This window comes from Camelus dromedarius, chromosome 10 (genome assembly GCF_036321535.1).
Source record: "Camelus dromedarius isolate mCamDro1 chromosome 10, mCamDro1.pat, whole genome shotgun sequence".
NCBI classification, from domain to species: domain Eukaryota; kingdom Metazoa; phylum Chordata; class Mammalia; order Artiodactyla; family Camelidae; genus Camelus; species Camelus dromedarius.
This window is the reverse complement of record NC_087445.1, coordinates 67453983-67596812: the sequence shown is the minus strand read 5'-3', so window position 1 is coordinate 67596812 and position 142830 is coordinate 67453983. Positions and strand designations below refer to the sequence as shown.

The 142830-nt window shown below is 46.5% G+C and overlaps 4 protein-coding genes across 11 annotated transcripts in view; 2 read left to right on the top strand and 2 right to left on the bottom strand.

The window, feature by feature from the left end:
• Positions 1-433, bottom strand: part of PTGS1 (prostaglandin-endoperoxide synthase 1) — a 20541-nt gene extending 20108 nt beyond the window's left edge. Inside the window, exons 1-2 of the mRNA XM_031450393.2 lie at positions 348-433; positions 161-253 (exon numbers count right to left, since the gene is read on the bottom strand). Of these exons, the coding sequence (XP_031306253.2) occupies positions 161-253; positions 348-354 (100 nt within the window). The 5' untranslated portion in view covers positions 355-433. The remainder of the gene's footprint in view (positions 1-160; positions 254-347) is intronic.
• Positions 434-32036: 31603 nt separating this feature from the next.
• On the bottom strand, positions 32037-88491 carry MRRF (mitochondrial ribosome recycling factor). 2 transcript variants are annotated; one of them, XM_064490497.1, is made up of 8 exons: positions 88434-88451; positions 87843-87984; positions 83574-83785; positions 75773-75928; positions 71698-71816; positions 65958-66049; positions 44905-45064; positions 32037-37611 (listed from the first exon to the last, which is right to left on the bottom strand). In XM_064490497.1, exons 3-8 carry the CDS (start codon positions 83755-83757, stop codon positions 37534-37536), a joined length of 789 nt encoding a protein of 262 aa, XP_064346567.1. In that variant the 5' UTR covers positions 83758-83785; positions 87843-87984; positions 88434-88451; the 3' UTR covers positions 32037-37533. The 2 variants fall into 2 exon arrangements, with proteins under 2 accessions (XP_064346567.1, XP_010996306.1); XM_010998004.3 differs by lacking the exon at positions 87843-87984 and having other exon boundaries at positions 88434-88491.
• A 34-nt stretch (positions 88492-88525) lies between these two features.
• RBM18 (RNA binding motif protein 18) lies at positions 88526-107987 on the top strand. 2 transcript variants are annotated; one of them, XM_064490496.1, is made up of 6 exons: positions 88526-88648; positions 91319-91437; positions 97610-97736; positions 100732-100818; positions 102485-102570; positions 105963-107987. In XM_064490496.1, the coding sequence occupies exons 2-6, from the start codon at positions 91325-91327 to the stop codon at positions 106120-106122; spliced, it is 573 nt and encodes a 190-aa protein (XP_064346566.1). In that variant the 5' UTR covers positions 88526-88648; positions 91319-91324; the 3' UTR covers positions 106123-107987. The 2 variants fall into 2 exon arrangements, with proteins under 2 accessions (XP_064346566.1, XP_010996325.1); XM_010998023.3 differs by having other exon boundaries at positions 91309-91437.
• A 9563-nt stretch (positions 107988-117550) lies between these two features.
• LHX6 (LIM homeobox 6) lies at positions 117551-141678 on the top strand. 6 transcript variants are annotated; one of them, XM_031450382.2, is made up of 10 exons: positions 117551-117765; positions 118939-119010; positions 119403-119585; positions 119927-120048; positions 128760-128980; positions 131202-131302; positions 131520-131615; positions 131832-132006; positions 135214-135317; positions 139447-141678. In XM_031450382.2, the coding sequence occupies exons 1-10, from the start codon at positions 117682-117684 to the stop codon at positions 139465-139467; spliced, it is 1179 nt and encodes a 392-aa protein (XP_031306242.1). In that variant the 5' UTR covers positions 117551-117681; the 3' UTR covers positions 139468-141678. The 6 variants fall into 6 exon arrangements, with proteins under 6 accessions (XP_031306242.1, XP_031306245.1, XP_031306246.1 ...); XM_064490495.1 differs by lacking the exon at positions 117551-117765 and adding an exon at positions 118533-118621 and having other exon boundaries at positions 139447-139621; XM_031450385.2 differs by lacking the exon at positions 118939-119010 and having other exon boundaries at positions 139447-139621.
• The last annotated feature ends 1152 nt before the right edge of the window (positions 141679-142830 follow it).

Here is a 142830-nt window from a genome sequence, read left to right as displayed (position 1 = left end):
TCAGAGAGGCCCCATCCGACAGACAGACTCAGCCGCCTCCCCCTCTCAGGCACCGCGGGCAGAAAGGGGAAGCTGGGCCGGCCGGAGGGGAGACGGGGTGAGGGGCCCGGCCAGGGGCGCAACAGGGGGTCTCCTCGGGAGCCGGAAAGGGGCCGCCTACCCGGCGCGGGCGCCCAGGGGTCCGCGGGCAGGACCGGGGGCGGCAGCAGCAGCAGCAGGAGCAGCGGGAACCAGAGCGAGAGACTCCGCCGCCCTGCAAAGAGAGAGAGAGATGACGGGCTGAGCCTGGCGTTCAGGGCTCCACTGGGAGGCAAAGGGGATTCCCGGGGCACCGGGGCTGAACTTACGGCTCATGGTGCAGGACGGCGGATGGGTGCAGGATACCGTCAGCCGGCTCCTCGGGTGCGTCTCCAGCTCTGCCCCAGAGCGCTGGCCCGCCTGGCCCGCCCCTTCCCTACCCGTTCCCTGGCTCCACCTCTCCAGCCAGCAGTCACCTCGGCTGCCGCCCACTTTACTTCCTCTGCTCCGCTCCAGCCAAGACATTTTATTAATTATTCTGTGATTGCCACTAAGGTGGTTTTTCACCCGAGAGCCTTCAGACACTTGAGCTTTTAAAATCTAGCAGCACTAGAATTGTGTCCGTTTGGTAGGTAGGAAACTGAGGCCCAGATACGATGCGCAGTGCTGAGGTCATCCAGGGTTTCGGGGCAGAGCGAGGGCTATCTCAGGCCAGAAGCACACACCCTGCCCCCTTGGAAGGGAAGGAGACAAAAAGGAGCCATCCATGCACATATTTTCCCAGAAGGGAAACCCGCCACCCTCAGACAGACCCAACAGGGAGGCCTGGCTTCCCCCAGGGACTGTGCTCTGCCGTCTACGGCCACGTGCGTCTGCCTGAGTCTCTACTGCCAGAAATGAAGACGACCAGGAGACCTGATTCAAATCCAGACTCTAAAGCGTACTAGCTGTGTCACCTTGCATCTGGTACTCACCCTCTCTGGTCCTCAGGATTCTTGCCTATAAAATGGGGATGCCAATAAGACGCATCCCAGAGAACTGCTGTCAGATCCTACGAGATACTGCACACAAACCTCCCGATGCAGTCAGTGTCTAGCACAGAGCTGATCTGCTATCCGGAGGCATCCTTTTCAAAGGTCTCCTAACTCAGATTCCAGGATAGCCAGGATCGACTCTGCAGCTGGGCTCACACCTATCTGCCTACTTTACAGACTCCCAGCGTCCAGTTCCTCTATGTTGTACCTGGGGAAACGGATCTTAGAAGGGGGATGAGCCCTAGGTCACGCAGAGTCCCCTGATCCCCATGCCCACAGATTTGCTCCCTCAGTTTCCCCAGCACACCCAGCCATCTTGTGGGCCTCAGAGCTGGGAAGGCCTGGCGGGAGAGCTCAGAGGGGCTTATGCTGGTTCCCAGGCATCCTTGGGTGCAGGGTGGGAACCATGTGAGGTGGGGGAGGTGAAGCCTGCTGGGGAGACCCTCTGACATCTCCACCTGAGCTGTTCCCATGTTCCACGGGGACAGAAGCCAGCTGCCCAGGGAGACAGAGCAAGCCAGGGCAGACACAGGGTGGGAGTGGAGGAGGTGGAGGGCCTCAGACCCTGGGGTGCTGGGACAGCCTGACCCAGATCCAGAGCCCCCTGGTGACTACCCAGACAGGGGGAGGAGACTCAAGGCATAGGTTATCGGCCAAAGTGATGGAGTTGGGGTAGATTCAGGAGCCCAGTTCCCCAGAGAAAAGGAGAATTTCTGATGATGAATAAAAGCGAGAAGGGCTTGGATGAGGCCCCATCTTCACTCCCAGATCCTCCCTCCCCTCGGGCCCCAGGCCCAGACAGTTACCACGCCTGTACCTCCTGCTGACTCTTTACTGCCAAGCCACCCGCCTGAAAAGGAACAGCACTCTTGTGGCTCTGACATTGGGAGAAAAAGCCTTAGGCTGAGAGTCAGGAGAACCAAGTTCAAGTCTCAGCTCTTCCACAGTTTGACCTCAGACAAGCACCTGCACCTCCAGGTCTCTGGTTCCCCATCTGAACAATATAAAATTCAAATCAGATAGTTTCTGAGAACAGCTTCAGCGTGAAGGAGTTAAGCGCTCACTGTAGCCCCGCTATGTGACTGGTGCTCGAGATCTTGGGAAGATGCAGTGAAGGAGAGGCCAGAGGCAAGATGGCAGAAAAGGTGCCTGGGCAGTCCCCAGGGATGGGACCGCACAGAGAGGGTGGAGTGGGCGAGAGGGAGACAAGAGGAATGGAGGCAAGAACTTGGTGACTGATTGGCACTGAAACTTCAGGGAAAGAGGGGTGTTGAGAAGGACATCTGGGTTCCTGGCTTGATGCTGGTGGTGACACCCAGGGAAGCAGGGACGGGGAGCAGGCTGGGGTAGGAGGCATTCAAATTTGGACTTATTGTATTTGGTCTCCATGAGGTTGATACACAGAGGAGAGTTCTGGGCTAGCTCTCGCCCCAGTGCTGGGAAAGGCCAAAGCACAGAGTCGCCCTTAACTGTCCCTGTACCTCAAAGCCTATAGCCTCCACACCTAGGGAGTTTTCCTGACCCTCGGGATGGTGAACTTCCATTCACTGGACACATCCCAGCTCTGCGTCCGTTGGGAAGCCCCCTCTGACGCTCCTCCTCTTTCTGTCCACACGGAGACTCCTGGGCCATCCTTGGTCACAGTAGGCAGCAGGCTGGATTGTGTGGTCCCTCTCTCTCCCTAATTAGGCTGTGAGCATCTTGGTCATTCTCGAACCCCCAAAGCCAAGTATAAGATCTGGCCTAGAGAAGGCATCCAACAAATGTGGGTTCATTGAATAAAATAATGTCTGTATGAGCAATTAAATTCGTCAAAATATATAAACCCTCTATGAGTGAGTGATGGTCCAGGACCAGCCTCATCAAGGTGACTGTCACCCCATCCATCTGCTGGGACAATTATCGGAAGTGTCAGGATTCTGCCTCAGTTTCCCTGACTTTCCCAGCTGGGCACATGGCCAGTTCCTGCAACACTGTCTCAGGTCCAGCTCCACCCCAAGCCCTGAGCCCCTCCCAGTGACTTGGGGTGGGGTTTCCCTCTGCACACCCCCTCCCCAGGCTCCACCCCTATCACATACTGCCCCGGCAACCCTACTGGAAGCCCTAGCTAGGACCTGGCTTATAAAGCCCCTGGAGAGGTCTCACCCCAGCTGGGTTCCACCCACTGTTTGGAAATCCAGAGCTGACTCTTACCTGAATCACTCAGGGACCTGGCCTCACCCAACCCCACCTCTAAAGGCAGCTTCACAGGCAAGCAGGAAAGCTCTGGAATCAATCCAACATCTCTTCAAATACCACCCCACCCCCACCCCCACCCCAACCCCTGACCAGCTCCTACTGTGACCTTCAGCAGCCAACTGCCCTTCCTGGGCCTCAGTTTCCCCACCTGTAAAACAGAGTTAATAGTTCCATTCTGGTAAGAGTTACTGTGAGGACGAAATAAGATGATGTGGGTGATTCTGAGCGAGACTGTAGGCAGGACCAGCCTCCAGTAGGAACTTGTTAATTCTTTACCCGCTTTCCTTTCCTTTCTGTTCCCTACTTGAGCTGGGGGATTTCTTGCCAAGTTCTCTTCCTCCTCCCCTTTACCTCCTCAGTGCAAGGCTAAGGTTGGGCATTGGCGGTAATAATAATTGCTACTGTTTCAAGTATCTACTATGTAGCTGGCATTTCATGTGCGCTATCACGTGTAATTTTCTCAACAGCCCTGCAAACTATTATCCCTTCCCCATTTTACAGAGGAAGAAACTGAGGCCCAGAGAGCTGACATGGCTTAACCTAAGGCGGCGCAGCTGGTAATGGTTAGCTTTCAAGGCTCACTCCCTTTGTTCTGACAAGTTTCTACTGTATAGCACAGGGAACTAATTTCAATATCTGGTAGTAATCTGTAATGAAAAAGAATACAAGAAGGAATATATGTATGTACACGTATGACTGAAACACTATGCTGTACACCAGAAATTGACACAACACTGTAAACTGACTATACTTCAATTTTAAAAAAAACAAAACCCTTTGTTCTGGAATACCAGGTACTAGATACCTAAGCCCCAGCCTAGCTAGCCAGTGTTTGGAGTTAGTTAAGAAGAAGCGGAAATGCACTATTAGGGGAGATGGTTGGATGGGGCAGGGTGAAGGAGGTTAGGGAGTGCAATGTAAGCAGCACAGTTCAGCTGAGAAGCTAAGAACCGAGAATCACAAAATGTTTTTACAGGCCTCTCTTGCTGAAACCCTCCTGACAGCTCCAAGAGGCAAGTGGCATTATCTCCATCATGCAAAAGAGGAAACTGAGGCTCAAAGGTTTCCCTGGACCATGTGGTGAGGAGCATATGCTAAGGGATTTTTGGTGCATCATCTCCTTTATAGCTTATAACAGCTCTCTGAGGTAGATTCTCTTCTTGCCCCCATTTTTGTAAACAGGAAAACTGACCACTAAATGCCACAGGCGAGTAAGTGGCAGAGCTAGAATCTGAGCCCTGGTCTGTTTGATGTCAAGTCTAGAAGCTTCATTCCCTGCTGTGCTCCATCCCTGGCTCTCTCCGATCCCAAGCCCTGAATCTTGAAAACAAACACCCAGATCCAGGCAGAGGCAGGCCAAGAAGGCAGATAAACAAGCAGGAGGTTGGCGAGTGGAGAGTCCCCAGGCTCATCCGGGGAGTTTCCACTGCGGCGTCCCCTGTACCAGAGACGTCACCATTAGGCAGCCGGCACCAACTGATCAGTGCAGGATGGCTGAGTGGTCACGCCACTGGCTCCCTCCCAGGCTGCCCCCACCATCTGAGTAATCTTCAAGGATCAGACATCAGGTCCTGAGATCTGGGGGCCCAGCCACCTGTGACAGAAGAGCTCAGCCCAGAGGAGCTAGGAAAGAGCCATTGTCTCCTTAAGGGGCAGTAAATGCTCTGGAGGTTGCTGGGGCTGTAAAAAGTCTGTCCCTGTATCCCCCTCCTCCTCCATCACAGGTGAAGGAAGAGGAGCTGCTTCCATGGTCCTCCTTTGATAGTAAAATACTCTCCTAACTCTGCTAAGAACCTTCAGTAGCTCCCACTGCCCCCAGACCTTAGACTGGCTTTCACATCTCATCTTTTGCTGAGTAGCAGGACTTCATAGAAAGAGCCCTGGAATGGAGATGCAGAAGATCTGGTCTCTAATGTGACCCCCCCTGAACTCACTGTGAGCCCTTGGACAAGTCACTCTCCCTCTTGGGTCTCAGTTTTCCTACTTATTAAATAAACCTGTTGAATGAGATGTGCTGAAGGTGGGGAGCAGGGGGGTCTCAGAGTCAGGCAGCTGAATCTGGAGCCTGGCTTCTTTATTCAACACTACAGCCTGTCACAGGTCATCTCTGAGCCTCAGTTTCCTCATCTGGCAATAAGGACCATAATAATATCTATTTCCTGGGACCGTTATGATGATAAGACCACTTAGCTATGTTACTGGGGAATAGGTTCTTATCTGCGAGGGCAAGTTTATTTAGAGAGATAACACACCCCACAGAGTGTGATTCATTGCACTCAGAAGGAAGAGCGGCCATGAGGTGTTGGGGGGTGGTCAGTTTTCCTGAGCTGGGTAATTTCATATGATAACAAATGGGAGGATTATTCCAACTGTGTTGGGGAAGGGGCGGGGATTTCCAGGAACTGAGCCCCACCCACTTTTTGGCTTTTTCAAGTCAGCCTGGGAACTGTCATGGCGCCTGTGGGTGTGCCATGAGGCTCAAGGCCCACTGGAGCACGTCTTCCACCATCTTGGTATGGTACTAGTGTATGTCCTGTCCTCAATTGCTGTGTCCTCTTTCAGTGGTTGTGCCCTGCCCCCTTTCCTTCTGTTTTGATTTTCCCCGCAGAGATTTTACTCCCATAATCTTATGGGGAGCAGAGGGGTGACTGTCTTCTGTGGCTGCTTCAGGGCTGAGTAGGGGCGTAGACCCTGCTTGTCAGGGAGTGAAGATCTCTGGGTGCCTGATCTAGGGGTTCTTAAGGGCAGGACAGCTTCTTGTTTCAAGTCAGATCGTGGTATGGGCTGGAATCCTTGCATAGCCATCATCTTGACATAGAACTGTTGTAATCACTTCCATAGCCTTCCTGTGAAATCTTCTTGAAGATGGAGTACTTTTGCAACAGCACCGAAGTACAACAATAACTGTCTATAAATGACAAAAGACTTAAAAGTCATGGTTAAACACTGGATTACAATGTAACCGATAAAGAAACTTGGTTACAATCACCAGAATTATGACTGATCACATTTAATTTAACACACCAACCAAGCCTAGTTAATTGACTACTTCTCTGAGATACCTCAGGTTTCCTGTTCCAAGAACCTCTTACTACTTTCTGCATCTATATTATTTTGTCCTTTATTTTCTTTTCCATTTAGAAACAACCAGCTTTAGGACAGAATTTACTCTCTTTTCCCTCAACAAAATGCAGGTCCATTATTCCTCATACGTTCTTTTACTGAAAACACACATCTAACTTTCTGGCATCCTGAAATGTTTCCCTTATTAATTTAGTAGCTTTAATTGCATATATTATAATTTTAAGCCTTAAAACGTCTAGCAAAAACCAAGGAGCAAATAGTTGTGCCAAATTGCTTATCCCCTTTCTTGAAATTTGCATTTTTAAAAGATGGTGAGATAAGGGTTCCTGGAGAAGACCCGGCAGAACATTTGCATATCCCCTGGCACTCAGGAGACACTTGGTAAATGACTGTTTCTGATGAAATTATTATAATTAATGATAGAACTAATCCAATTCTGTCAGGGTAGTCCTAGATGTGAAAAAACAAAAAACAAAAAAACAACTTGTTCTAGACTCCAAAAAGAATTTAAGAGAGAATGGTTGCAGGTAAGTGCGAGCAATACATTTGGTGACATATAGCAAAGTCCCAAACATGGAAAGTTAAATAAAAAAAAAAGGAGGGGTAAGCCGCCCAGTCTCTTGGCTGTTCAGTAACGCCATGAGGAGTCCAGGCTCTTTCCATCTTTCTGCTCCGTCACTCTCAGAATGTGCTGTGGCCTCCAGTCTGCGTTCCAGGCAGGGAGGGATGGAAAAGGAAGAGGCGGCCCCAGCTAAGTTCCACGACATCTCTTTCCCCAGGATTGTATCACATGACCTGGGAAATTGCGTTTGCGGGATTAGGCAGGAAGGGACAGGGAGCTGGAAAGGGAGATGGGGCCAGCCGTGTCTGCCAGGCTGAGAAGCGTCTCCTTCTGGCCTGAGCTGTGGTTTCTGATGTGTGGCTTCTCCAGAGGGTCCAGGAACAAGTATATGCTGCTGACACCAGAGGTGACCGGACCTTCCTTGTCCCAGGTTAGGGTCTGAGAATTGCCGAATCATAGCAGGTCGGAGCCAGGAGCTCCCTGAGAGAAGGTCCAATCCAGCCCCTCTCAGTGTCAGACTCAGAGACTCAGAGCAAGGCAGGGGTTTGCCCAAACAGGCCAGGTCGCTTCATCTGTGTCCTATGGCCTCTCATAAAATGACCGACCTTGGCACAAATCACATATGAAACAGTGGTGCCCCAATGCAAGGATGTCTCAACCTTTGTAGGTCTGCACTCGATGAGCTGAAAATTTAGGGGGCAAGAATTCACACTTCCAAACAGCTCCTCAGTTCCCAGTCAAGAGCCTTAAAGGTACGTTTTCTTGAGCCTTTCAGATAGAATGGCACTGACTCATCACTCCCCTGGAATGCATGTTCCTGCTTTAGCGCCTTATTAATTAACTTGCCGTCATTCAGCCATATGCAGTTTAGAAAAACATTTTCACTTACATCACTTCTCTTTTGATCCGCACAGAAATCTTCTGACGTAGGTGTTTTAGCCCCTGACTAAGCCAGGATTATTGCCAAGTGACAGACACTCAATTCCAACTGATTTTGGCAAAAGAAGGGGATGTATTGGCTCCCAAGCTGAAAATCTGGAAACAGGTATGGCTGCATCCAGGTGTCAGGTCCTCCTTCCGTCTGTTTCTCTCTCTTTCTCTGTCTGTCTCTGTCTCTATCTCTGTCTCTCTTTCTCTGTCTCTGTCTGTCTCTTTCCCTAATCTTTTTTCCCTCTTGTTGGCTTTACTCTCAGGCAAGGGCTCCCCAAGCCCTCTGGCAGCTCCGGGCTAACACAATCCTAGTGCCCCAATCCCTTATGAAAAGAAAATGCCTTTCCTGGAACTTCTGATTGCTCTGGCTAAACTCATGTATCTATCCCTGAACCAAATGCTGTGCCCAGGAGACTGGCATGTCCTGATTCTAAATGGCCAGCCCTAGACTGTTTGCCCACATGAACTGAGAGTAAGAAACGGATATTTCCCCAAAAGAAAGCTGGGGGCAAAAGAAGACGGAAGGGACGCAGTGCAGGTGGAGACAGCTGACGTTCACCAGCATTCTGCTTCTCTGTCTGATGAACAGGAAGCCAAGGCTCAGAGAGGTGAGTGGCTTCTGCCTAAAGCCTTAGGGCTGGTAGGAAGGGAGGCTCTCTTGCCTTTGGTCGTGAGCCTGGACGGAGAGAAGAGGGAAGAACTCTGAGAGGTCCCCTGCCTGTCCAGACCCTAGCAGGCTTCAGAGCCTTCCCAAGAGGGAGGGAGAAGGGTTTGTTAGGATGCTGGAACCCAAAGCTGCTTCTCCTCTGTACTTCCCAGTGTTTACTTACACAGGAGAGGATGTTCATGTTTGTTGAACAACCAAAACACGCCAGATGCTTCTGGGCACGTCGCAGACCTTGTTTTTCGGAGGTGGAAGTTGAGGCTCACAGAGGAAGGGACTTGGCCAAGTGGCAGTCTTGGAGTGGCAGGGCTGGGACTCCATCCAGGTCTGGAAGGACTTCAGAGCCTGGGCTGTTTTCTTGAGTGGTTTCTCAACGGGGCACTATTGACACTCTGCGGAGGATTTCTCCACCCGGGGCAGGAAGTTTAGCCGGGTAATGTTAAGCCCAGTCACGGCAACCATCAAAAATTGCTCCAAGCTTCTCCAAACCCCTCCCTGCCCTCCAGGAGGCTACATCTGCCTCTGGATGAGAACCATAACCCCGCGCTCATCAAGCCTGCTTCCCTTCTGTGGACTCAGGGCCTGACACAGAGAAAGCACTTCATAAATGCTTGATGAATGAAGGAATGAAGGCATGAATGAAGTATTCTGGAGTCAAACAGGACCAGGTGTGAATCCCAGCTCTACCACTTCCTAGTGCTATGGTGTTGAGCAAGTTACTTAACCCTTCTGTGCCTCAGTTTCCTCATCTGTAACATGGGGAGAATACAAGTACCAGCTTAATAGGGTTGCTATGAGGATTCAATGAGTTAATTCTCATAAAATGCTTAGGACATTGCCTGATGTTTAATAAGCTCTGTATCAGTGTTTCTTAAATAAATGAGCAAATAAACAAATGAATAAATGACTCTCACACACATATACATAATAAGGAATATATGGTTTAAAAATATTTTCATATTTATCTCACTTGAGTTTTCCCATTTCCCTATCAGGGAACATTACACATTTTTTTTTACAGAGGAGGAAACTCATTCACAGAGGTGAGGCGACCTGGCTAGGGTCTTCTTGTTTTTCAACTGCAGCTCCAGAACTTCAAACCCTGGATTCTCTGCATTCTCCATCCCCCTGAAAATACACATTTTTAAGGCACAGATGAACAAGTGAGGGCCATCAGGGGGCCTGGACAAGGTGGGGCCATCCTGACTCTGCAGCTGTGAAGAACCAATCTCTCCTCTATTCAACACAGGGCTCTCTCATGGGGCTGCCCAGTGCCATGTAGGGTGTGTGTGTGTGTGTGTGTGTGTGTGTGTGTGTGTGTGTGTGAGTGAGTCACCAAGAGGTTGGAGAGGGAGGAGGCCCAGCCAGGCAGCCAGGACCATAGGACCACAAGAAAGAACTGGGTGGTGAGTGAGGACCAGTCAGCTACTTGCCCACAGCCTCCCACTCTGGGAAGAGGAACTCGGTGTCTCCTTGAGGCACCTCGCATGCAGCGCACAGGAGTGACCTCATTGTTCTGTGATTCTTTTCCATTCCACGCCACCCATCTTACAAAGACTTATGACACGGCATCTTAGCCAAACCCCAGATGGGCTGCCAGAGACTTCTGCTCCCAAGGAGCTCTCAGATAATGCAGTGAGCCTCAGAGGAACAGAAGTCGGAAGATGGGGCAGCAGTGCTGGAAGCACATACACTTGGGCACGTTCATACATGCAGTGAGATTCCAGTATTCCTTTCTTCCCATGCCCAGATTCGATCACAATTGCAGTGAGCCTGTGTACCGATGGAAGTGGAGAGCAGCAGGGAGATGGAGAAATGCTAAGACAGACCACACACCAAACCATCTCAGACTCGCAGGTACCCTTAGGTCTCCACCTCGGACAGCTCCCCTTACCAGGTCGCTCCTTGTTGGTATCTCCCTCCACCATCCACTCCTGGCAGCGCGATGGGGATGATGCCGGATCTGGGCTCCTCCCTACTCCTGTCGGCTTGAACTCTTTCAGCGTTCCTATCCAGGCCGACCCACCCAAATCCAGCCCGACCCAATTCAATCAAACTCCACTCCACTCAGCCCAAACCAACCCAGCCCATCTCAACACAACCCAACTTGGCTTAATTCTATTCAATTTAATTCAAAGAAAATCAGCTCAGCTCAGCTCCACTCAACCAAACCCAAATCCTACTCCATTCAATCCAACCAAACTAAACTTTATTCAACCCACCCCACCCCAACATGACATAACACAACTTTACTCCACCCAAACCAAACGGACTACACTCAACCCAACTCAGTTAAACCCATCCCTACTCAGCTCAGTTCTTCTCCTTTTGTATCTCCTCCTTTTGTCCAACACTAAATACTTACTTCCCAACCCTCCCCCCATTAGCAGATTCCCTATCCATTCCTAAATAGTGAGACACAGAGTTAACACTTGATCTATAAGAAGATGGGAAAAGTTTCTTTTGGACTTTCCCACCTCCTTGCTTTTTCTCCCAACTCTAACCACACATCCCCTATAGGTAATAAACTTCATGCATCTCTGACTCCCCATCATTACCCCTACCCTTTGATGAAACCCTGAGGCCACGAAGCCTCAGAGACCTCAAGCCAGGGTAAGTGCTCATCTCTGCACACACTATCCCCTGGGAGGTGAGGTCCGGAGGACATTTAGATTGGGAGGCTGGGAGGGTCCCAGCCCCAGAGGAAATTTGATGGGCAGAAGAAAGATCACCAGACCCGGGCACCTTGCAGGCAAAAATAGGATCTGGCTGGACCCCCAGGGAGCAGAAGGCTCTGTCCCAGCCTTGTCTCCGAATCTGTCTCTCTCTGTCATTCTGTCTATGGGTGGCCCTGTCTCCTTCTCTCTGCCTTGGACGCCCTCTTCCTCTTTCATTATCTCTGTGTTGCCATCTCCCTCTCGCTGACTCCCCTTTCTATCTCTGTCTCGATTTCTGGCACAATCTGCCTCATGTTCCAAGCTCTGGTTGGGGAGTTATTTCTCCTGTACAGAGAAGCCTCCATCCCTCCGTCCCCTCCACCTCTTCCCAGCCGAGGAAACGGTCACCCTGGGCTGCCTGGGAACCACTCAGAGGCTGCTTAGCATGAGCTGAAACCGCTTCCCTCACTGGGAAATCAGAACTGTACACCCTAGAGCTGGAAGGGAATGTAGGCCAATCTTCCCATTTTATGAATGGGGAAATAGAGCCATGGAGGCTGCAGGGGGCTTGCCCGAGGTCATTCAGAGTGAGGGGAGTGAGACTGAAGCCCTCCTGAGCTGGACACCCCGGAGGAGGAAGCGTGGGGACCAGGCTTGGGGGGGTGGGCCGAAGAACAGTAGCGCCCGCCCCAGAAGCCATCTCCACGGCCCAGAGGATTATGTGCCTTCCCACGGCTTCTCAGAGCCGTGTCTACCTGTCTGTCTGTCTCTTTCTTAGCAAAGTGTTTTCCCCAGGAGGAAGGATGCGGTAGAGAAGGAAGGAGACAAGAAGCAATCTGGGTGACCCTCCGGTGAGGGTCATTGACCGCTGACCCTGACCTTTCCCATCTCTTGAGGTCAGGACCCAATGGGGCGGGAAAGCAAATTCTGAGAGTACAAGCAGGAAGCCTTCACAGGCCCAGGGGAGGGAAAGGAGACGAGGTTTGGCCTCCTGGAACAGAGCCACGGCCTGTGAGGGTCAGGGCTGGGGTTCTAGCCAGACTGAATCCAGAATCCAGTGAGCCACTGGCCGCAGGCTCCCGCCCGGCCAGGCACAGCCCCCTCAAGCCCGTCCTGGTCTGCATCAGGGTAAGCCTGCAGGCCAAAGGCCAGGACTGCATTCCTCCCTGGCCCCGCCCACCGCCAGCCTCCCAGTCAGTCCGGGCTCCAGCAAGAACCAGGCCAGGCCAGGCCAGGGAAAGGGCCCTGCTCCAGCCCAGAAGTGAAGCCCCAGCTCTCTCCTTCTAAGCCCTGAGTCACTGTACCACTGACTGCTCCGAGATGCTCCCTCAGCATCTCAGAGTTCCTAGGCTGGCGCCAGCAGGGGTCTTCGTCAGAATTCTAGGATGTCTGAAAATAGAAAGAAGAAGAGCAGGCTGTGGTCTGTGTGGTGGGCAGAGAGAAGCTGGGGCAGGGCGGGTGGGGGAGAAATGGGTTTCTAGGCGCAAGGACACCTGCCAGGACTGTCTCTGACCTGACCTCCAGTACCCTCCGCCCCCTCCTCGGAGCCCCCACTTCCTGCCTCTCTGTAGAAAGGGCCCCTGGTCACTAGGCCCAACCCTCCACCGAACAGATCAGGAGACTGCGGCCCAAAGGGGAAGCAGTTTGCCCCACGTCACATAGCAGAGAGGCAGCCGGCATCTGGGGCTGCTGGCCCGAGACCAGAGTCGTTCCCCAGCAGGCTTTTGGGATGAAGTCGGTTTGGGGGTGCAAGCTCACCCCATCTGCACAAGAGGCCAATTTCAGGCAGTTCACTCCCCACATGAGTTGTCCCAACCCCAGAAGTGCCCTGATCCTCAGAACCCACAGCTCAGCCTGGACGCCAGCTCCCTCCTAGAGGCCTCCGGAAAGCCGGACCCTCCTGCTGCTCATCCTCTCCTCCTCCCTGGGCTGGCTCTTCCTTCCCCTTTCCCCACCACCCCTCTCCCCACCCCCACCCAGGGCCCAGCAGAGCTGGGAGAAGACAGAGGAGGGAATCTGAACCCTTGCTTGCAATCCGTCTCAGCCCCTGCTGGATCTCCAGACAGGCCAGGTCCCCGGCCCCAGAGGCAGAGCTTGCAGGACTGAAACTCACACACTCCCACCCACCAGGCAGTCTTCATCTTGGAAGGTCCTTGGACTTGTGAAACTGAAACCTACTTCTTTGGCTTCCCCACTGGCCCTGCTGCTGCCTCTGGGTCTCACGGCACTCTGCCCTATGGCCAGGTGCCATCAGCATCCCTGGCAGCAAGACTGTTTCAAGAGGCTACTACGCCAGTTCCTCCAAAAGAAGGGGTCCTGCCTCAGCCCTTCCTGGCCGTGGGACCCGTGTGGCTGCCCCGTGTTTTGTCTCTTCCTTTAGCTGACCTTCATCTGCATCCTTTCCCTGTAATAAACCATAACCGGGAGGTTAAGGGCTTTCAGTGAGTGGTGTGAGTCTTTTGAGTGAATTATCAAATTATCAAACCTGAGGGCACCTCCTGAACTTGCCGCTGGGGTCAGAAGTGAGGGCAGGTTCATGCACAGCTCCATTCACCGAATCCTTACGATAACCCTCTGAAGTAGGTCCTGTCACCATCAATGCTGTTTTACAGGTTGCGAGACTGAGTTAAATCACCAGACCGAGGTGGCACAGTTGGCTAATGAGAGGCAGGTGAGATTTGAGAGCAAGCAGACAGGCACTAGATTCTATGTCTGTGACTGCCGTGGTCTATGCCCAGTTAGGGGAGCCACAGGGGTCCTGACGGGGCTTACAGGGGACAGTTCCCTGAGGAGTTCCCCAGTAAAGAGGATGAACTTTGTCCTGGGGTCAATGGTGAGCTATTGATGGTTTTAGGCTGCGAGTGGTTGTGTGTAGCTGTGGGTTTTAGCAGGCTCCCTCTGGATGCAGCAAGGGGAGTGGATTGCAGATGAGGCTGAGTTGGGAAAAGACCAAGTGTGAGGCTGCTGTGGTGGACCAGGTGAAGGTGATGGTGACTGGACCTGAGCCATGGTCCTGGGGATGGAGAGCAATGGGCACGTTCCAGGTCTACCTAAAAGGTAGACATAACAGGACTTGGGGACAGACTGAATTTAGGGCATAAGAGAGCAGGAGGAGCCAAGGGTAACTCCCAGCCTTCTGGATTAGACAAGTAAGCCTCTGAGACATAGGAAGATAGAGGAAGAAGATATTCTGGGTGCACTCTACCGCCAATAATGGTCCCAGAGTCCCGAAGGAGTCCATGCCCCAGAACAGAGCAACCCCTGCCCCACGACACAGGGTCCCTTGTCTGGACCAGGACTGCTGCTAGCTCCAGAGCCAACGTGGCATCCTCCCCTACCTCCGAGTTGCCACCAGGTGGCAGCAGAGGCCGCCTTTTTCCAGGAAGGCTGTCTTGCAGAGGGGCCTTCTCCAGGGGCCTGCGAAGGCATGCTCCTGCAGGTACAGTGTCAGGAGGCTAGATGCTGCCTGTGACCCTTTCTGAGGCTCAAGTTTCTCCCCTTTAAAGAGTGTAAGCCCTTCAAGGAAGCCAGAAGTTGGCAGAGGGATTTTTAATCCCTTCTCTGGCTTTCTACCCTCCATTGCTGGCTTTCAAACATATTTGCAGAGGCAACATCTTTTTTTCTTTTTTTAATAAAAATCCTAAGTACTCCTCACCCCACCCCACGTATAAAACAACAAATTGATGCTGATCTGCTCTAGTCCTGGCCCCTCACCCTGGCATTGGCAGCCCTTCCCCCACTTCCTCTCCTGTGCCTTCTCCCACTACTCGCCCCACCCCCACTCTGTGTGATCCTACTGTGTGTAAGATCAGGACCGGCTACAAAATTTGTGGGATTCAGTGCAAAATGAAAATGTGCAGCCCCTCATTCAAAAACTTATTTTTAAATTTCAAAACAGCGATAGAGCATTAAACCAAACACAGGTCACCCATCCATGGAGCCAGTGTGAAAGCTCTGCACTACATCAGGCATCTGAAATCCAGCCAGCCCCAAATGTGGGGCTTTATCCGCCCAGAAGACAGTCACCTTTTTCTTCACTCAAGAGCACTTTCTGCTGTCGAGCTGGGGTCCAGCAAGTCTGTATCTGCCCAGAAGGGAGCGCCTTTTCCTAAGTCACACAAAGGTGACACACAAAGGTGACAACAGCCACCCTGTCCAAATGCTCCAAGATTTCATGGCCCTGGCACATTTCATGTGCTCCTGGACATTGTTGAATGAAGGAAGGGGACCAGAAGTTGGACACAAGAAATTGGAGAGCAGGGGGATGAGCGCACAGCCTGGCACACAACTGTGGCCCATTAATGTTTGATGAATGAATAAATGAATGACAAAGTGAATGCTGAAGATCAGAGAGACACCTAAGTAAAGACATTGTGGAATTATGGAGCTGAAAGAGACTGAGAAATCATCGAATCTGGAGTTTTCAGACCACAGGGTTCTTCAGAGCTGTAGGGAACCGCAAAGCTGTGATGAGGACAAACAACAAAAGCCAGGCACTCAGGGACCAGACCCCCTTCCTGCCTTTCACTCTTTTATGCCTCACACTCTGGGCTCCTACGTAAGCTTGTGTTTGAAGAATTCTGCTGGCTCAAGAAGGGCAAGAGACTTGTCCAAAGTCACACAGCAGAGGCTGGGGAGAGGAGGGCAAAGAAAAGGGATCAGACATATGAGGTCAGAGGTCAGCCGGGAGCTCCCTGATGAGAGGCTGAAGCGATAAGAGCAAGCAGGAGAGTGAGCATCAGAAGCTGAAGTTTTTTACCAGAGATGTGGGATCAGGGCCAAGGATCCCAGGTAAACCTGCTCAGAGCAGAGATTCAAGGTCAGGTTTCATCAGAGGCCAAAGGCAGGGGTTCAAGTCATTGCTCTTATTTACTGAGCACCTACTATGTCCCAGGCAGAGTCCCAGGCCCCAGGACACAGCAGTGAACACAACAAAGTCCCTGCCCTCACAAGGCTCCCATTTTGGAGAGGGATGGGGAGGGCAGGAAATAAACATTATAAGAAAAGATATGAACCAACCAACTAGAGCTAAGTGATATGAATAAAATTTAAGAGTGAGAGGAAGGGACTTCTGGTAGGTGGGCTAGTTCATATAGGGTGGTCAGGGAGGGCCTCCCTGAGGAGGTGACATTTGAGCTGAGCTCTGAATAAGATGGGGCCTGCCGGTGCCCCTGTTAAGGAGTGAGGGGGCGGAGTTGCAGAGTTGCTGGCCTGGAAAGCCTGCAGATCCACGCTCCAAAGCTGGGCCGGCTGGGCCGGAAGTCTGGCCCCCTGTAACCGTATCCCCAGGAAGGCGCTTTCAGCAGCAGTATCCATCAAGGCCGGTTGCACTAACCCCCAGGCAGCACCAGAGGCTCCTCAGGGCCCCTATCCACCTTCAGCCGCCTGGGGAGGAGACAGGGAGGGAGGGAGGGCAGCCTAGAGTGGGCCCTGGATTCTCTTCCAGACAATAAATGCTTCCAGGTTCCCGGGGAGCATTCCGTGGGTCACAGCAGCATCTGATCTCAATTACCCCCGGTGTAGGGTTCCCGGGCTGGGCGGGGGCAGGGATGGAGGGGAAAGCTTTTTCTCCATAATCAGAATCTCCTGGCCCAGAGGATGAAGGCACCCCAGGACAGGGTCTCAAAATTTCAGGACTCAGGAAGAAGGTTCTCCCCAGAAGGAGAGGTCTGGTCGTGGGCGAAAGTCCTCTGCAGCATAGCCATTTTGCTATGTGACTTGGTGCAAGTAACTTAACCTCTCCGAGCCTCTGTTGAAATGATGAGGATTCTTCCTTTTCCTTCTAAGAGGCAAGAGAAGGGTACAGGCCTGGAGAACAAAACTCAGTGCTGTGGGTTGGGGTGGGCTGGGCTGGAATGGGGGCTGGACTGGGTAATCCCTTACCTTTTCCTGCCTTAATTAGATCTTAACCCTCCAGCAAAGACATCCTCACCCAGGATGATGGTGCTGGAGTTGTAGGGATTAACATCTCCTAAAACAGGCCAGGGACAAGAACCTGCTTGGGCAAGACACTTCACCTCTCTGTGCTTCAGTTTACTGCCGCCTGGGATCAAATAAGGAACAAGTGTGAAGCCGCGTTGAAACGATACACACCACTAACTGTGTTCATGTGATCAATTTTTACAATTTTACAATCAACGGACAACCACAAAAGTGGCCGTAGTTCTAAGCACTGGGAGAAAGACCCTTTACTTGTAAAAAGAAAAGAAAAGAAAAGAAAAAAAAGCCTTCTGGATGCTGTGTCTGTGATTGATGACCCTGAGCAAGTCAGTCCCCTCCGGGCCTCAGTTTCCGCATCCGTCACAGAGCCTGCAGCCCAAGTTCCACCCTGAAGAGGGTCTTTTCGAGCCCCTGTCATGCGCTCAAGCTACGCTGGTGCGTGCTCTTTAGGAGGTAAAACAACTCCCCGCAGCCTGGATTTCACTGCTTGCCTTTTCTCCTCGAGGGCCTGAGGCACAAGTGTTTAGCGGGACAAGCACACTGGAGTGGGGAGGGGGCGGGAGGGAGGCAGGGGCGCCCCGGGTGTTCACCGAGGTGGGCTTCTGGAGGCTTGTTTTAATTTACTCGGGAGGAAACGCAGGCTCGGGAGGCGGCGAGCCGGGATTCGAACCCGGGGCTGGCGGGCCGCAGGGGCGGGGCGCGTTCCGCCTTCCCCGGCCACCGGCCCGCGGCGGATGCCGGGGTCACCGGAGCGCCGGGCCGCGCTTCCTCCGGGCCGCCCGGACCGCTGGCCGGCCGGCCGCTCCGCGGGCGCTGCTTTCTCCTTTTATGTCCGCGCGGGGCCGGGAACTCCCTGCCCGGGCCGCGGCCCGCGAACAATGCGCCGCTTCCTGCCGCCCGGCCCGCCGCGGCCCCGCGCCCGCTCCCCGCCCTGCAGCCGCCGGGAAATGGGCCGGAGCCCCGCCGGTACAGCGGGTCGCGCCCCCGGGAGACGGCGGGGGCCGGGGCGGGGCCTCGGGGCCGACGCAGGACCCCGGGCGGGGGTTGCGGAGGTGGCCCAGCCCTGGCCCCGCGGCAGCCGGTGCGCGTCCGTCACTTACACGTGCGCCGAGCACGCGTCGCGGGCGGGTCGCGCTTCCCTCGCGCCCGGTGGCCCGGCCGTGCTGTCTCCTCTGCCTCCTGCACCGGCCCGCACGGAGCCGCGCTGCGCGTCTGCAACTGGCCGGGCCCTGTGCTGAGCACTGGGGACTCAGCCGTGGGCAAGACCGAGAGCAGCCCTCGGCCTCCTGCAGCTTACGGTGCAGCGAGGGAGAATGCAGTGAACATCACAAATTTCTAAATGATACTGTGTATTTAAAAGTGAAGCTTTTTGGAGAAAATAAAGAAGGGACTGGCATGGGAAATTGGATCTCTTTTAAATAGGGTGGTTATAGTTTCTGTTGTTTTTACTGAGAAGGTCACATTTGAGCAAAGCTGCCCAGAACATAAATCACAATTAAATATATACATCTCAGAAGGATGTGCGGCATACCCCCAAGTCTGTGCACTACACCCACGCATACACTGCTTACATGGATGCGCCCGTAGGTACCCCATGCATAAGCACTTCACATCCACGTGCACGTACAAGATCACCTACAAAGCACTGTATCCATACAGTATGTGTATCCACCACATGCATTTCTGTATCTATTTGTATCCCCTCTGCACACACAAATGTGCCGTACTGTGTGCGCATGTGCAGGTTTACCACCATGCCTGGACCCAGATATCCATCATTACCCCGTTTACATATATTCTTCAACTCCCAAGTACAGGGCCCTGTGTAGACTCATATGTATATCACACACCTCAAGTATGTGATTTTTTTCTAATTTCATAAGCCACTTGTCAACATCATAATATAACAGTTACTTACATCTTGTGTTCATTATGTAAAATATATCCCATATGCATATGCCCAAGTACATGTATCATAAACCTTGCGTAAATGTATGCCTATCTTGTACCCTCCCAGGACATATCTACACAAGTCTCTCACTCACAAATACACTATATGCACATTTCCCACATATTTATGCATTCCATACGCACGTATCCTGTCCAAAACACCGTAATGTTTACAGAATACTTACTAAGTGCCAGATGCAATGCTAGGTGCTTTACGTGGATTATTTTAAGACAACTGTATGCAACAGGTACGATCTGTTTAGGCTGGCAGTCAAAAGCTCCCCCAGTAGTCAGATGGCCTGGGCTTGAATTCTGGCTTCGGCATTTTCTAACCTCTGAGAGCTTCAGTTTCCACACCTGTGAAACAGGGGCAATTGTAGTACTTATTTTTAGGGCTATTGCGAACAGGCAGTAAGATAATAATGTACAACAATAATACGGTACTGTACTAGGTACATAGTGCTGAAGGAATATTTGCTGTCATTATTACTATTATCCATTTTACAGATGAGAAAATTCAGGCTCAGAGAGGTTAAATGAGTTGCGGACATCACACAATCTGTAAGTGGAGGAGGCAGGCAGGGAGCACAGATCTGTGGCCACACGGTTCAAGTTCAGGCCTTCAAAGCATTCCACCACTCATGCCCCAATACACACAGTGGGGACAAGTAACACACACACACCATGCTCTTTCTTTTTTAATGCATGCATCGCATAGTTCCCACCTACCTATCGGATAGACGTGAATGCATTCGACATTTCTGTAATCAACACCTATCCACCCAGCCTGGCACCCACCTAGGGGCTGTGGAGTCCAGCAGTCAGCAAAGTGAACTTGACCCTTGCTCTCAGGGCATTTACAGACCAGCACACACAACTGTGAATTCATACCATATATAACCTGTGTATCCACAGCCCCGCTATGTGTGCATGTCCACCCAGGCATCCTGTACCTACAGCCCATGTGCATGTTACTTGCACACCTCAGTGCTGAATCAGCTGCGTGTAATCCATGTAGACACATGTGTCATTTATATGTCGCCAGTGTATTCCTACTACGTGTACCATCTCCACCTCCAGTGCAGGGGCCATTCACACATCCTCCTTAACTGGTGTCCATGTATTACACACACCCAGCACGTGTCACTCATGTACCTGTTTCTCTTCCTGCCCAGCCCCGGCAGCTTGAGAAGCTCAGGCCAGCCCCTCTAGGTGGGTCCGGAGGGGTGGAGGTCAGAGATGCAAGGCCTGGATGGACCCCCATCGCAGAAGAGGGAAGGTGGCCCCTGGCTTCACTGCTGGCGGCCAGGAAATTATAGTCGACACCAAACCAAAGCGGCCCCTTCTCGGGCCAGGTAATCAGGCCTTTCCCGGATTCGGCCTGACAGCTTAAATGTTCTAATTCCGCTGCCGGGGGCCCAGCTCCCCACTCCGGCCGTGGCCCAGGCCTCGGCCCTCCACCATAATTGGACCCATGTTTTCATTACCCTGAGATTAGACAGGTCCCCTCTGGGGCCAGGGGGGATGCCTGCAGCTGCACGGGAACCATCCCCCGCACGAATGCATTTACCTGATTATGGAGTTTATATTATAGCAATTGTCCAGAGTGCTGGAGGCCCCCTTCACCCCGCCCCCTGCTCCCCAGGCTCCAGAGGCCTCTACCAACCCCGGACAAGTGGTTTCTGCCTAATGTACCGGAGCCACCTCCCCCAGGCCCTTTGATACAGGAGGCCCAGCTGGCCCCCTGCATGGACTGGGTCCCTTTTTTAGAAATCATTTAAGGAATTTGGAGGGGTGGAGAGAGGGAAGAACATTCCAAGAATCTTCTCCTGGGGTGCATACGAGGGTGGGATCTTCCTTCCAGAGCTGTGTTTCATTTATTCATTCGACAAACATGTATTCAGTCCCTGAACTAGTGGCAACGCCATTGATGGGTGAGGAGGTTCATTCATTCACACAAACTGGATGTCAGAGAAGGATACACACCTGGCCGCTGCTTTCCCAGAGATCCGTGTGGCAAAGAAACAGACAATTCTCCCAGCATGAGATCTATGCCTAGGGGAGGCTGTGAAGCTATAGGATGAAACAGTTAAGAAAGGGGATTTGGAAAGGGGGCAATTCAAGCAGAACACAGAGCAAGTGCAGCAGCCCGCAGAGAGCCCGGCATGTCTGAGGACCTGATAGAAGTTAACGAAGCTGAAGTTTCGGGTGTGCAGGTCAGAGGTCAGCGCTGAGGCTGGAGTCAGGGCTTTTCAATCACAAAGGGCCTCGGTGGAAATTGCTTGTACTTTACCCTGAGGACGTGGGAGCCATGGGAGAGTTTGGAGCAGGGGAGGGACCCACTGGAGAGCATGTGTGTCTCAAGCACTCACTGTGTGCCTGGCGCAGTTCTGAACACCTTGCGTGTAGTAACTCATCTTATCTACATGTCAGCCCCATGAGGCAAAGACTCCAGTCCCACCATCCCTTCTCCACAGTGATGCCATCCTATGAGATTCAGTGACCAAAGGTTTTACCTGGGTTTGGTGACCTGAACTAAGGCGATGCTATTTTTGGTCTTCATTTCACTACCTGGTATGAATAGTCATGTGTTTTATTGGAAAAAAGCATGAAGAAGTTTGATTATCAGACATGCCCCAGAGCCCCCTGGGAGGTTGTACAGTGTATGGGATATGTTCTGTAACAGACTTTAGAATCAGAGAAGCTCTGAAACCGTCTGCCTTCACAGGTTTTAGGTAAGGGATTTGGGCTTCTAGTATAATCTTTCTTTTAAAGACACGGAAACTGTAGAGAGCTAGGCTAGGCATTCAAGATCGCCCAGCAAGAAAGAGGCAGGCGGTCTGGCTTCAGAGGCTGGCCACCACAGCACACACCCTGTCTTTTGGCTTCTGATGCTCTGAATTGGGATTTGGGGCCTGCTCGGGGGGTGGGGACCCCGCTCAGCACTCCCTCTGAACCTGGCCCCGTGCAGGCTCTGCTTGCCTCTGACCTGCACCAAGCTGTGGGTGCTGTCAGTCCCATTTCACAGCTGGAGACAGTAAGGATCAGAAAGGGGAGTCGGCTTGGCCAAGGTCTTGCAACAAGAGCGTAGCTGGGCCGGGAATGGGGCTCGGGTCTGGAGCAGACGGAAACCTGATGGTCCCACTCTCTGGGGACCGGCCAGAGGCGGCTCAAGCTGGGCCAGGTGGGGCGAAGGGCACGGACCCCAGTGAAAAAGCAGATGGAGGTCAAGAGCCCCAGGCTGTCGGGCAGCAGAACCCCTGTGCTCTAGTGTCACCCCAGGGACAGCCCCCTCCGACCCCAGGCTGCCTCAGCCTCACTTCAAGGTAATGCCTCTGCCCCCCATGCCCAGCTTCCTCCAGGAAGCCTTTCCTGATTCAATGGAGCCAAATTTCTATCTTCTGGATATTTGGACCCTCCGATTATGCCTTCTTTACTCTCCTTCACTAACTGAAGGTGTTAGGTAAGCCCTTTTATTCACATGGCTTCACCAGGCCAGAGATGAGGGGGCAGGGGAGGTTCTGCCTTCAGAAGGGAACTAGGACCAAATTTGGAGCCAGATTAGACCACAGTTCAAATCTGGCAGGGGCAAGTATGAGCTGTGTAACGTGGGAAATTCATTTTACTTCTCCAGGTCTCAACTTCCTCATCTGTAAAGTGGGAATAATAATAGCATTTGCCTCACAGGTTGGTTGTGAAGATTAAATGAGATAATACTTGTAGATGCTTCAGGACGGGGGCTCAACGCCTGGCAGCTGCTGCCACAATTCCTTTCCAGGTCCTTTCCCTGCTCCCTGAGACTTCCCTTTGGGATTGCAGACTTTGCACTCGTGCTGAACACTCACAGCCCCCGAGTCCCCCTGCAAGCCTTCTTACCCCCATGCCCCTGCCTGCACCTCTCCCAACACCTGGCATTCCTTCCCCGCGCCCCACTTATGCAGGCCTCAATTCTACTATTCATTTGTTAGGTACACATTTGTTTATTCATAATAAACGCTTGATCATGAGTCTACTCTGTCCAGCTCTGACCCAGGCATTCCCACATGTTATCAATCCTCATGCCAGCCTTGCAAGGGAAGGAGTGTTATCTGCATTTTACAGAGAAAAAAAACTGGGCTCAGAGAGGTTAAGTTGCTTGCCTGAGACTAACCCTAACCCAACAAGTGGCAGAGCTGAAATCCGGCATCGACCTGCCAGTCTCCGGAGCCCAGCTCTTTCCTCTCTGCCATGCATGTTATCTGACCAAGGCATGGAGTCAGAAAGCAGGGTCATCAGAGGAAAGCAGTCCTCTGTGCCCAAGTGAGAGAGAGGTGAGTAGGGAAAGGAGAGGAGGTGGCATGGTGAGTGCAGACCAGATTCCCACGGGGTTGAAGGCACAGGTTCATTCTGCCGGATGACCTGGAGGGAGGATGGGCAGGTGCAGAGCTTCCATGGGGCGAGCCTGCCACAGACAGCAGCAGGTCTGGACCCAGCTGAAAAACGGGGGGCCTGGACAGGATGATCCTCTGCTTGAGGAGTCAGTGGGAGCCATCTTCAACCCCGCCCCAGCTCCCAGCACCTCCCAGCCTCTCTCCCCAGCTGGCGTGAGAATAGCTCTGTGATGAAAGAGAGATGGCTGCTTTCCTGCTAGCCTTGCCTGGGAGAGAAAATGGATGGCCCAGTGCTGGCCACTGCAGGAAGGCTCTGAGGAGTTCAGAAACCAACCCCCGCCACCAACCTCCTCCTTCCACTGGCCATAGCTTTAAGTGGGGCAGTCCAGGTGTCTCAGATCCACCAACCCCAGACAGAGACCAGCCTGGTCACACAGCAGCTGAAGCAAGGAGCAGATGTGGCCTGGCAAAGGAAACAGGCAGTCAGACACAGACATGGGGAGAGGGACGGGGGTACAGAGAGGAAGGGGAGGAAGGGATACAGAGACAGAGAGACAGAGTCAAGGATGAAGACAGGGAGAGACTAGGGTTGGGGTGGGTGATGCACACAGAGATGCAAACAGAAAGAGGAGCCTGGGGAAGCCGGGAAGCAGCAGCAGGCAGACACACAGGCAGTGAGGGGCGGACCATTCAGCTGGGGAAGGAGGGACCTTGGTGACTGTGCATAGAGGACAGAAGGGCAAGGGACGATATCTACGGCAGCCAGCTGAGCAGAGGAGCAGCTCCAGACTGCGTCAGGAGGCTCTGGCTTTGAGCTGTGTGGCTCTTTGCCCAACCTTCCCCTCTCCCGACTTCAGTGGTTCCACCAGTGACATGGGAGCAGTATGGGGCTGCCCTGCTTCCATCAGGTCCCTGGATTTCTCCAACCCCAATACGGGGAGCTGAGGGCAGTGACAGGCAGGGATCTGAGCCTAGGGCTGTGGTAGCACAGATGTGTCCCATCCACACCTGTGGTCTTGGCTCTGATTCTCTCCACGTCAAGGTTCAGTCATGTCCGTGATGAAGACCGAAGCTTGGGTCACATCCCTGATGGGATGGAAACCTGACCACTTGTGCATCCACAAGCCTCTCTTGGGGTGCCTGATCCTGCACTGTCCGCATCATGTCTGTGTACATGGCGGGGGCCTTTAAAAAGAACCTACCTGAAGGAAGTGAGGTTGGGGATGCTCAGACACCTGTCCTGGCAGACCATCAGGCCGAACTTTCCATTCCCTTCCCGGTTCTCCCCGCACCCCGCTCCCCAGGAGGTGTGCAGCTGCTTGTCCTTGGTCCTCTGACCACACACAGCTTACTCCCCACGTTACCCTCCAGCCTCCAGCTGGGTGTTGAGTCCAGGCCTGGACTATGAACCACGACAGCCACCAGGAGCATCTGGAGGACAGACCCGGATGGGAGGCTGGAGGCTACGTCCTGGGAGGAGATGCTGCAGGAATGGAGACCCCCAGCCCTAGAAAAGGTGACTCAGCAGATCACAGCCCCCACTGCGGACTTCAGGGGGTGTCACGGGGCGGAGGGAGCAGAGGTGGGCAGTAGGCCCTGAGCACAGGGTCAGGGCTGGGAGGGCTCAGGCTCACCTCGTCAGTAAGGAGCTAGGTAAGCCGGGCAAGGCTCGCAGCAGGCAGGGAGCTCCTCGGCCCCAGGGAGGAACGAGTCCACAGGTGTGGTGGAAAGGATTCAGCCGCCAGACTGTGGAGGGATTGGGAGCCTTCTGAGAATATCCTGCCTTTCCATCCAAAAGCGAAGGAGAGAAATCGAGAAAGTGATGCAAGGGCAATGGTCCTGGGCTCCCAACTTCCCTGTCTGCCTTTTTTTGACTTTTGCTGATCATCGGAATGGCCATAGCTCAGGCACTCCAGGAGAAATGATGATGATGGTGGTGGTGATGCTGATGACAAAGGACAGCAGCAGCCTTCGCTGGGTCAGAGCTAACATTCAGCAGGAATACAAAGTTGTTAAAACACTGCAACACGTACAGACCAGTTCTTAAGAAGCCACTGCCCCAAGCGTCCTGAGCGCACCCTTCCCAGCCCAGCTGCAGAGGCTGAAACTCCACATTCCATTCTCTGCCCCTCTCTGAGCATCCCTGTGCCTCAGTTTACCTGCAGGAATATCTTCCGAAGTGGGGTGCCCTGCCTAGGCTGCGGTGGTGCCCCCTCCTCCCAGAACCCCCTCCCGAACCTGAGCAACCGGGCTGGTGCGAGTGCCCGCCTCCTCCAGGTCCCTCTCTGCGGCTGCAAACCTAGCTCATTTGCATGTGGGTCGTGCCTGCCACCATGGGTGCTGGGGTCAATTGAAACTCAAGAAAAGAGAAGAAATTTATGCAAAACTGTTGATTGCATTTGTATGTAATGAAATCATCCAATATTCATCTGACTATAGAATCTAATCTGAGAAGAGAACTGAAGGACATGAGTGTCACTGCAAAACCGTAATGAGCCACTGTAGTGATTAAAAAAGCTCTTGAGCCTTCTGAAAATCCAGGCAGAAATAGCGTCTAATCAACTCTGAATATAGGAGGCGAGATTGGGCTGGCGCATTGCACACGGCCCGCCGTGAGGCTGGGGGTGCGCGGTAAACCCTGGCGGCCGCGGTCGGTGGGTGCCAATCGCCCGGCCACAATCAGCCGAGTCTTCCGTGCACAAAGCAATCGCCGCCTCTCGCCACGCAGAAAGAGCCCAATCACGGCTGTTGTGAAGAGCAGCTTTGGGCTCCCACACCCACCTCAAAAGCTTAGCCAAAGGCCTCTTCTGGGTTCCTTGCTCCCACCCTGGGAGGCAGGGAGGGTTTGGGGATCTGGGACTGTCACACCTGGATACACCTAGGGCCCAGACAGCCCCAGGGAGGCAGAGGGACTGTGCTTCTCAGAAGCCTTGGCTCACCACTGAAATGTCACCTCCTCCATGCAGCATTCTCTGACTACCCCATCTAAACTGGCAACCCCCCACCAAACGCACACACTCGATTCTCTTCCCTTACCCCTGCTTTGTGCTCCTTCATAGCACTTAGCTATGCCTGGCACTGTGTTACTTTCTTATGTGTCTAATGTCTGCCTCTTCCCAGTAGATTCTGAGCTCTGTGAGGGCAAGGACTTTGGGGTGGTTTGTTCACCACCGTGGGGTGTGGAGAACCATGCTTGACATGTAATAGATGCTCAATAAATATTTGTTGAATGAATAAGTCAATTTCCACGAGGAGCCAAATCTATTCAATCATTCAGCAAATACTTATTGAGGGCACAGTATGTGCCAGGCTTTGTTGCGTCTCCAAGACTGAGACGGTCCCTGCCCACTTGGAGCTCACAGTCCAGGCAGAATCCAGGCATTGACGATGCTACGGATAATCAAATGGGACTGTGCGGTGCTAGGAGCAGACCCGCCGGCTGTAGGAACAGCTGATGGAGTATATGAAGCCCATTTGTGAAGGTCAGGGAAGGCTGCCTGGAAGAGGTGACATTAGGTTGAGATCTAAAGGATGCAGAGGAGTTAGCCAGGTAGGGTAGGGTCTGGAGTGCCCCAGGCAGAAGGAATGGCAAGCACAGCCCCTGAAGTGACAGGCCTGTGTGGCTGCCTGAGAGCACTCAGAGCTGGAGCCAGCTGGAGCCAGGGCAAGGGAGAGCCTAGTGTGAGATGGGGCTGGAAATATGGTCCAGGTCAAACCCTGGAGTTGAGAGCTGGAGGTAAGAATCTGGGGCTTTCCCATGGGGTGATGGGGAGCTGTGAAGGGGAGCAGCATGGTTTGAAATTTGAAGAGTTCATCATATGGACTGTGGGTCAGAGGGACCTGAATCATATGGAGGAACGAAGGAGGCTATCCAGGTATCCAGGCAATGCGGAGCCACCGGGCTCTGGAGCCGGGCCAGGTCACGGCAAAGGCTGGTTTGAGATGATTAATCTGACAGAGGAGGGGAAACCAGGTGGGAGGCAGAGATCAGCCTGGCAGCCACCCATTCATTTGTTCATTCATTCATGTACTCAGCACTCAGTAAACATCTCTGTGGACACTACTCTTCCCTATGTTCTAATTGATAGTTTCCAGTCTGCTCTGGGTTTGGCTATCAAGTTGGTTATTATTAAAATGGGTTCTAAAGTTGGAGTCAATAGGTTCTGAGGACCCAAGGGACCCTGTGGATCATGAAGCTGCTCTTTTTTTGGCCTGGACTTCCTGACATCAAAGAAGCCTTGTGAGTCACTTGCCCTCTTTAGGCCTTAAATTCCTCATCACTACAAAGAGCGATCCAAACAAGACGATCTCCAAGGTCCCTCCCTGCTCCCCAAACCCTACTGTTTTGTGTCTGATGAAGCATCACGACCCTGCCGAGCCTGGTGGATGAAAACTCCTGCTGTGTGGTAGACAGGCTCCCCTGGGCAGCCCGCGAGGCCGGAAGCTGGCAGGGAATCTGGGAGCAAGCTCCAGCTCTGCCACTTGCTTGTTATGCTGTTAATGGACGAGTCCTCCCTCTGGGTCTCGGTATCCCCTTTTATATAACGGAGGAGCTGCCTAAAAGTGAAGAGAGCGCTGCATCCCTGCCACCCAGACCCGAGACTGGAGTCCCAGGTCCAACACTTACTGCCATCCTGCAACCTTGAGCAAGTCAGCTTTCCTGAGGCCTCATCTGTAAAACAGGGGCTATGGTGAGAATTAAATTAGATGCTCAGGGACACAACATTGTAAACTGAATGCACTTCAATAAAAATACATATGCCAAAAAAAAAAAGAATATTAGATGCTGGGGGCAGAGCACCGAGGAATCCCCTCAGCAAGTGGCGCTGCTGTGACGGATGGGCCACCGCCTGCCTGGGTGGGCAGGCCAGGACCTGTGGCCTTCCTGCCACCTCCATCTTACCAGCAACTAGGAGTCACTAGAGGCGGGGTGGGGGGGAAATTCAGGGTTTCTATTAGTGGGTGGATTCAGGTAGAAGGAACCAAATGCCTCTCTGCCCGACTAGGGGAGCAAGGGGGACTCTGCTGGAACTCTAGCTTGAGGTTTTCTTAGCAGTGGTGCCACAACCAACTGACCAGGGTCGAGTGATATCCTGGTCACAGTGAACAAGACCTCCTCCTTCCTCCCTGAATATTTTCAAATGGTAGCTGCCCCCCTCCCAAGATCCCCATTCTGGGAGCCATGCTTTGAATTTTAGGAAACCCCCTCCTCCCAGCACTGTTTGTATATTGTATCTGAGATGTGATCAGAGCTTGGTGGGCTGCCTCCTACAATGGCGGGAAGGAGAGCAAGTTTCAGTCTCCCAGACCCACACGGGCACTATCTCTGTGCAGGGCCTCGTGCTGGAAGCCACTGTACTGGAAGGGATTCTCTCCCCTGAGGAAGACAGTTACAAAGGGAATCATAAGAGGGAAAGCGCTTTGAGCCCAAGAGTCTGGTACCAGGGAAAAGGGAGACCACATCTGATTGGCAGGGGTGGGTTCCTGGAAGGCTTCCTGTAGGAGGTGGCGTTGAGCTAGGTCTGGAGGATGGCTAGGATGTCTCTGTATCTGTCTCTGTGTCTGACTCTCTCAATAAAAATTTTTTAAGTACAGGGAAAAAAAAAACAGGAAAGAAGGTAACAACCACTTCTACTTTCACAACTCCAAGTTACCATTTTGCCAAATTTTCATCTATATTTATCTACATGAGATGACAGCGGTCATCTTTTAAGTTGTCCCCCGACTCCCCACCAATCACCATTATGAATTTGGGACATATCCCTTTACAACCTTCCCTTTAGAAAATAATTTTATAATGCAAAATAAAGTCAGGCATAATTTTTGAAACATCGCTTTGTGTTCGTGTCATTCTGATTTACATAAGCGGTGTTACACTGTTCATAGGACGCTGACGCCGTTTGCTTTTTCCACTGCCCATTGTGTTTCGGGGGCCCTATTCTTATTGAAACATGTGGCCCTGACTCATCGTTGCATTGGAGGGATGCACCACGGTTATTTACCCCTAGAATGGGTAGGGTTTCCATGGATGCAGATAATCCAGGGATAACATTCAAGGTAGAGGGAGCAACAGCAGCAAACGTATGGGGACAGGGAGGCTGGGGAGACGCATCTGGGGGCTGGCAGGGGTCCAGGGTGGGGGAGCACAGGGCGGGTGTGGGGGAGGCCCCATGTCCAAGGCCAGGAATCTGCCGTTGGCCTGCTGGACATCTGGGATTGTGGGGACAGGCCCCCCTTAGAACCACCCGCACGGCCTCCACAATAATTCCACTTATCCACTCTCCAAGTCCTCCCTGGGGAGGCCTCTGTTACTCTTTCCATTAATTGTCTCATTAATGACCCACTGAAGTCAAGTACCCATTGTTCTCCCGGGCCTGGGGCAGCCTCCCTGGCTGTCTCCCCCGGGGGATTTGTAAACGTCTTTCCTTCCCCTCTTTCCTTTGGCAGGCATCCTTATCTGGTCCCTGCAGCCCTGGCCCCGGCTGGTGCTGCCTCTTCCTCCGCCCACACCCTGCGCTGCAGACCTGGGGCCCCGCGCAGCCGCCCGCCCCTCTCACTCTCTCTTCGCAGTCTCTAGCTGCCAAACTCAGCCTCCCTCTAGGTGTATGTGTGTCTTTTCTTTCTTTCCTTCTTCTTTTATTAAACTGTCTCTCTGTCGTTCTCTCTCATTGTGTGTATTTCTCTAGCTCCCTCTTAGTCTCTGTCTCTGCTAATCTCAGTGTCTCTCTTTCGGAATACCTGTTACCTGTCTCACTGTCGCCTTCTGTTGCTCAGTCTCTGTGACTGTCTCCATCTGTCTCTACCTGCTGATCCCTGTGCTTGTGCATGTGTGTGTGTGTCTTTGTCTCTTTGACTCTGCCTCTCTCTCCCTCCAGCCCTGCGTGCATCTCTGTCTCTTCCTGTCTCTGTCGCCTTCTCTCCTCTCTGACTCGCCTCTCCCTGCCTGTCCCTCCTCCCTCAAGGGACTCTGAACTCTGCTGATTGACTATTGTCCTGTTCCAACCCCTGCCTCTCCGCCACCACCGGCTCACCCACCAGGTCCCTGACACCCACACAGGTCAAACCGCTCCTGCTATTTCTCTCCCTGGTTACAGCTCCCGTTTCCCTGGGATGACAGCCTCAGAACATCAGCTCTAGGAGTAGGTGTGAGGTCCCAGAGCTCCCAGACCTTGGGCTTCATGCATAAGGAAGGAAGGAAGGAAGGAAGGAAGAGAGAGAGAGAGAGAGAGAGAGAGAGAGAGAGAGAGAGAGAGAGAGAGAGAGAGAGAGAAAGAAAGAAAGAAAGAAAGAAAGAAAGAAAGAAAGAAAGAAAGAAAGAAAGAAAGAAAGAGAAAGAAGAAGGAAGGAAGGAAGGAAAGAAAGAAAGAAGGAAAGAAAGAAAGAAAGAAAGAAAGAAAGAAAGAAAGAAAGAAAGAAAGAAAGAAAGAAAGAAAGAAAGAAAGGAAGGAAGGAAGGAAGGAAGGAAGGAAGGAAGAAAAGGAGCGGACCAACAGAAGGTGACTTTATTTTTCTAAATGAGGTGGGGGGTTTTTTTTTCTTATCACCAACTTCTCATCATTCTGTAAGAGAAAGAATATTTTAATACCAAGAACAGAAGTAGGAAGAGCAAGATCTAAGAATACAGAATAGTCCTTTAAGCTAAATAAATTAAATTTTATGAAAAATTTACTACATTGCCTTTATTTTACTTATTTTGCCCCAAATGGGTCAAAATGTCAGGGAGCAGCAGGGGTTCTCTGGCTAACCCGGCAACCACTGATCTTGTCCCAGACCCTCGGGTACCCACAGGGAAGCGGAGGCACATTTATTAGGCATGGAAAGGCCAAACCTGGGACAGGGCCCACAAGCTCTCAGTGGCCACTTCAGTGCCCCACAAGGCTCCTTCCAGCCCTTCTGGTCTCCTGGATAAAATGACTTATTGAGGCTGCCTAGCTGTGGGTCAGACCCCAGACTCCCTGTGTTCCAAGTCTTCCTTTGGTCTGTGTGTCCTGAAACAAGTAATTTAACCTCTCTGTGCTTCAGTTTTCTTATTTCTAAAATGAGCAAAATAATGGTTTCTAGAATTGCCGACACATAGCAAAAGCCCAGGACTTGTTATTCTTATCAGCAAAAAGGAGGTGATTTTAGCTGAGGCTGGAGCCTGGACAGGAGAGAAGGCACGTGTGCCCCCCACCCCATGGGCCAGCTGTGAGCCCACATCGGGCTTTGGGGCTTCGACCCCAGGGAGGCTGCTCTGGGGCTCAGGGGGCCAAGGGCAGCCTGGGATTAGGGAAGAAACCTCTTCCCTGTCTCTTCAGAGACCGCCCCCCAACCCACCCCAACATGCTCAGGCACCCCAAGCCCAGGAGCCAGTGCTCTTGTCACCAAAGCGACACTCTCAGCAGGGGCACAGGCGGAGCTCCCGCAAATGGCATTCATGGCCACAGGCGCCAGAGAGGGGGGCCTGGGCGGGAGAAGAGTATGGTGGATGCCAGTGACTGTAGGCACCGTGGGAGGAAGCCTTGAGGAGACGCCCAGACTCCTGATGACGACTGAACAGATGAAGCTGGAGGCCTGAGCCAGCAGGTGAGAGTAATTAGAGAAACTGGGTTACTGATGTAAATGGACTTCATTTGTATTTCAAGTCCTGGCAGGCCTGTTACAACTGGACAAACGTTTCCTGAACATCTGCCCTGTGCCCAGCACTGCCTATGAGGGGGACGTAAAAATTACAAAGCAGGGGCTTCCTTTCTGGGGACTTACACAAGGCTCACCCAGTGCCAGAGGTACTCTGTCTCCGCAGTAGGGGCAAGGCCACCCTGGAACACGGGCCACATCTGTTCCCTGGTCCACGCCCCTCGAGGGTGCACCCAGAGAGGAAGGCAGAGCACTCTGCGGCCAGCACTGACAGGACCTGGTGACAGCAGATGAGGTGATGCGGCACGGGGAGCAAAGGCAGCTCCCGATGTCCTGGTTTGGCACCTGGGCGGAGGTGATGCTGTTTGGAGAGGAAACACAGTGAGGGGCAGGCCGGGGTAGGGGGGAAATCAGGAGAAACATCTAGATAAAGAAATGAGAAAATGCAAGAAGGAAGGATGTGGGACTGAGAAGGCCTTTGAGGGCTAGACGGAAATTTTGTCTGTTGGGCGGGGTAGGGCTTTAAGGGAGCACACACCAGGCAAAGAAAGTAGCCCGAGAAAAGACACAGCGGTGGAAGAAAGAAGCACAAAATTTCAGAAAAGCGAACAATTCCACTTAGTCTAAGCGCTGATTGCATTAGCAGGGTGGTTGTGAGAGATGCATCAAAGCTAAAAAGAGAGATGCAGAGGTTCCCAAACGCCAGGGAGAAACGTCTGCACACAACTCCGCAGGCAATGGGGAGCCATCGGAGGTTTGGGGGCAGAAGAGTGACATGATAAAGGCTATGTTTCAGGTTGCTCTAACCTCACAGCACAGGATGAACCCAAATGGAGACCAGAAGAAAGGAATATAAGAGACAAGGGTCATCAATCATTTGTTCATTCGACAAACAGTAACTTCCTCTCTGCAGAAGTAATCTTTCTCCTCAATCCAATCTCTACTCTGCTGAGCGTTAACCACCAAATGTTGTGTGTTAATATTGCACAGAAAGAAAGAGTACATGGGTTCTACTAAACATTTCAGTATTATCATTAAATATAAATGAGTTTAAGTTACCTATAGAAAGGATTTTCCCATATACAGACAATAGAACATTTTTTACAGCTAAAAAGGAAGGAAATTCTGATCCAGGCTACAACATTATGCTAAGTGAAATAAGCCAGTCACAAGATAAATTCTGTGATTCCACATCCATGAGGTACATAGAGCAGTTAAACTCAGAGAGACAGAAGGTAGACTGCTGGTTGCCAGGGGCTGAGAGAGGGAGGAATGGGAAGCTATTTAATGGGTTTAGAGATTCTGTTCTGCGAGGCGAAAAGAGTTCTGGAGACTGGCTGCACCACAATGGGAACGCACTGAACGCTTCTAACTGTATACCTAAGAATGGTCCAGATGGCAAATTTTGTTATTTTACCACAACTAAAAACAAAGATAAAAATTTTAAAAAGAGTTTTAGAATGGCTCATAGAACAAAACCCAGCTCTCAAAAAGAAACACGCCTAAAACACAGTGATTTGGAAAGGCTGGAAATAAAGGAACTGGAAAGATACACGAAGCAAATGTAAAAAAAAAAGCAAGCAAGGGCTGTGATCTCGATGTATGACAAGATAGAATTCAGACGCCCAGCACTGAATGAGCTGGAGACGTGAGGAGTCGGGCTCTCTCTGCAGCAAACAGCGCACCAGCCCTACCATGGGGCAGACACCACAGGAAATGCAGGAAGAAACAGAAAAGCTACTAACAGGAGACAAGACTTTCAGTCCAAGTCTCATCCCAAAAATAAGACTACAGAAAACCTAAACACTATCATCTATAAAACACATTTCCTATGTAGGTATTAACATTTCTACTCTCAAAAGAGAGTATACCTTTTGATACACATCACGAAAACCAACCATTATCAGGGCAAAAGAAACCGCAAAGCTTCACCCGAGCTTCAATGGCATAAAGGATGTAGAACTTTGAAAACTAAAAAGCATCAAGCCAGTATCAGTTACTGATGCTGTCAATACTACAATTGTTGTCAGTATCATCATTCACCACTGGGTGGTCTCTCCACTTGCCCCTGCTTCTCTGACATGTTCTAGAGTCTGCCAAACAGGTGAGGTATAAATGCGTAACCTTTACTGTCTCCATCAGAGCTACCACTTCATTGTTTACCATATGCCAGCTACCGTACTGTTTTATGCGCAGTGCTTTACTAGAAATAGCTTTCTGTTTTATGAAAGCAAGCTTTCTGCTCTTCTCATGATCACCTTCAGGGCCCAGAACAATGCTAGGTGCATTCTGAGTAAATGCTCAGGGAAGACTTTACAAACTGAAGCACACCGATCAAGAACCCACTTTAAAGTCAGATCTGCATCTCACACTTCGCCTCAGCACTTACTAGCTGTGTGACCTTGGGCAAGTAAATTACCCTTTCTGAACTTCAGTTTTCTCACACGTAAACACAGACAGGAGTAATACCTACACCAACCAGGACTGTTAGGAAGTGTAAATGTAGTAACATGTGAAGTGTTTGGCATGGTACCAGGTATTCAAAAAACGTTAGTCTGAGGCTGACTAGAAGCTAACAAAGAGATTAAAGAGTAAAACTTATCAAAGAGATAAACTTAGACTAGGTTTTTTTTTTCCCAAGGAAAAAAATCTTTAAATGGAAATGTCTTTCAATGCATTTGAAATGATTTTTTTTAATATCATACAAGTGGTAGTGAAATAAATTATGGTACATCTTTATTGTGGAATATTGTGGGAATGCTGTATTGTAAAGGAAAGGGACGACTTTCATCTACGTGTTCACCCATGGCTAGATGGTCATGACACGTTGTTGGGTTCCCTTCCTTGTTTTTCAAAAGTCATATATATAGAGAGAAAGGTCTGGAAGTATATATATCTGTTAAAGGGGAGTAAGATTCGGGACTTGTGAGAAATGTCTGATTTTTTATATTCCAGTTTCTTTTGTACTTTCCAACACACACACACACAGAATAAAGAAGAAAAAAAAGTTCCCGAATTCTCTTTGGCCTGTATTTTTCATGGCATTTTGATTTTTTTGAAAGCCATTGAACTAAATGGAGGAGGCGGTTAATTCTTCTGGCAAGTGTGAGAATTTCCATACGCAGCTTTTCTTTCTGAGAGAGAGACAGAAGGAGGGAGAATGAATTACTTACTCATTACTCAGCACATCCAAACAGGTAGTTTAACTCTTGTCCCTGCCACCACTGCAGGCCTGACACACTGAGTAACAGAGAAACTCTTTGATAAATGTCAACTGAAATAGAGCAATCAGCTGAAAGCCATTTGCTGAGCTGTCTGACCGCCCTGGGCTCGAGGTTTTCCTTTATTCATTTATCATGATATACGGCTTTGGCCAACATACACACAGGAGAGAAATTGTTGACATGTGGAACCCAAGTACAGAAAATCTTTCATTTTCCCCCCGTCTGTTCGCCAAATAAGTTTTTGTTTATTTAAAGACTACAGAGGATTTGGCTGTTAAGAACCAAATGCCTTTGGAGTGGAGTTACAACATAATTTATCATTTCCTCTGTTTATTAAAAAATCCTGCATCTTTGAGAAGCACATTTGCAGTGAGTGGGGGATTTCGGCCACTCACGAAAGACTCTTGCAAAGCTCCTGCCATGTGGTTTACCCCTAGAAAGGCTCCCTGACTGCTATTTCTATCCCCGTTCTTGCCCCAGCTGACTTCCGATGGTGTGACGGCTACCCAGGGCTGGGGAATGGGGTCTGACTGAGGACAGGTAATAGGGGCAGGAGACTGTCAGCTCCTTTCATCTTCGACCTAATTCTGACCTTGACTCCCCACTGGCTGTTGCACAGTGTGCTCCGCCAGCACAAGCAGAGGGAGAAGTGCAACCTTTATTACTTTTAGCACGGGACAGAATCTGAGAGGAGTCAAACGGCACGGAGAAGCTGGATGCTGCTTCAAAGGCAAGCAGACAAGCCCTTCTGCTAAAGTGGGTTCTGTTCTAAAGGCAGACATCTGGTAGGACTGGAATAAACCTCTGACCTTCCACCCAAGACATCATAGACAGCGACTGAGTCCAGGGCACCGCGCATCTCTCAAAGACAGAGGCACAGTCCCTGACACAACGCTGGTGCTTCCCTGTTTGTGATGGCAACAGGATGCAGTGGGCAGAGCACATGATTTAGATCAGGCCTCAGTTTGACTCCCAGGTCTGCCAGTTGCTAGCTGTGTAACCCTGGGCAAGAAACTTGGCGTCTCTGAGCTCTCCCCACTCTGTAAAGTAAGACTGATGATAAATAATGAAACCCTCTAACACTTTGGGAAAATTATCTAATATTGTCAGGTCTCACTTTTCCTATTTATAAAATGGAGATAATTCACATCTTGTGAGTTTACTGTGAAGATTAAAAATATTACCTAGGACTGTACCTAGCTCCTGATGGCTATGTTATGAGTGAATGAATGACAAATGAACAAATGAAGGAAAAAAACCTACTTGTTAGGAAAAACTTAACCTATTACCCAAAGATGAGCCACAACAAACCACTTGTCTGTCCATAACAGGCAGGCCCTGGTGACAGGGATCTCATTACCAAGAAAGTGTTAAGGACAAAGGCAAGAGTGGAAAATGACAGAATGATCGTGTTAGTTAAGACTGGAAAGAAAGAAAAAGAAGCCAGCTTTGATTGAGGAGCTACTATGTGCAATTCATTCACAACACAGTTGAATGCCTCCTATGTTCCAAGCATTACGCCAAGTTCTAAGGATACTAAAATACAGACTAATTATCAAAAAGAACAATTAAGGTTCAGATACCCAGTAGACAGTGCTAGGAGGTCTGAGGTTAGGGGGAAAAGGAAGACTTCCCTGAGGAAGTGCCGTCCAAGCTGAGACCCAAGGATGAAAAGGACTGGCCGGGCGAGGAGTGGGAGAACGGTCCAGGCAGAGGAAAGAGCACATGTGGTGACTCAGAGGCAAAAGCACTGTTCTGGATGCTTTACGCACAGGTCCTTGGAGACCATCAGTCCAGACTGACTCCATCCTTTCCTTTGTGGTTGTTATTCTTTCCAATTTATTTAGATTTTATCGTTCGGTGAAATTGGGCAGAGGTACCCAGGCACAAGTGAAGGCCCACACTGGCCTGAGCAGAGTTCAAAGGTGGGGACAGGGCCTGATTAATTGCTTGAGAAGAAGCTCTGACATCACGATCAAGACGAATGACCCAAGTCAAGTCCCTCTGAGAGCATCAGATACTCTGAAGGGCAACCCATGCCAGAAGACCCAGAGCAGATGGGGTGGACACGGAACAGGAGGAAGAGATTGAAGAGGGTCCCACTGGAAGGCTGGGCCTCACAAGGACTGACAACTGCACGGTGACAACCTTCCTTCTGTGTGGACGAGGCAGAGAGAGGCCAATTTGCCACCCATGGGACCTGCCAGGAACTGGGCTCTGGAGCACTACTGGCCCCTGGCAGACTTTCATCCGAGGAGTTCTTTGGTTTTCATGGCCAGATGCCTGTCCAGCTCTGCAACTATGTCGTCGGCCATTTGGCTGATCTGCAGAAACACAAAAATGAGACAATCTGGTAACTGGGGCTGGAAAAGGGGGGGAGAAATATTCCAGAACTATGAAGGGTTATCTGGGAAATAACAATGGTGATGAAAGCTCACATGAATTGCATCCCAGCCAGGCGCTGTACTAAGAACTCTATCTATACAGTCTTATTGATTCCTAACAGAAAGAGATAGATACCACGAAATAGATACTATTATTATCCCCATTTCACAGATGAGGAACCTGAGGCAATTAAGAATCACTTATTCAGGATACACAGCTAGAAAGTAGCAATGACAAAATTTAATCCTAGGTCATCTGACTGCACAGCCCCAAATTCTTAATTGTTTATTACAGAGTACAGAGAAGTCAGTCTTATCTGTTGCTTAATAAACCTCTAGACTTTCCTACACCTCAGACACTCTGCTATATAAAGCCCTCATATCAACTGATAAGGAGAATATTAAGATCCCAATAGTTAAGGAGAAAAAAAAGGCTTGAAAAAAGAAGTACATCTGGTTAACAAACATGGAAAATTCAATAGACATTAAATAAATGCAAATTAAAGCAAGATATAATTTAGTTATCATAGTTAACAAAATTTAATGTTGTGGTTTTTAATTATAATATTCAATGCCAGAGCTATGGTGAAATGGACAAACTCATACATCACCAATAGGAATTCAAACTGATGCAAGTGTTCTTACCATTTTTTAACTCTAAACTCTCTCCACTGGGAAGTTACCACATGAATGGGATCTGAAAAAATGTTCTTAAGTTCTATGTGCAAAAGTATTCATCAAAGCTTTATTTTTAACAATCAAAAATCAGAAAATTTAAAATGATAGCATATGTAACTGAATACGTACAGCCATAAAAATGGGTTAAGATTGTCTATTTCTCATGGAGAGGGTATAAATATAAATAACATTCCAGTACATATTTCTGAAATGTCTGAATGTTTTATAACAAGCACGGACTGCTTTAGCAATCAGAGAAAAAGAACGTTTCAAGATATTATTTATAATATCATAGAAACATGCTCATGTTACCCTTGAACTAAAGACAAAGCAGGATACAAAAGTACGTATCTACACAGAAGAAATGATTTCAAATATGTTAAAAATACACATTTTCTAAAACTTGAAGAAAATGTATCGAAATATTAACAGTGATTATCTTTTAGTGACAGGGAGATAGGTAATGTATTATTTATGTCTGTATCTGTCACATCCAGCATAAAACCTAGTACACAGCAAGTGCTCAGGAAATATTTGCTAAATGAATAATTATTGGTTTTCTGTGCTTTTCCATATTCTCCATATTTTCTACAGTAAACATACACTCCCTCTAAGAATGAAAAACAAGACACAATACAACTCAGTCAGTGCTGCAGCCCCCCTCCCATGTCTAAAAGGGACATAGGGCAGGAAGTCTTAGGCAGGAAGCTTTGAAGGGGGCAGCATGGTGCCCAGGTTCTGTGTGTTCAGCAGCATAGCGGCTGTTTGACATCTTTATTTGCAGACTACAGGCCTTGGCCAGGAACAGGGAAATAAATGCACTGGAAAGGGGGATTTGGAGCAATTGGTCCCAGGCAGAGAGACAGCCAGGCTCTTGCCATAGCAACAGCTGCACATTTCGTCGTGAGGAAATCAGAGCTCCTGGGGCTGCTGGGCACTCCGGAAGAGGGCCAGCTTAGAACGGCTGCTCGGGCCTCCTCACCCAGCCGGCACAAACCCTTCAGAGGCTTCCTCTGCCCCCAGCCCCGAGCAGCTGCCTCGTGTGGGGTGTGGCGTGGTGCCCAGCGGCACTTCCGCACCTGCAGGCTGGCAGCGAGGAATGAGGGCTGCAAGCCTCTGGAAAAATGGTGTTTGGGGACAGGGACCAGGATAGGGGGAGGAAGAGTACCCAGAGGAACACTCTGATAACGAGGGTTCTGGGTCAAATTCTCAGGGGGGGCGACAATGTGCAAGTCACTTCCCCACTCTGAGTCTCAGTTTCCTTATCTATCAAATGGGGACGCTAGTCCCTTCCTCAGAAAGTAACTGCAAGGGTTAAACAAAATCAAGAATATGCAAGTACATTTAAACTGGTTATTTGCTATGTAAATACTGCTTGTGTTACTCTGATTTTTACTATCACTTTCTGACCTTCTTTTCAAATTAATCAATTAATGAAAATATTTACTAACTTTCTGCCATATTACAGGCACAAAGCGCCCTTGGGGACAGTCAGCCTGCAAGTTCATCCTTTCCGTCTTTATCAGACCTCCTAAAATAATGATGATTAACAACAAGAAGGATAGCAACGACGGCGTCTACTTACTGCATGACTGACACTGGGCTAAAACCTTTATGAGCATTATTTCACATAATCCTCAAAACATATGAAATACTATCCTTATCTCCCTTTCATGTACTGTGAATATTAATTACTTCATCTGACAGTTGCACAGTAGCTCACACTATGCAGAAGTGTTCCATCCTCTGCCACTTCATTCAAATCCAACCACCTCATGTACCTGTACTGTAAGGCAGGTGGGACAGGTGTTATCCCCATTTTACACAGGAGTAAACTAAGCAATAATATGTTAACTAACCTGCCCAAGATCACATAAAAAGTCAGTGGTGACTGAGCCAAGGCCTCCCCCACCCCTGACTGTCAGTTTGATGCTGTTACTCCCTTTGGGGAGCCCAGAGCACTGGCCCGAGTGCATCCTCATTCAAGGGAGGCTGGGTTAGACTCACTGAAACAGTCAATCCCAGCCCCACATTCAGAGTCACAAGGTCAGCAGAGAGGAGGAGGACGGACAAACAGGGTGAGCAGTGACTAAGACCAGCAACCATACGAGCTGCTTTTAAGCATGTTGTGTCATTAGGCTCTTATCAGTCCTGTGAGATAGGCATTACTGCTCCCACTTTACAGATGAGGAAATGGAGGCCCAGAAAGGTGAAGCCACTTGCTGACCTTAACAGCTGAGAAGTGAAAGAGCTAGGACTTGAATCTAGGCCAGTCTGATTCCAAAGCAAGAGCCCTTTCCATTACAACAGGCTGCGTCACAAAGATGGTAACAGCATCACCCACATTACCATCACCATCACATTTGCTCCTTGCAGGTTCAGGGAAATGAATGGCAGAGACAGAAAAGGGAGACGGTAAGAGCACAGTACCCCCGGGCAGGCCTGGGTAGCAAAGCTCAGGAGACCCACGTGCCACAGGGCGCTGCTTCCACCTGCTGCCTCAAGCAGCCCAGCCTCCCTCTCTGCCCGTGCAGGCTACTCGGAGCCCTTCCCTCCCTCAGCCCCACCAGCACCCAGCTTCACTTCAGAGCGGCTCGATTTCTCAGAAAAAGGCAGCAGTGAAAGGATCTTGGCCAGATCTGCTGGTGGTTTCTGCCAAGTGCTTTAATGTTCACTAGACCCATTTATAGCGAACTAAAGCGAAGGTGAAACAGCAGGCTGGCAGATGTCAGAATCCCAAGTGGAAGGCCCTGGTTCTTCTTCACCAGGGCTGGCCTGGGCTGGGGGTGGGGAAGGCTGTGGGGAGAGGCGGGGTCAGACGCGACTGCAGGGACAGAACCCACAACTGAATCATTTTATTCTTATACACCAAATATGAAACACTTTTATAATACAGTTTAAAAAAAAAATCTGACCTCAAAAGAATTTTGGAAAATTTTTAAAAAGGAAAAATTTCATGAAGAATAAAATTAAAATTGCTTATAATCCAAATGACCACCATTAACATTTTGATGTAAATAAGCTGCCAACCTTTTCATGTACATGAAATTTTTTCATTATAAAAATGGAATATTACTGTTGTGTAACCTACCTTCAAAAAGTACATTCCAAAAAAATGTACTGTATCTGTAAAGTATTTTTATAACTATATATAGAGTTTCCAGTGAATGGATGCCAAACAAACTATTTTCCCACTATCAGAAATTTAGACAGTTTTCAGCTTTACTTTCACTTTCCAGCTTTTGCTTCAAACTTTACTACTATTATATATAATACATCAACAGACACCTCTGTAGATAAGACTCTTGATAATTTATTTTGGATAAATTCCTAAAGACAGTGAATTTGAAATGTATGGGTTTTGGTATATATTACCAAATCATCCTCTAGAAAGGCTGTATGGATTTATACAAAGAATAACTTAATCTTTTTTGTGGAGTACAGAAGTAAAAGCAATCTTTACAAAACAAGTACCTTTTAAGTACACATTAAAAACTCTAGGTTCAAATGTTAAGGATTAGAAAAGACAAAAAAAAAAAACCACGCTGCAAGTGATTTAGACAGTATGTACCAAGAACCTTAAAAATATGTGTTCCCTTTGTGCCATAATTCCACACGAGAATATCCTAGGGAAGTCATCTCAACAAAGATTTACGTATAAAAATATTCACTGCAACATTATTTATAATACAAAAAAGTTTAAACAAATTAAATGTCCAACAAGAGGGTTTATGAAAGTGAATTATGGTACAACCACAAGATGGACTATTTTACAACCATCAAAACATGGCTGTTTGCAAAGATATTTTTAAGACACAAGAAAATGCTAATAGTTGCAATACTAAACAGAAAATAAAAAGCTGGATACAAAACTGTGTGTAAACTACAAGTTTTCAGTCATGTTAAAAAATATGTAGTCAAAAGAAGGGAGGGAAGAAGACATTCCAAAATGTGGGACTATTTTGGATTTTCCCCATTTTAAAAAAGTCTTCTGAATTCTTTACATTTTCTACAATGAGGATACACTGCTTTGATAATCAGAAACAAAGTAAACAAACACATTTTAAAAAACTTTTTTGATAAAGCAACAATCAGCCCCTGCCTTGCTCATTTGAAAAAAAAAAAAACGAAAAAACACACACCCAAAACTCCAGATCGGTGCCTTCCGTTAGGGACAAAGAACAAAATGAAGTGTGAACAAGGCTGTTCCTTGAGTATCTTCTTACTCAAACTTTTAACCATATGACAGTAAATAAAGTTATTAACAACAATGGCAAGAATATTTAAATGATAATATCTTAAACACTAAAGATTACTGCAGTGGATGTATCATGTAATATAAACAGTATGACCTTTTTTCTTCTATTACATATATGTTTACAGAGATTGCACTCACATGTTAACAATGATCCTCTCTCAGTGATAAGATTGCAATTACTTTCTTCTTACTTTAACAAAAAAATTTACACTAAACATCAATTAGTTCAGTATCAGAAAAAACTAAAAAAGTTATTGTCATTTTGGAAAATAACAGTCAACAGTAACAAGCACTGAAGAGGAAGGTGAAAAGGCAGGTGCTGATGAGTGAAGGCTTTGGGCAAGGTCTTCATCAAGTGCGTTTTATCAAGAGTGCGGATAAAAAAATAATAAAATTAAAAACACAGAACAGAATAAATGAACAAATCAAATGAAAACAAACACACAGGGAACGGATTCTTGGTTACCAGAAGGAAGTGGGGCTGGGTGACGGCGAAATGGGTAAAGGCGGTCAACTGCATGGTGATGGATGGAAATTCAACTTCTGGTGGTAAATACACTGTAGTGAACACAGAAGTCGAAATATAATATTGTATACATGGAACATGAAACATACAGTGTTATAAACCAGTGTTACCTCAACAAAAAATTTCTTTAAGTATAGAAGAGAGATATATAAAAAAAGAGTGCCGGTTATCTGATCATTCTTCCTTTTCCAAGGAGCGTGGGCTCTGGGCCCTGAGGCAGATGCCCAGACTTGCTGAGTGAGGAGTGCCTGATGGGCCCCAGAGGTCCACAGGCTCACCCCAGGAAGCAACAAAAAGGCCAAGTGTCAACTGCAGAGATGGAATTCCCTGGGAGACGGACAAGGAGCTGGCCCAGCTGGAGTCTTACAAGGCCGGATCAGTGCTCAGAAAAGGCCAGGCTAGTGTACGAATCTCTTTCAGCTAATGTAGGGGAAGAGGAGGGTGGGAGGAGGGCAAGATGGGAGCTCTGAGGGTCTAACTGTCAGATACTCTAGTGCTGCTTCTAGCAACCCCAGGGCATCCTTTCAAGGGAGGAATTACAAATCACTTTTTACAGCAGCAACAAAGCATTTAAAAATGCATATTCCTAGGCGCCCCCAGACTCACTGACTCAATCTCTGGAAGAAGGGGTTGGGGGCCCCCATATACCTGTATTTATTATTAGCTCCTCAGGTGACTGTGGTGGTGTGATAGATTAGATTGCTGCTCAACAAATATTCACTCCCCGCACCAGACCTCCATGAACATATATACTTCCCAGCCCAGTGACCCCGGGCTTGGCCCGTGTGATTTGCTTGGCCAATGGGATGTCACAAGAACAGGTACTTTACATGTACTTGAGTGGCTGGGCTTATGCTCTTGGCATCTGCTGCTGCCATGAAAAGATGCCCTGGGAAGCTTGTTGGCTCCAGAAGATTGAGAGAGAGACACAGAGCAGACTTGAGTCCCGTCCGAGCTCTGAAGGCAGGTACACTGGGCGCAGCCCAGGACAGCTACGTGCTAGCTGACCCACAGAAAGAATAAGAAATAACACTTGATGTATAAAGCACTGCATTTTGAGGCAGTTTGCTATATGCAGCATTACTGTGGCCATGGATGACTGATAAAGATGCAGAGCCAAAGTGGGAGCCTCTGGACAGGTTAAAGCAGACTCCTCTGCTTGGTACACAAGACCCTCTATGAACCGGCCACTCTGTCCCCTCTGTCCACTTCCTAGTCTCACCCGGGTCCAAGCCACAATCATCTACTTCAGTGGTGTTCTTTTCCATCACCATACCTTGGCACGTGCTGTTCCCCCTTGTCTCTCACTGCTTCACTCCAGCAGCCCCTTTAAGACCTGCTCATGTGTCACCACTCAGCACACTAAGGACGGTGTGAAGTCCTCACTTCTCAGCACCCAGACACCCAACCGCAGACAGGGAGGCATCTGAGTACAGGCTGTTTCCAGTAGTGTGACATTGGCCAAGTGATCTACTTTCTGTGACCTGAGTCTCCTCACTATCCACCTCACAGCTCTGCAGTGGCGAGAACAAACGAAGTGCTGTGAAGTGTTCAGCACAGAGCCTGGAACACAGTGAAAGGTCAGCAGCCTCTCCTTCTCCTCCAAACTCCCAGGGCCAGCCCAGGCGAGGCCCGGAACAGTGACTCAGTCAATGCTGATCATGTCAGTGAAAGAACCAGGGGCATTCTATTTTCATTTTGCTCTCTTCAGAAAGGAACAAGTGATTTTCTGGGTCAGAAACGTAAACACTACATCTGCTGGCAACAGTACCTGTTTCTCTATGAGCCTAATGGTGTCCTCCGAGGTCTTGTCCTTTGATTTCTTCAGCTTATTCATCGCGTTGGTACGAACCTTCCGCAGAGAGTCTTTGGCCTTGTTGGTGTTCTGTTTAGCCAGTTTCACTAGCATTTCCCTGTGCTCCCTGGTTACCCTGATAAAAGACAAAAAGAATGTTCAGCAAAATCATCCACATTAACTGCCAGCCAAGAATTTAACATCACTCTGTCCACTAGCTCAGCAGTTCTGTAACGTTACTCTCTGTCAGTGGCTGATCTTCACATCCCTGATACACGCCCAGGGTCAAGGAAAGTTCCTGGTGAGTTAGCTGAGGAGAGCCAGGAAGAGTACTGCTCACAAGCACGAGCCAGGGAGTCTCGGCAGCCTTGAAGTCAAATCCGGGCCATGCCCCTTACTAGATGCATAAGAGACTTCCTCTCCTCAGGGTTCCCATCTGTACAATGGGGACTGGCAGGACCCATCTTAGAGGCATGGTGTGAAGATTTACGGGACGTGGTGTGTAAACTGTTTAGCACTGACCCTGGCACTTTTTAAGTGCTCAATAAAAGGAAGCAATTAATGATAATTCTACCCCTTTCTCTCCAACTAAAGAAAGCAACGCCAGTGAAAGATGCTACAGAAACAGCACCGTCTCTGCGTCTCTAAATCACCCAAAACAAATAAGCAGCAACCTTCAGAATCTTAACCATTATCACAGCAAATTATTCATGAACCACCTCAACACTGACCTAGACACAACCTGAGTCCCAACCTAACGTGAGAATCCCTGTACCAGTTAACTTCTATAACATACCCATGAGAGTATCTGGCATGTTATAAATGCTTAATAAATGTCAGTGACTTCTACTATTAATATCCTCATCATGGAAACAACTATGAGCACACTGAAGGCCTGTTACAAACCACTGGGACAGGGACCTCACAAGTTTTTGTAAGCTGACCCTTATGACAACTGTATGAAGCAGTTATTATTCCTATTTCACATTTAGTCATCACAAGAACCCAGCAAAGTAGTCCAGTGTGTGTGTCCTGCCCTCCTTTCTCAGTTGTGTCCGCACTGAGTGCCTACGAGCTATCAGAACCAACATACTGGCTATACTGTGTACGATGATGAAGGTGACAGACCTCTGTCCCGCTCTCAGGGAGCTTAGTAGGGAGAGAGGCAAGTAAAGAGACATTTACAACAGAGTGTGAGAAGTGCTGAGGAAAGGGAATCGGGGAAGGACAAGGAGCCAGAGGAGCACAAAAGAGACTCAGCCGACTCATACCGGGAATAGTCTGAGTTTGGGGAGGGGTTGGTAAGGGGAGACTTTCTGAAGAAATGATATCTAAATGTGGTAGGCATTAGGTTTGTTCACTAGTCCTCTGGTTCTTATTCCTTCCAGTAGAAATGCACTTCCCCAGCCCCTCTGAAGTTTGATGTGGCTGTACAGCTTGTTTTGGCCCATGGAATGTGAGCAGAGTGGGTGTCGCCTCGGGGCGGAAGCCATAAGAGGCAGTGTGTGCTCCACCACATTTGTTTCTGTTGGCTACAGTACAAGTTGAGAGGGAACTGCCGTCAGCTTGGGTCCCAGAGAGACTATGAACGTGCCCCATGCAGCATGAGCAAGAAACAGACTCCTATTGTTTTAGCCATGGAGATTTGGGGGTTGTTTGTTACTACAGCATTGCCCATCCTATCCTGACTAATACACCACAGTCAGAAGAATGAGTGCAAGTTGCCAGTACTGGGGGTGGAGTTTCCAGGAGGAAGAAGGAGCATGTACAAAGGCTTTAAGCTGCAAGGAGTTCATGCCTCATGTGAGCAACTGACTGGAGCACAGGTAACAAAGAAGGGAGTAAAAAGAAAAGAGGCTGGAAAGCCATATCACAGAGGGTCTTCTAAGATCATGAGCTCCATTTTACAGTTGAAGAAAATAAAATGTGAAGAAGTTTGGGATCTTACACAAAGTCAAACTTCGGCTGGCCTGTCTCAAAAGCTGATGGTCTCGGTATGACAAAATTCCTCTGCCTCCTGTCTTGACATGGACATCAATGGCATATGGTTCCTGACCCTCAAATCAACATGGTTCTGGCCTAGTAAGGCTAATCCCAAGTTCTGGGTATATGTTTTTTCCTGATAGGATCAGAAGAAAAATTAAGGAATTTTGAGAAAGGATAAGCTCTGAAGACAACGCGGACAGCTGTGTGGATCCAGCATTTAAGGTTTCCTCAAATAAAAATAATCCTGATTACTACCTTCATGAAGTCCCTCAATGCCAGGTGAGTACTTTAAGTGTATTACCTCACTGAACCTCACAACAACTCGTCAAGCTAGATTCTAAAACCCCACTTTCCTAGGAGGAAACTGAGGTACACAGATGCTGAGTAACTTGCCCATGGGCTTGAATGACAGAACTGGGATTCAAATCCAGATCTTTCTGGCTGGTGTTCTTTCCATGACTCCATGCTGCCTACCCTTTGCAATCTATTTCAAGTAAATTAGGCACTGCTGCCATTGCAGAAAGCTTTTTTTCCAAAGTCAGTAATATGAATCTTGGGACTGAAAAGGACAAAACCACCATGTCAGGAGTTTAGGGATTTGGATCAGATCTTGTTACTTTTATGGTTTTTAATTCATTGAACAAAAATCATGCTGACATGTTTAGGTCTCTTTTTTGTTCTGCCAAAGCATATGTCAGTATAAGGAAGGAACAGGAAAATTAAAACTTGATCCACTGATTCAAAAAACTTAATCCTGCTGAAATACGAGGACGGGCAGAAAATAAATGAATCTGAGTCTGTAAGAAACCTCTTAAACTTCTCTACAGAGAAGTATTTCAATACTACAATTCACATATAATGTGAATAGGTATCCTACTTTTGCAACCAATCTTTAATAAAATAAAAAATTTATCTTTTTTGCTACATTGTTATATTTGTATTTTACATGCAGAACAAAAATCACATTCAAAAATATGTAAACTGGGACTCAAAAAAATCTTGGCAGTAAATGGCTGTATAAAGAAAATGAAATTATAATATATGTAACTTAGCCTTAATAAAGTATATGTTTATATTTATTAATGTAAATGTGATATTACTATACGATTAATACCAGGCAGTTTCCATACATAATAGTATTCAATTACTGACACTGACAAAAACATTGCAGGTTCAGGATGCAAATACAGAGGCAATAATCTAAGGAAATGGAGAGGGGGGTGCAGGGAGGAGGGGGGAAGAAGGGAGGAGGGGAGGGGGCACCAGGCACAGGAAGGGCTGCGGGGAAGCGAGGAACATGCATGCTCATGGGGGTCTTGACCTGAAACGTATGCAAAACAGGAGATCAGAGGCAGTCAGAGTGATGGAAAGGCACCAGTTTTGAAGTCAAGATGGACCCGTTTTATTCCTACATCTATCACTCAGAAGCTGAAGCTGACTATCCTTGGGCAAGCTACCTCATCCCTCTCAGCCTCAGTTTCTTTATCTCTAAAATGAAGATAATCAAAACACCTTACAGGGTGATCAGGAGAAGCAGATACAACATATATAAAGGACCAAGAAAGATAGCAGCACATAGTAGCCTGGAATAAACGATAGCGTTTATGAATGTTTTAATCAAACACACTAATTACTTCCTTATGAAACAACGAGGGCACATCTGTTTTAGAAAAGAAACATACTATATTATGGAAATATTTTAATTCCTTTCCAAACCAGTGATTAATACATCTGATCATCTCCATCTCGCGTTCTCAGGGTTCTGTGAGTACACGCTAGTTGTCTTCCAGGCTCTGGGCTCGGCTGGTGGGTTCTGAGCACTGCTCTGCACTTGGCAAGCACTCACTCATCAAGCACTGGCTGGGGCCCCTGTGCTCCCTGCCAGATCCTGGGCCAGGCTGTGGAATGCCAGAGGGGAGGCAGGCCTGGTCCAACTTCTCCAGAGGCTCGGTCCAGCAGTGTAGACAGCCTTGTCAACCACAACTCAGGAAGAGCAGGACTGCTGCTGGGACAGAGGGAACGGGCCTTCTGTGGGAGGACCAGCCGAAAGTACAGCTCATTCAGCCTCCTTGAGATTTGCAAAATGCCCTAGAGATGCGTAGTAACTCAAGGCTGCAGAAGAAAAGAAAGGGCACTTGAGGCAGAGCACGGTGGGAGATACAATGGCAGGAAGGCATAAAGCTGAAAAAGGTGCGTCATGGTCAACTTTGTTCTGTAGGCCTGGAGTTTTCAAATTCTCCTCTAGCCACAAAACCTGGGCTTCAAAGAAAGCCAAGGAAGGGCCCCATGTATAAAACAGATAAAAAGAGAGCTATTTCAGTTAATGAGGGACAGGGCAATGACGGGGAGATGGGGCGCGGGTGGGGGGCGGCGGTGCTCCACCCCAGGCCTATGAAGCTTATCCCCACCCTGACTCCCCTCCACCTCTGGGCCTGCCATTCACTGGCCAAGTGGCCTTAAGCAAGTGATTTAAACTTTCTGAGCCTTGGTCAGCTCATCTAGAAGTAGAAATTGAAAATAAACAAGCAAAAAACCCCAGCATCTACCTTTCAGAGTTCTGTGAGGATTAGATGAGATAATATATGGGAAATGCACAGTACAAAGCTTGGGAGAGAACAAACGAGGAAATGCAAGCTGCTTTTGTTGCTACTGTTGTTTATGTTTTGGCAACTAAGGAGGCATCTTCAAATAATGAAGAGGCTTTTCATGGACATTTTTTATAAACAAGAAATGACAGGGCAAACACTCTATGATCCAGCAAGATGACTTTTTGAGATCTAACCAGTAACTTAACATCTCATGTACATTTTAAAATCCAAATGTTGCCAGCATGTGGCCATGATATTTTCTCTTTCTGGTATTAATTCATTCATTTAGTTTATAGTTTCACTCAACAGCAGTTTACTGGGCACCTACTGTGTGCTGGCCACTACGTCAGATACGAGGAATATAGCATTAAACACACATGAGTTTGCAGTCTGGCTAGGAAGGCAGTCATCAAACACATACACAATTAGTCAATAAGTTACTGTTGTAATAGCACAATAAAGACATATAGAGCTCTATAAAAATAATAAGCAGGGGGAAGGAGTCTGATCAAGCTCTCCTATGGAACTCCAGGAAGAAAATGTGAAGATATTTAAGTTAAGGGATATTAAGATGAGTAAGAGAGGAGAAGCCAGAAGATCATTCCCACCAGAAGGACTGGCCTGTGTAAAATAAAGGCCTTTTTGCAAGTAAGGAGGGTACTGCTCTTGGGGAACTGAAGAATGGCATTGTGGCTGTGAGACAGAGAGCAGAGGAGAAAGACTGTCCCCAGTGAGGCTGGCGAGGCTGGCAAGGGCTAGACTGGTACACAGGCTCTTCAATGTCATATCCTGTCTTAGCAGATCCACTGACAGACGCATGGGCACAAATGGGGTGCACACACAGCGGAATATTCTTCAGCTTCTCAAAGAGGAAGGAAATTCTGATACACACTAAACTTTGTGAACATTATGCTAATACAATAAGCCAGGCTCAAAAGGACAAATATTGTATGAGTCACCTTACATGAGGTACCTACTATAGTCAAATTCTTAGAGATAGAAAGCAAAAGAGCGATTACCAGGGGCCTGGGGGATCAGAGGATGGGGAGTTACTGTTGAATGGGTTTAGAGTTTCAGTTTTGTAAGATAAAAAGAATTCTGGAGACTGGCTGTACAACAATGCGAATGTACTTAATACCACTGAACTGTACATTTAAAAATAAATGACGTGGTAAATTTTTAATGTATATCTCACCACAATAAAAAAAAAAAGTAGAGAAAAAAGGTCTTCGTTGATTGTTTCTAAGAATAACACAGAATACCACAGACGTTCAAGTGAGGCAGAGGAAACGTGATCAGATTTGTATTTTCCACAGACAGCAAGCAATGTACAAACCAGACCTAAGCACATGGTGAAAGCCTGCCCAGGAGCCTCCGGGCAGGCGGACGGGTAGCTTGGGACCCACCCTACAGCAGCGTCTCGGCTGGGTGATGAAGACAGCAGCCTTTTCCGCTAGGGTCAGAGAGCCTCCCAGCATAAGGCAGGGGTTTTGGCTGAGCAGGCAGGGTCACACTTTGTTTGCACAAACTCCACCAGGCAGGTCTTCCAGTAACATCCTGGATAGGAGGCCTTCCTGCAAGATTCCTTGAGTGTGTTCCCATGAACAAAAAGCAGAGGGGCATGCCCCACCAGTAACTCACACAGCAGATAATCCCCCTGACTGAAATGACACTTCCCATTGTTTCAGTGAGAACAGGGCACGCACAGCACCATTCACCAGGTGTACATCAGTGGAAGCCACGCTCAGCATGACGATTACAGTAAAAACTGGTTATAGTATGTCAGACACTCAACTGTAAAAGGATCTCTGGTCACTAAGAGGGGACTTAAAAAGGTAGAAAGAACATGCTCTAAAGCCAGGAAGACCTAAGCTGGAATCCCTACTCTGCCACTTGTTAGCTGCAGAGCCATGAGTGTGCTGTTCAACTCTCCAGACTCAGTTTCCTCATGTATAAAGCGGGAGTAAGAATATTACTGAGGATGGAAGCCAGGATTAAATGAAATGATGGTGGCCAGGGCTTGGCACACTGCCAGGGTGCCTGCACTCCAGGAGCTCTACACAGGGTGGCTGCTTTCTGATTCTTACCATAGAATCTTCCAGGCTTGGGGATGTGAGCAGTGGGGGAGAGAGCGGTCAAAAAGGATTTAGTCACCTGGAGCTTGAACTACTGAGCAGATGGTGAGCAGACTGGGCAGAATGGGAACAGAGGAGGGCAGGCGGCATGGGCAGTGGAGGCAGGAGGTCTGCTCCAGCAGCTGTGCGGGACAGGCTGAGGGACAAGGGAGCTGCACTTCCAGGGAACAAACAGCCCATCGGAGCACAACTCTGACAGCTTAACCGAGGGAAATCTGGCCACCTCCTCACAGGGCTCCTGGGAGAGCCCTCCCAGCAGCAGCATGGCCCTCAATCAGCAGCAGACACATGCCCTGCTGTATTGTTTGCTGGTGGGCACTGCCCACTGCCTTGGGGCCGCTGGCCCTGAAGGAAATGTTTTTGTCTGTGTAGCCTAGCCAGACTTCCTGTGCTTCTAGGTACACAATCTTTCCTCCCCTCTTTCCTCCCCACCCCACCCCACCCCCAGCTCACCAGCCTGTCTTACATACACTGAGGTCTCATAAAGACATCAGGTGTCCTTCTGGCCCAAAGGAAATCATCACATTTTGGAAGGACTTCTATCATCAGCAGTATCTTCGGTTCACTCGAGGAACACAAGCGGACACCTGATTTCAAAGGCCTGTCCTGTGACTGAGGCCTGGCTAAACCAGACACGCCATCCTGAAATACAGCCCAGCCTGATGGAGAGAGTGAGGAGGCTGAGGTCAGGGGTCACAGCTCCACATTCTCAGCTGAGTGACCTTGATTAAGTCACCTGTTTTCTTCTTCCCTGTCACCCTAGAAAGATGGAAACTCAAGTCCAGGGATAAGTGGAGGTAACTCTTACCTCAGCTCTCACGTACAGGACAAAGCATAGGTTTGGTGGTCAAGGTGGACTTTTTTTCCACTCTCACCTCTGCCACTGACAGGTAGGGTAACCGTGGACTTAAAATTAACTTTTCCTTCCTAAATCACAAAGAACGGTGCCTAGTGAAGTGTTCAGGAGAACAGTCTCTGAAGCCAGACTGCCAGGATTTGAGGCCCAGATCTATCACTGCTTAGCGGTTATGGCCCTAGGCAAGTAACTGTACCTCTTTGCCTCAATGTTCGCATCTGTCAAATGTGTACAGTACCTAATGAGGTGGGGAATACAAATGTTACCTTTCTTTTTCCACAGTTAGTGTTAAGAGCGAATGAGAGACGACGGTTAAAGAACTCTGCATAGGCAGGAATTGACTATTTTAAAAGCTATCAATCATACCAGTAATAAAGTAACAGTGATGTCTCCTGCTGAGGGCAGAGCACAGTGGCTGTAAGCCCAGGCGCTGAGAAAGATGCCTGTTCTTCCCCTTACTGACCAGGTGACAGCGGGCCCAAAGAACTTCCTCCCCCGTGACTCAGCTTCTTCATCTGTAAATAGGGATAATAACATACGTACCCCAAACACTGTTATGGATGGATTAGTTAATATACCAAGAGCACCTGGAAGAGTGGCGGGCACAGAGCGAGCGCTCACAGTCCTTCGTCCCATGAACACTGACTGCATTACTGTACTGACGACACACTAGGTCCTGGTCCAGTGGCTAGGGTTACAGCAACACACAGAACTGACAGAGCATCTCCTATTCGCATTCTAGTGAAGGAGAGAGTAAATAGAAGTATACAAAATGACATGTAAGTGCTATGAGTAAAAGAAAGCAAGACAGGGAGATAAGGAGGGACCTTGTTATGATCACAGTAAGGGCCCAGTGATAACGGCCTTGACCTCCAGCCCCAGTGCCGCCTGCTCCCCTTCAATAACACTAACAATGACTAACATCTGCAGAGCTCTTTCCATGTGCCGGGCTCTAAGATGACGTGCGCTCTGTGCATTAGCTTAGTGAACCTTCACATCTCTCCTAGGACACTAGCGGTATTGTTACCTAGCTTCCACAGATTAGAAAAGGGAGGCTCAGACGCATCAAGTAACCTGCCCAAAGCCACACAGCAAGTTCCTGGCAGACCTGGGATCTGAGCCCAGTGCAGCCTGATTTGAGTTCCAGACCTCCCTTGCTGGTGCCAGATGAAGTGAAGAAGGTGCTCGTACCAGCTGCAGTGATAAGGAGAGCACGGCTGTTACACTAAGGCTCACTTAGATCAGAGTCACTGCTGCTCCTCCAGCTCCCCTCCGAGTCTAAGTGCAGCGGGAAGAAAGGAGAAAGGGAGTCCCTAGAGGTCCACGATGGACTAGTGATCTGACATGCAGGGGCCAGTGGCCAGGTTCTGCAAGTAGGTGCAGGACACAACGGGTGGACAACAGAAGAGGGGCAGGGGGAGGAAGAGCCTGTCCTTTGTGGTCCTTCTGCATAGGTGTTGATGGCAGCCTTCTCCTCAGTCCACGCTCTACTCTTGATTCCTGATTGCACTTTCTTGCGTGTTTCAAACAGAACATCTGTGCTGGGAGGAAGCTCCCATTCCACACACCTGGGACCTGAAATCACAGGAGGTGCTCCTAAAAGGCCACAGGCTGGGTGAGGACAAAGTAGTCATCCTAAAACTGCATGGAAGCCCGCCAGGCCTGCCAGGTAGAGGGCAACATGCTGGAACACCACCAGCAGAATGAATGAACGCACGGCCCTGGGAAGCAGCGACGGCAAGCAGGCGGCGGGCGTGAAAGGGCTGGAACATCAGCTGCAGTTGCTCAAACGCAGTTGGTGGCTGCCCCAGCCCCAGGGAGGTCATTAGGCTTTTGATTTTCTCTTTTTCCTTTCAAGGTCACTAAAGGCCTGTCTATGTGAAGGTTGTGTGTGAAAAGGGTATTACCGGTATTTCCTAGAATGTGCACCTTATACACACTGTCCCTGGTACAAGATCCGCAAAGCTGTATTCAGCAGCTAGACAGAGGGGCCACAGAGCCAGAAGGAGGCAGGTTCCAGGTCAGCAGCCCAAAGAGCAACGTGATCGTGTGGCAAGAACACGGGCTTTAGAAACAGGCAGATTCAATTTGAATAATGACTCCTCTGCTTACTAATCTGTGACCCTGAGCAAATTACTTAACCTTGCTGATTCCCAGTTTCCTCATCTGTATTATACTTGTCTCAGAAGGGTATTTCTCTCCAGGCACAAAAACAATGAGATCACCATGAAAAGCTGTACAGATGATTTCGTTAAGCCAAAAAAAGGAAGTTGTGGCACTGCAGAAATTTAATTCCATTTATGTAAACTAAATATGTGTATGTGTGTGCATGTGTGTGTGCATGCGTGTGTTTGTATGTCTGCATCTTTTAAAATCTAGAAGGATACACACTGAACTTTCCAGCAGTTACTTCTAGGAAGAATACTTGGAGAACAGTAACTTTTTATTCTTCTTTAGGATTTGAATTTTTGATAAATGTGTGTTATTTTTATAATTAAGGAGAGATTAAAATCATATATCTGGTAAGAGTCTAGTATCCAGAACACATAAAGATCTCCTATAACTCAACAACAAAAGTACAGACAACCCAATTTAAAAATGGGCAAAGGGCTTGAAAAGACATTTTTCTAAAGATATACAAATGGCAAAGAAGCACAAGAAAAGATACTCAACACCAATAACGTTAGGGTAATGCAAATATGAAATACCACTCCAAACCCACTAGGGTGGTAGTAAATAATAATAATAATAATAATAATAATAATAATAATAATAATAATAATAATAATAATAATAAAACAAGTATTGGCAGAGAGATGAAGAAATTAGAACTCTTAAATATTACTGGTGGAAATAAAAAATTTCACAGTCCCTGTGAAAAAGTTTGGCAGATCATCAAAAAGTTAGAGTTATATTACCCACTGATTCCACTCATACATATATATCCAAAAGAACTAAAAACATGTTTACACAAAAACTTATGCAATAATGTTCATAGCAGACTTGTTCATAATAGCCAAAAAATGGAAACCACTCAAATATTCATCAGCTCAAGAATAGATAAATAAAATGTGGCATATCCACATAATGGAATATTATTTGGCAATAAGAAAGAATGAAGGACTGATGTATGCTACAACACAGATGAACCTTGAAAGTATTATGCTAAGTGAAAAAAGCCAGTCACAAAAAACCACATACTGTGTGATTCCATTCATGTGAAATGTTCAGAATGGGGAAATCTATAGACCGAAAGCAGAAGTAGTTGCCTAAAACAATCCCTGGGGAGGGGAGTTGATCTGGGGTAAAGTGGGGAGTGACTGCTAGTGGGTTCAAGGTTTCTTTGTGGGATGATGAACAAATGTCCTAAAATTGAATGTGGTGATGGTTGTAGAACTCTCTGATTATACTAAAACCCACTGTATTGTACACTTTAAGTGGGTGAATATATCTCAGTAAAGCTGTTATCTGGTTCTCATCATCATCCTGGGTGGAAAGCTTAATGGCAGGCAACGTGCATGGTTTCCTCACCCGTGGAATGGCAGTAACTGCTCCCCTGTAACAGTTAACAGTCCTCACGTGGAAAAGGTCATGGGAATAGTCACTAACAGTTCACTTGATAATGACAATTTTAAAAAGAACATTCCTTCTCATTTCATGAATATCTTTTCTTTCTTCACTGGTGTCAGACCTGCATCACGGTCTAAAGGCTCTCCTTGTCTAGTCCTGCTCCCTCTCCCCTGTACCCTTCACATGAGTTTCTCCCAGTAACTCTTCAGAAAAGTAAATATTGCTATTATCCCATTTTACAGATGACGGTTGAAATAACTAGCCTAAGGTCACATAACTCATTTTATTGGTTCTCTTCTTTGAGTTTTTCTGACTGTACCCTTGGCTCCTGCAGGCATCAATTCCCAATCTTCCTGGCTGCACAGAAGCTCCGCCTCCCTGTTTAACTCAGCCTGGGGACCCTCCTACCTGCCTTACCAGTTTGCTCTCCCTGGAAAAACCTGGTCATCATCCTTGAGAAGCTGCACATCAGCATATGGTGAGAAAAAACACTTGAGAAAGGGAATCCAGGCTAGGAGAACCATGACCCAGGACTTTTTCTGTTCTCTGGTGAAACTCCCTGGTCCGATCCCAAGGAGAATTCTCCTCCATGCTGTCACCTTGGAACAAAGTCTGAAGGAAGGAGCCTGGTCCAGGCATAAGGTTTATCAATGCTGACAACACTGGGAGGAAAAGTGGGAGCTGATGATGGCAATTATCCAACTACTGTGAGGTCTTGGGGAGCAGTGCAGTGGGTTGGGGGTGTCAAGAAGAGTCAAGGCCTCTCGGCCTTTCCAGAAACACTAAGCAAATCTCGCACCACAGGCAGGAAAAGCCACTGGATTTTCTTCTTTGGGCTATACCTTCCAGGAGGTCTTGTTCCCCACAATTCATATTCAAAGAACAAACCAAGTGCTCATTAACAATCAAACTACAGAGTTCCTGAGCAACTTAAATTCCAAGATAATTACAACATAATGACTCAACTCCTCCCACCCCTAAAAATGGAGGAAAAGATAGAAAAAAAAATGAACATGGGGCTGGAGGAGGGGGTTAGTGAGGAAGAGAGGAAAAGAGAGTGTATGGTCTAAAAGGGAAATCTGCAAACAGAAAGAAAATATCATTGGTTTTACTCCCAGTCCGAGAAAGAATGTTTCCAAGAACTCCTTAACCAGGAGAATTAGAGAATAACAAATACTGTAAGAAAAAGAAATGAAACTTTATTAAGTATCTATGACATACCAGGCCTCACGCTAGGAGAATCGCATATAATCTCCCCTTACTCTTCAAAAAATAATCACAGAAATTATGCCCATTTTACAGAAAAGGAGGCTGAAACTTCCAAAACGTAAGTGACTTGCGCAAGGTGACTACAGCCAGCATATTTCCCAGACTGCCACCAGCCAATGACTACATGTGGCAGAGGGACTCCTTTAACAGGCAATCTTCACTCAGGAACGCCCCAGCCACCTGGCTGATGTCCTCAGAACGCACTGCAGTCTGAGTCGTCCTCTACTCAACCCTCCTCTTTTCCTTTCTTCACTGGTGGCAGACCTGGACCTTGTCTCTTTCACAAGCCTTTTTTCCAATAAATTTCTTGCACATCTAATTCTGTCCTGGCGTCTGCTTTCAGAGGACCCAAGTTGATACACCCAGAGCGTGACAGAAGAGGGATTTGAAACTAGGGCTGTCTAACCCTGTGCTTTCCTTCATACCCAGAGATTAACTGATAAACAAATCATGTTGCTAAATTCACTGATCAATTCTCAGACCTTCCCTTCCTTGACCAACAGCAAGAGCCAGTGCAGCTGATGAGTCCGTCCTCTTTAAAACACATCATTCGGTTTCCAGGCCTCCACACTCTCCAAGTTCTCTGGCCTCTTATTCTCAGTCTCTCTTGCTGGTTCCTCCTCATCGCCCTGACCCAGAAACCTTGATGTGGGGTGTCCAGGGCTTAGTTCCCAAACCCTTCTCTCTGTCAGCTATATTTGCTCTCTAAAACAATCTCATCTAATTTCCTGGCTTCTACGCGTTCATGCCTCCCGATCTCTCTCTCTACCCATACATGTCCTCTGAACTCAAAACTGACATATCTAACAGCATACTTGACCTCTCCACTTGGATGTCTAATAGTACCTGAAAATAAATATGGACAAAACCTGCTCTTCCTCATACCTAGCCTGTCCTCCCAGTCTGCCCAGCTCAGGAAATGGCAACTCCATCCATCAGCAAATCCTGACAGCTTTTCCTTTAAAATGCATCCCGAATCTAACCACTTCTAACCAACACCATCACCACACTAGTCCAGGCCGCCATCATACCTGGATTAATAGCTCCTAACTGGTCCCTGCTTTCACCCTCGCCTCCCCACAGTATAATTCTCAAAATAGCAGCCAGAATGATCCTTACAGAACCTAAATTGGATCATGTCACTCTCTAGCTCAAAACCCTCCAATGACTTCCCATTTCATTCCAAGTAGAAGCCAAAATCCTTACAATGGCCTATAAGGACAATGATGGTTAATTTTATGTGTCAACTTGACTGGGTCACAAGCAAACCCAGATATTTGCTCAAACATTACTCTGGGTGTTTCTTTGAGGGTTTTTTGAATGAGCTGAACATTTAAATCAATAGACTCAGCAAAGCAGATTGCCCTCTGTAATGTGGATGGGCCTCCTTCTATCAGTTGAAGGCCTGCATGACACAAAACTAATAGGGAACTTCTCTGAATATGAGGGAATTCCTCTTCCTGACTGCCTTCAGAGCTGGAACAATGGTTTTTTCTCTGCCTTCAGACTCAAACCGAAACAGCTCTTCCTGGGTCTCGAGTCTCCTGGCCTTTAGACTGGAAGTACACCATCAGCTCTCCTGGTTCTCAGGCACTTCAGACTCAGATCAGAACCACACCATCAGCTCTCCTGAGTCTCCAGCTTGTCCACTATCGACCTTGGGACCTGTCACCCTCTGTAATCGCAGGAGCCAATTCCTTATAATAAACCTCTTCATATACATATACACGTATGTACACACACACACGCGTACATACACACACACGTATATATATATATATATATCTCCATACATCCATATACATATCCATACATTCAATAAATTATTCCGGGTGCTCCTATGAGGGTGTTTTTGGATGAGTTTACATATACATACATATCCATATATACGCATGGATGTGTGTACATTATATACACACAGATATAGATATACATACAGATACAGATACATATGTAGCCTATTGGTTGTTTCTCTGGAGAACCCTGACTAATACAAAGACCTTACATGATCTCGGCCTCTACATTTCACTCTGACCTCATCCCCTATTTCTCTCCCCTCCCTTGTTCTGCTACAGCCAATGAGCACTCTATTCCCTGAACACCTCAGGACTCCCACCTCAGGGCCTTTTCACTTGCTGCTTTCTCTGCCTCAGCGCTGAGTATAGGCACAGTTTGCTCCCTCACATCCTCAGTTCTCTGCTCGACTATCACCTTCCCCCTGAAGCCTTCTGTGAACACTTTACTTAAAACGGCACCAGCCCGCTACCCCCATCTATGACATCCTTTATTTCTTTTCATTGCCTTATTTTTCTACACAGAGAGAAAAATATGTCCATCTGGCACACACCCCATATGTGTGTGTTACTGTCCATTTGCCGAGCATAAGTTCCACACGGGCAGAGGTTTTGTCTGGCTTGTTCACTGCTCTATTCTCCATGTCTAGAGCTATGCCTGACACACAGTAGGTGCTCAATAAATATCTGCTGAATAAACTTATGAATATCCTAGAAATTTCACATTACAGCATAAAAATTTTATATTCTCATAAAAGCAGTTAAGTGGTTAGGGAAGTGACTTGCAGAGGGGCACGGGGACCTTTCAGGACAACTGAACTGTTCTACATCAGGACTGAGGTGGCGGCTACAGGGACACATCTATTTGTCTGAGTTCATCATCGTCCACAACTGAAATGGGTTAATTTTTTGTATGTAAGTTACGTCTCAATAAAGCTGACTGAAAAAAACATGTACCTTATATTCCAGACTGCCTCTCACACCAAAAAGTGGCACACAAATTCACTTTCAGATTATGCACCCTGATTTGAGCTTTGGTAATTATGCTCCACATGGCTTGGGTTGGTATATAATTAAACTTTAAAATACCAATTGCTGCCCGTTATTACAAAAAGAAAAAGTGCTCTCAGAAGTCCAGAGACGTAAGAAGAGACTTTGAAGCAAGCAGACTCATACTTAAATCCAGCACAACTCCATCTTTATTAATTAGCTAAATGAACTTGAGCACATTATTTAACCTCTCTCAGGCTTACTTAGCTCATGTATAAAAAAGGGGGGGGGCATAATAGAATAAAATGACTTAAATAATACAGCACAAGGCCTAGAATATAGTTCATACTCAGTAAACAGTCACTTTACTTAACATTATTATTGCCATGCAGTGAGTCAAGAGAGCCATTCAAGTATCAGTGGGATTTCCCAAGAGAGTGACATCAAGTTTGGGTCTGAGGATGACTGGAGGGGTCAGCGGGGTGTTTTGCAGACGGTCTCCTGGCCCTGAAATGTCCATGTCTCTAAGAAGCTCAGCAATACACAGCGTACTGGTGCAAACAAGCACTGGGGCAATCAAGGAGCAGAGGCTGCCCCAAGGCCCCCCCACATTCTGTTCACCTCTTCCCCAACTACAGTCCCCCCTACCACTTCCCACTCCCAGCAGAAGAACAGGAAGCAAAGCCTTAGCAGATCATTACAACACTGTTAGTAAAGAGAAAAATGCTAAACAACAACTGGGATATTCAACAACTGGGAACTATTTAATGCTATATATAACATGCAAACACTACACATCCCTTAAAAAAAAGGAAAAACTCTCATCGGAGACAGCAACGACACACTCAATTTTTTTAAAAGTGCAGAAGAGTATGTATAATATAATCCCATATCATTACAAGGAAAATGTGTCTGAAGTTGCATAAAAGAAAAATCTGGTGAATCAAGGTACCAAAAGTAGTGCCCTATGGAGAATAGGATGGAAGTACTTTAATTTTTTATTTAATTCTACTTAAAGCAAAACCACTACAGACACTGATGAGAAATAATGAAAGGGAGGACAATCCAGGAAGGATGCAGCCTCGCTGGGGAATGAATCAATCTTATGTGCTTTTATTTCTGCAGCGAATTCGTGATTCCTTACAGGTTTATTTAAAGCCAGACGTGAACTCAGTGCTTGCAAACCAAAGCAGCCTCATTCTACTTTGTGTGGTTTTCTCATCGATATTTGGTAGAACAATGAGTAAGGAGGCAGTAGTTGTTGGTTTGTTTGGGAGCATAATGAAGATGTGAATGGGATGGGGGCAGAAATCTGGCCTGATCAAAATCAACTCCTGTTCAAAACTTTTCAGGGTCCCTGATTAAAAAGACTGATACACCAGATGAACCTGCCATCAGAAGACAAGAACAGGGAAAAAGGCAGGAAGTAAGACCTGAGTTCCATTCTGCTTCTGCCCCTTGGTAGCCCTACGACAGGGGGCACTGACTCCTGGGAGATTCAGATCTCTCATCAGGCAGGTGGGCATAAGAACAGTCTCCTGACCGCAGAGTGGTGGTGTGAGAATTCAGGGTGAAATCCTCAAGCATTCAGCACAGCACCTCCAGGCATTATACCCATAGAGCAGGTGGTCAATAAACAGTATCCAGAATTTGATTACATAAATAAGAAAGAAAAATAGAAGAAACTGTATCAGTGAATCTTGATTAACAGAAATGTTCAAAGAATCCATCCAGTGGACTGACTTCACTGGCCAGAGAAGAAAACAAAAGCTACACACGTTGTCAGTGGGGACAAGGAACCAGAGGCCAGCCATGAGAAAAACTCGCACACAGCCACACACAGCTGGATTCTCAGAGGCTATGAAAAGAAGGCTTGGTGATAAGAACCACTCAGGCTCCAAGCCTGACCTGTTATTGATTTAGGATTTATCTTCCGCCTACTTTCCAAAGGGATCGGAGGCAGATTACAGTTAAGAGTCACGTACTCAGTAGACTCATTTAAATAAGAATATAAGAATCAGAGAAGTGTAATGAGGGTGAGGTACCAGCTGAGATCTGCTGCAACTGCAATAAAACTTAATTCTGGGCATCCAGAGTTAAGGAGAAAAAGCAAACTTGCAGACTATAATTATGCAGAGGAAGAACCACAATCAACCAGGAAAGGTAAATTTTTATAGAACTAAACTTGAAATTTTACCATCAGAAACTCGGAATTTATGCTTCTGATTCCCTCCCACCTCCTAACAAGCTTTAGGGTGTTATTTTCCTCTTAACAGCTTTGCCAATTACCAGCTGGGTGGCCTAGAGCCAATGTGTCACCTCTTTGAATCTTAGTTTCTTCACCATTAAAAGGGAGTGACACACCTACCTACTTATTAAAAGTGGATGAAGAAATATTTGCTAACATTAACCGGGTGCTTGCCGAACATCAAAAGCTTTGTGTCCCCAATCTCACTGAAATCTCCCAACAACCATATAAGGCAAGTCCTATAAATATTTTACAGATGAGCTCTCTGAGATTCAGAGAGGTAGAGATAGTTGCCATTGTCACACAGCTAAAAAGGAGAAGGATCAGAACGCAATTTCATGCTTCTAGACACCACAGCACCAATTTAACCATCATAATTTTCCACTTTTCCTGAGTATGTTAAGCACCTAATGGTTCCTGGCGTATAGCTGGTACTCAACATATTAGTCCCCATCCTCACTTCTTCCTTTTCTCCTGAAGTAAAATTATATTATATATGTATATATAGAAAATTTTAAGTCTGCTGAAATAGTATTAGTATCTTATATTTATATAGCTTCTTTCCTCTGAGGAGAACACACTATTTAATCTATTTTCTCTACTAATCTCACTAAATCTCTACCTATCATCATGTATTATTTCATTTATTTTACAAATAAGGAACCAGAAGGCAGCAATGCTGCCAGGGTGACATGCCTGGAGTCATATGGGAGTCACTGCCAAAACCAAATAAAAACCTTGGTCTTCTTCACGTCTAAGTCAACCTTTATCGTCTCACATGGCACAGCCTCCATAATAAAGAACAGATCGTTCATTTTTTATCTGGAAAACGACCAAATGTATAATTCAGTAAGGGGCCTCATGACCTTACCACCTTGTCAAAGGGGAAGAAAGTATATAAAAAATGAGGTTTGCAGGAGCAGACGGTTTTGGTCCGTCAACTTTCTCTTGGATTACACCCATTAACCAACATAAAATAATGCAAAATATAGTGTAACAGATCTCTACATCTTTGGAAATTCAAGTTAAACTCACTGACCTTTCAAACTTATATACAACGCACAAGAGCAATCATTAACTCGTGTGGGGCTGCAGGGACGCACGTCGTGCTAACAAGCTCTTTGAAAGAAAAGTGTGATACACAACTGGGCCACTCTAAGAAGCAGCCAAGCCAGCACCGAGCATGTTGCGGCACCAACTCCCAGCATCACAGCATCCCTGAGCTCTGCAAGGGGCCTGGCAGGCCACGGGGAGAGGACCCCTCACCTCGTGTATGAGGAAACCAAGGCTCAGGGAGGTTAAGGGGCTTTCCCAAGATCTCACAGACAGGAGAGCAAGAACTAAAAAATAAACCTACTGACTACCATCCATTCCACTTGCCGGTCTTGCTTCTGATGTCCATGAGTCCTGGCACTGTGCAGAATTACTTAGCTATACAGAGCACAGGAGAAACAGCCTAGACCCTGGTCACAGAGAAACTCAGGATTCAAATGCTGACTGCTACTAACTGGCCATGTGGTCTTGAGCAAGTCCCTTAATTTTTCTGATTTTCAGTTTTTTTCATCTATAAACTGTGGGTACGAGTAAATTCCACAAGTAAGCTGCAGGTCATATAAACAAGAGGCCTGGCACAGCCTTGAATTCCACAAAGGCAAATATCAGGTCCGTACATCCCCAGCACCCAGCACAGAGGCTAGTGCATAACACAATTGTAGAAAATTTGCTAAGCAAATCAATGAACTAACCAGGCAAACAGGTACTGGACTTGAACCCAGGTCTATGCTTCTTAAACACTATGTTATATTGCTCCCATTTCACATGACTTGAAAGCAGAGTGTTAATTCGGACTTACGGAGTACTGAGCACATGATGGAATAAGGCAGCTGTTTTCTGCCATAAAGCAGGAAAAAAGTTCAGTGGGGAAAGTTCCTGGACTCTCGGTGTTGGTATTAATTCTAGCTGCTAGCATGGGTGCATCACGATGCTTTGGACTCAACTAAACCTGGCCTCAGCTTCAGCATAACCTGTGTGACCTCAGAGATATCACTTTACCTCTCTTAGCCTAAATTTTCACACCTGGAAAGAACCTACTTTACAGAGGTTGTGTGACAAATGAGGTGATACGTGTAAAGGAATACAGGATGCTTGTAGCACAGAATGACTTGGCATGCAACACATTCCATCTCCCTTCTAGTTATTTGGAAACTTCATCCATTCATTTCATTTAGGTCTCTGCTCCAATGCCACTTCCTTCCTGAACCTTCCTGTCTACAATAAAACCCCCAACTCTATCCCCTTAGCTTGCTTACTTTTTTCTTCACTATCCTTATCATCACCTGCCATTACATTACACATTTATTTATTTCCCCATTTACTGTGCCTACTTGACTATAAAGTAATGCCTGGGAGGATGGAGACTTCTTGTTGTTTTGTTTACTGTTCTATCTCAATATCTAAGAAAGTACCTGGCATGCAGTTTGTGCTTAATAAATATTTGTTGAATGACTGAATGAATGAATTCAACACTTATTTGGGACTTGTTATATGTGAGGCAGTGTGTAGGAATAGGGATTTAAAGGTAATTAAGAAATGAAATTACAGGAGAAACGAATTCTGCCTGCTACGGCATCTAAGAAGATTCTCATCTCACCCGGACCACTACAGTGGCCTCCTGACTCTTCTCCCTGTGTTTACCCTGCCTCCAACATTCCATGTGTTACTCAGCAGCCAGAGAGACTCCAGAAAAGTCAACATCAGATCAGGTCTTCTGCTTAAGTGCTCCCAGTGGCTTCCCACTACAGTCAGAGTACAGCCCAAACTTCTCACCACAGCCTGTAACACCCAGAGCACCATCCTCTCACTGGTCCCACCCCATCTCCTATCAGTCCCTCCCTCCCTCCATGTGTTTCAGACACAACAACTTTCTCTTCCTCAAACATGTCAAGGTCTTGTCATTTCTTTTCTTTTTTAATTTGAAAATAAACATGTTTTCATGCATTTAAAACTCTTAAGTTCTCCATATTTATACAATTAACAATATTCTGTTCTTATGCCTAAAATTCTTCAACAAGCAAGGACTAATGTGAAAACGACTCTGTAAGGAACCTGAGTTAGAGATTACAAGCATCAAAGTCTTTTCTGAGTCAGGGCCTTTGTGCTGTCTGCTCACTCTGCCTAGAAAGCTCTCCCCCTAGCCTGGCTCTCTCTCAATATTCAACTGTCAGCGAAAATGTTACCTCTTTAAAGAGTCTTTCCCAGCTAAAGCTGTCCCTGCCACCATCACCTCATCAAGTTGCTCTCTACTGGATCACATTACCTTTCTTTCCACATAGCATTTCATTTTCTGGAATGACTTTCCCTATTTATGTGTCCTATCTTCCCAACCAGGATGTAAAATACATGAAGACAAAAACTTTGTCAAGTTTACTGCTGCATCTGACTCAGTAAACTGGATCTCAAAAGATGCTGGAGTTTGCCAGGATGAGAGGTATAGGTAAAGTATGCTGTTGGCCTAACAGTATCATGGAGTGTTGATTTCCTTCCAAAGACAACTGCCCCACTGCATCAAAATATGCGAATTTCAGCCAGACTTACTTGGGAATGGGTACCCGAATTAGCGTCCCTTCCACTTCTGGGTTCAGATTCATTCCACTTTCTCTTATAGCCTTGATAGCTGCAGCTGTACACTGAAAACCAGATCAAAAGGTAAACAGAATTAGTAAATAATTATTACCAGATGCAAGCCCTCTGTCGATAACTGGCAACCCATCTTGGCAGAACATGGAAACATTTAGTTCTGTTACCAGTAAGATCAGGAAGTTACATTGGTGTAGAGTGCTTTGATCAAGCTGAATAGCAAACTATGTCCACTCCTGGTACCAGTGTACTGCGGGAGGGAAAAAAGCAAAGAGAAGGAAAAAATAAAAAGAAAACAGCTCTGCTTCTTTGAAAAGATTTCAATGGTTTGAGGCAACACAGATCAAAACCACAATAAATTCTCTAGGGAGGGGGGCTGGACTGTGCAAAGATTGGTGTAAAGACAGCTGAAAGATTTTATACATTAAAAATTCCAGCTGACATTTTACACTCAAAATATACCAGTGGTGATTTGGAATGAGTAAATAAATTTAACTCATTCACATCTACGTGCACATCAACCTCACTCATGCTTTGGCATGAGCAATGAATCTCTGCTGCTGTGTGCTCCAAGAAAGGTAGTACAGCATACCAGTTACAAGCATGGGCTTTGGAGTCAAAAAGATCTCAGTTCAAATCCCAGGTCCGCTAACCATGTGACCCTGGGCAACATGCTTGACCTCTCTGAGCCTCCATGTTGTAACGTGAGACCATGTGGTACTATCTCTCAGGGAGGATGAAATGAGGTAACATGAGCAATGCATCCTGCTCTGTGCCTGGGTGCCTGTAACACCCAGGCAAGGGGCGCTATTTTATAAACTTATTACATAAAGGTAAGAATGCACAAAACCCCCAAATTAGGCTGAGCTGATGCCATCACTTAGCTGATGCCCTGCTGTCCTGACATCCTCCAGGGTCTTCTCGGACACAGTCTAGTTCTCTAACGTGCCAGGTGGCACACTGCTACATTGATTGCCCAAAGTGCCTCGTCTCACCTCAAGCAACATTATAACCACACCTAGCTCATAATCCTAAAGTATAAAAGAAAACAGTGTGGAAGAGAGGTCACTTCACTGGCATGACAGCATGGAATTCATAAAAACAAGGCCTCTGACATTTTCAAAAGAATTTTAGGTTTGACCAGAGCCAGTCCACATCACTTGGATTCACAGAGTCAATTCCCAGCCTTGAGTTCCTCCCTATACTTTCTGGTTTAAATAAATTTGTTGCACACCTATTCTACTTTTCCAGGTTTTGTTTTGTTTTTTGAAGGGAGTCCCTAAAAAGCTTCTCCATTACATTCTAAAATGACCTTAATTCTACAGGGACATGAGGTATTACCATAAGGTCAAAAAGACAAACTAGCGTTCCACATGCAGATAAACCATCCCCTCGGGAGGCTATACTCAGAATCTAACAGTGTGGCCACCGCTTAAAATTGTAAACTCTTAAAATGTACCTCTGACCACAGACTACTGGGGCTGGAAGAGAGTTTGGACATCATCAGGTACAGTCCCTTCCTTATGTATGCAGGGACCCACTCAAAAAGGTCACATCCCTAAGCACAGAGACAGTCCCTGAGAGCCAAGAGCAATGGCATGAGGACCACACCCATCACCTTCAGGTTACTGGCAGAGCTAAGAGAAGAGTCTGGGCTCCTCAACTCTCTATCCAGTGATATTATTACTCTGGCTCTATTTTTTTTCCACATCCCCTAGCTCAATGTATTCAGTCATTTTGGCACAGGGAATTTGATCTTTTTTTAATAGCCAAAAAGAATCTGGAATTAGGTCTGGTGTATAAAGGGTATGGCCAAGGCAAATAAAAGAGTTGGATAAAGAAATGAAATTTTCCTCTGCAAGAGAACTGCCACCTCCCTTAATGAAATGAAACACAGATTTTTAAAGTTAGCAGTAAGGGGAGAATCACCACATTGAAGGAGTGGCCTGATTGCAAGTCTCCCAATCCTCGTCTTCTGAAGCTTCTCACTGAATGACGGACAACTCAGCTGTAACCATCACCCTTCCACAGTCTGGACCAAGTGTTGCCACACAACCTTCCCAGGCAGGCATGGGAGCAGCCACTGCTGTTTCCAAGCTGGGCAGGAATTGTATCTCAATATTTACATCTTCCCAGTCTAAGACTCAGTGCCAAGCACATGGTAAGTGCTCAGGAAAAGCTTATTGAATAAGCATATTAATGCACTGGCTCAGATCTGTGCATTAATATACTTATGCAACGAGCTTTTTTGAAAAGCCTTATGTTATACTATTTTATGCTTGTTCTGTGTCTTTCACATGCAGAAAAAAATGTGAATCAGGAGAGATTTCATTTGCAAAAAAGACCTACTAAAAGAGGTTGTTCTTCAAAAATATTCTAAATATGTATACTTTAGTTTGATCTGGTGGGACACAGAAACTCAGGGAATTATAATCATTTTCCCTACATGACTTTGGAACTACTCATGGTTCAGACAAAAAGGTATATATTTCTATTGCATTTCCATCTCTTAGCCTTTATCCCTTCATTGAAGTGATGCCCACCAGTACCCAAAGGCAAACAGCAACACTAACCCACTGGTTGTGGCTGCCTGGAGTCCCTTGTTGAGAAAGATCACAGATCCCACCTGGGGTCAGGCAGGAAAGAGTGCTGTGATCCATCAGCAATGTCTGCTGTTACTACTTTTAAACTAATAAACCTAACTCACTCACATCTACACTCATACCTAGTGCGTGTCTATGCTAAAGGACAAGAGACAGGTGAACAAGTCCTTTGACAGTTTGGGTTTAAGGCAACAGCTGACTTGCAGGGACTCAAAAAAATATCTGTTGAATTAATGAACGGACAGTGAAAGGAGCAGAGGCTTCAGTGCTGAACAGACCTGCTCAAATCTCTGCTCAATCACACCAGTGTGAACCTGAGGAAGAGAGTCTACTTCTCTGAGCCTCAGTCACCTCACCTATAAAATGGAATAAATAATGTTTAATTTCAGAGAGTATTTGTGTCGATCACATGAAACAAAGCATGAGAAAGTAGTGTCTGGTAACACCGGAGATGCTCAACACACATTTGCTTTCTTCCTTCTATGAGAGCAATAATGGAGCCTACAGAATTTTCTTTTTTTTAATTTGCCTTGTTCAAATCACGCTGTGGTTTTTCACTCCCTTCTTTTCTTTCCCATCATTAACTCTAGCTGCAGGCAAGTTTATGGAAGGCAGCAACCGTGTGTATCATTTATCAAGCAGGACACATGCTAAACAAATGCAATGCAGTTTTCTGTACTCAATGCATTTGAAAAGATTATGCATGTAAATCTGCACCGTGTCTCTACGGCATGACACAGAAATGTTCAGGTCTGAAAAGAAAGCCAACCGCATGTGAAACAGAAAGGAATTATATAAACACCGAGAGGATTAGCTAAGCATTTTGAACCTATAAACCTGGGTACTCCATGGACAGCTTCTAAACTAGAGGAAGGAAATGTTTAGTTAGAGCTATTTGTTTAATATATACACCAGATGAGATAAAGGAATTCAAAAGACAATGTAACTCACACTTCCTCACTCTGTCCTTGTAAAGAACCTCCCTACTGAGATGATTGTAGATGTTTTTTTTTCCAAAACCCAGAGAATTTCAACTTGGAGAAATGGCAAAGAAGCTTTGCTTGAAAAATGAAGATATACTCCAACTTCCTAAGAAAAAATTAAGCTGTTAATACCTCCTCCTGCCTCATAAGATGCTCTGGTGGCCAATCAGATGCTTCTTCTGTGAATGCCATTTGCTATTTAATAACAGAAGTGGCTGGCTCTGAAAAGCAATCTGCCTGATGAGGTCTTCAAGCTGTGTAATCAGGAGGCTATTCCCTAAATTGGCCCGCAGTGCCTATGGGATTAGATGAACAAGGTGGAGAGGCCTCAGTGGTTCAGAGGGGGCCAGAAAGGGAAAGAGTTGACAGTTCCCTTTCTGTCCATCTCTCTGCTCCTCAGTAACCCCAGGAATGAGTGTCTCCCTTCCATCAACCTAATGACAAGTATACTTTCATCTGAGGAAAACTTACTGAGTGTGTCCATGTGCCATGCACTGCATTACGTGCTGGACAAAATGTGCAATTTAGATGTGACTCCTACATTCCAAGCTTATAATCTAGTGAAAGCAAGATGGAAAATTAAGATGTAAAGAATTATGCATAACTATTAATAATGATAAGTACAATGAAGGAAAAGAATCGTGTTGTAAAAAGTGGTTAATGTGGAGGAACAACTGAGATTGGGTAGATTAGGGAAGGCTTTCCTGAGAAAGTAATGTCAGTTGTGATCCAAAATATGCGCAGCAATTAGTCAGACAAGCGCGTTCTAAGAAAAGGGAACAGAATATGCAAAGGCCCCAAGGATGTAAAGGGAATGAGGAACTGAAAGGCTAGCGTGGTGAGAGCAGTGTGCAAGAATGACCGTGGGACTGGAGGGTTTGCAGAGACAGGCCGGGGCCATATCATGCAAAGCCTTCCAGGCCATGGTCATCTTTTTCTTAAAGATACTTGAAGCCAATGACACACTGAGTGCCTGGGAATGACATAACCCAATATATATTTTTTAAAGCTCGCTCTGGCTGTAATATGGAAAATAGAGATGGGGAGTAGTGAGTAACAGCCCCCCACAAGTGTGGCTGGCACATCAGCTACAAGAGTGCTCTGATTTGAAATGGTTCATTCATAGCAAGGGTTTTCTCTTACTCAAATCTCTAATCCAGTTTGTCAAATTCAGCAGGGTCAACTTGAGTCTACGTCTTTGGGCTAGAACTACTGAAAGAGACCATTGGAATAGGGAGGGACTTCAGATTCCTTCAGCTCATAGTAACAGATAAGGAAATGGAGGCCCAGAGTGATGCAACCTACACAAGGCCAAACAGCCAGCTGGTGGGAGAGATGGGACCAGATTCCAGGTCCTCTAGGACTCCCAATTCAGGTCAATTCCTACTGGACCAATAAGGAAAGGCCCATTTATCTTCCTCACCTAGACTGAAAATCACAGCCTCAAGGTTGCAGTGACCTAATGCAACCCACCTTCCAGCCTTGGAAGCACTGTGCTCTGTGCAATATTCTACAAGGGTCAGTCCAGTTTGAAAGGAATGTGAATTCCTGGAAGGTCTGCTCCAAATACTAATGCAGAAGTCACAAACTGGTGGCCCACAGGCCAAACAAGGCCCATTAATATGTTGTCACAGTCTTAAAATAAAACAAACAAAAAAAGGGAATTAGTTATCAATAGTTAACAAAGAATTTACATAAAATTTGGGTTATTGGCTGCTTCTGTAAGTTAAAATCTTAGTATCTGGTAATATCTGACTCCCAGGCCTGCATTTCTGCCTGGGAAGGATCAGCGGGAGCTGGGCAGAGGCTACCACAGCCCCTCCACGACAGCCAAGGGCCAGTCCCCACATTTTCACTATTGTTCTCTTAGATGGGGCCTGTCTCAGTATTCAGATTATTTGCCTGGCCTCTACAGTGTTTGAGTTAAACAGAAAAGGAATTTAGAAACAGGAAGAGAGCTTTTCCTTGTCTTTAAGTTCCCTTAATTATGCTTTCTCTCTTGTTCCATCCCAAACTGGAGAGAATACTTCCTCCTGACTTGACCCAGCCTCCTCAATTCCAAAAGAGAAAAAGAGACCACAGAGAGGGACCCTTTCAGCCAGGCCACCTTACCTCTGGGAAGCTGGCCATATTCACCAAAATTAGCTGTGGCGACTTCATGGAGATCTGGCCAATCTGGTTTAAAGCAAGCTTCCCATTAGCAGTTACCACCGTGATATGATCAAGGGATCCTAAAAGAAAAATGTAGGGTCTTAGAATTCAGAAGGACTTCAGCAGGCCCACATCTAAGTCTCTATCAAATTCAGATTCAACTAATATTTAGGGTCCCTTATTAACATGGTAAGACAGTTCAAGAGGCTTTCATGGGAGCGGCGGTGTCATGTGATGGAAAGAGCTTTGACATGTTGACAGAACTAGGATGGAATTCCTTACCAGCAACCAGGGTGGCCAACTGTCCTGGTCTGCCTGGCCCTGAGCAGTTTTCTGTGACATCGAACTTTGAGAACTAAAAGAAAAGAGTACTGGTCACCTCCCAGTAAGTTGGCCATTTACTAACCATGAAACCTCAGGCAAGTTATTTACCTTCTCTGTAACTTAGTTTCCAACTCAACTAAAAAATGACGACTTTACAGGATTATAGTGAGGATTATAACAAAATATAAGCAAGTGACTATACAATAAACACCAAAAAATAAACATAAAAAAGGTACTGACTAGTCTTTTGAGTTTTTACAACTGGCCCATAACACTGGATCACTATCTCCACTGCACACACAGAGAAGTGGGGAGGTTAAAGGGACCAAGATTACGGAGCTAACAAAAGGAAAACGGAGCAGGAGCCCAGCCCCAACTCAGGTGTGCTTAATTCCAGCTCTAATCAAGCCTCTTTCCCTGATCAGTGTAACTCAAATTTGGCTGTGTATCAGAATCCCCAGGGAGTTTTTTAATTTAGATTTCGAGGCTCCACATCCCACACCCCCAGAGATCCTGATTCCACAGGTGCTTGGGAAGCCTGTGATTTGGTGGGAGCTTGTAAGTTTTTTTATTTAAAGATCACCACATGATTCTGACATGCAGCCAGGTTTGAAACTGTTCCCTTATACCACCTTGATTTTGGCACTTAGATCCCCTTTAGGAAGGGCGGAGGGAGACACCATTACTACTTCACTGTTATCCTGGATCTGATCTCTGTCCACATCTGAACTCTGGAAAACCCCGGGCAAAATTTTCTTGCCAAGAAGGTAAGCATATACTTACAGATGGAAAAATGGCATTATTCAGACTCCCTGATTTCCCATGCAAATGAGAACTAGGAGAAAAATCTTACCATTCATAGTAAGAACCACTCATGGATGGTTCATCCTGATACACAAAGAGTAACAGTGAGAGGAAAGGGTCTTTTGAACAAATTGGGAGTTGTCCTGGCAAACTGTTAGAATAACGCAGCACCATATGATGGCCCAAAGGTCTGATTTGAAACGCAGTACTCAGCTCAATGCCATCACAAGCTAGAAGGCTGTTGACACCACTGGCTTCAATCTGGAAAAGTCCATGATTCTAAAGACCAATGACCTGGGTTCAAATACCAACCCTGCCACTTCCTGACTGTGTGACCCTGGGAAGGTCCTTTCAACCTTTTGGGCGTCTGTTTCCTGATTTCTAAATGGGGCATTAAAATCGTACTTATCTCACAGGGTTGTTATGGGTATTAAATGAAAGAGTTTATGGAAAGCTCTTATAACTGTGTCCTGGCATATACAAGGGCCCAATAAATGCTAACTATTATTATTACTTCTCAATTTTCTCCTGTATTTTAACCAAACTAACCTACTTATAATTTTCTAATACAGCCCGTCCTCTCTTGCGTCAGGACCCTTAGCATATATTTTTCCTTCTACTGAGGATGCCCTTCTCTGCTCAGATAACTCCTGCTCACTCTTTAACACTCAGCTATGATGGCATCTAATCTCAAAAATCCTGTCTGAACTCCTAGGCTGGATTATAAACCCCTTTAGGAGCTCCCGAGGATCCTGTGCACACTCTTATAATAATGATAACCATTATTTACTGAATACTTCCTATGGCAGGATGCAGTGCTAAATGCTTTCTATACTGGATTTACTTTCATTATCACAATAACCCCATGAGACAGTTCCACTATTTTACAGATGCAGAAACTGAGACATAGAGAATAACCTGTCCAAGGTCACAAGAGCTCTTAATAATGGAGCCTGAAATCAAAACCCAGGTCTGATCAACTCCAAAGCCAGGGTCTTGACTGCTCTGCTTTGCTATATGGTTTTACACACATTGGTTTACTTGTCTGTCCCTTCATATTAGGATCTAGGCTATTGGAAGGTGGAAACAATATCTTTCCTCTCTATCTATTGCACCTGTAATCAGCACAGAATACGTGCTCACTAATGCTGTGATGAATAAATAAATGAATGGATGGATGGATGGATGGATGAGAGAGGGCAAGAATGAACAAATGAATAAACTTGTATTTTAGACGACTATTAAAGCACTCAACTATCTTGGAGATAGGAACTGCTGATAGATAGACAGGGGTGTAAGAGGAAAAGTGCCCGCTGGTTCAGACAGTAATGAAAGATGATATGGAAGGATCTGGCAAAAAAAAAGACTGGCTAAGTTCAGCCTGCTTCACCCAGTCTCTTCATGGCCCCAAGTTCTACACAGAACACTGCACAAACATAACCCTGAAGAGAAAGAAGCAAAGAGGAAATACCAACGGGAGGCCTTTTGAAAATGGATCTAAATTCAGCCTTCCTGACTTGCCATTAGATCCTTTGCCACAGAAGTCCCAACATGGGCTTTTCAGTATGCAACTGCGGTGGTTACCATTCCCTAAATCCGTATCGACATAATGCATCAAATCCTTTTCCCTCAATCTGTCCCCAGCGAGAATCTCCCTCAGCCTCATTCTGCCCCTCATTTTTGCAGAGGTTAACATTTAACAAATTACACTCCCAACCTCCTTCCAGGCCCATCATCTTTTTAAGTTCAACAAGAGCGGAGCTTGCTGGCTAATTTTAAGTATCACATTTCTCCCTGAGCTCCTCTCAAACTGCTCTCTGGTTTCGGCTGCAGAATGTTAACAGGCCAGAAAGCACAGGGGAGACAAAGCACTTTATCAGCTTCATACCTAAAATAATAAGCAAGTTTAAAATAAACAGTTGGGAGAGATTGAATGGCACGCTCTACTGTCAGCAAAGGCAGAAATGCCCCAGTCCAGGGTTGACCAATGACAGAATGGTCTTCTGGTTTCACACTGGATCTCGTCTCTGAACTGTGTGTGTTTCTGCTGGTGTTTATAAATGGAGGTGTGTATTTTTCCTTTCGTTTTCTTAGGAACAAGTTTATGAAATATTTTCTAGTTTCCTTATGAACTATCCTAACCAAGATGTGAGTAGGAGCAGCCCAAGCTCCCATAGATACTTTGAGACACCATCCCAGGCTTGACTCCAGAATGATGACAATTTCCAAAAGGCCAATTTAACAGCAGTTGGATTTTTCCTGCCTGCCTGCACCATTAGCTGACAACTCACTTCTTCCATCACATCTGCAAACAGTTCTCCTAGAGAGTTCTGACATTTCCCGCTTAGAAAAGCCACTTTCAGGAAGTTATTAACCCAAACGGAATCTCCCTGGTCGAGCTCGGGGGTAAAGAGATGCCTCAGGTGGGCAGGTTTGCAGCAAGTTGGTTCTTAGCAAGTGATCAGAATGGCCAAACAGGACAAGCTGGAAAAATCAGACCGAAGATGTCAGCTACTGTGAGTGTTCATAGTACAGTCATTAAAAAACCTCCCATTTTTTGAGAGTATAATTCCATAAGAGCAAAGACCATGCCTATTTTTGTTCACCTTTGTGTGCCAGCACAATGCCTAGTTCATAGAAGACAAATATTTGCTACATGGACAAATGTAGTTTTAAGTATGTGTCAGGCACTGTGCTAGGACTGTTACACATGTTACCTCATTTATTTTCATACCCATCCCAAAGCCATAAGGTAGGAATTAGACAAGAAAACTGAAGACCAGAGAAGTAAAGTAACTGCCCATGGTCACCAATTAGTAAGTGACAAGACTGGAACTATAACCTAGCTCTACCAACGCAGTGCGCTTTCCACGAAGCCCCTTTCCAAAGTACTGATTCAGTCACTAACCTGGTGAGGTCCTTATATTGACAGTCTTATTGAAATTATCCTTGAGTGCTTCTATTACAGACTTCATTTCTTCATCCACATCTTTCAGGCTGATTATATCCTCAACCAAGGCAGTGTTAAGATTCATTCTGGTTTGGGACTGTCCTTTCCCTTTGGCTAGAAAGTCAACATGCAATGATTAAAAGAACAGCAGCATAATTAGAGACAATAGACAATTAGTTAAGAAGTGCCTACTAGAAGTGCATGTGCAGGGCAAAATGCCAAGTGCTGGAAAATTACAGAACAACATCACTACCCTAAGAAAGAGCCTACATTTACTGCCTTGCATTGTGCAAAACACTTTCTCAGATATTAGTGAAGGCACAGGTTTTATAATGAGACATCCCAGGTGAAAATCTGCGCTATAATGAATACTACTTTTATGAACCTGAGCAAGTTACTCTACTTTTCTGACACCAGGTTCCTTACCTGTAAAACAGGAATAATAACATCTATATTGTCAGGCTGCTACAAGGATACAAATGAAGTAATTCAAATGCCTAAAGGAGCAGTAGCCACATGGCAGACACATCATTAGTGAATTCCTTATTTTTCAGAAAAATAAACAGAAGATGAGAAAGGTAAAGTGACTTGCCTAATGTCACAAGGTCATGAAAGAGTAAAGCCAAGGTTTGGTCCCAGGTCTGCCTAATTTTAAACCAATGAACTTTCCATTAGACTGTCTCCACAAAATGTAATTGGAGATACAGAAAATAAATTAATTCATTTAAAAATGAATACCAAGACAAGGACAGGCAAAATTTCTGATGACTGATACAGACAAAAGGAACAAAAGTAGATTAGCAACATTAAACACCACCAGCGGTAGTGACAATGGCTTATATTTTAGAAAACTAACAATTGGGGAACTGAATAAAATTCTATTTTATATCTAAACCATCACAGCAACTTCTCATATATATCTATAATGTGTATATGCATAGGTCACTCCCGTGAGTAACATATTCTTGCATTTCTTTTTGGAGGCTGTGGAAAGGAAAAGAAAAAGAAAAATACTTAAGTAATATTATCCTACACTTGTTTATTCATTAAATGTTTACCAGACATGTATTGAGGTCACTTACAACAACTTTTACTGAAGACCTACAGTGAGCTAGGTCCTTTGCTATCTGTATATCATATTTTAATTTGCAATGCAATTTTGAGTATATTCTTCCATTAGATATTCAAAGCAGCTCTGTGAGGTACGAAGAACATGGATTATTATTGTCCCCATTGTACAGATGGGGAATCTGAGGCACAAGCTATTCAAATGTTTTGCCCAAAGTAACCAACCAATAAGCAGCAGAGTGATTTTTATTTGAACATTTATTTGCTTGTGTCACAATCTTGCATGAAACCTCACTGCTCTTAAGTTAACAGGCTAATGGCTTAGACTTTTCAGAACTGATGAAAGAGTTGAATCTTCAGATTTAGAAACATGAGTTCCAAACAGGGTAATAAAAGTAAATTCACACTTAGACATCTTGTGAATGCAGAAAACCAAGGACAAAAAGATTGTGAAAATAGTCAAAGAGAAAAGACAAATTATCCATAAGGATCAAAATTTAGAAAAACAGTGACAATAGAAGCTAAAAATAATTTCCAAGAGCAAGAATTGAAGCTAGAAACAATGGAAATAATATCTTCAACTTTAGTTTTAAGGCAAGTATGTGTGTTAAAAAATTTAAGTCATGCCCATTGATATCAGAATGGATAAACATTATTTATGAATGAAATACTATACAACCATAAGAAAATATCTACAACTACACAGAAAAACTTAAATGAATCTCACAAACATAAACTTAAGCAAAGAGGCTAGACACAAGAATCCATGCTGTACAGTGCAAAATCCAGGTACAAGAACATATACTAAACAGTGTAATAAACAAAACTAATTCATGCCATTAGAAGTTAGTTTAACAGTTACCTACAAGAGGTAGAGGGTAGCAAGTGACTAGAAGGGAGCATAAGGGAGACTTTGATGTGCTGGGAATGTTCTGGGTTTTTTTATCTGGGTGCTGATTATGTAAGTGGTTTCAGTTTGTGAAAATTATCAAGCCGTTTTCTTACAATACCTATGCTTTTTCAAAAAAAACTGTAGTGTAATTGATTTATAACATTGTGTTAGTTTCAGGTGTATGCTGCACTTTTCTATAGGTGCTTTTTTATTTTAATAAAAGGATAAAAAAAGAAATTAAAACATTTCCTTCCTTCCAAGGAAGCAGAGATGAACAAAGAGGACTAAACAAAATTGATTAATCCAACAGAAAGGAGAAAAGAAGAAAAAGAAACAAAGAAAACCTCAATAAAGAGAAAGTACAAAATAACAGAAATACAAATACTTGGTAATCACAATAAATATAAACAGACCAAAAGGAACAGTTAAAAGCTACAGATTTTCTGTAAGATTTTTTAAAATCTAGTCATACACATATATACAAGAGGTTTTATAAAAACATAAGATTACAGAAAGTTTAATGTATAGGAATGAGAAAATTATAACCCTTGGAAATATTAACCAAAAGGCTGGTGTAGCTACATTAGTATAAGAAAAATAGATTTTATGACATATTGCATCATTAGAAATGAGGACCACTTCATAATGATAACAAAAACAATTCACCAGAAAGATAAAACAATTCTGAGCTTAAATATACTCAAGAATATAAAGCCTCAGAATTGAAAGAAAAAACTGATGAATCTACAATCATACTAGGAAATTTTAATATATCTTTCTTGGTAACTGATAAATTGAGTAAATTAAAAAACCAAAATTTGATCAACACAATTAATCAACTTGATCTAATGACTATACATAGAACCATACACCTAAGAATAAGAGAACACACATTCTTCTCAAGTACATCGGACCTTTAGACAGAATGACCATGTTCTATCCCACAAAGCAAATCTCATCAAATCTCAAAGAATATCATGTACCATACTATACCACACAGACCACATTTTCTGACCACATTGGGTTTAAGCTAACTCACCAAAAGACATTATGTTTGAAAATTTTCAAACACTTCAAAACAACTCATGGACTAAAGAAAAATGAATAATGGAAAATTTTAAATGTTTAAAATGACAGTAAAAATACTATTTATCAAAAACTTGTAAGAACCACCTGAAGTTGTATTTAGAAATGTATAGCCTTAAAGGCTTATAAGAAAATAACAAAAGTCAAAAATTAATGAACTGCCCAGCTCAAAGGATAGAAAAAGAACAATGACATGGGAGAAAGTAAACAATATAGAACAGAAGCCAATAAAAATCGAGAGGTCAACAAAATTAAAAGCTCTGCTTTTAAAAGCTTATAAAATTGACAAACTTCTATCAAGAATAATTGATTAAAAAAGGGAAGTAGACACAAATAAATAATATTAAAAAGAAAAGGGGGATACAATTATCAAAACAGTAGAGATTTTAATAATCTTAAGAGACTATTACAGAAAACTTTGCCAAGAACTTTGAAAACTTGGGAAAAAATGAAAACTCTACTATGAACATGAAATTCACTAAAACTAAGTCAAGAAAAAAGAAAATGTAAGCAGCCTTATAGTCATTAAAGAAGTTGAATCTATGATTTAAATTCTACACACGCACATACACACGCACACACACAATACCAGGTCTAGATGACTTTACAGGTAAATTCTATCAGTTGTGCAAGTAATTGATAACCCTGATCTTATACCTACCATCCCATTAAGAGAGAAAAAGAGAGAGAGGGGAACTCCCCAACTCAGTATGAGACTAATAATAGTCTTGATACCAAAACCAGGCAAGGATAATACTAGAAAGTTATGCTCATCAATATCCGAAAGTTATATTAAGAGTAATCTCACCTGCAAATATAGACTTAAAACCCCTAAATTAATATTAGCAAACCAAGTCCAATGTATGTATATACAGATTATGTATCAAGTAATATATATACAGATTACACATTAAGAGCAAGTAGGGCTTATACCAAGAATTGCAAAAGTGATTTAACATCAGAAAAAGGTATTGATGTTGAGTCACATGAACAGATTAAAAGATTTTTAAAAATATGATCATCTCAATAAATGCAGTAAGAGCACTGACAAAACAAAAACTCAGCAAAACAGGAATAGAAGATACTTGCTTAAAAGAAAGACTACCGAAAAATAAAGCAAATACAACTCTTGATGTTAACATAGAAGAAATGTTCACCATAAAGTCAGGAATAAAACAAGCATGCTGGGTACCAACAATCACATTTATTCAAATTATATTAGAGTTCCTAGCTAATATAGTTGAAAGAAAGGAGGAAGGAAAGGGGAGGGGGGAGGAAGGAAAGAGGAAGGGGGAGGAAGGAAGGAAAAAAGAAGTAAAAGGTATACGTCATATGGGTCGGAAAGGGAAAAAAAATGAAGCTATCGTTATATACAGGTATTTTAATTATCTACCTAGAAAATTCAAAAGAATGTACGAACAACAGATCTAATAAAAGAGTTCAGCAAGGTTTCAAGGTATAAGATCACTGTATAATAATCAAAAGTATGCCTATTCACCAGCAACTAAATAGAACCCAGTCTGTAAAAAGATATAAGCTTAAAACAATAAGTCTTCCATAAAATAATACAGAATATACTTATGACCTTAAGGTAGGGAAAATTTTCTTAAATGGAAAAAAAAGCACTATCCACAAAGGAAAAGATTGCTAAATTGGACTACATTAAAACTAAGAACTTCTGTACACCAGAAATTAACACAACATTGTAAACTGACTATAATTTAAAAAATTAAAAAATAAAAACTTCTGTTCATCAAAAAACACCACGAAAAGAATGAAAGGCAATTATTACCAGCAATACATATATATGACAGAAGTTTTACCTTTAGAATTCTACTAATCAAATTTTTTAATGGGCAAAAGACTGGAAAGAGGATATCCAAATAGCCAACAAACGAATGAAAAGGTGTTCATCATTACTATTCATCAAGGAAATACAAATTAAAACCACAACTAGATATGTATATGTTAAAACTACACCCATGAGAATGGCTAGAATTAAAAAGGCCGACTATACCAAGTGTTCACAAGTACGTGGAGCAAATAGGAAGCTACAACACTCTCGGGAGGAGTATGACCTAGCATAACCACTTTGGAGAATTGTACGTACTGACACTGAATACATGGATAATCGAAGGCTCAGCAATCTCTCCTCTTGGTGTACGCCCAAGAGAAAGGCATACATATGGGCACCAAAATGCATATACAAGAAGGTTCACGGCAGCATTATTTATTTTAGCTCAAAACTGGAAGCAACTCAAATATCCATCAACTCTAGAAAGCATACATAAATCGTGTGCATTCACTGGAAAACTACAAAGAGATAAAAATGCACCAACAACTACCACAGGCAACAACATGGACAAATCTTGCATATAGATTGTTGTCAAAAGAAGCCAGGCACTAAAGAATCCATACTGAGTTCAAAAAAGGCAAAGCTAATCGATGGCATGAAAGTCAAGATAGGGGTTTGTCTTTTGAAGAGTTAATAACTGAAAGGGACATGAGGGAAGCTTCCAGAGTACATGTGATGCTCTATATCTTAACCTGGGTGATGGTTACATGGTTGCATTTACTTTGTGAAAATTCACTGAGCCATACATTTACAATTTATGTATGCACTTTTCTGTATATATAATTCAAAAAGTTACTTTAAGACTGTATCATATACAAAAGTGCTAAAAATGATGATAGCCCAGATATAAACCTGATTAAAGAATGGTGCAAGATCTTTATGGAGAAAACTTGACAATATGATTATAAATTTTACAAAGAAAAGCGAAAGGCTAAGAAGAAAAGGAAAAAGCTAGTGTGTGGTGAGGGGAAAGATTTGTACCACTGGAGTCAGGACTTTATGACAGTGATTCAGGCATTAAGAAATTCAGTGCAGGGAGAGATGAGCAGTTCAACACATCAAGAGCTCAGAAATATACCACACATAGAAAGACACCTGACATATGACAGAGGAGGCATTACAAATCTGGGAGTAAAGAAGGGCTATTCAATAGTGAGGCTGACACACTTATTAACCATATAAAAAAGAAATAAAATTAGATTCCCTATCTCACATCATAATCAGAAATAAATTCCACACGGATTAAAAACACAAATACAAAAAGTAAAAACCCGTAAAATATTTAGAAGAAAATACAGAAGAATAGCTTTATGACTTTCAGATAGATAAGGGTTTGTTAAATAAGACATAAAAAGCACAAATGATAAAGGAAAGAACTGAAAAATATGACCGTTGAAACTTACGTTCGATGAAGGAACCATAAAGTAAAAAAGGCAAAGTAGGTACTTGTCATGCATACAATCAACAAAGGATTAGCATTCCTAATACAGAAAAAAATCCAATTAATCCAAAGAAAAAGGTCAAATAACCAACTTTTTAAGGAGGCAGTCCAAGAAGACAAAAACTGAAGAGCTAATTAAATGTGAAAAGATGCTGCCATGCACCGTAGCTAGCATCTAGTGCCCTACAGGACTGCAAGGCTGTGGGCACCAGGAGCCCCCAGATTCCAGTTCTGCTGCTAACTGGATATGGTCATGGGCAAACGTCTTACATATGTACCTCAGGTTTCTCATTTGCAAAATGGTTAGATCTGTGCTTCACTAGATAATTATCAAGAATTTCTTTACTGGATAATTATAATCCATTCAATGGATAATTTTAAGGATCAAATTAACTTATTAAATGTATGTGAATTTAAAAAATATATATAATGCAACACACAGATCAAAAGTTATTGCTACTACCACTAATAACTGAATGTAAGTCTTCTATGCATTAATGCTCTTGCAGTAACTTGGTAATTTTCCTATGAACAGAAGAGGGAAGGTCTGAATGAAACCATAAAAAGAAAAGCAGTGGAAAAAATATTCAGCAGCATATTCCTAGCACCATCTTTAGGAGTGGACTCCCTGACTTACCACCGCAAATAGCACGTCTACTTGACAATGTTTTGTCATTCATTCATTCTTTCAACAACATTTTTTGATATATACTAAGTGTCAGTTCCTATTAGCTGCTAAACAAGAAATAGATTCTATCCTCACAAGGTCCAGTATGGAAGACATAACAAACAATAATCAATCCTCCAGTTAATTAATTAATGAGTGCTGTGCTAAGTACATCAAAGGTAAAATAACAGTGCACACGAGTGCATGTAACGAGGGACCTGATCCAGTCTAAGAGGCCAGGGAAGGCTTCACTGAGGAAGCAATATTTAAGCTGAGAACTGAGGTATATCAAAGTCTCGTTCTTGGATGACACAAGCCATTAAGATCATCCATCTAAATCCCCAGCTCTAATACCTCCTACCCAACAACCTGCTCGTTTTAATTTTACTTCCAACACAGATCTTCCAAGAAGGAGAAAAGATGTTAATCCCTGCTACGAGTATTCTGGTTTACTTGGCACCTACACCTCTAATTCTAAATCTAAAAGAAATTAGGCATTTTCAGGGCCATGGTAACATATGAAGCAGCATGACTCCAAAAATGCCTAATTTCTTTTAGATTTAAAACAAGAGGTATAATAGATTGATACCATCTCTGTCACATGACCTTTTCACCTAATCAGCTGAACCATCTGAGACATCATTTCTTCATGTGGCAAGGGGAGAAATTCAGAACATTGCTGAGATTCCTTCCAGCTAGGATATTCAAGGACTAAACAAGACAGGAGTGAGGAGGTCATATGGTCTCTACCTTTGGCTTTCTTGGTAGCAAAATGACGGGCTGGTACAGCTGGATGGGCCACGTATTGCGCGTGGTCATTTCGTCTTCCACTCATGGTCTTCATCGTAACTTCTGAAACAGGTCTGGTCAAGGCTGCAAGGGAATTGCAAAAGGCAGGGTGGACCAAGCGGAAGCACCTTAAACCCAAGGCCATGACTGAAGACAATCCTTATGAACATCCACTAAAAAGAATAAGACAAAAAGACACTGTAAGTAAAACAGACTCTACTACAACTTCAGACATTAATCTGTGCCAGTTAGCAAGCAAATCCTATCAATCAGTTTTGAGCTACGTGATAGGCAATTTAAATACATTATCTCTAATCCTCCTCCCAACAGCTGTACAAGGAAATAGGATTAGCTTCATTTTATAGGAGGAAGAAACTGAGGTTCACAGAGAATTAAGTAACTTGTTCACAGTCTACGGGACTCCAAATTGCCATGGTCTTTCCACTACACCAAATGCCTCTGAGTACACAGGGAATAGAGTTAAATAAATGCGCAGCAGCCTAAATCCTTAATGATGGCAATTAAACCTCTATAGGAGAAAAGGCCCAAAATCTTGATAAAGTTACACTATAAAGAGGAAGGGCAGAGCACTGGAAGAGGACTTTAAACTAAATAAAATCATTTCAACAGGCATAAAATGACTGGAAAATTCACATGACAGCATTTAATTAAAATTTTCTTTGGTTCCTTATGCACTGATTACCAATTAGAATGCACTTTAATGTGAGTCTGAAGCATGGTTGAGGTTTGAGGTCTGCCATGTTATAGAACGAAAGCTCTGGAAAATGCCACCCCCCTTGGTGTTAACACAAGTTACACATTATACTTCTCAGGTCTCTGACCATGGAAAGACGCTGGAGCCTACAGCTACCTCTGGGACAGAACACAGCTCCAGCTAACTGGCAAATGCAGCATTAATGGCTTCTGCCAGGAATCTGGCCATTATTACTCAGCTAAAAATTAGGAACAGTTAGCTTCAAATACCTGGAAGCTACCATCTTTGAAAAACAGTCCCATACCTCATTTAAAAAATCCCATCCTGAAATTCTGATGCAGTCTAACATCAGTATATAACAGTAACTGAATAAGAGCATGGGTTTTGCAGCCACAAGACTTAGACTCTAATCCCATCTCTACCAGTGACTAAATGCCCCTGAACATCTCTGCACCTTGATTTCCTCAAACTGTAAAATGAAGATAATTATAGTTATTTCTTAGGGTTGGGAATAACAAATGATTTAATGTAAGTAAAACACTGGGCACAGTGTCTAGTAGGCAGCAGGAGCAAACCTTCCCCAAAAAAGAATATCTATTGATAGCTAGCACCTTTCCTTTCAAAGATTTCCATGCCAGGGTCAGACACAATAAAGACATTTTGCATGTCATTCATTACTAACGTACAAGGAAGCCTGGAGCACTGGATCTGGATAAAAATTTCAACTTTGGGCAATTTATTCCACGTTCGGGGGCATCACTTAACTCATTTTCAAAATGAGAAAAATAATTGTGTTCTTAAAATAAAATGAGATAGTGAATGCATGTAAAAACTTAGCACAGTGCCAGGAATATAGTACCTGCTTAATAAAGCTGGCTATCATTACTACCTTTTTTTTTTTTTTAAGAAAAGCAAATGAGTTGCACAAAGGCAAATGACTTTTCCTGATGGAATTTTTAATAGCAAGAGAGGCTAGCTGTCAGTGATCAGTGTATGAAGTCAGTAAAAACAGAGCTACATTTAAAAATGGCAGCAATTTTTTCCTCTTCTTTAATTATTATCAATAGCTACTATCCATGGAGGCAGGTTTGGGCTGTTTGCTTTATGCATATGATTCATTTAATCCTCTCAACAATGCCACAAAGAAAGTACAATAATCTCCTTTTTATAGATATAGAAGCTGAGGCCTAAAGAGACTGTCACTGGCCAAGGGAATGGAGCTAATGGCTCTGCCCTATAGCAGCAAAACTGTTCACTGAAATCTGCCTCTGAAGTTTCTATATATAGGTTTTTGCCTAATATAGCCAATGCCTAACCCATACTTATGTCCAAATATGGCTGTATAATAAATAATGTGCTTTTTTTATTTTTAATCTACAGGGTCTCTTTCTGGTTGTCCCATTTAAGACAGGTTTCCTGGTGTTCCTGTTGCAGGTCATACTACTAATCCACAAAGCAACAGGAAATCAAAGTGGGTTAGAAATAAACAACCTTTGACAGAAAACGCAACCCAAAAGCAGACCCAGTACACGTGACCCGGAAGACAACTCTATAAATAAACCACATTGCTGAAATGCTTTAAGGCGTAGATTTTAATTGCACAGAAATCAGGAAACTTCAAAGTGTAAGTTCAATAAAGGCAGCCCCTTGGACCCTTTACCTTAAGAACACGCATACTAACACTCAGTTCAGCACAGAAGGTTGAGGAAAGGAACTGTTATGTTACAAGAGCCCAAGTATTATACAACAAAACTAACCTACATTCAGAAAAAATGTGGCAGGAATTATCTGGGCTTTGGATGCAGTCTTGAACTGGAATCTCAGTTCGCCTACTTATTAGTTATGTGATCTTGGGTAGATCATCTGCTTCTCTGAGCTAGTTTCCATTGCATCTTTTATCATGTTGATATTAACAACTCTTTAAAAAGGTAATTATAACAATAACAATGGATCAATAGCTAGTAATTATATAGTGATAACTATGTGTCAGAAACAATTCTAAGTACTGTATTACATACGGTAGCTCATTTTTACCTCATGATAACCCTAAGAGATAAGTAAATTATTATACCCATTTTATGGATAAAGAAAAAGAGGTACAGATAAATAATTTGCCCCAGATTTTATCTCAGGCAATTTCATTCCAGAGTCTGTGCTCTTAACCACTATTCTATACTGTGTACATAAAACAGTACAATTACTGGCATTATTATTCAAACTGTTGAAATGGTTTAAAAACTACTTGAAGCACATATTCTCTACTCAAAGTTGAGGTTCTCAAAAGTTGAATTTTCCTGTTTTTCATAAAATTTCATAATTTTATAAAGAATCAGATGAGGAACACAAAGTCTTGGCTTATTCGCTGTCCCAGCAACCCCTACCAATCCAGTTGCATATTAGCTTATAATACGCACATTTTTATATACGTGGGTGTGCACATACAAGCCTTTGTTGTATATATAATACTTTCACATGGATTACCTTATTCCCACAATAACCAGGATTGTGATTACCACACACATTTTACAAAAAAGCAAGCCAATCTTTCGTTTCCTTGAAAACTCTTCCTGTTCCAGAGCCTTCAAACATACTATTGAATCTGCTTGAAATGATCATCCCCCACTTCTTGAATAAATTATGTCACATCTTTCTTTCAGATTTCAGCTTAAGCATCACTTCCTCAGAGGATGCCTTCCTTGGCTGTTTCACTTAGTGCAAGAGGTCAAATGTCCTATCGCCCACTGTCACAATATCCTGTACTATTTCAAGGCACTTACTTTAACAATATCAATTAACTTTTGTGTAGTTATTTGATCATTGTCTAATGCCCTCCATAAGACTATCAGCACTACAAGGACTAACCTATGGTTGTCTTGTTCACAGCTGTATTCCCAGTCCCTAGCATAATCCTGAACATAGGAGACATTGAATAAATGTGATGAATACATGAGTTAAAGTCTAGAAAGATTAAGTCTTTCCACAAGGTCACAATGCTGGCACCAGAACTGAAATCTAAGCTTCAGACAGAAGGTCCTGGGCTCTACTTCCCAACACTACTTCCATTATCTCCTGGTTTGCTGTATTTTCACTTAGAGATAACAGGGCAAGTTCTTCTCTAAATTCAGTGCCATGTGAAGGCATTTACAGTATCTAACTATCTGCAGGACCACTTCCCTGGCACAGCCTAAGGATGAGACACTTTAACAGGTGGAGAACGGGTTTCTGCCTAAGAGCTAGGAGGTCTGGATTCCAATGCTCCTTCTCTCATCACTCCTTGCCAACCATCCTTTTCAGTTTCATAACTACCTTTATAGATTCCTAACTACCCTGTATTCAAAAAGCATCTGTGGAAACTCTGCCACTGACTTGAGACTTGTAGCAAGTCATTTCTTCATAGTCTTGTTTCCTCAACTGTAAAAGGTCAGACCAGGTTTTCACTCTTTCCAAGTATAAAGCTCTCCAAGATTCTGAGAATGCAATAGAGCACGGTGAAAGGAAAAAGGTATCAAACTTACAGAAGGCCTGGGAAAGAGCACTTTGTAGGTATGTGACCTTAGATAGGTCAAACTCTCTGGGCCTCAGTCTCTTCTGTAGTTGACAATACTATTTGTCAGAGTTACCAGGAAGACCGAATGAGACAGGGGCTGCAGAAGCACTCTGTAAACAGAGAGGGGCTATTGAAATGACAACAGAGTAATGGCTAAAAGTTGAAGCTTTGGAATTTGAGCGCCATCATTCACGAGCCGCGTGACCCTGATGAAGTTATTTCTCCGAGCTTCCGGGGATAAAAATACCTACTCCCATGGCATCGTTCCGAAGATTAAATGTTCCTGCCAGGCAGCGGGCTACTAAACAGCAGCTACTATTTGACAAGCCCCGCCTCCCATCCTGGAAGTTCCTAGCTGAAGCGATGAGCCCCGCCCCCACCCCGTGAGACTCGCTCTGATCCACAGGCCCCGCCCCCAGCCATAAAGGTCAAGCCGGATTTGAACGGAACGCATCGGGGACAGTGTTCAAACCCTCTAAAATCCCCTAGAGGTCCCTGAATAGAGGTCTCTGGCACCCGGACCCCGCGCGCGCCTCGAGGCTCTGCCGAGGCCACTCACCAGCTAGCTCCCAGGGTACTAGCAAAAGACTCGCGAGACGGCGGCGGCGCGGGCGGCGTGACGTCACGGGGCGGCGTGGCGGCGCAGGCGTAGTGCGTCACGGGAGGCCTGGCAGCTGGCGGCTTTGAGGTGGACGCATCTAGAGGGCCGTCGGAACGCGGAGTGGGGACCTGCTTTGGGGGCATGAGCCGAGGGAACGACGCCGGGGTCACAAGGTGAGTCCGGCCGCGACGCCCGCCTGCACCTTAGCGCCAGCCCCTCAAGGGGCTCCCAGAGGAGGCTGCCCTTGCGAGACAGCTTCTCAGGCCCCGCCCCGGATTGTCCCGCCGCTGGCCCGGAAATAACAATCCTAGTAATAACCCATCGCATCTGGGAATTCGCGGCCAGGAATCGGGAAGCTGGGATTCCAGGCTTGACCCCACCGTTACTGTTAGCTTGTGGGAACAAGCACATTTGCTTCTCTGCACTTCAGTTACCCTAAATAACTGTTCCTGGTTTCCAGGGTCGTTGAAGCTTAGCTAGGGGAGTAGGCGTTTTGTGAACTCTGAATCTAAGGATTTGTCGCCATTGCAGACCCAAAGGATTTTGATGGCCGTATGCCTTCTTGATCTTTTATTACACTTTACCTTTCCTCAAAAAACGCCCTGCTAAGCTGTCACATGTATTGTCATATTTAAGCCTCATAACAACCTTTAAGGTAGGGATAATTATGCCCAATATAAGAAGCAAGAAGAAACAGGCTCCCAGTGTTGAGGTGGCCTGCTTCATTGATTCATTCGGTGATGTTGAGCGCCATCCAGGAGCCAGGCAGGGATAGAATCATGATCAAAATAGGCAAGGCCCTGCCCTCTAGTAGCTTACATTCTAGTGAGGGAAACAGAAGATAAAACAGTATATAACGCATTGAGTTAGTCTTATATGGAAATAAAAAGGTGACTGATAGACTAACAAGATTCTCTACCCTAAAAGGGAAAGCTTTTCTGAGAATAGGGCACATAAGGGGGAGATCATGACTTGGTAAAGACACAATAACTGGGTGCAAAAGCCATAATTTCAGTGCATATCCTTTGGCTCCATAGTCTGCATTCTTCCTGCTAAAAATGATACCCTTGTGTGATATTAAGTACCTGTTGGTATTATTGCCGGTTTTAGACACGAGAAAATCAGGAGTTTCTGTCATTCAAGTCTCATCTCTAATGTCGTCTTTTTTAGAGGTCCCCCTTCCCCACTAACTCTAAAGTAGTCCAACCCCAGTCTCCTTGTCAGTAGCCTTGCTTAACTGTTTGCAGCACTTATCACACATTACATTTTGTTGTTTATTTTGCTTTTGTTTTGTCCTGCCCCTCTTCCAAATATAAGCGTCCAGAGGGCAGAGACCTTGTTTGTTCACTGCCCTGTCCCCAGTACCTCGACAATGCCTGGAAAATAGAGGCTCTATAAAAATTTTTTGAATGAATGATCTGGGAGAAAGTAGGAGGAAAGGAAAGCAGGGAGAAGACAAAACGTTTCTCCTTCCCAGTTCCCACAGCTGGGATTCTGTTTATGCCTGTTTCACCTTTCTCCCAGGAAGTAGGATTAAGAGCTGTGGCTTATTCGTTTCTCTATTTTCAGCACATAGCCCTGGGTTTAGCAGTTAGGAGTTGCTTGTCACCCATTATGGAACAGATTGAATATGTGAGTGAGAGAGGAAGAATACCTTCATGTGTGGGGATAGTAAACACATGACAATTTAACAGTTATCTCGGGGCTACTGTGTGCCAGACCGTATAGTCTGTGCTGAGGTGAATAAGAGATGATGGCAGTGTTCGTTATACTTCAGCTGTTATTAACACACAGTTCCCACAGTACTGATCTCGGAGCACGTCTGCTTTTATAGCGCACATGTTTTCTCCGGCAGGGAGTTCTGAACCTGCCAGCTTCCCAGCCCTTTTATCTTTTCTTTCTCTACCACATTATGCATTAAAGCTTTATTTTACATTTGTTGTCTCATTTTTGGTCTTCTCAGCAATTCTTAAGTTATAAGCAGGGCAAGGTTTATTATGTAGAGATGAGGAAACAGAAGCTTGAAAGTGACTTCAAGTGGAAATGCCAAAATTTGGAACCAGGCCTTCTGACCACAAGGTTTTTGCTCTTTCGATTACTGTCTGCGCCATAACCCTCATCCTCCTTTTTTGGCTGTGAGATGAGACATTTCAGGAACTAAGGCTGATAATCATTTAAGCAAAAATTAATCAAATGCTTCTAAGATGCCATGAATTGTTCTTAATGCTTTTGGTGTATTAACTCAGTGAATCTACACGTCTCTTAATTGTCCCCATTTTACAAATGAGGAAACTGAGGAACAGAGTGGTTTAGTAATTTGCCAAAGGTTACAGAGCTAGTAAATGGAGCTAGAATAACTAAGGAGAAAGTTAGTCTTTTCTTTCCAGTGTCTCCCAAAGTATTAAACATAATAATAACTAATTGGTTACTTACTGTTGTTCTTCCCCACCCATACCATTAAGTGTCATTAAGACTTGCTTTCTGGTGGTTTCCAAGGCATATTTTGGGTCACAGTTGTTGAGCTGGAGTATCATGTAGTTAATAGAGACTTTGGCCTCCTGCCCAGTCAGTCTGTGGCTTTAGAAGAGGAAAACTAGTTTCTACACGCAAAACCACGCCCCTTTCACCTTAAATGGAAGCCTTTGCTCTCTGGCTGCCAGAGGAGCTGTCCCAAGGGAACTGGTGCTGGGGCCCTGCTTGTGACATAACTGAGGCCTTTGAAGGACTGCCCAGGGCATGCTCTCCTTGAATAAATGTTTGTTGAATTGAATTTGAAGTCTCATGTTCACACAGTGTTGCTCCTCTCCTGCCTGAATGTTTACATTTCCTTTAGTATTTCATAGAGATTGATGGAAGCAGAAACCAAAACTCTTCCCCTGGAGAATGCATCCATCCTTTCAGAGGGTTCCCTACAGGAAGGGCACCGGTTATGGATTGGCAACCTGGACCCCAAAATCACAGAGTAAGTCTAAGGTGTTTTCGTTCATGACCTACAAAATTGGATGATGGTGGTAGTGATGTTCAGGAGAATTTTCAAGGGATGTAGGATATACTTTGGCCCTTTTATTTGTTTTAATTATCTTTGAAGGGAATGTGATGTTGTTTTAGCCTTTTATCTTGTCATTTTTCTTACATTTGGACTCTTGTACTGCAAAGACACAGACTTGGATAACCTTTAAATCATATACTTCTTATACTGCTTTTTCCTGCTTGCCAAGGTGTTCTTTTATTTTCAACTAGTTTGAATCCTTGTACCCAGTGACTAGGAAATTATTTTCTGGAACCAGCCATGGGCATACTTTTGTTCCCTAAAATGAAGGAACAAGCAGAAGAAGTCTCAATACCTTCACAAAAAGGCAGAGAGGTACCAGTTGACTCTAATTCATGTTAATCAGCCGTGGAACTACAGAAAATCAGAAGGGATCTTAGAGATCATCTAAGTCCCTTTGGTTTTCAGTTATTCATTAAATTATTTGAGTGCCCACTGTGTACCAAGTGCCATGCTAAGCAGTTTTCAAACTTTCTAAATCGGAGGAACCTTGTCCTAAAGTAATCAGAACCTATATATAAAATGAAAGTTCAGAGTTGCTCTGATCAAAGGAGGGAACGGGGTGCACCCTGTGCCTTTTGGCAACAGGCACCCTTTCTTTCGCAGTCATTTATAGGGCTCTGACATATTCCAGCTGTTTTATCCTACAGTAGAGGCGATGGAGGCCCAAGAGATGGAAGTGCCTTGCCCGTTGCCACAAACTAATTGAATTGTCTTGATTCCCCATTGGTGGACATTATATTGGAAAGAAATTTCTTAGCAGAGAGAATTGAGAGGTTTTTCCTTCCCCCAATCGTTCAGTAGGGGTAAGTGGTGGTTGGTGGCAGGATAGTAAAGGGTGAGTGTATTGAGCTGTATGGGGTCAGTGCTTAAAGCCAGCATGGGGTGTATCATCAGTCCTAGAAGGCACTGCCTTTGGAATCGTGTTAAAGGCAAGGGGAGAGGAGACAAAGGAGTCTGCTTGTTTGAATCTGGGATGAAAGCAAGTGTTTGAAAGGGTTGGGATTACAAGAGGGGAAAAGAGATATAAACTAGTATGTCAGGATCATGGCAGAAAGTTTAGTCCCTTAAACCTGCTCAAGCTCAAATTGGCTAAGTGTAGCTATCATTGGATCCCTCTAGAAATTATGATGGTATTTAAGATGTGTTGCCCTCTAATTATGTTATTGTGGTCACGAGGGTCCTGAATATAGACCGTGGATTTATTTTGGCTCTCTTTATGCTTATGGCTTTGAGGTTGACTGTGTGAACCTGCCCAAGCTCTCAGTTAATGAGGGAATTAAACGGAGGACCTGTTTCCATCATCTAAAACCCAGGCTGTGAGAGGATGCTCCCAAGAGTGGTTTCCATTCCCACCTCTGCTTGTCTGAATGGAAATGTGGAGCATGGAAACAATGTTCATTGTTTTGGCTGCAGTTCCCTGTAATGATACTCTTGTTCTAATTGTATCCTGCTGCTTGACAGGAAGGTTCAAATGGGTATCTGCCACCTCAGTTTATGTCTTACGTTGGAGTATATGACTGTTTTCTTTAGTAAGAGCATTAATAGGAACATTGACTCAAAAACTTTCCCACCGATATCTCTGCTTTTTTTATATCAGGCCGAAGGTGGACATCAAGTATTAAACCTGATCAGGGCCTTGCGGGCTCTACCTGTGAATTCCCACCTCTGTCTCACCGGAGATCATTTCTACTGTTTTCTTCTATGGATTCCTTATTTTAAAACATTTTTGTGATTAAACAAACTGATTTATTAAATTTCTTTTTAAAGACATAACTGCCAGTCATATATAGCTTATGGTTAGCATGAAATGCTTAGTGTTACCTCATTTAATTTATTTAATTACAAGAAAGAAACCAAACATTGTAGTAAGATAGGTCTTATCTTGTAGAAATATGTGGTTTTCTTCCAAGTTTTTGAAGTGCGTAAACTTTCAGATCCTGTTCCTCTCAAGGTAGGTAATGATGGACTTAGATTAATTATTAAAATACAGTCATTCCCAAACATTGAAGGATTACATGATGAAACTTATGTGAACATGTGGTACCTGGCTTGTCGTCCAATCTCAGAATATATTATTTGAATCCAAATCTCTAAACTTCTTATGACTCTTAACAGAAGTTTGCAGAGTACCCTCCAGTTTGCATAATTAAACTGTTACCCCCCACCAGTCTCGGCTGGTTCCTGCCGTTTCCCTTCAGCAGACCCTTATCTCTCTCTCCTACACAGGTCCCTCCTCTTTCCCATTCCTCTTCCTGATCTCTTTTATAAAATGAATTGAATGCCCCTCCTGCACAAATGTTGTCTCTCTTCTTGTAGAAGACAAGTGATAGTGTATATTGACTGTCATGAGTGGTTACAGGGGTATGTAAAACAGCGGCAGTTAAAAAAAACTTTTCAATTTTTCAAAGTTTATTTTGTAGTTAGTTCTAGTCATCCTTTGTGTGTGTTCCTATTGGTTATTAATCTGAGTTTTGTTCAGGTTATAGTAGGGTGTCTCTTAGCCTCTTTTCAACAGAATATGCGTTGCTAACCAACTACCTGGCACTCTTGATATTCTGTTCACTTTGTAGTTGCAATACTGACCATTTCAGGGCCATGTTACATGCCAGAAATATTTGTACAACTAATAGATCTTAGAGATTTGGATTTAAGGGAATGATGACATGCTTTTATTTATGGAGATAACAGATTCCAAACCTGTGTTCTTTCTACTGTACTCTGATTCCTCTCAACTACATTATACCTCATAATTCTTACCTATAAAGTGAGAATGTTCAACTGAATGATCTGAAAATGTCTTCTATGTCTAACATTGCTTTAGTTCCTCTTATTTAAGCTTGCAACAACCTTGTGAGGTAAGTGGAACAGATATTACCTGTTTTATAAGTAAAGAAGAGTTAAGTAAGTTGATGCAGTTTTACTGAAGTAGTTGATGACTGGACCAATTTCCCACTGCCTAATTTAATTTGGTGCTTTTTGCACAAATATTATAACAGTCCATATAACTGAACAGTCATAACCTGAAGTATCTTATTTTAAAAAAAATTTTTTTTTTTTGGAAATGCCCTTGTGATGGAGACTTTCAAGGACACACTAGAATGCAAGGGAGAGTAAATGCGTGAGCATGTGAGGAAAAAGTGTTTCCCCCTGAGGATGCCCCTAAGTCTCTCTCAGCCCATTCCTTATTTTTACTTTGTGACCCATGCTTCTTCTCATGCCTTGGTTTCCATGAAACAGCCTTCACTGTTTGCTTACTTAAATTTGAAACAGAATAAGACCATTTAATAACATATAGGGAATATACACAAAGACCCACTACATAATAATTTCTGTAAGTTTATAAGGAAAATTTTCTCTAAAACAAATTGTGCATTAAAAAAAAAACTTTAATGAATGTCATTTCATCAGCTTCCCACTCCCTACAACATCAAATTAAAATTCCCTCACTCAGCACACATCTTTCCCCACCTGTCCCTACTCTCTTCTGATGAATCTGTCTCTTTTCATGTTTATGTCTTTGCACAAGGCATTCACTGACCACCACCACCTTCCCCGCACAGTTGGTCCCCTCCATCTGTGTGCTTCTGTACACTCCTCTATCTGCAAGCTTCACACTGTTTTAGAATTGTTTGTTTACATATCTCTCTCCTCTAACCAGGATGTCAGGTCTTTGAAGACAGACCTAGTTGTATTCCTCTGGATAGTCCAAGTGCCTAATACAATTCTTGACACATCGTAGGTCTCTATCTTAACATTTGTATAGATTAATTAACTCTGTGCCATTGGACAGGAAGGCCGTTTTAAAGACCCCTTACAGAAAACACTGATTACGTTGCAGAGATACGTATGGGACTGGTGTGCTAATTCTCCAGCTCCTGAAGGGCCCACGTTTCATTAAGTGAGGCAAGGCTCTGATGAGTAGGGAGCTCGCCCGTACTTCAGCAGCAGATGAAAGTGCTTGCAGATGTGAGAGCGAGATTCTTCAGGCTTCTTTCACTATCTAAGCTTGCAGCCCCCATCTCCAGGAAGCAAAATAGTAAACATTTCATTCCTTTTGTTTCGGTGTTCCGATAATTTCAAGAAATTATCAAACAAGAAAAGAAGTTCTGGAGAAGTTGAAAGACACAGACCTAAGCAGATGTTCCTGGAATCTTAAGGTCGCACTTTTCGGGCAGAACACATTTGTTAGCTTTTCAAAGAATAATCTGTCGGTGTTTTGTTTTGTTTTTTTTCCCTGAGTAAATTAAAATTCATTTCCTAGGAAATGCCGATCTCCTTACCTTCCTGCTATTAAGCAGAATGGAGCTAATGAAAAGATGACCAGCCCACAGAGCCCTTAGTTTGCTTTTTAAAAAACAGGTTTGACCCACCATTCACGGCAACTGGTGCAGTGTTAAGGTTTGAATAGGTATAGTTAAGTGGAAGATGCAGCTGTGAATTAAAGACCCTGAGAGAGATGCTTCTCTTCCATCTGCCTGTGCATTTGAGAGACTCACCCTTGCTGTAAGCCTGTTCAAAAAAATCAAGTGAAACCAGAAATGTGCACTTTAGGTGTCTCCCTTTTCCCTGGAGAATCGCCTCCTACATTCTCACTAGCAGTTGAGGTATTGTGATGGGAATTGAGAATTTGGAAACTAGAGGATTACAGTTGTTTTCTTCAGAACAGGTCTAAAGACTAGGTTGATATCCACACTATGCCTTGGGATCCTTGCATCTTGCCTCAGTGTAAGACCTGTATTATGTCTTCCTTGCTCCACTGTGTCAGGCACCTGATCCAGGATAATGGTTGATGTGCATTAGTCTCAAATTTAGTGTAGCTTATGATCCATTTTATATCTTTCTGCCTCCCAAAGGGGATTCTTACTCAAGAATAAAATCTTGATGCGTTTCTCCTAGAAAACAATGTGAATATAAATGTGGCTATAACGACAGCTTTACTGACTCCCTGTGGGGTAGAATTCCCAGTAATAACAGATTTAGCATGTGGGCTGATACCTTTTTAGTATCACAGGGACAGCATTGTTTAGAGAAAGCCTTGACTCCATTTGAATAGCGCGGAGGATGCCAGGAGGAAGGCCAAAGGAAAAGGAAACGGGAGAGCTGTTGGTTTGTCTCACCCTTACATCAGATGACAGGAAGTCGGAATTGAGATTGGCCACAGCAACCTGTTAAGGCCACATCTGTTTGAATAACTTAAGAGCTCTGTAGAAACCAAGTAAGTTTTAGAGAGAGGAATCCAAGAAGAGGGTGAGGGGCAGAGTGGCAAGTAGGAGCTTTGGGTGAACCTCCTGCCGTGTGTAAATGTCTTCCGTGGTGTCTGTCTTCTTTATTGGACCACGCTCCAGAGCATAGATCATGTCAAAGCAACTGAGGCTGGCTGGTTACCCGCAGCTGGATGATTTTTAGGACTGGCCGGGTTCCCCTGCCCCAGTGAGACCAGCCTCAATCACGTTGTCCTGAGGTTCTGTCACATCGGGGATGGACACTCCCAAGCACTTAAGGAAGTGCCACTAGCTGTGGTTTTTTGGCTTTTGGCAGTTTCTCCCAAGTGCAATTTGGGGCTAATGATTAACTATGAAACCTAACAGGGAAGTCTTCCAGGCTTGTTCTTTTCTGTTTGTGTGAATGTATGTGTGTTTGTTACTCTGTTTATTTTTGAGATAGGATTGTCTTTGACTTTTGGAGTGTGGGTGTGTGTTTCTGATGGAGTTGCAGTTATTCACAAATACTATTTCACTGCCAAGGAATTAAAAATAAATAAATCGACACTATTTTTGAGCTTTTCTGCAAAAGAAAAACAAATGGTGCTGTGGGGCAGACAGCTGTTTGTTAGGTGTGGTTTTTTGTTTGGTATTTTTGTGCTGGACAGACGCATAGCCATGACAATTCTAGTTCCCATTCCAAATAGAGGCAAACAACTCTCTTTGCCAGATAAACTAACACAACAGTTTGGAGGAAGGCAGGGGGCGGGGGTGTGAGATTTTATCCCTGGGATAAATTATCTCCTGCTTTTATCTCACAGTTCTTGCTGAGTGGCCAACAGAATTCCCAGAGGGTCTCATGGGCTGTTCTTTCTCCTCAGATACCATCTCCTCAAGCTCCTGCAGAAGTTTGGCACAGTGAAGCAGTTTGACTTCCTCTTCCACAAGTCAGGTGCCTTGGAGGGACAGCCTCGCGGGTACTGTTTCGTTAACTTTGAAACTAAGCAGGTAATTGAACTTCTCCCCCTTTCACAGTGCTTACACTCTCATGGTTATTTGTGCGTCTCTCTTGACTACTAGAATAGGAGTTCCTTGTGGGCAGGAGCCACGTCTGATTCATCTCTGTGTGCCTTGCTCTGAGTCCTAAAAGTGATCCTCAGTAAACGAATTAGTGAACAGCTTACAGAATCTTCGTCCCACCCACCCCAGGCTGGCTGGCTAAGGCGGTCGGCTGACCTACTTTCTTGACCAAATGCTTTGGGATGCCCACATTAAGCACGTGGACATCCTCCTCCCTGTTCTGTTTTGTTTGTTCCTTTAGCGGCAGGCCTTCTTTTCTTTCAGTAGTTTTGCCCCGTGGTGCAGAAGCCCTCCCTGTCTGTGGTTAGCCACCCACAAACTCTTTTATTTTGATTTCTTAAAAACGTACCCTTCTTCTCAATGTATCAGAATAAGTGCGGACAAATTTGAATAAAAATGGAGAAAGAGAACGGCCAGCTTCAACCATGATACCTCCATGTATCTTGTATTAAAATTTAGTCCGTGGAGTGGACATACCTTGATAAGGGAAATGAATTTTAATGTTATTAAATATAGAGATACTGTTTATAGCTCAATAGCTTTATTAGTCATGTGTGGGAACAGTGCCACATTATTGTTTTATTAATAATTGTATTTGGGTGTTTTTCTTATTGTAAAAGTGATACATGTTTCTTGCAGATGAAAATGTAGATAAGTAACTTCATTTACCAGCTTAACACCCAGAAATAATCACTGTTTTTAATGTTTGGTTATGTGCCTTTCTAGTCTCTGCTTCCTTCTTCACATTCACACACACATACACACATGTGCAGCTTGTAACAGACAAACAGAATCATATTCTGTTTACCACTCAGAGCAAATTAAAATTTTTTCTGTCATCTAATACACATCAGGATAACAGTCTCTATCATACTGTGGTCTCACTGATGTAGCTATAGATATATGTACAAATTCATTGATGTATCTCTAGTATACACTTGTTATTTAGTTTAAAAGCTAATCAGTGTAATCTGTGATGACAGCATAAAATTTCATCATATGAGCATATGAAAAGTTATTTGACTCGTCTCCAATTGTTAGCTGTTAAGGTTGTCCACAGTGATTCACAAGTGTAAACAGTACAGTAATGAACATCTTTTTAGCGCTAACTATGTGCATATTTACTACATTCGTGGAAACGAAGTGGTGTCAACAAAGGCCATGCGTATTTTTTCTTAACATGACTGCCAAATTGCCTTCAAAAAATGATGTATCAGTATGTTCTGAAACTGTGAGAGTGTCATTTGTCCTTACTAGTGCTGGGGATTTTTTTTTAATTTCCTCTTATTTTTGCAGATATGATAGGCAATAAGTGATACATTGTTGTTCTAATTGTTCAGTTTTTGTTTTGTTTTTAGAGAAAACAAAATGAAAGAATGCCCTATATAGTTAGCATTTTAAAGTACTTTATTCTTCTCTAATGATAGAGTGTGATGAGGATATTTACAGACAACTAAAATCATTGGTCATGTTGAGGGTAGCTGTTGGTTTAAAAACACTGAACTAGAAGTCACAAACCTTAGCTTGGATTTCTGGCTCTTTAATTTATTAACTTTGGGCAAATCAAGCCTCTTAACTTCTGGCCTCAGTTTTCATCTAAAAATGGGGATTAAAAACACACACCCTCCACCCTCCTTCCTTATAGGAAGTTGAGAGAACAGGTGAGGGTACATGTGAAAACACATTTGGCATTTAATAATACTGTTGAATACATGAATTTTGAAACAAGTTGCAGAAATAGGAAATTATTTTTTAAAACATTTTATCACCTGCTGGCATCTTAACAACTGCTGATGCTACAGAATTAAAGAGAGTGTCATGTGAATTCTAACTCACTAAATGAAACTAAAAGAAGAATAAAACATCTCACCTATCCCTCAGCTTTGTGTGCCATAGTGAAGCAAGATGCCGGTGACAAGCACTTATCTCACAGTGGGGACTCAGGTATTTGTTGAATGTCATGAGACCCAGAGGACCAGGAGAAGTACTAGTAAAAGCAGACTGGAATGCCTGCTAGTCTTACACTGAGGCCTCAGACTCTCCTTGTTCCTCTTCCTGTTCCTTAAGGGCTTCTTCACTCCCAGTAAACGTGGGTTACACTTGGCCGTATGCCTCACGGATACAAATGGAGCGGAGAAGATTTGGCAGGATGGAAAAGTACAGCCAGGCTTCCTGGGAATGTCCTAGAGTGCCAATTATCCAGCTTCAGGAATTCCTTTCAACCTTGCTGCTCCTATATCTGATGGGGAAAGGGTCAGGGAACTTCTGGCTCTGAAAACCAGGTGCACAGATTGGCTCACACACATACCTTGCTCATAGTCTCTTTGACTCACTCCTGCTTTTTCCGGCCTGGTTTCCTTCACTCCCATATCCTTTGAAGCCGTGACTGTTTCTCACTTTAGATTCAGGGGGGATAAGTGCTAGTCCAGGATATAGTTTCAGAATCCCCAGGAGGAGTACAGTTTCTTCACATACTAGGTGCCACTCTAACTAACAGAAGTGTGTAGAAAAGTGTCACCTAATAGGAACAAAATTGTTACCTGACATTGGTTGAGTGCTTACCGTATGCTCCATGCTTTCTGCCTGTGCTCTTTGACTTCTCACGGCAGCCACTGAGGACCAAGTAGTCATATCCATATTTTACAGGTGAAAAAGGCTAATAACCCAGAGAGATTAAGTGACTGCCAAATATTAACACTGCCAGTAAGTGACAGAGCCAGGATTTGAATATTCGTTTGACTGCGTTTACAAAAACTCATACCCTCTTTGTTATTCTGCTTTTTTAAAATTGTAAATGCTTCGCCACTTGTTTACCAAAAGCATTTAGAAATTCAACCATCAAAGCCAGTGAGGCCCTGTGAGAACCCATACAGCTAGTCAGCCATTTAAAATTTTGACTAACCTCAGTCCCTGTCCTGAACAGGAAGCAGAACAAGCCATCCAGTGTCTCAATGGCAAGCTGGCTCTGTCCAAGAAGCTGGTGGTGCGATGGGCTCACGCTCAAGTGAAGGTAAGTCTGACGGGCTGGAAAGACAGCATAGCTCACCCTAAACGAGTCTTCTGAAGGACAGTTGTCCATTACCCGTTTGCATCCCAGCCTCTGCACATCTGGAGCGGCCATACTCTGGTCTCCTGCTTGTATGTACCATGTGTGTTGCCAGATTTTTCTTCTGAGAAACATCTCAGGAGGGATTAAGTTCCTTCGTTGTTTCTCTCCACATACCCGCAGATTCTGTTTCTGATTGATTTTTCCATGTGGCTGATGTGTATACTCAGACCCCTATTATTTTTTTAGTGGGGGTTGTTCTTTGGAGGAAAAAAATGTATTTATTTTTAAAATTAGTTGCTTTAGGCATTATTAGACTCTTCCCAGCCTCTCAATTCTGTGGAGAGTTTGAATTGTTTATTCTAAATGCTTGAGAAATGGGTAGTTTGTAAGAATGCTGAAAGCACTGGCATTTCCTCACTCCCGAGATTTTGAGAGTTATTTGTAGTGTCTTTATTGACTCCAAGGTCCGAGCAGTAGCAAACTGTCATTTTCATCTCCAGTTGTTCTATTGGGAAAATACACTGGAAAAGCTACACCCATGAAAAAAAAAAAAGTGGGATTCTGTTACTGCCAGCACAGGTGAAGTTATGTGCAGTGGAACAATTCCCAAAGTTGATTCTCTTTCTCCTGCAGTGTGGTCTTGACAGGCCTGTCTGCAAAAAGATTTGTGGCAATTAAAATGAAAGCCTCAATCTGTAGCTAGATAAGCATGACTTTTGATCAGAGACTCTACCCAACAAGCTTCCCAGTAACGAGTCACAGTAATTAAACATTTGAGTTCAGTGTCCAAGCTGAAAAACACAGCTCAGACACTTTGGGTCTTTGAGCCTTCTCAATTTCTAGGACACATTGCCTTAAAAATAGAAACAACAAGAATTACCAAATACTTTTTTTACTCAAAAGAAAATCAAGTCTCATTTGCCAAGCTGGCTGTCATTTTCTCATTCTGCATCTCATTGAAAAGAGGCGCAAGAGAAATAAACCATCCTTCGTTCTGTCTTTCATTTGAGAATCTCTGTGCCCTGCGGCTCTCTTCTCCTACAAGTCTTTTTGACCAGAGGCTCCTGATTGCTCTTTAAAATTGTGTTTACTTTTTTAAAGAAGTATATAATTACCTGACATCAAATAAACTACTCTTTTACCAGAGAATGTTTCCTGGATCAGTGGCTGAAAGCTGTTGTTTCTTTTCTTCTCCACTTAGACCTGTTAAGAGTTGTACTTTATGGTTGATAATTTGCAGAAATCTAGCAAAATTTTACATTGCTTTGCGCAGAGCAAAATCAATATTGGAAGAGGTGATATGTGACAGAGTAAGAATGTTAAGAGGGCAATCCTGCTGTGTATTTGTGCCATCTGCAAGTAGAAAGGTTGAATTTCTTTTCCTACCAAATAAGGAGGATTAATGGCTAGATGAGAAACCACTTCTAAACTTCTTTTTCAAAGTTTATAACTTTTAGGCCAAAACTATCTGGACTTTTGCATTAATTCTGAGTATAAAGCAGTCCTAAGATTGTCTAGAAATAATCTAACAATAACACAGATGGGGTTGGGGTTTCTGAGCACATGTGCCACAGTAAAGGGCTGGTTTCTGCCCAAGTGAAGTAATTTGCCTTTTTCTTACTTTCAGAGGTACGACCATAACAAGAATGATAAGATCCTTCCAATTAGTCTGGAGCCGTCCTCAAGCACTGAGCCGACTCAGTCTAACCTAAGGTAAGATGGTGTCCTGTAGGAGGACACAAAGCAGTCTGCAAGAGCTTGAGCCATTTCTTCATTCTAACCTCCATTCATGCTCTAGTAAACCTTGCACTCTTAATGTAGAGTAGAATCTACTAGCTTTTGACATGTTGAGAGATGTGTTCTGGTAATCTCCAGAATGTATACATTTCACCTCCTCCTGTACCCACCAGAGCACAGAATTCATACCTCCTCCCCATTTACAGAATTCATAACACTCAAAAAAGGCTAGGTGTACTTACCATGTACCAGCTATTACACTTGGCACTGGGAATGCAAAGGTATATCACAGTCCTTGCCCTGAAAACAGGCATTTTAATAAGGCCTTGGTAATCTTCAGCATTTGTCATTATACACTAATTTCTCCCCAACAAAATTTATACAGAATTTGAGTTTGCAGCACTTTAAATTTATGTACCATTTCAACGACTATTAACAGTTTTGGTTCTGGTACTACAAATTGTAAATTACGTCTTTGCAGTTAATTCAAAACAGAAAGAATTGAGGGTTGGGAAGAGAAAGGGGAAGTTAAGTAGATGGATGAGCCGAAGTAGAGGGTTTTTTTTTTTTTAGCACTGTAGCCTGGGGAAGAAACGTGAGCAATAGCAATAGCCAGGATTTATTGGGCTTACTATGAAACAGGCTCTGTGCTAAATACTTTACATGCCATTATGACATTCAATTATAGTAATTCTGGCAAAAGTACTATTATAGTCATTTTACATATGAGGAAACAAGTTTAGAGAGGTAAAACATCTTGGCCAAGATCACGCAGGTAACAAATTGCAGAGTCCAGATTCAAAGCCAGGTCTACCGGACTTCAAAATTAGTCTTTCAGTTACTGCTTCAGAGAAACTCCAGGCTGTAAATACAGGAATACAGTTCTGAAGCCTGTTCCAGGGGAGAGGAAGAAGGTATGTGAAAGAGCGTCAGTGTTTTATAAGGATCAGAAGTCAACACTCATCGTGAAGTCAGGAAAGCGATGCCTATTTGGATAGAGGGCCAAACCGGAGAAAAACAAATAACCTTTCTTGTGTATTATCTGAACCAAACAAAACGGATTTGCAAGCATCTCATTAAACCGCAGGGGAAGGTGATCCTGAAAAGTTTTCAGGACTGATAAAATTGGTAAATTAAAATTAATTTTATAGTTACTAATTTGTTTAATACTGTTGATATTTCTTAATTTTGTGCTGATTTAGTTTGTACTCTTCCCCCCCCAATTTTTTAAAAAATTATTATGACTTTCATGGATTCACTAGGAACTTATTTCAGCTATCTTATTTTCTCCATAATATTGGGCCTCCTTAACCACAGATTAGTTTTTCATGGAGGTTTTCATAAATCCAGCTCGTGTTGGGAAGGGGTGACTGCATTTGTGCTTGGTGATCTCCATGTTAACAGTGAACATGTCTTCAGTGTCTTATTTTCAGTGTTTGCTCTTTTCACTAGATAACCTAGCCTAGTGTTTTCCATTTATTTTTCAATCAGAGAACCTCGGCTCATAACTTTCTGTTAATATCTACCTACCTATCTATCTATCTATCTATCTATTTATTTATTTTTATTCTGGGGGAGGTAATTAGGCTATTTATTTTAATGGAGGTACTGGGGATTGAACCCAGGACCTTGTGCACGCTAGACACATGTTCTACCGCTGAGCTACATCCTTCCCTACTGACATCTATGCTTAATTAGAGAAGTTTTTTTTCCCCTATGACTTATATGGAATGAATGGCTTGTTGTTAATTTTCCATTAATGGAAAAGGTGCTGGAATGCATCTCAGTAATGCCTCAGGGTTCTTTTTTATTGCAACTTAGTTTTTAATTTTACATTGCCTGTGTAATGTTAGGAATATGTGCACATGTATGCCTTTTGAAAATCTTTAAAAGGCCATGTATATGTTTCTTCCCAAGCCTCTCTCCCTAACTGTAGATCATTGACAGCATCAAGAATTGAAAATAAAGTGAGCTGTAGGCCAAAAAATACTCTGCCTGAGTGCTTTGTATTCTGGTCCGGGGTCGGTAGTGACCTTGATGCAAAGGGAATTCCTCACCCCTTCTGCAGTGTCTCCTCACCCCTTCTGTCTAATACAGGCTGCTCAGCTCCCAGTCTAACAAAGGGAAAAAGCAAGGGCTTTGATGATAGACAAGCTGGGCTTGAATCCCGGCTCCGCGGTTTGCAAGCTGTGTGACCCTTGGGTGAATCGCTACCTCTCTGCTTTTGTTTATCTATAAAACATAGATGATAACCCTTGCAATATCATTGCAAGGATTAGAAACGATGTAAGTAAAGTCCTGGGCACACTGCCTGGCCCATTGTAAGCGCTCTGGAAATGACAGTAAAAAGGGACTTCATAGGATTTCCAGAATGTTTTTTCTATTATTCAGTGATTCAGAAGGTGGTCCAGTGTAATAGTTCATAGCAGGGGCTCCAGAGTCCAGTTTTATTCAAATCTCAACTCTACCATTTGCTAGTAACACTGGGCAAGTTAACCTTTCTTTCTGTGCCTCGTTTTCTTCATCTACAAAATGAGGGATGAGCCTATATGGATTATTTTTTCCAATTTTTTTTGTTGTGGTAAAATATACGTAACATAGCATTTACCATCTTAGCCATTTTTAAGTGTACCGTTCACTGGTATTAAGCGCATGCGTAGTTTTGTACGACCATTGCCACTATCCGTCTCCACAATTCTTTGCCTCTGCTGAAACTCTATACCTGTTAAACAGTAACTCCCCATTCTCACTTCCCCCAAGCCCCTGCCAATCACTGTTCCGCTTTCTCTCTCTGATGCTGACGACTTCAGGTACCTTGTGTCAGTGGAGTCATACAGTGTTTGTCTATTTGAGACTGGCTTGTTTCATAAGACAAGGTCCCCCAGGTTCATCCATGTTGTAGTTTGTGGACAGAGCACATTTTGCTTAGCCATTCATGCTCTAATGGACACTCGGGTTACTTACACATTTTATCAATTGTGAATTAATGCTTCCATGAACGTGGGTGTACAGATACCTCTCCTAGACTCTGCTTTCAATTTCTACACGAATTATTTTGAGTACCTACCATCTGCCAAGCCTTAAAGTGCTGAAAGTGTTGGTGTCAGAGGTTTAAATGTAGCAACACGCGAAATACTCCTAATGGTATCATACAGTAAAAACTTAATAGATGGTTCAGACTTGATCTCTTTCCTAAAATGACAACATTAATTATTTTTGTGTGTGTTTTCTATGAAACGTTTTCGTGTTTGTGTTTGAGTATCTGGTTGCTTCTCTGATACGCACAAGCGGCACAACGAAGGTGAAATACGCAGGGGTCCTCTCCGTGTACCCAGGCCCACTCTCATCCTCTGCTGTCCTTTTCCTAGCGTCACTGCCAAGATAAAAGCCATTGAAGCAAAGCTGAAAATGATGGCGGAAAATCCTGATGCAGAGTATCCAGCAGCGCCTGTTTATTCCTACTTCAAGCCACCAGACAAAAAAAGGACTACTCCTTACTCTAGAACAGCCTGGAAGTCCCGAAGATGATGTTTATGAATTCCCGTAACAGCAGAAGCAAATTGGTCTCCACACCTGAAATCCTCTGCCTTTGTACTTTGTCGATGTGAATGGTACTATCCAGCAGAGCACAATCACATGTTAAGAGTTTGGTCACATGACATTTTTGGATGTTCTTATGGATGTTTCTTCCCTGAAGTATGTGTGGAATTGAGCATCATCCAGAATAAATAGGATTGTATCCAAAACTGTGATCTGAACACTGGGATGCTCTAGTTGGCTGGTTTGTTTGGATTTGTAACTCTAGAAACATCATATAGTGTGCCAGAGAGAAAGGCAAACATAAAACTGTTGTTATTTAAATCAGGAAACTTAATTTATTAATATCCATCTTAAAAAAAAAAAATTTTTCTGTGCTCAACTCTCTTTACAACATAAAGAAAAAGTAAAAGACAGGGAGGGAAGTGAGAGATTTTGAATCATGTTCAGAACTGTTGTTCCAAAATTTTCAATGGAAGTCCCTCCAACTGGACTAAAAAGAAAAAAGTTCTTGGCAAAAAGAGCTGGTTCTTTGAGCAAATGTTGTGGTAATCTGTTTGAGAATTATGCTTATTGTTTCAAAAATCCCAATTAGGGAAACATGGTGTATATCTTAAAATCATTTGCGTCGACAAAACTGTAGACTGAAATTTAGCATTTTATACCACAACAGGAGTTCTGTTTGGAAATCCAACTTTTATTCTGTCTGATCATTTTTTTTAAATCTAAATAATCCTGCCTTCTATAATACCAAATGTCATTGTTAATGTGGGGCTTTTAAAATTGCATTTATTGCATGAGATTGTTTTTAATAGCATGAGAATGTTCTATTTGGAATTGTATCATGGTTAATCTAAATAGAAAAGCAAATTTTCTTTGAAAACTTAAACATTGCTATATTGATCTCTGTCAAACATATTATTTATTAATAAGTGTGTAGGGGTCTGAGTAGAAGAAATTGAATTGTCTTGTCAGGGGTGAGGTGGGGACGTGCGTGGACACAGAAAACCAATGGAGCAGGCACTGCTCTGGCACCAAGACTATAGTGACTTCATGCTTTTTGTAGTTTTTAAAAGCTTGGGAGACTGCATGACTTTAAGACAATTCTTCATTTGTAGAACATATTTCTCCCCAGGTTCTTTTTTTTTTTTTTTTTTTTTGCCACTTTGAGCATTTTAAATAGAACAATAGAGAAATAAAAATAAATCAACAGATTTGGGAGTATGCTTCTGTCAGGAGTCTCGGTCCTCTTGGTGCCAGGTTGATGGACTGTTTCACTGGGCAGCACCATTGCTGCTTTACCAGGTAAATCACTGTATTACCCACGGTGTCACTCGTAGTGATTACAGGCTGTCTACCGTCATTGTTCCTAGCGAGAGGAAGCTTCATTATAGGAACTTGTCATCCTATGAGCATACATGAATTTAAGACACTTGAACCAAAACTTTAACATAATGAGGTTTCAGAATTCACAGAACTGGGTCAGAGAAATTCTTACCACCTTTCCCAAGCAGAATTTTTCAGGTATCTTTAAAAGGTGAATACTTTCTGTATTTGTTAGCTCTAAGATGCAAGTAACTCTCCTTCCACCTGGGGGATAGTTCAGGGAGGTGGAAGCATCTCATTTTTCTGGTGACTTCTTAGAGCATACAATTCACCATCTTATCCTGAAGTCCTCAAAGGGTTATTGTGGAGTAGGACTGACTTAATGCAAAATAATCTATTTTTAATAGGAACTTAGAAAATATCTGGAGTTGTTTCCTTTAGAAACCAGAACTATTTATTTGTATTTAAAGCAGTGTTTATTATTTGTACCAGTTCTTATTCCTCTGTGTGAATAAATGCAAGACAGTGTCTGTGGTTGTGTCTTCTCTCATCCATCCCCTGCTGTAAAGACTGCAGCTCCCCGGGAGGCTCGTTTCCCTTGGGTCCATGGGTCCCAGCGGGGTGCTGTTTCCAAATGCCTTCCCTGCAGAAGGCTCTGGCTAGAGGTGTCCTCAGAGGCAGTTCTCTCCACCCTTCATGCCTGCCTACTTCTGTTGTTAGAGATGAGAAAAGAGATTGGCTGTTCTCACTGTAACTCTTAACTATTTGGAAAGAAGTTGTTTTTGGAAGTCCCCTAAAGTTTCAGAATGCATTTAGTCCCTCTTTTAAAGTAGAGGTTTCAAAAGAATAAATATATCTGTCATAAATATGCTGAAAGCAGTTTGGTGAAAGGTTTGTAAAATATAAATGCTAATTTGGTCAACTCTGCTACGAAGTTATCTATACTTTAAAATTATTTGTGGGTTTACTGTTCAGCTAAAGTGAAGTCACTTTTGATTTATACAAGAGCGAAGAGGGAAATATTTAGGAGAGAGGTATGAACTACTTAATCTCAGCTTCTGTTTTATCAAATGCAAAACATAACCCTAACCAGTTGATTCTCAGTATTGGGGAAATGAATCACATTAGGAAAGATTTTTCAAAGCATGTCAAAAATCAACAGCAAAAGTTTCTTAAAACCAAGTATTCTAGAGCTTTCCCTTGTCTATTATAGTATGTACAGTTAATTTCTGTATCACCAAATGTATCTGTGGTTTTTAATACTGCTATACAAAGAATAGGATTCATTCTTGCCTTCAAAATTAATGTTAAATATTTCCTGTATGTAATGATTATGTTCCTAAAATATGATTTGGTTCCATCAGATTTATCCTTGATTTCTATTTTTCTCTTCAGCTCCTTCTACCCTTCAACAAATCCTGTCAACTCTACCTTCAAAATACATCTTGGATCCAACCACTTCTCACCACCTTCAACACTACCATTTTTGTTCAAACCATCCTTCTCTCTTGCCTGAACTATTGCAGTACATTCCGAACTATCTCTGTACCTCCTTAGAGTCAGTTTCCCACACAGTAGCCAAAGCAGTCCTTTCCAAATCTGAGCATGCCAGTGGCTTTCCATCACACCAAGGCCCTAAATGAACCTGTCCCTGACTGCCCGTCTCACCCTGTAGCCTGTTACCCGCCAGCCACACTGGCCTTGCTCTTCCTTTACTACAGGGAGCTCCTACCATGAGGCTTTCACATGGGCTGTTCACAGAGCCCACTCCCTCACTTGTTCATGTCTCTGTTCCGTGGTCGGTCCCTTTCTAGTCCTGTCACTTCCTAACCCTTGTCCCCTTCTTCATTTTCTAAATAGCAATTATCATTACCCAACATAGTATACAAAATTACTCCCTCTCTCTTTTTATATCAGATCGTAAGTTCCATGGGAGCAGGAACGTCTATTCACTATTATATCCCCAACATTTGAAGCAATGCCAGGTATGTAATAGATGCTTAATAAATGTTTGTTGATAGAATCAGAATCATGGTACTCAAGGACTGAAGGGCCTTGAGAGGATATCCCACGTGGCCCCCTCATTGTCCAGACGGGAAAAAAAAAAAAAAAAACAGAAACCCGGAGAGAGAGAGTGACTTGGCCAGGATCACGCAGTTAATGGGAGAGCATGAGGTAGAATCCTAATCCGGTGGTGTTGCGTCACCAAACTGGCTTGTGCCTCTGTACAGCCCACCAAGCTAAGAAGGGTTTTTGCATTTTCAAATGGCTGAGGAAAAAGTCAAGAATACTGTTCTGTGTCACATGAAAATTAGATGAATTTTGAATTTCAGTGTCCATAAATAAATCTGTATTGGAACATAGCCACGTCTACTCATTTACATATCGTCCATGGCTATTTTCCCACTACAATTACAGAGTTGAGTAGTGCAACAAAGACTATGGCTCACAAAGCCTAAAATATTTACCATCTGGCCCTTCACGGAAAAGATTTGCCAGCCCCAGCTCTAAACTACATTCCATTCGTGAAAATGTCTTTCTAAACCTTTGTGGTGTCAACAGTTTCGGTGTTAAAAGCAAAGAATGGAAAAAAAAAAAAAAAAAGCACAGAGGCGATAGAATGGTGTGCAGTGAGTGCTGTCAGCTTCCTTATCACGTCTCTGGCCTCCCCTACATCTTTTGGGATGGAGAATTGGCTCTCCAAGCCTAGCAGCATCGCTGTACTGAAAAAAACTGTACAAGTGCAGACTAAATTTCCTCCTTGGATGTGGGAGAAAACTGGCCCAGAGAGCTTTGCCGTTAGGTGTGCCTGAGTTAGACTTCTGGCCCCAGTCGTGTGAGCAGGTTAGTCGGGACTCTGTTCAAATGACAGAAACCCTACTCCAACTACCTTCTGGTAGGACATTTATTGGCTCATGTAACTAAAAAGTGCAGGTGTTCAAATGATATGGTCAGGGATCTGTCTATCTCTTGATTGTGTTTTCCTCTGGGTTGGTTTCATTCTCAGGCAGGCTCTCCTTCATGGTCTCTGGAGAGAGAACTGAATCCCAGGTGAAAAAAGACAGACCTGTCAGAATTTATCCCAGGACATCTTCTTTCCTCTGCTTTCAGTCTTACTTGGCTAGGATTACTGATCACACAGAATGGCATTTTTATTTTTGATCTGCCCTGTGACCTTTCTCAGGTAGAAATAGAATTTAAAATTCAGCCTTAAAAAACATTAAGTTTTCCTCTTCTGAAAACAGGGCCTCTCCTCGTTGAAAGAAAAGCTTGCTGGCGGGTGACCCCATCAGAAGGAACGTTGTTCGTTCCTCCATCTGCACATGCCAGGCGTGGAAGGTCTAAAGAGAATGAAGCATGGTCCCCGTACGCTTCGTGTAAAGGGAAGATTTGGGAGCTGCAGGAGCGCAGAAGGTGGGCACTTAACCAAGCTGGAAACGGAGGTGAGGACATAGATGACTTCCCAGAGCAAGCAACACCTGACTGAGTGCCGAAGGATGTTTAAACACAAGCCAGGAGAAAGGTTTAAGAAAACTATTGGAGGAAGAAAAAAGAGCAAAGCCAGGTGAAGTGATCATGACAGCTGATCATAAGGGCTAAGACACTTCCAGATACCTGTACCCACAGGATAAGCCAGGTGTGTGAGGCCTTCTGCAATGCGCCCCAATACACATTCTCCCCCTACCAATGAACCTGCTTGTACACCCCAAGCACAATGCAACCTCCCAGCCCCCCGAATCCTTATACAAGCTGTTCCTTCCACCTGGAAAGTCCCTTCCATGCAGCTCCACCCCATTCATCTAACACATCTCACCACCCCGCCTCAAGGCAGTAAACTGCCTCCCTGCTTCCTAAATACCTGGTTCTGCTTTAGCATTTATCACTATATATATATATATTTTTTTTTAAATTTATAATTTAAAAAAATGATTCTTATTGAAAAATAGATGAGCCTCGGGGACAAGCTGTTTCCCCCTGAAATTGGAAAGTAAACAAATCAACTCTACTCCTTCATGTGGAGTTAATCCTGGGTGCCGGGAAGTTTCAGCTCCCTTGGTTACAACTGCCCTCTCTGCACTGACGTCTCTTCTTTCTCCACTTCCAGCCTCTCTTCTGAGCTCCAGACCTGTATGTTCTGTTCACTCCTGGGCCCCTCCACCTGGACATTCCCCTGGTACTCTGAACCAAAATTGAGCTCATTACTCCCCCTGGCCCCTCACCAGTTGCTCCTGTGTTCCATGTCTTTGGGAACAGCATAATGTTTATAAGAAATAAGTTAAAAATTAGAGAACTATAAGTTATCTTTGACACTTTCCTTCCCCCTACTCCTCACATCCAGTCTCCTACATAATCAACCTTTTATATTAAAATTATATATGATGTTATTTAGAATCATGTATTATATATATTATATGTATGATCCTATATAATATCATGTACAGCTTAAATATGTAAAGATTATTTAGGAAACTGGATGTGTTATAATTACAAATGTATGTAACATATGATCATATATAGCATAATGAAGTGACATACAATAATTAACTTTTCATTATATTCCTTCTTTCCATCCTTCTTGTCCCTGAAGCTGCCACATCACCTCTCCCTTAGATTATTGCAATATCTTCAGGACTCAGTGAAGGACTCATCCCCCTCAAATCTATCCTCAAACCCCTGCTTAGCATGCTATACAAGGCTTATCCCAGCCTAGCCTATTTTTAAGATTTATCCATCCTCTGCTGGAAAAAGATTATTAGTAAGAGAGATATATTTCAGACAGTGTGGTCAGGGCAGAATTCCCTGAGGAGGAGACATCTAGCCCCTTGAGGACAGCCTGGTTAGCTAGTGCCCCCTCTGCCCCCATTATACCCTCTTCTTACAGATGACAATGGCACTTAGCGACTGAGTGCTTACGGGATGCCAGGCCAGTGCCAAGCTCTCAACTTAGAGATGCATGTTGGTCTCCTGGAATCATCGCAACACTTGTAAATGGGCTGTTAATGCCTATTTGGTGGTTGAGGAAACTAAGGCTCATAGAGTTTGTCGCCCACCTTAGGTCCTATAACCAGTCTGTAATAGAGTCAGGTATTCACTCAGGCTACCCAGCTCCAAACCCAGACTCCCTAACTATCATACCATGTTGCATCTACAGAGACAGGATGCTGCTTCCTGTAGAACTGGTGGCTCATAGACCCAGAGCTTTCAGGAAGAATCCCAGCTCCTCAACACAATGCTCAGCCTTCCATGATCTGGCTCCTACCTACCTCCTCAGCTTCATCTCCCAACATGGCCCCAGCAGACCATTAACTGGACACCCACCCTCCATCCTGATCCAACTCCTCAGTCCTAGCCTGCCTCAGACTTACTCATCCCTTAGGACTCCACTGAAAGATCACTTCCTTTAGGACACCTTTCCCAATACCTACCCCACAAGCCAGGTTAAATGCCCCCCCCCCCCCGCTTGCTTCTCTAGCCCCTCTGCTCCCCAGTGTGTAGCACCTGTCACTACACTGCAAATGCTGGCTCTTTCTCTCCCCATAGACTGGGCTCCTCACAGTTTACTCTGCTTCCTGTGCCTCATCTGGAGGCTGGTTTGGAGTAAGTGCCTCATAAAAGTCTGCTGACTTGAATTTACACGGTGAACATCACAGCTGGAAGAGGCCCCAACGACTTCGTGATCATAGCTACTTGCATTTGCAATATACTTTGAAGTCTAAAAAACCATTCCACACTGATTATCTCATTTTCTCCTCTGAGGCTGAGACTATCCCCATAGTTTAGGAAGCCGAGGTGCAGTTAAGTGACTTTTCCAAGTTCACCCAGCCAGAAAGTGGCTGGGCTGGGATTTGACCTCAGGTCTATCTGAATCCAAGGCTAGCGCTGTCTCCATCACTTCCACAATCATCTGATTCAAATAACACACACATTTCACCAATGAGGACGCTGAGGCCACGAAAGTTAAATTGCTTGCCTAGGGTCATGTGGTCCATACCCCCATTCTGTGCTCTTTCCTCTACTCAAACAGGAAATGCCCAGCAAGGTGACAAGGTGAGGAGAGGATCCTGAGCCAGGGAGGGCAGTGCTGCCTGTTTTTTTCCCATCACCCTCTTCCCATTTGTCACAACCTGTATGTTTAAATTTTGTATTTAGTATTTACTCTGAAATGCCTTTCATCTGATTTTCCCTCCTTGCTCACCAATTTAGCTGTCAGAGTAAATAAATGTGAAGTTGGGTCTCCAGCCTCCCCCAGCTCACATTACCTTCCTAGAATTACTCCCTGGCGGGGCCAAACTGCTGCTAGAGGCGCTCCCACAGAATTATCCAGTTACTAATGAAACCTCTTTTTAAACTCAAACCTTGGACCTCGACTCAGGTGGAGGAGGTTGGCAAAACTCACCCCGGAGGGTGAGATGACCACTTCCCATTCAGTGGCCAGGAGAAGGACTGAGGTGAGAACTAGATGAGATGACATACATGCAGGGTGCACAGGACATGTACATATCAGATGCTGATGACATCGTATACATAGACTACTTACAACCTTGAACATGTAAGGTGCTTATACGGTGCCAGGAATGGAGGCAACACTTTTAAAGCAGTAGTATTTAATATATGGTTAATTGTCACCACAATCCTGAGAGGTGAGGACTGTTATCCCCTAGCTGCAAGTAAGGAAACTGAGGCTCAGAGATGCTAAGTGACCTGCCCACAGTCTCCGTTAGGAAGAGACCAAGGATCCTAAGAGACTGTGCTGAGTTTGCTAATCCTGACTTTGCTAAGGTCACTCCTATCTGGACTCTCCTGCTGGAGTCAGGAGTTTCTCTTCCAAAGTAATTTCACTCCTGTCCTCTTTGAAGTCAGGCAAGTCCTAGGTTGGAAGAATGGTTCTGCAGTTATTCAGAATAGTTGATTATTTGGTTAATTTACATCCTGCCTTCCTCCATAAAAAAAAAATTGATGTGGCACCTATTAGAATAACAACTGAAAAATGCAGCCAGTCCATACTGCAGCAATGGCTAATATTTATTGGTTGCTTTCTGTGTTCTGGGCATGGTTTGAGCCCTTTTTCATTTGCTTAATTTTCACAAGCACAAGAAGTGGACTCTGCTATCATCCCCACTTTACAGATGAGGAAACTGAGACTAAAGAGTGGCTGAATAGCTTGTCCAGGGTCCTCCTTGTAATAAGGGACAAGGTCAAGATTAGCACCACTGCAATCTGGCTCCAGAGTCCTTGTGCTTCCCTACCAAATTTAATGCCTCTTATTCTGGTTTTGATTTTCTGAGCGCCATATCAGAATTCAGGAGCAGAATAGTAGGTAAGAGTTTGGGTTTTGGAGTCTGCATGCTAGAGCTTGAAATGAGGCTTCTGTAAGCTTGTTTTCTCAACTACGAAGTAAGTATAATAATACAACCTCCATGCAGGGTTGCTCCAAAGGGTAAAGAGCGTAACGCATGTAAAAGAGTGCTTGGCACAGAAATGCTCAATAAACAGTGATTGTATTATTACTATTATCACTCAAGGGGCATAAGCTTCACATTCCTTCTCAGGACTGCAACAGCTTATTTGTCCAGCCTCTGAATCTTGGCAGGCATCTCTATACCTAAAACACTTTATTCTCTCTCCTGAATCCACCCATCTTTCATCTGCCCTTTCATTTCAGCTCAAGCGTCCTCCACATCTCTTGCTTGCAAAGCCATTACCAACCTCATGGCCTCTTCTTTCCTGGAGTCCTCCCGCACTCACACATCTGACATATGTGCAGCTTTGTATAATATTCAATGAGCTCCCACTCCCCCCAGCTACCCAGAAGGGGAGGAAAGAAGGAGATAAGATCGCCCTATCATTCCCATTTTGTAGATGATGAAGCAAACTTAGCCCATAAATGGTGAGGCCAGGAGTCACACCCAGGTCTTTTGACAGAGAATATGGAAAAGGTGTGTGTGCATATGCATGTCTGAGTGTGTATGCATACAGTGGACGTGGTCATGTATGTAGCCTAGAAATCAAGAGCATGAACTCCAATGTCAAAGGAATCTGGTTTTGAGTTCCCGGCCCTGTTCATTATTAGCCACGTGGCACCGTTTTGGACATATTACATGATCTCTCTGAACCTCAGTTTCTTCATCAGTGAAATGAGTACAATAAGAGACACTACCTCCTTGGTTACTGTGAAAAGAAAAGCCATGATTGTAAAATGCCAAGCCTGCCATGAATCAAAATACTGAGGAGTAGCAGCTGGGTTTATTATGTCCAAAAAAGATACTTGAAGAGGAGAAGGTTGCTCATCTGTGGACTGTGGATGTTTTAGGGTGCACGTGTGTGTGTGCGCACATATTGTGTGCATATGTGCACGCACACACACACACGCAGCTTTCACATTGCAACTGTGCTCTTACTAGAAAAGATTTGGGTCCAAAGAGAAACTTTTCACTGTGAATGTCTGTGTCAGAGAGCAATAAATGGCTGAGATGCAGGAGGTGGGAGATGCCACTGGCCAGGACTGGAACCATTTCTGTGTACCTTGGTGTCTGTAAAGGAACAGATATTTGTATCTTTCAAGGATGCTGGTGTGAGACTTTAGTATTACACAGATGCCCTTGTCTGCCTGTGTCTGTTAGAATGTGCCTGTGTGTGTGCATGACTGAAGCTGTGACGATTCGGAATCATGTGTCTGCAGAGGTATGTGTGCTGTTTCTGACTATGAATGGTTGTTTCGCCATCTGTAGGGATATGTGTGTATATCTGTGGGTAGGGATATGTGTGTATATCTGTGGGTGTCTCAGTAGAGGACATGAGGTTTTACGTGGGTTGGAGCTCCATGGGAGTCTGTGCTCTTAACAATGGGCATGTGTACAAGTGTAAGAACCGCTGTGCAGGGTGTTTTCATTTGTAAATGAGGGCAACTAGGGAGGTAATGGTATGTCTGACTGCATCAAGGTGGGATGTGTGGTGTCTGTAGGGCCGGATGGAAGTCTAAGTGTGCATATTTGGTTTCAGAAGATGATGGATATCTAAGCTCAGTTTGTGTGTGGAGAAGGGAACCCAGGCTGTGAGTGTCCACATGTGTGTGTGTATGTTGCGTGTTAGAGTGTGCAAGGCTCTGTCTTTGAGTTTGAGGCTTTTGTGTCTGAGTGTTTGGGAGCTGTCTCCTACCTAGATGCCTGGGCCTCTCTGCCTCCTCTACCTCTCTCACTGTCAGTAGAACCCAAGAGAAGGTGAGGTAGGCATTGACTGGATAGCTCAGCAAACTCTGAAAAGAAGGGGGAGGTCTCAGGAAATCCCTCCCTGGAGAGTTCAGGGGAAGCCCCCTACCCCATCCTACCTCCACTCCAGCCCTCTCCCTCCCCTACCCAGCCCAGTGCATTTAGGATGGGATTTAGCCCAAGCCCTTGGGAACTGGTATGCCCTTTGGTTGTTATGGAGCAGAGGCAGCTGCGCAGGTGTGTAAGAGTGTGTGTGGATGCCTCGTGCTCCTGTAAATGATGTGAACAGGTAATCATTTGCATCAGGATGTACACAAACGTAACAGGCACGGGATTGCATCAACAGAATATAATGTGTGACTTTATACGAAACCCATCTCAGCCCAAGTTGTGACCTTGGGTCCCTCTTGTACCTGTAAGTGGGGCTGTGCCTGAGGGCTGTGGGTGTCCCTTGAGGGAGGGGCGGTAGTGAGAGCCGTGTGCATGTGTGCCTGCTGGTGCCTTTGTATGTCAGCGTGTCTCTGAGTCTCTCCGTCAGCAGCTCGGAGTTTCTGTGTGTCTATATGTCTGTGTGTGTGTCTCTGGGTCGCTGCCTCGCTGTGTGTGTCTCGCTCTCCCTTGGCGGGGAGGGGATTGGTCACGCATGACTCATCTTGAACCGAGCGGGGCTCCAGAGGCAGGGCGGCCGCCGCCGCAGCTGGAGGGGGAGGAGGACGAGGAGGAGGGAGAGGAGGAGGAGGAGGACTACGAGGAGCGAGAGGAGGAGGAGGAGAAGGAGGGGGCGGGGGCCTCTCCAAGTTTGTCGGGACCTTCTTCCGAGGCAGCGGCGGCAGCAGCCAGGGAGGCCAGGGCGGCGCGCGGGCCGGGGGCGGGGGCTGGGGCCGGGCCCGGGGCGGCGGGTCCGGCGCCTCCGCTCTCCTCCAGCTCCTGCTTCAGCCTTTGCACCCATTGCGGCCGTGGCCGTCCTCGGCGCGGCTCTCCGCGCCGAGCGCCGGCTGAGCCCGCTGCTTCCCGGCCCATGTACTGGAAGCATGAGAACGCCGCCCCGGCGCTGCCCGAGGGCTGCCGGCTGCCGGCCGAGGGCGGCCCCGCCACCGACCAGGTGAGCGAGCGAGCGAGCTTGTGAGCCGTCTGGGCCGGGGTCGGGCAGGGGCCGAGACACAGCCGGGCCGGGCCGGGCCGGACCGGGCCGGGTGGCCGGCAGTCGTAAGGAGGAGGGGTGCGGGGGTGCGCCTGGGAGTGTGTATATGTGAATGTGTGAGCGCGCGCGAGCACGAGGCGGGGGGGTCGCGGAAAGTGGGAACACATTATGCAAATGTTGGAGGAATTTCTCAAAAAGCGATTTAGCAAAGACACAGGCGAATCAAGAGGAGGCGAGGCGGGTATTGTCCGTCTGAATAGGCGCTGATAGCGCCGATGCGCCGGGGGTTGTGCGGACGCAACGCTGAGAATCGCGGCACGGAGCCGGTCCCGGGCGCTCCGAGGGGCTGGAGGGTGCTTTTTCCTCCTCTTGGATGTCTGCGTTTTCTCTTTTTGGTCCCATTTCGACCCCAATCTAGCCCCCGTTTTGCTCTGGGTTTCCCTCCGACTGGCCCTCGAAAGGCGCCTGAATCTTCGGCAGTATCCCCGCATCTATTTCGCCGCGCGCGCGGGGCGGACGCGGTCGAGCTGATGCTCCCAGCGCTTCGGGTTTTATTTTCCTCAAACGCCACCCCCATCTCTTTTTTATTTTCTTTCTTTTTCTCTTTTCTCCTTTTTGCATTTTGTGTCGAGAGGAGGAGAAGGGAGCGAGGAAGGGGGGTGGGTGGAAGAAGAAAAAATTCGATTTTTAATTACTACCATTAAAAAATCAAATTTGCAATTCTTTGGGCGGCCTGATGGATCTCACTGATTGACAGTTGGAATTGACACTCTGGCTACCTCTTATCTTGGGCATTCACGACAATTTCTAATTGCAGGTAGTTTGTGTGTGTGCGCGTGTTTTTTTTTTCCCCCTCAGAGGCTTGGATTGCAAGGGAACTAAGCGATTACTTCAAGAGCCACGGGTTAAGTGCAGGGAGAGGGGGAGAGAGAGGGAAAAAATCCAATCCAAATTCAAATTGCTTCATTAGAGAGACACCGCTTTTGTGGGGAAGGGCTTTAAATGCCCACTACAAAGTTAGGACTCATTGTTCCGCGCGGGTTTATATAACAGGCGCGGGGAGGCGCTGGGCTCAGGCTGCGCGGAGCCAGTTCTGCAGCAGCCGCCGCCTGCGTTCCCTCCCCCCTCCCCTAGGTGATGGCCCAGCCAGGGTCCGGCTGCAAAGCGACCACCCGCTGCCTTGAAGGGACCGCGCCGCCCGCCATGGTGAGTTCGTTCGGCCCTACCTTCGGTCCCTGGTCCCCCGGCGGCCGGGCCCTGAGGAAATGACCCAGCTTTCCGGCCCCGAAAGGCTGCTTGTGTGCTAGGGGACTCCCGGAGGGCGCCGCCCCTCTCCGAGCCTCGGTTTTCTGGCCAGGAATGTGAGCTTTGACCGCTTTTGGCATCTAGGACGCGCGTGCTAAAAGTTGGAGCCGTCCTTTCCTCTCCAGTAGGCTCTTCCTTTCCTGTCCTGTAGCCCGTGGCTTGTCGTCTCGGGGGGATTTCGTTGTCAGTTGGTTCGCTTGGGCCGCAGATTTGTCTCCGAGGCAGCAGCAACTCTGGGCACCCGGCTCAGCCCTCAGCTCAGCGCTCGGCTCTTCCTCTCTCCCCTACTGCAGGCTCAGTCGGATGCTGAGGCTTTGGCAGGCGCTTTGGACAAGGACGAGGGTCGGGCCTCTCCCTGTACGCCCAGCACGCCATCTGTCTGCTCACCACCCTCTGCCGCCTCCTCCGTGCCGTCCGCCGGCAAGAACATCTGCTCCAGCTGCGGCCTCGAGATCCTGGACCGATATCTGCTTAAGGTGAGACAGGGGCAGGATGTTGGGAGGGTGTGGGTTGTAACCCAGAGGACTACAGGGAAGCATCGCTGAATTTCGAATCCTGGCTTAGCCGCTGCCTGACTTCGCAGCTTTGGGCAAATCTTAGGGTCTCTCTGAGCCCCCGGGTTCCAGTCTGAAAAATGGCCTGAGTGCAGAGTTTATTTCTACCTCCCGGAGCTTCAGCGTTACAGAAGGAAAGTAGGGAAGTCCCATGCACCTTCAGAGCCCCAGCGTCTCTGTCTGCAAATGGGGTAGGGGAGGCTGGGGCCCGGTGTGAGAAGAGGCCGGCGCTGAGACGCCCCCCACCTCCACACCCTCCCCAGGTCAACAACCTCATCTGGCACGTGCGGTGCCTCGAGTGCTCCGTGTGTCGCACGTCGCTGAGGCAGCAAAACAGCTGCTACATCAAGAACAAGGAAATCTTCTGCAAGATGGACTACTTCAGGTAGGCTGCAGCCGCTGGGCCAGCAATGTCGCCGCAGGCAGGCCCCCGGCACGCGCGAAGACCGCCTGTGTGGCGCGTGTCTCTGACTCCCGAGCCCGCGCGTCCCGAGTGCACTCCTGGCGGCCGCGCGGGCCCAACTCTCCGGCCCTCAGCGTCAGGAAGCTGCAGCCCCGGTGCCAGTGCCCGAACAGGTTCGGACAGGTGACCCGCCTCCGGTTGCTGTGGCCCACTCTGTCTTGGTCGCGTCTCTGGCTCCGTCTCGGGTCCTGCCCGAGTCTTAGGCTCCAGTTCCGACTTCCAGTGCGTCGGTCCAGCTCTGATGTCCCCAGCTCTGGCCCCGACCCGCTCGTATCCCAGCCACAATCTGGCTGCAACTCTGGTGCGCTCCGGTTGTGGGTTCCAACCCTACTGCTACTCCAGCCATGCCTGCGTCTCTCCTGGGCAGGACCCTGAGCTGGGCTCCAGAATCTTTCCCTCGCTCTGACCCCGGCCCGGTTCGAGGCTGCATTCGAGTCTGCTCTGGCCCCAAGTACTCTCCTCGCGTTAGACTCGGATCCAAACCCATTTTCAAGCGCCTCGATCTAATCCCGGACCTCAGTCTCCGGCTGCGCCTCAACTTCTACCCCCGCGTCGCTCGAGTGTAGTAATTTCCAGCCTGGGGTCCCGTCTGGGTCCCAGGCGCCTGTTCCAGCTCCGTCATCCTTTCGGATCCGGCTTCAGCCTCTCCCGGGTCTAGGCGCTGACTTTGGGCCACCAGGACAGGAAGGCGGAGTTGGGCGCCTCAGCCAGGGTCCCGAGTAGGGTCACCCTGGGCTGAGCTCTCCGCGCCGCAGTGCTGCGTCCCGGCCCCTCTAGACCGCAGTTGGGCTCACCCTCCCGCCGCATCTCTGAACCGGTTGCACGAGCCTCTCTTCTCACCCCGCGGCTCAAGCCTGACCTGGTCATGGGGTCGAGGTCACTGCGAGGTCAGAGGAGTAGCGGCAGCCTGCCTGCTCCCGGTGGGGAAGCATGAAGCAGGCCTGAAGCCGGGCCATCCGGCCTATGGAGCTGGAAGAGAGTGGAGTGGGATTGGTTCCTGGGAGGGACGCCTGTTCCCAAGGGCTTTCTCAGGAAGTGGAGAAAGCTACTCCCCTATAACCACCACCGCTCAGTCCGCAGACATCCTTCCGGTCCTGGCCTCAGGAGAGGCCATGGCTTCAGTCTTCCTGGGAAGACCCCAGCCCCAGAACGATCCCCTGATCCCCTGAGTCAGGGAATGTGGTGGAAGGCAATGTCACCCCCCAACCCCTGGCATTGAGTATCTAGGAGCTTGGAAAGAGAAGACCTTGACTCCCAGGGGAGTTTGCAGCATTGGGGGCTGAGGTGCTCTGAAGAAACCTTAGGAAGCCTGGTACAAGAACTGGACTCTTCTTTGGTACATGGGTGTAAAAGGATGTGCGCTGGGGTGTGCATGGGGAGGGGCGATTCTGCCAGGTGGCCTAGGACTTTGTGTGCAAGGAGGGTATTGTGTCTGTCTTGTCCCGATCTGTGTGGTGGGGCTGGGGGGGGGGGTTGGGTGTGTCACTGAGCAGGGTGAGGGGCATTTGGACAGCATGAGCGTTCCTTTACAACAAGCATGTTCATGTTCATGTGTGAGTGTCAGGAATGCATGTCTGTGTGAATGTTGGGACCTTGTGTGTCAGAGCAAGATTACATCTGGACTGTGATCCAGAGGTGAGAGGGTGAGGATTCTGAAATCCTGTCCTTCCGCACCCCACCACACACTCCTCCTCTGAAGGGGCATTTCTGCTTATGGTCTTAATTCAGGCACTGAGAGCTCAGAGGTTTGACGTGAATGTGGATTTGTGGATGTGGGCTGTGGTGTGTGTGGTGGAGGGCAGGATTATCATTGTGTGATGTGAAACCAGAGTGTCACATCTCTCCTCTGCTGTCTCATCTGACTCTTAGCTGGCCAAGGCAGGAAATGGAGCTTAGAGTCTCTATCTAGCCAGCTCCCTGCTCTAGGTCTGACTTCAGTTGGTTAAAACAACAACAACAACAACAACAAAAACAAGCCAGCTGCTTTTCAGGGCCCCTTGGATTCATCAGCTAGCCAGGGACAGGTCTCCAGCCTGGGAAACGCAGCAGGCCTCTTCCTGTAGAGGAAGGCAGGCCCGGACCCCTCTCCTGGCCCTCCTGGTGATGACGGACCTGACAGCCCTGTGAGTCACTTGCCCACATGTCCTCGCTGTGTCTCATGCCCAGTCTGGACAGGCCTCCTTGGTTGATGTGCTTTATTAGATCTTCAAGGATTAGTCAAACTCAGATCCTGACCCCACTGTTCAGCGCCTCCACTGAATGCGGAGTCCCTCTTCCCACTGGTGCAGCTGTTGCGGAGAGACACAGAGACAGGGCTCATCTGGCCAGCGCTGAATCACTGTGTGACCTTGGGCAAATCACTGCATCTCTCTGCCCTCCATGTCCTACAATCAGGGTTCTCTCTATGAGCTGTCAGGGAGACCAGTGAAAGGAAGAAGGGTCAGTAGAAGCTCCCTAACTGGTAGGTGTTATGGGTGTCACCATTGTCACCATTGGCCGGGTGGATTCCAGGCATGATCCTCTGTTGCTATTTCCTCAGGCAGTTTGGGGATGAGGGGTGGGCTGGGCTGCTTCTGGGCTGCAGGTTCTGAGCATGAATCCTTTTCCAGTGACAAGAACCCCAAAAGCAAAACTAAAACAGATTTTTGGTTAAGAAAATGGAGGGAATAAAAGCTGGCATTCCCTGGGATGAAGGAAGTCTTGTGGCTCTTCTGATCATTTCTCCCCCAGCCAGGTCTCCCTGAGGGCATAACTCATCCCTGGAAGCCCCACCTGTAACAAAAATAATAAAACCCACAAAAAGGAGAGAAAAAAGCAGGCAGAGCTCCAGGCAGGGACTATTGTCTGCTCTGAGTGGCACCCCAGGCTCTGGGTGGCTGCTGTAAGGGAGCTCTTCCTGGAGAGAGCTGAAAGAGAGCTCTTCCTGGTGGTGGTGGAGTCGTGGAAGGCAGAGCCCCTCTCTAGAGCTGGAGCTCATGTGCTGAGATTCTCTAGCCCTCTGTTTCCTGAAGCCCAAGGTCAAGGGTCTGATGGGAAATGGACTGGAGTACTCACCCCAAGGAGAGGCCAAGATCTCTGAACAGGATGCAGAGAGGGATGAAGTGGCCAAGATCCCTGGAGGGGGCGCTGGTGGCTTCTGAGGTCCTCTGCCTTTCAGTCTTATCCCCCAGGGAAGGGTTTGTTCTTGGTTCTACTCCCCATCTTGCCCCTCCGTCATGACATCGGCCTGTAGATCCCCCTTCAGTCTCTTTTGGCAAAACTGGAAGTTGGGGTCTCAGGAATCTAGAAGTTAGGAAGGCACTCCAAGCTCACTGGGGCAGGAGGCTGCAGATCCTGGGAGAGTCTGGAGGACCAGGGCTGCTCTTGGCTTTGCATTGTTGGAAGGGGTTGGTTTTCTACTGGCTGTATGCCCTCAGTGAGGTTGCTGGGCCTCTCTGCCTCAGTTTCTCCAACACTATCCAAACAGGGACCTCACCAACCTTTGTGGATTCAATCAGATTGCCACCTCCCCTCACTCTCTGAGATCTGGCAGAAAAAAAAATTACCACTAGGAAAATATGTACTGCTTTTAATTTTTTCACTTTTTTGTTGTTGTTATTAAGACCATTTTTCTATTTTCTTCCAAGAAGTGGAGGGAAAAAAGTTCTGGGGAAAAAATAGCATTCCTTTCTGTGGCATTCACATCTCCACTGTCCTCGGCAATCAAAACCCGAGACAGCTTCCTCCTGCCCACTGACCCTGTGGCTGCTGCCCCCCAAAGGCAGGCAGAGACTGATCTGCAGTGCCCTTCTGGCTCCCCCAGCCTCCTAAAGCATCGTGCCTATTGTATAGCTGGGGAGATGTCCCGAGAGAGAAGAAAGTGCCACGCCCAGGGTCACAAGAGATTGTGGAAGAGGGACTGGATAGGGGTTCAGACACTGTCAAGAGCTCTTCTCTAACCCCAGAACCATTGCTTTATTTCATTGAATCCTCCGATCCACCTTGTGAGTATCATACTGTCATAATCTTTACATCATAGGAGGAGAAACTGAAGCCCTGAGTGTCGAGGTCATGCAGCTAATAAGCGGCAGAACTTGGATGAGCTCTATGGCTGCCTGACTCACCATCCCTGTGTCTAAATATTCAGTATTCTTCTTCTCTAGATGTGTCAGCAGCCTCCTGTGCAAGGTGGGGCCCATGGACTGGCAAAGACCCCCCTCTGACGGCCCTTAGAGTCCTTGCCCAGTCTGGTCTGCTTCCTACAGTGAGCACCCACTGTGCTCTGACATGGGACTCTCTCTGGGTGGGCCCTGGGAGTACTTGGGCAGGAGTGACCGCCTCAGAGATCCAGTGACTGGAGCAACTTTGCCAGGATCGGGTCACCAGGATCCCTGGCCCTCTTGTCTCCGAACCATGAGAGTGGCGAGTGAAGGGTTAACTACCTCTCCTTGCGTTAACGGGGGTGGGGTTCAGAGTGTGCCCTGGGCTGGGCCTGGAAGGGAGGGGGAGCTGCCTACTGAAGTTCCAGTCCCCAGCTGGGCCGGTGTGACTTAGGGCAAGCCCGCAGCCTTCTCTCCCTACTTCCACCTTGAGCCCAAGTTCGGACGGCGGACTCCAGCGGGAGGACCCCACCCCCTCCCCCAGAACGAGGGTCCCAGGGGAGGCTCTGAGCTGGGAAGCGGCCCCCCACCGCGGCAGAGAGCGGCCCAGCGGCCGCCAGCTGTTGGGGGACAGATGTTGGGGGAGCGAAGAGTTCGGGGGAGGGGCCTCAGGCTGGGACCTCCGAGGAGCGGGGTGTTTTAACCTCTTAATTGCTGGTTCTGTTGTTTCTGGCTTCTTCTAAGGGTTTGCGCCGAAGGGAAGGAGCTGAAGGAATAGAAAGGGCTCCACCTCTGATCTCTCCCTTGTTTGCTTCATAGAATCTGTCTAAGGCCATCAAGCGAGAGTCCTGAACGCAAAACAAGTGAACATCGGTTTGAGTTTCAGCGCGTTTGCTCACTGGCTTCTTAACTAACATTGGCCTTCCCACTCTTGAGCTTCGGCTTCCTCATGCTGAGAAGGGGTCGCTTAGTAATGGGGCAGTGGTCGTAGTGAAACTCCGGTGGGTTCCTTCGTTGAGGCTCATTCATCCAATAAATAATTACCGAGTTCCTACTCGGTATCCGGGAGAGGTAGGCCGGGAGAAGGAGCCTGACTTGGTCAGTGGCTCACAGCTCCCTCCGCACAGCCACGAATACCCAGATATCTCCGTTCCCTGCTCCGGTGAGAGAGGGCGCAGAGGTGCCCATTGCCGACTCTACTCCCTTTAGCAGACGCCTGGATGAGCAGCCTCGGTCCACACCTCTCCATCCCTAAAGCACCTCTGTGTTCTGCGCCTTGGCCTTGCGGCGCGCGCGGGGATCCAGGGAGGGGCGCGCATAAGGCTGGGGGTTGGGGTGCGGTGGCCGCGCCCCCTAATCCCTTTGGCGCTCCCTTCGCAGCTCCCGAACACCCCTTTCTTGAAGTTTCGTTGTCTCCGCCGCCGATTTCGCTGCTTCCGGAATCCGGCGGCTCGGGCCTCGCAGCCCGCCTGGGAAGGAGTCTGTCGGTTTGTCACAGCCTCGATCCGTAAGCTTCCTCGTGCCCCTTGTTTGTGCCACTGAGCCTTTCCCCGGGTGGGGGACACGCTTCAGAAGCGGCCCGAAATGCATCCAAAACTGCATCATGATCCCCATCCCCATCCAAGGACCCAACGTGAGGACGATTTCGTTTGACTGGGCGGAGACACGGCGACAGTGGGGAGATCCGATAGCTGGGGACAGCCTCTGGCATTGGGGCGACACGCGGAGGGTGAGAAAGTTGCTCAGAGGTCTCTAGCAGCTCCTGTCTCAGAGCAAGGGGATGAGGGCACTGTAAGCGGCCATGGTAGACGCTGAACGCGCCCGGGTGTCGCGGCCTCTTGGAGTGGAAAGATCAGGGATGCGCGGGGAGTCTTGGATGCATTCTGGCGGAGAACGAGGGATCCGTAAAGCCTAGCGCGAGGATCCGGGAGCTTACACTCTGGTGCAGCGCCCTGACGCCGGAGCACGAAGACCGCAGGCTGGAGCCTGTCCACTCTAGCCTGCCTCTTAAGTCCGGGACCTTCTGCTTCCCGGCTCTTTCGGCTCCCTGGGAATGCACTCCCCACCTACTGGAGCTGGCGGGGCCCCAGGCCCAGCGAGCCGGAGTTTCCAGGACCCAAGGCCCGGAGAAGGGATGCGAGTCTGTCAGCCAATACCCCTTTCCTGATCATACCCTCGGGATTCAACTCTACACATCTCCCGTCCGGCTGCTTCCAAAGGTTCTAGTGTTTTTTTTGCATCTCGGAAGGCACCTCAACCCCTGCCGCACACACTCTGTGTGGTCTTGGGCAAGTCACTCATCCACTCTGAACTTCCGATTCCACGTGCGGAAATTGGGTGCCAGAGTCCCCACTTAACATGGTTGTGGAGAGGGTATGTGCCCCAGGACCCAGACGCACAGCAAGGGCTCTGCACCCAGCTTGCCCTTCCTCCTTTCAGAGGCCAGGAAGTGCTCCCATCTGGAGCCGGGAACCCGGGACCGTCCACTCGGCAGGAAGGGGCTGGGGTGGGCAAGGCGATTTCCTCTCCTTTTTTATCAAGGGATTGGGAACCGAGACCACTGGCTAGGTTGGGGAAGCTAAATTTCCAGGGTCAGGAGACACTTGTGTTTTGGGGGAGATTAATTCGTCACAGGCTCGCAGCGCGGCCTGAGCTAACCGTGCCACCACCGCCATTCCCCTTGCGCTCCTTGTCCGAGAGACAGCTGAGTTGGGGGTACGTCTGAGAGCAGGGACTGGCCGAGGCCTCCGCGCTCTAGCACTGAGTTCAACCTTAGACCGAGACTGTTTATTCAACCGGCAGTGGCTTGCATTTTCCAACGCAGTCAAGGCTGTAACCAGAGCGCATTTTCTGGGCTGGTTCCTCCACACATTCAAAAGCATTTAAGAGTGCACCTTCGGGTGGAAGTGTGCCTCTGGGGACACAAAGGCAAATTTTCCTGATCCTTTCCCAGGAATGCCAAGGGTGGAAGGGAGAGCCAAGAAACCTGACATTTACAAGTCGGTGTGACCAGTGCTGAGAAGGTGGTGCTGGGAGCCACGGGGTTGGGGGAGGTGGTGGGGGCAGCAGACTATGCAAAGGCCTGGGGTGGGAAAGTGCTTCAGAGGGGACTGATCTTCCATTGTGGCTGACCAGGACTGCGCCTGCGTGTGGGGTGAGGGATCCCGAAGGTTAGGGAGGAGATGAGCCAGAGATGATATGGTCTTTGGGGCTTCATAAACTCCAAGGATTTTGGACCAAATCCTAAGGGCTGAGTGGAGCTACCAGAGGACTTTAAGCAGGGCAGGAAACAGGATAAAGTGTGCATGCTGGAAACCTCACTGTAGCCCCTGTGTGGAGATTGTTTTGCAGGGGTGACAGGCTTGGAGCTTGGCCTTGGAGGGGCACATGATGGGAGCCTGGTTGAGGAGGGCAGTGGTGGCCATGGAGAGGAGATAGGTCACAGAGATACTTAGAAAAGGGAACCAACAGCACCCAGTGATTGGTTGGATGTGGGGTTGAGGACAGGGAGGTTTCTAAGCTTGAGAGGCTGGGAGAGTGGGGGCACCATTCCCTGAAATAGAGGAAACTGAGGCTCCGAGCTTTGGGATAGGGTCATAGGGTGAGTCATACACTTAAAGAACAAACTTTCGCTGGTGCTCTGGGGACAGGCCTCGGGATGACTTCTGGGATGGGGCAAAGCAGACTCTGCCCTTCCTGGAGGGGCTCCCAGTCTGGTGGTGGAGGCAGCCACACCCAAGTAGCCACACCACAAAGGGGGAGGAAGAGGGGAAGAGGCTGAATCAAGAAGGCTTCAGGGAGAGTGGGGCATTTGGTCTGGGCTTTTTTGTCTTGTTAGAATGTCACTGGGCTCCAGAGTCTGGGACTAGCTGGGTACTTTAATAGACTACAAAGTGCTCAACAAATAGCAGTAATCACTACTGTTGTCACTAAGTTCAGCTCAGGGCAAGGAAAATGAGAACTCAAAGGTGTTAACCAAGGTGCCCAGGGTCACAAAGCCAGTAAGTGCATATCTGTCTATGCTTCCAAGAAACTCTGAGCTTCTCTATAACTGGGTTACAGTTGCTTTATCTCTGGAGTCAGACTAGCTAGGGTTTGTATCCTTGTAAGCTGTGTGACCTTGTGCAACTTACTTTACCTCTCTGGTCCCCATTTTTCTCAATTTCAAAATGAAGATTAATTGGGCTTATCAACATAAAACTTAGAATCTTGCTGGGCAAGTGGTAAGTGCTCATAAATTTGCCTAAGTTATTACTATTATTATATATTTTCCCCAACCCGTATGATATATTTTAATGAGCAGGTTAATGTTATATACAAATATAAGTGATCGTTACAGGAAATATAGAAAACTCATAAAAGCACCAAGAAGAAAATAAAAACCACCCAACAGCTCACCGTCTAGGTGGGACTTGGCTGGGGGGGGGGGTGAATCCAGACAAAAGGAAATGCTGAGTGAAGGCCCTCAGGAACTGGGGTGCGGCTGGACCACTAGGGTTTGATTGGCCTGTCTGAGCCTCACCTCCGCCCCTTCCCCGCCCCGGTGTCCTGCAGCCGATTTGGAACCAAGTGCGCACGGTGCGGCCGACAGATCTACGCCAGCGACTGGGTCCGGCGGGCGCGCGGCAACGCCTACCACCTAGCCTGTTTCGCCTGCTTCTCGTGCAAGCGCCAGCTATCCACGGGCGAGGAGTTTGGCCTGGTCGAGGAGAAGGTGCTGTGCCGTATCCACTACGACACCATGATCGAGAACCTCAAGAGGGCCGCCGAGAACGGTACCCAACCCGCCCCGCCCAGAAACTGGCCGCATTTCGGCCCCCTGTCCTATGAGACCCCACCTTACCCTGGCATCCCAGGGACTGCCCACACTTCTCTAGAGGCACTCGCCCCTTCATCACCTGGAGGTAGCCCGAGGGTGGGGCTGCCCAGGGACCTTGTGCTTCGGGCTCCATCATTTATTTACTGGAAAGTAGGAAGTCACCACCGGTCCTTGCAAATTACATTTCCTAATCTGTAAAATGGGGGTAATGATAAGACACCTCAAAGACAGATGAGTTGATGTGTTGTAAAGCCAAGAGGCACTCAATGAACGCTAGAGATGATTCTCATAATGGGGCAGCCTACTCCACCTTTGGACAGCTCTGATTGGCTTAGGGGCTCATCCCCACCAGCTGCCTGGAACCGTGCTTGGGCCAGTCTAGGGGAGATGATGTGACCCTGTTCTCCCAACTCCCACCTCAGCAGCTCCAAGCCAGAAGTTTGGGGGTGGGGGCTTCCATCCTGGATGGTTAGGAGAAAGGCCTTTAAGTCTGGAGACCTGAGCTTCTGTTTTGCTTCTGGCCTGTTGTGCTGACATATGAAGTTTCCTTTTCTCTCTGGGCCTCAGTCTCCCTAGTGTGCAAGATGGATGTTGGACTAGAGAGATCCGTAAGTCACTTCTGGATACTGTGATTTCCCAAGACACTTAGGCCCAGGAACAGGGTCCAGGTCTCCCAGGGATTGTGGGGGCTGAGTTATAAAGTGTCTGCCCCATCCCCAGTGCCTCTGAGGAGGGTTATGAACCATGCTGCCTCAATTTCCAGCCTGAGGACTAGTCAGGAATTCCCCTGAATGTTCCTGTCCATGGCCACACCAGGGCCATCACTTTCTCCAGCCAGGATGATGGCTAAGTGGGTCTAGGTGGGGAGCAAATGAAGTTGGAGTGCTTTGAAGTTACCTGCAAATGACTGGGCAAGTCGGTAGTGGAGCTGGGATGGAAGCCCAGGAGTCAGAGGTTCCTCCACACTGTGACCCATCAGTGACTCCAGGCTCCTTCTGTACCTGGACCAACCAGGACCATCCCTAGTCACAGCCTTGCCAGTTACACTCCAGCTCTCACAGCCAGGCTTGGCTCCAGACTCCTACCATGCAAGGAAGCTTGAAGGCTTAAGGCCTCAGATCTCCTTTACTGAGCAGCCCTCAGTTTTGGCTACTGCTTTACTTTTTAAACCTAAACACACATATATGTCCATTATAGAAAATTTAGAAAGGATGGTTCAGCAAAAAGAAGAAAATAAAGACCACTCCAAACACCACCACCCCCTCACATTTTAGTGCATATCTTCTCAGATTTTGTTCTATGGAGAGTTTGTTTGGCTTTTCTTTTGAAGTGTTTTTTCCTAATTAAAAAAAAACTGTAAACAGTGGTGGAATTTCTGGAGATTTTTGTTTTCTTTTTTTGTGCTTACCTGAAATTTATCAGTTTTTGATAAGGAGCATGTATTGCCTTTGTATTCAGAAAAATGAGGTATTAAAAAATAAAACGGGAATATAATTAGTGTGATTATAAAAAGTAATGTAGGTGGAAAGAGAATAGCTAACATATACTCCAGTTAACAAAATTAAACCTTAGAGAACTAGGATAACAACATATGATCGTCATAAAAACTTCAAAAGTTGCAGAAACCATTGAAGTAGAGTTGCCATAGTTGCACTTCTCAGGGTTAATCACTACTAACACTTTGATGTATATCCTTCCAACGGTTTTGCTTCCATCCATTTTTACAAAATTAGGATCACAGTTCTGTAACCTGCTTGCTTCCTATCTGCACCAGCCTTTGGTTTCACCAGTTTATCAAGGAGGGAGCCCAATATGGGACGCTAGAGTCAGCCAGCTGTCAGAATACTAGTCGAAATGTCCTGGGCAGGGACTTTCTTCTCTCTGAGCCTCAGAAGCTGAGAAATCCTCCGCTGTAACATGAGAATAAGGTCACCCATCCTCAGGGCTGTGAGACATACAGGGCACACCGAAAGAGTAGCGTCTGGTACTGAGCAGACGCTCAGAAGTGGAAGCCCCTTCCCCAAAAGACTGAGCTCAGGGACTAGGACCCTGGGATCCCCGCTCCCCGCCAATTCCCTCCTGACACTTCCAGGGACCAGCTCCCCCCACCCCCGTCCTTTCCAGGCTGCCACTAGAAGAGATGGGGACGCGTGGTCAGCCACTTCTGTCGCCCCCAGGGAACGGCCTCACGCTGGAGGGGGCAGTGCCCTCGGAACAGGACAGTCAGCCCAAGCCGGCCAAGCGCGCGCGGACGTCCTTCACCGCCGAGCAGCTGCAGGTACCGCCGCGGGCCGCGTGTGGCCGCATGTGGGCGGGGCCTCTGGGTGGGCGTGGTTGAGAGGGCCTCCTGACTCCGCCCCTCTGCCTGGACCCTCGGGTGGCGGGGAGGGGCTGTAGCTGTCTGGGGCGTGGCCTCCGGGCCGGAGCCTCTGATTGGGCCGGGGCCTTGGCGACCTCCGCGGGCTCGTGCCTCACCGCCCCGCGGCGCCTGGCAGGTTATGCAGGCGCAGTTCGCGCAGGACAACAACCCCGACGCACAGACGCTGCAGAAGCTGGCGGACATGACGGGCCTCAGCCGAAGGGTCATCCAGGTGGGGCCGGGAGTGGGCGGGGCCTTCGGGTCTGGGGCGGGGACTAGGGACCTGGGGGCGGGCCCTCGAGCGCGGAGCTGGGCTGCGGAGCCGCGGGTCCAGGGCGCACGTGGCCGCCCTTCCTCAGATGGCGACGAGGCAGCCACGCCTGGGGTCCTACCGCGGCGCATCCGGCCCTTTTCCGTGAGGCTGAGGCTGCTGAGGCTGTCGTTCCAGGTGTGGTTTCAAAACTGCCGGGCGCGTCATAAAAAGCACACGCCGCAGCATCCCGTGCCGCCCTCCGGGGCGCCGCCCTCCCGCCTCCCTTCCGCCCTGTCCGACGACATCCACTACTCTCCGTTCAGCAGCCCCGAGCGGGCTCGCATGGTCACCCTGCACGGCTACATTGAGAGTAAGTGACCGCGACAACTTGGCCGTCGGACCTTTGGGAAGGGGGGAGAGTGGAGGAGTGTGCGTGGGCGGCCGAGCTGTGCGGACGCGATGCTGAGCCTCGTGAGTGGAGATGTTCCGCGCAGCCGTTCCGACCTGGTGGTTGGGGAGAGGAGTTAAGTTCCCCAGCTCTGCCTCAGTGGGGTTAGACCCTTGATAGAGACAAGCCATTCACCATTCAAAAAATACTTTCCAAGAACCCACTCTGTGCCAGGGCCCAGAGACTAGGGAGAGAATAAGATGGATAAAGTCCCTGCCTTGGTGGAGCCTGCGTTCTGGTGGGAGAGACATGAAACAATACCAGATTGATGAACATTTGGTTTTTATTGTGTTAATTCCTCTGGTAAAGATGCTGAATGGGAATGTCTGGAGATGTCACCTCTCAGCAGGCTGAGACCAGAAGGATGGGTAGGAATCACTGAGACACAAAGAGTGGGGAAAGAGAAGTGCAGGCAACAGGAACCGAATGTAGGCAGAAAGCCGTGTGTCATGGACCTCGTCCACAGTTCTGGCTCACTGTGGGGTTGTAGAAGAAAGCCAGTGTGGCAGGAGTACCCAGGGCTCCTGGGTGCTGCAGTCTAGGTAAGTCAGCTGACCTCCATGAACCTCAGTTTCCTCATCCGTAAACTGGGACATCAGTAATGCCTACCTCACAGGGTTGTGAGGATCTGCTCCTGCATTCAGCGAATATTTGTTGAATGTCTTTTGTACTCTAAGCACTGGGATACGACAGAAAACATCACAGACCAAACCTGTGTGCTCCTGAGGCTCACATTGCAGGATGGGATGGGGGGAGAGACAGTAAACTAATAAAGGAGGGAGGGCAGGCATGTCATTGGGGACTGGGCACTGGGAGGGAAATGAGGTGGCAGGTCATGGCGGAGTGACCTTTGAGCAGGAAGAAAGATAGAACCTTGTGCCTTTCTAGGGGATGAACAGGTGACAATCTGCTATTGAGCAGATGCTTATCACAGACTTTCTTTCCCTTTGAGGCTGTTTCCATTGATTGTTGCCACAAAGCTGGGCGTGACCAGAAAAATAGAAGTGGTGACAACATACCCACAAACTCAAACCCTCCCTTCTCTGGCTCTAAGTAAATGGGAAAGAGATATGAGGTCAGAGAGAGCACAGCTGTGTACTGAGCCCCTGCCATGTGCCAGGCACTGTACTAACACATGTTTCTAAACCTCAGAGATCACCATCCCATTGTACATATGAGGAAACTAAGGGCCTGCAGTAAATTAGTGGGAGTCAGGATTCCTTAACGATCGAGAGTGCCCTTTAGTGTCAGACTTTGGGGCTTCAAATCCTGTCCCTGCCACTTACTAGCTGTGTGACATTTGACAAGGTTCTTAGCATCCCTAAATACCAGTTTCCTCATCTGTAAGAATGAGAACAGTAAGAATCCAATCTCTTTAAAAAAAAAAAAAAGTACTTATTTCACAGCAGCGTTGTGAGCATCAAATGAGATCACTGACCTAATGTCTTCAGCATTTAGTAAATGCTGGATAAGTATTAGCTGCTCTTGTGATGGTGGCGGTGGTTCTGGCTGGCAGAGCTGGGAGTGCAGAGTCCTGCCTACCATACCAGGCTGCCAGTTGGAAATCATGTCTCTTTGTTCTGTTCCATTTCTGAACCATCTGCTCAGTAGGAGGGACTTTATTCTCCTTTTCTCTTCTAAACAATGACATGTTCAGCCTGCATAGAGCCCACTGACGATCAAGTTTATCTGTTAAAGGCATCAAGGACCAGGGATCTCTAGGTACCAAGAGTCTGGGCCAGCAGCCAGCACTTGCTGTGGAGTTAGAAAGGGATCTAGGTGACCCCGTGGGGAGTGGGGCCTTGGCTTCCAGAATCACACCAGGGCTCTGCCCACATACTTTGTTGGCCAAGCCTGGAACTGTCTTGAACACCTAGCGAAGGGCCTGAGCCCTTTCCTCTTCCCGTCAAGGTGAACCCAGCTTGGGGCAGAAGGTGTCAAGGGTGTTTGGACCCACTACCTCTTGCTGAATGACTGAAGGTCACCTTAGCAATTTAACTTGCAGTTCACTGAATTCAGTTTCCTCGGTTTCCCAGAGCCTTCCAGCCTCTGGAATCTAAAAAAAAGAAAAAAGCAAAAAAAGAAAACTTTGGAAACAGACCCCAGAAATATGTGCACACACATAGTTTCCCAAGTAATCTCAGGCTGTTCATGGACCCCTAGAACCCCCCCGGTTAAGACTCACAAATCTTGTACAACCACTTTATTCTATAGATGAGGGGACTATGGCTCAAAAAGGCACAGCAACTGGTCTTCAGTTACATGTCAATTGTAAGTCTCTGTACAGGGTTCTTTCCCCTGTGACCAAAGAGGATGAAGTGCAGAGAACAGGGAGGACACAGACTTCTCTTCTCCACTGTAGTGGTAAAGAGGTGAAAGCATGAGAGCTTCAGGTCAGACATCAGGATGGACAGTTTTAGATGTTGGAATAGGGTACAGAGATTCAGTCAACAAATAGTTAAAGAGTACCTACTAGAGCCCATGCCTCATTCTAGGTACTGGAAATCTACACTGATCTAGAATCTAGAAAACAGGCAAAAATCCCCCCACCCCACCCCAACCCAGCTCATTGGAGCTTGCATTGTAGCTGGCAAAGACACATAATATCAAATAAACAACAGAAATAGATGGTAAGTCAGATGATGGTAAGTGCTAAGGGGGAAAAATAAAGCTAACAAGGAGGAAAGTGGGGTGGGGTGGATATTGGTGTTGGGTTGCAATTGTGAATAGGGTGGTCAGGGAGAGCATCATAAAGAAGGTGACAGGTGAGTGAAGGGTCTTTTAGCTGGTCTCGGGGGAAAATTTTGGTGATTGGGAGATAAGGAGGCACAAAGCACTGAGGGAGGATCCTAATGGATGGGGTACAGCCTTGCGTGTAGGAGATGTTCTGTACATATTCATTTATGAGTGTTTATTAGTGAGCCAGACTGTTACCATATAGCACTTTATAGATAGATCATAAAGACTTCCACATTGCAACCAACCCTATTGAAATTTTGCCCAGGGCCACCCAGCTGCTAAGTGGCAGAGGTGAAACTGGCCCCAGGACTCCAGCCTGCCCAGCACGGGGCTGGTGGGATCCTGCATGGAGGCTGGGGGATGGGCTCCAAGGCATCCTCTCGTCCACAGGTCAGGTACAGTGCGGGCAGGTGCACTGCCGGCTGCCTTACACCGCGCCCCCGGTCCACCTCAAAGCTGATATGGATGGGCCACTCTCCAACCGGGGTGAGAAGGTAAATGGAGCCAGGTTGGGTCTGGTGGGTCAGATCCACCCTCCCGGGATGGGTTTCTGGCAGGACTCTCATCACTGAGTGGGCACCACGCCACTTTGTGGCAGACCCTCTGCCCAGCATACTCAGGCCCCTGCTGTTCCCTCAAGGCAGTCCCTTGAGCAGGTGCCAGTGTGTTCCATGTGCACGGCCAGCCTCCTTGCGGCCTCCCGCTGATGGCTGGCTTTCTCTTTTTCAGATTTGTGGATTTAGTTTCTTTGCTCAAACTTTGCAGTTCCAAGGAGGGCTTATGTAAATCACACGCCACCCTGCCTCCCACCATCTCACAGGTTCCTCTTACTTCCTCCTTTGTATTCTGTTGGTTGGGAGTGAATATCCCCGAGCTGATGGGGCCCAGGGACAGCAGGTCAGCCAGTGACGTCGGTCACTTGTCAAGTCCTCCCTTGTGGAACCCGAGCTCTGGGTTGTCTCGAGCATTAGGACTGAACATCCAAAGGTGCTTAGACATCACCCAGTCCAGTGGCTTGAAAGTTTTGTTTTTAAGCTTGAGGACCCATTTGTTGACTCTTCCTTAAGGCATGATGCAGATGCAAGGGCTGGAGCTGCTCTGGGTGAGATTGTAGAGACAGTAGGGCCCCTACCTCCCTCTCTGCTCCAAGACGCCTCTCAGCGAGCTTTGAAAGATACTCCCTCATTTTAGAGATGGGGAAATTGAGGCTCAGGAAGCTCAAGGTCACAGAGCCTGAATGAGAACCCTTGTCTGTGTTCATCTCACTTATTCATTTATTCAGCTGACATTTGCTACGTACTGATCATGCCTGGGAGCCCTGAGTCATTTGCCAGGAACACAGAGATGAAGAAAGCACAGTTCCTGCCCTTGAGGAGGCCAAGGGAGCTGGCGGGGGGTGGGGCGCAGCTCAGGAGAAACACAGAAAGACTTCCCGGAGGAAGGCACGCCTGAGCCCAGGCCTGAAGGCTGAGTCAGAGTTTGGCAGAGAAGGCATGAGCCACCATGGCTCTCAGGGAACCTGGAGCAATTCAGTGCTGCTGGCGCACAGGCTTGGGAAGAAGAGGAGTGAGAGGCGAGGGTTTTGGGCTGCCAGGTGGAGGAGCATGGACCGTGGTGGGACCTGGAGGCCTCTTTCAGAAGCATCAGTGTAGTGGTCCTCAGAGAGGCAAGGAGCCCTGGGAGTCAGCGGGAATGCTGGGCCAGGGAGAGAGGGCCAGACCTTTGAGCTGAGTGCCGTGTGCCTCAGCATGATTTGGGCAGCTTATAAAGATGCCCATCCTAGCCTCCTCACTAGAGAGCTGGTGCGGAGGCCTGCGGCAGAGCCCAGGGATCTGCAGGTGTAACACCGAGCTGATGTGATCTTGATTGAGCACCTACTGTACGTTGGTCTCTGTGCTGGGTGCCATGGAGGAAGGTGGATGGTGGGGGGCGGGATACAGACAGCCAGTAGGACCAAAAGGTTTATAAGTAAGTGGTAGTACCTATTCAACACGAAATCCCGCAAGCCCTGGGGGTGGGTGAGCACACCCCAGGAACGTCCCCTCTGAGGCTGTCGTGCTCACAGGAAGAGCTGCTGTTGGTTGAAGAGCTCCTCTGTTCACGGCAGGCACCTTACACCTGTGGTCTCCCAATGCCTGTGGATATGAGGATGGTGTCCTCATGGTAAAGATAAGGAAACAGAGGCTCAGAGAGGTGACACAGTTGGTCCAGGGATGTATGTAACAAATCCATCAGACTCTGAAGTCCACTGAGTTCAGTAATCACTTCCTTCTGTGCAGCACTTTACAGTTTACACAGTGCTCTGACCGTGCCCTTCACAGCTTCCCTGGAGGAGGACAATGGTTGACTCCATTTCATACCTGCAGAAACTGGGGGCTTGGCCAGCACAGTAACTCACGCAGGGCCACCCAGTGAGCGTGGGGACAGCTGGTCTCAATCCTAGGACTGCCTGCCTCAGGCTGCCCCCGTCCTATGGAGCGTGTAAGTCCCATCAGACCTGGCACTGCAGAGGTGAGCTGGCCAGGTTCTTGTCCTTAAGGAGGGAGCAGGAGGCAGGCAGCTACACCACAGGATGACAGGGCAGTTGAGGTGAGGGAAGGACATGTCCTTTGAGGACCCAGAAGATGGACTGACCAGCTCTCGCGGGGGGAAGCAGGAGACGACAAGAGCATGTGCCAAGATCAAGACATAAAAGGAACCTGGATTTGAGGGACTGTGTGGCCGAGGCTCAGGGAAGTGGGGGGAAGGGCCTGGACCTTCAAGCAAGGAGCTTAGGCATTTCCCAGAGGGCAGGGGGAAGCCTTGGAAGGGTTTAGGGCTGGGCTCAGCACTTGGAGATGAGCCCTTGTCTCCTGGTCACTCAGCTGAGTGTGTGGTTATGTCTGGTCGAGCCTGAAGGCTGAGCTGGTCTGGGGTCTGGCAGCTTTGGCTGGAGGAGGTTTGGCTGCGGAGCCAGAGTTCTCCCTTGCTGGGCCTCATCCCCAGCTTCACGTCCAGCAGCTCTGCAGAGAAACGTCTCCCCTGTTCTTCACGACCTTCTGCCCTCTCACTGTCAGACCTTCCTGCCGGCTCCCAGGGACCTTTTCTGTCCACATCTTGCCAAACCCACAGGGCCTGGTGGGCTGTGTGCGGCCAGTCAGTACAGAACCTTTCTCCCAAGTCCCTCTGAGCCTGTGCCGGCTTAGCCGTGAGGAGACTCAGTGCCCCTGGGGCAGCACCCCCAACCCGCTCATCAGGACCAGCGCCGGCCTGGCCAGAGGGGTGCTCTGAACATCCAGGGTGGCACCCACTCACCTACTGTCTCCGCCACCTCATCATCTGGCCACGTGTGCCTGGGAGTTTCCAGAATCACACTTCTTCCTGGTCACAGCCCCTGATCCCCTCATTCAAAGCATGGGAGGCTCTTAGAAATCAGGGCCCAGTCGTCATCAGTCAGATGGAGAGACTGAAGCCCATGGAAAGGAAGAGTCCTTCAGAGTCATCCCTCTCGAGAAAGCTTCTCTTAGGAAAAACCCAAAGCCAGGTGTCCCAGAGCCCAGAGGAGAGCGGACTGAATCCCAGCTCCGCCACCTTCTCATTCGGAGACCTAGGGACCTAATTCACTTCTCTGAGCCTCGATTCCTTCATCCACAAGATGGGGATAATAATAGTCCCCACCGTGTAAGACTGGGAGCAAGTGCGATCATATCTGTAAAAGCCTAGCACAGGGCCTGGGGCACAGAAAGTGCTCGCAGCTGTGGGTCGTTATTACGACTACACTTACAGAGGTCACTGCCATCGCTTTCCTCCATCTCTCCTCTTGGTAACTGACCTGGGCAGGTAGCAGTCCTGATCAGAAAATGGAACCGCCTTATGGCCGTACCCGCTTGATGTCCCCGGACCGCTTGAAACCTCCTCCTGACACTTTACTGTCAAAAGGCGCATCTCATTGACCAAACAGTCAATAATCCTTGACCTGAACTTCAGGGGACTGGCTGTGTGGGCGGCAGTGAGGGGTCAGCTGGGCACTTTAGGTGGGAGAGGGAGAGGGAAGGGGGCAGTCCGTCCCTGACCACCCACTGTGTGTCAGGCACCTGGTGTGTGTTAGCCACCTGCCTCTCGAGGTGCTTGGCAAAGTGAAGGGCTAGGCCCGCTGCCTGGTGCTTGATAAGCACCGATGAGGACTGTCATGGTGGCCTGGAGAGGTAGAAAGCCTGCTCTCAGTCAGGCCTGGGTTGCCTAGCTGTGTGATCGTGGGCTCACTCATCTTCACCTCTCTGGCCTCAGCGCCCTCCCCTGTAAAAAGGAGACGATGGTGAGACACCCTCGGGGTGAGGCGAGGTTTTCGTGAAATAACGCACCCAGTGCCCAGTAGACATTTGCCGCTGCCCTCCTCTCTCACTGCATCCTCCCTGTTCTGAGGAAGAGGTTTTGTCTTTCCCATTTGACAGATGAGGAAACTTGCTCAGAGAGGTGAAGTGAGTTGCCCAAGGTCCCACAGCAAGTAAGTGACTGAGCCAGGATTTGAACCCAGAGGTGGGTCCTGGGCCACTCTCATTCTCCAGGCCTTCGAAGACCTCTGGGGGGCTGCCAGGATTGGGGGCAGGCCCCAACTCAGCCACCCCCCATGCCGTCCTCCTGCAGGTCATCCTTTTTCAGTACTAACGCTGCCGGCACTTCCGCATCTGTCCGTGGGTGCCCCACAGCTGCCTCTCAGCCGCTGAAACCCGGAGTCCGAGTCGCTGCCAGGGATCCACCCGCTCCGCATCCACCCCTCATCCGCCATCCTGCCCGCCACCAGCGGGCCCCCCCCCCCCCCCCGGCCTGGCCCTCCCCTCTCCTGCTGAGAACCAGAACCCTCTAGGAACACCACAGAGTCCTGCTCCCGGAAGGCAGAGCTCCCTGAAATCTGGAGCCAGGGCGAAACAACAGCCCGGTTTCCCCATTTATACAGGAGTCATCTTCAACTTAAGCTGATTACAATAGCAAAAGGCCGAATTGAATTGCGCGACGTCAACAGCCTTCCAATTGACAGGTTTTCTTTCCTCCCATATTGGCCTTTATTTACTTCTTCCTTGGAACCATCTCTGAATTCTGAATAGCCGACAACCCCCAGTGTTATCCATTCTGTTGCTTTTGTCTGGAAAACTCTACAGTGTTTGTGGGATGTCCCCAAAGGAGAGCTCTGTTCTAATTTTATCATTTCCATCTGTCTGGTTATGTCAAGTCAATTCAGACAGAGAAGAGACACTGACCAACCCTGAGAGGCCCAACAGGGCAGAGATGGAGGCCTGCCCAGACCAAGAGGCAGGGGGTTAAGTGGGGGCTGGGGGTGGGGTGGGCAAAGCCCCCCATCCATTGGTTTGGCAATCCAGGAGCAGAATGTGGCACATTGGGCTGGGAGAGGCGCTAGCCATTTTAAGGAGAGGAAAGAAGAAACTCGGGTTGGGGCCCTGCTCCCACCTACTTATCCAGTGTATGTGCAGGGGACCTAGCAGAGATGGTGTCTGCTCTATGTGGGGACATTTCTGACTGTTTGGACAGGTTAGAATTGGGGTCCCTTGTTGGCTACTTGTTGATTCCTGATAGGGGTGCTTGGGCCATGTCTTCTTTTGGGGGAACCACTCATGGGGGTGCTGGGGAACAGAGCCCAGGAAAACAGCAGTCAGGGTGTTCATTCTAGACCCGTCGCTGAGTCCAGAGAGGGTGCCGGCTGCCCAGGTGAGTGCGCCAGGCCCGGGATTCTAGCTGGCCCTTCTGGGTTTCCCCATCAGCCCTGCCCAGAGCCAGCCCCACCCACTCCTGAGGACACAGGCCAGACCCAGCTGTGCTCACAGCCACCCTGTCCTGCTGCAACTCTTCCGCCCCAAACAAAAGGGCTTGGGCTATACAAGACCACGATTTATGTTTTCAGGGGACACCCATTTGTCCCAAGCTTATCTTGTAATTTTAGAATAACTTGGTGTCCTGATGCATTTCCCACTAGAGGCTGCTAGTAAGCATGTTTCAGCCCAAGTCCTCCTTCCTGCTTTGGTTAACCTGATATGTTGCTTTTGGAAGGAGACTCCAGGCCAGGGAAAGCAAGTTCATGATACAAATGTATCTGCTGTTCCTGTGTCCACCCATGGCAGACATGGCTAATCGACTGCAGCACTCTCTGTCTCACTGAGGCTGGAGAAGGTTTCAGAATCCAAATGCTTGCAATTGGCACTGAAAATGAAAACCTATCGGCCATTCTTGCTATGGGACCTGGAGGAGGGCTGGGCCTGGGTGCAGCCCAAGAAGGGAAGTTGCTTCTTTCTCCTTTCAAAGATGGTTTCGGCTGACTCAGGGCAAATAGAAGGCACCCCTCAGAATGTGGGCAGTGCAGCTGGGTGCAGAACTCAGTGAATAACATGTACCCAGCCCTGCGCTTTGTGCTGATGTTAACAGAAGCAGCTTGGCTCCGATGCCTGGTGATTGGGGAGCTCTGATCTTTCCTTTGATTTTTGCTCCCCATGATAGAAGTCCCGAGCACAGTCATGTGGTGAGTGGCCAGCTGAGCCCTGCCCAGGGACACCCAGAACCCACTCTGCCTTGAGCCTCCCCCCCAGGGTCTGTTCCTTGCGTGGATCACGTGGTCGTAGCATGTTGCGGTTCAGACATGTCTCCACTAGCCTGTTAGAGCAGCCTGGGAACATACAGGCCAACAAGACTATTTATTTAAATACAAAACAAAAGGGGGAAAACACACACGCGTGGAAAAAAATTGTAAGCACTTTTTTGTAAAACCAATGTCTGTTTTGTTACCTACCTTTCATGTTGTGCTTTGTAAATGTCTTATTTGTGTAATAAATAAAGTTAATGCAGGTGGAAGTGCTGGCACTTACATCCAGAGCACGGTGGGATCCCATTTCTTTCCTGCTCTCTGGTTAAGGGCTCGGGCTCAGGCCTGGCCCCCGGAGCACCTGGGCTGCTGGACAGTGAAACCCCTTCCTGGAAGATTGGTTCTGTTTCCCAACTAGTAACTGAGTGTCGTGAAGGCAGGATGGTGGGTCTCTCCCCTAATCTAAGCTTTGTAGGAAGTCAGGCTGGCTGCTGTCCTCTGTCTCGCTGCTGAATGTGCGCTCTGCAGGCTCAGAGAAGGGCCCTAGAGGGGCACCCTGTCAGGCAGATGCTGTAAACAGACGGATCCCTCCAACAAGCTGTCGGGACTGAGGAGGGCATTTGAGCTATATCCTTAGATGAGAAGTTCAAGGAGTAAGTTCAAAAGAGGAAATGCTGAGGGGGCCAGGGAGGGAGGCACAGGGGAGCCTGATTGGAAGAGGGGAGGAGAATTTGATGTGGTGAAATGAAGGGAATATGGGATGGGAGACAGGGCAACAGGCCTCCAGCTTCAGCACAAGTCCGGGTCTCATACTGGCCTTGTTGGGTTCCAGAGTCACCACGTAATCTGGGGAGGGAGAGGGCGCATCCTTCTGCTGGTTGCCAAATTTTCCTTTAGCAGCAGAACTGTTTGTTCAAACCAAAGCTCGCCAGGAAGGGAGTGGAGTGGCTCTGCGTGGTGCCGAGGCTCCCCCACCCACCCCTGTCGGGCTCCCGTCCCCTACAGAGCTGCTCCTGAGCCTCAGCTCCCGGTGTAAGGGGCCATCACCCCTGCAGGGCCCTGCTCTTCATTAGGTGTCGCATTCCCCAGCTCTGACCCCATCCCTGTCCCTCCCCCTCCACTCTTCCAATCCGTTTATCAAACATTGATTTAGATATATGTGTATCTTTGAAAATAGTTTAGTTTAGTTTTAGTTTGTGTGTGTTTGTGTTTCTTTCCATGAATGTAATTTCTATTTTCAAACACAGTTTGGAAATCCCTGGTGGACATCAATCCTATCATCCTACTGAGGTGACTGTTGCTTTGGAGGGAAGAGATGGCCACAGCCCCTGCCCCTCCTGCCCCTCCATCCACAGCTGAGTGGGCCCCAACCCCCTTGGACTCCTGGCTCTGCCCCAGCATGCTGCTCCGGGGTCCCTAGTTTGAAGGCCAGTTTCCTGCCC

Coding starts and splice junctions, on each gene's coding strand:
- MRRF (XM_010998004.3), bottom strand. CDS start 83,757: ATGGCCTTGGGTTTAAGGTGCTTCCGCTTGGTCCACCCTGCCTTTTGC. Junction 71,817..75,772: donor CAATATAAGGACCTCACCAG/GTTAGTGACTGA, acceptor TTTTTCTTTTAG/GATCCCTTGATCATATCACG. Junction 66,050..71,697: donor ATATGGCCAGCTTCCCAGAG/GTAAGGTGGCCT, acceptor TCTGGTTTTCAG/TGTACAGCTGCAGCTATCAA.
- RBM18 (XM_064490496.1), top strand. CDS start 91,325: ATGGAAGCAGAAACCAAAACTCTTCCCCTGGAGAATGCATCCATCCTT. Junction 91,438..97,609: donor CTGGACCCCAAAATCACAGA/GTAAGTCTAAGG, acceptor CTTTCTCCTCAG/ATACCATCTCCTCAAGCTCC. Junction 100,819..102,484: donor GGGCTCACGCTCAAGTGAAG/GTAAGTCTGACG, acceptor TCTTACTTTCAG/AGGTACGACCATAACAAGAA.
- LHX6 (XM_031450382.2), top strand. CDS start 117,682: ATGTACTGGAAGCATGAGAACGCCGCCCCGGCGCTGCCCGAGGGCTGC. Junction 131,303..131,519: donor TCACCGCCGAGCAGCTGCAG/GTACCGCCGCGG, acceptor GGCGCCTGGCAG/GTTATGCAGGCGCAGTTCGC. Junction 132,007..135,213: donor CCTGCACGGCTACATTGAGA/GTAAGTGACCGC, acceptor TCTCGTCCACAG/GTCAGGTACAGTGCGGGCAG.